This window comes from Caenorhabditis remanei, chromosome IV, assembly GCF_010183535.1.
Source record: "Caenorhabditis remanei strain PX506 chromosome IV, whole genome shotgun sequence".
Classification (NCBI taxonomy): Eukaryota; Metazoa; Nematoda; class Chromadorea; order Rhabditida; family Rhabditidae; genus Caenorhabditis; species Caenorhabditis remanei.
In genome coordinates this window covers 1,800,605-1,935,179 of record NC_071331.1, presented here as the reverse complement: position 1 = coordinate 1,935,179, position 134,575 = coordinate 1,800,605, and the positions used below count along the sequence as shown (strand labels likewise).

Genomic DNA, 134,575 nt, shown 5'->3' with positions numbered 1-134,575 from the left:
TGGTTCCATACTTATGTCCCATAGAAATAAGCCTTTTTTCACAGTTATTTCAAAACTTTAAAAAACTCAAAATCTTTCAAAATTTCAACAAGTGTATCGTTTTTGTGACCAGGAAAGTACATTATTGGCATTCAAAGCATTTTTGAAAACGACAAAATTTTTCCAAAAAAATTAAAAATTAAAGTGGTTCCATATTTATGCCCCGCAGTGTAGTTGCTTCCCATTTTTTTCCTTTAACAATTATTCACATAAATATTCGGGTAAATAAATGTGTTAAAAAAGATCTGTTATAATTAGCAATGAATGAAAAAAAAATCAGCTTTGCGCATCATGTAGTTACAACATGGTTTTCAGACTTCTGCACTACTAACCGGAAATTTAAAATTTTTTATTAATGGTTCAATAGCGCTAGTATCCTATTAGTTTTTACAGGTATCACTTATCTTTATCAGCGCGCTGCAACAGAGAATTTTAAAGATTATTCACGATCCACTAGACTTGGAGGGGAATTCAAAATATAATTTTTTCAATTCGATGACACCTACTGTGGAATTTTGATACGCAGCTTAATCGACCACTATTTGAGCCGATTTATGTCACTTTTCCCGTATTTTTTGAAAATTGTCAACTGCAAACGTTTCTTAAAATTTTGAAATTTTACGGTGGTTAGAACGGGAGACAAAACGACTTAAAATAAAATGATGTTTTACACTAAAATTTCAATCTAGCACACGTATTAATGTCAAAATTAATAATCATCAAAAAATACGTTGTTGAAACTGAAAAATTTATTATGTTTATTTGTATTTTTAGACAAGAAAAATTAGACGTTCTGAACTAAAGAATCTAATTTGAACAACACGAAACATAAAAAAAAATACATTTCAAGCAGGCCGCGGCTGCCCGACGGCTTTTCTTGAATAACTTTTTACAAGCAAATCGTACCAGGTTGATTGACAGCTCAAAAGTTTGGTATCTTGATGTTTTAAAGTTTTTTTTTAAAACGTGATTTTTTTGTTGGAAAAATTTGTTTAATGAATGACAATTCAAAATACCTATTTTTGAGCTATTAATCAACCTGGTACCATACTTGTCAACCGGGCCGGCTCGTAACTCGCGTCAAAATGAATATTATGAGCTCAAAAATATACCAAAATGTAGATCTCGATGAGTTCTATGCCCGTGACCGGGCCGGATGTCTATTCGTTAATGTGCCGCGGGCCGGGCTAGAATGGCTTTTTTGGCCATTTTCGCGTTTTTTGGCACTTTTTCCCGGCCCGCGGCACATTAACGAACAGCCATCCTAGGTCACGGACATAGAACTCGCCGAGATCTACATTTTGGTATATTTTTCAGCTCATAATATTCATTTTGAAGCGAGTTACAAGCCGGCCCGTGACGGCCCGTTTCGGCCCGGTTGACAAGTATGCCTGGTACGATATTATTGAAAAAAGTTGTTCAAGAAAAACCGTCGGCTCGGTTGACAGTATTTTTAAACAGTTTTATAAACACGTATTAAAGGGGGACTGCGGTATTCCAAAAATCAAGATTTTTTGATATGGGTCAACTCAGAATTCTGTAGAAAAGAGAAAAGTATCTTGGAGCCAGGTCCGAAAATTCGTCTAAAACGAGTTATGAGGCCTCAAAGTGCTAAAAAAGGGCCTCTCGCCGTGAAGGTTTGCCTTACTCTCAAAGTAAAATTCTCACGCCGTGAACATGAAAAAAATTTTGAAAGTCTTATCAAAAAAAGAATAAAGTCTTATCAAAAAATCAGTTATTGAAACTGAAAGATTATAAAAACTTAAATGAGTTGCTAAAAGTTTCTGAAAACAAAATAAGGCCAGAATCGCCTTTTAAAAATTACATTTTCTTCCGCCTCCCGTTTTTTGGCACTTTGCTCTCTGTTTGCGCTATTCTTTTCTAAATAATCAAAAATTGAAACCAGATCCGGATTTCTCTTTAGTTTAGCGCTTTTTTGATTCAAGTCATCAATAATGCTACAATCGAGAGAATTTGTAAAAAGGATGAAAATTATGATCTGAAATAGTATATTTTATCTAAATCACTTGCTAATAGTCTGAAATCTGGTTTGAGGTCAATTTTTAACATTTCAGACTGTTTCATCATTACTATAATACGTTCATGACAGACTTACTTTTTTTCGTTTCCTTTATTCCTAAAGACCCCATTCAACACATTTCACACCCATTATTACCATCCCCTCTCCTCTTCCTCATTTTCCCTTTCTTCTCATCTTTTTCCCGCATTTTCCCCTTCTTGTTCCGTTCCTCGTTGCAATTAGATTCTCGATTCGTCGTTCCCCCTCTCTCCAGCTGCCTGCCACATATGGCTCCGAGAGCAGAAGCTAGCCGAAAGGCAGATGATGTAGTTGAAGAAGAAGCACTCCAGAAATTCTGAACAGACGGGCGGAAAGGGATGAAATGATGAGGGGGGAAGTTTGGAAAGGGTGGGGGAGGAGAGGGAACTTTTAAGTTTGGGGACCTGGATTTTAGTAACACAAAAATAGTAAAACACGTTATGAGATTCTTTAAAACTAGAATAAGAAACTGTAAAATAATCAGCAACTTCAGGACTTTTTTCATGTTTAAGAATGTTTACAGTGCCGTGCATTAAGATATACAATTCACCTTTTTCCAGTAGAAAACGACTAACTTTGAGAGGATTTTACGGTATCACTGATTGTCCCACACAGTAAATTAAGTATAAACCATACAGAACAAAGACAAAGTATCATTTTTGTAGTTGACAACTTTTATGTACGGACACTCCCTTGAGAGTTATGGTCATTTTAAGGAGGACGACTCAGAAATTACTCTATTTTGCACTGAAATGGGACGATTTGAGGAAGAAATTACTTTTTCGAAATGTAACTTGCTAGGTGATGTCCGTACAAAAAAGTTGTCAACTACAAAAATAAAGACCTAATTTTGTTCTGTATGGTATATACAAAATTTTCTTTGAGGGGCAATCGGTGATACCGTAATACCCTCTCAAAATTGGTCATTTTCAACTGAAAAAGGCCCAATATACTGCACGGTACTGTATGTTTGAAACTTCATAACTTTTTTTCATGTTTCAGAATGTTTATATGAAATAGATCTCAACTACAAATCTGATTTGCTCCAACGAGTGACACAATGCAAAAATTGCTAGTTCTTTTTTGATGCCAGCTCTCTAGCCGATTTCTGAATTTTTTCGACAAACACAAATTTCTTATTTATAATTGAGACAATGAAGACGTTCTGAGCTTTTGTCCAAGTTAAACAAATTGATTACAATCAAACTACGATCGAAACACCTATTATCGGAATAAAAAAGTTCCGACATTTTTTACCGACGCGCAAGAGTCGCGGCACTGGTAGATCAGAAACGCCCACTCATCATTAACATTTTTTTCTGCAATATCAAGGCACGGTTTCAATTCTACTTACATTGATTTCGCGTGTAAAATTTAGATCTTTGTCCCTCAAAATTATATAGTGGAATTGAAATTTCAAGGAAAATAGATCAAATTTGATGAAAAAGTGGTATTTTTTAACAAAATGTTACCCGCGAAACAATGTAAATATAATTGAAACCGTGCCCTGGTATTGCAGAAAAAATGTTAATGATGAGTGGGCGTTTCTGATCTACCAGTGCCGCGACTCTTGCGCGTCACTAAAAATGTCGGAACTTTTTTATTCCGATATTACCAACGCCATTGAAAAATGTGAACCCTAAAACAACCAAGGTGAAACAGCAGTTTACTTAAGGCGTAAGGTCCGCAACGAACATATTTGAATTTTTCTGTGTCGTGTTGCGTGCGTGTCGTAGTTTATATTGAAAAATACGACAAATAGGTGTAAAAATCCTTGGTATTCAACCAAGTCTATTTTGACATCGTGCCAACCGCTGTGCGACGGAGCGCGTTTCCGCAACCTTACGCCCCCCACTGCTGTGTAACAACTTCTGACAAAATTTTATCTACTGGTACATTTTTGTCAGTTTCAGAAATCCTACAAGTGGCCATTCAATTTTCGTTATTTTAGTAAAGGTCGCGCCTTTGTTGAGTTACCAGACTTTTGTAAACCAGTACGAATTATCTAATACTACCATTTTCTCAATATACCGTTTAATTTTTTGAAAGTCTCATAAATTTGGATCATCTGTCGGTGTCTTACTGAATTCCATCTGGCTATTGCACCAGACACCCCAAAGCCGGCTGGTCCATAGAGCCTCCTTATTCCACGAAGAGCAGCTGATGGACCTTCTGGTGTACACCTGGAACGCCAGCCGTCTTATTCCCCAGTCTTCGGGACCAGATGAATAGATTAGTGCAGCTGTTCTCGTGAACTTTGCAAAAATTACTGTTATAAACACTTGTCATGGAGTCTCGTTCTATTTGATTATCTAATTGTAAGAGTATGCCAAGAATTTGACGACTATGAGTGCCGGAAGTCAATTTTTCTGAAAAATGTCAATCTCTTTCTGACTTTTGAAGAAATTAGTACTAATTTCTATTAAAATCGAGAATTTAGAAAGTGGTTACTTTACTTAATTACTTACTTAGTTACTTATCCGTTCTTCGCTCAGTTGGTGTGGGCACGGATCACAGCTATCCATTTTTTCCGATCTTTGGCGATTGTGCTCCAAGGTTCGATCAATTGAGTTCCTTGTCGCACTGAGATTTCTTTCTTCAGGGAGTAGGCCCATCGCATTGGTGGTCTTCCTACTGGCCTTTTCTCGTGAATTGATACTTTAAAAAAAATTATAAAACTGAAAATATTTAATTTCAAAACTTTTATCAAGATTCAAGTTTTCCTCTTACAAGGGAGCGTTTCAAGTCGCAAACACAATTAAAGAGATATAACCGTAGAGATCGATAGAACATCTTGTGAAACCTAAATATCTGTTTTAAAATTTTGCATCATAGACATCTGGCACAGTTTCGGGAAATGACAAACGTCACTTTAGGAAAGAGGTGTTTACCCAGCAACTGTGAAAAAATAAATCATATTTTTTAATTTTACTCGAATCAAATATTCATAACGAAAGTAAAACTCTCTTAGACTCACCTCTGAAGCATAAGATGAGTTATGAGCTCTCAAAGATATAAATCAGTTTTGATTTACACGTGCAAAGTGATATTTTGAAAAATTATAGGAAAACATAAAGACATTTACTCTGAAATACTGCTTCTATGAAGCTGACTTGATCACACAATTATAGGTTTCAGACGATGCTCCATCAATCTCTACGGTTTGATATTTTAAATAGAATTTTCGACTTAAAAGCTACATATATTTTACCGTTTTCAGTTTTTCAGAAAAATACTGTTTGTTTTGAAACATACTTCAATTGGACTTTCATATTCAGCAACATATATGCCCTTTTCATTCACCACCTGCTTCTGGTAACAACTGTATTCACCAAGTTCCAGCCGGCTAATGGACCAGATAGTCGAAAAGCTGGCTGGTCCATAGAGCCTCCTTATTTTACGAAGAGCAGCTGATTGACCATTTGGTATACATCTGGAACACCAGCCGTCTTATTTCGCATTTTTCATGAATAAATAATGAATGGAAAATCCTTACCAGTAGAGTTGTTAGTAGAGATGTTCTTACCCATTTCGATTTCTCATAAATTGGAAACACGTTTTCACATTTATTATCTGAAAAAAATAATGCAAAACAAATGTTCAAGCTTGCAGACAGTATGGATGAATATTCCAACGAGCACAGTTTCATTACTCCTATTTGATAAGAATCAGATGTTTGGAGTGTTTGATGATGAAATTATTGGATTCAGTACCTAATACGCAGAAGCTTCAGAAAATGCTTCAGAAAATGTGAATCAAAAGCTTCAGAAAATGTGAACTATTAAAAGTTCATTAAAACAGAAATAAGTTTATTTTTTGTTTTTAAATACCATTTGATTAGACGATTTGTTACCTAATACAAATAAATTTATAGAAGCCAGAATAGTAAAAACTCAAAAAATCCAAATTGTTCAGCAGTTTCAAAAAAACTATAACTCCTTTAGTAGAATTCTGTTTTTAGTAATAATACATCAAGGCAAACTAAAAATTTCCGTTTACTCTTGAATTCTGTTATTTTGTTTTAAAATGGTGGTGATAAGGGTCGAACTTCAGCTATCAGGTTGTTTTGCAAACTTCTCCCAATTTCAATATATCCTAGGTACTGGGTAGTTGTTCTGTTTCCAGATGGCTATTACACCAGATGCCAAAAATCCAGCTGGTCCATAGAGTTTCCTTATTTCCCGAAGAGCAGCTGATGAACCTACTGCTATAAATCTGAAGCATGATCTGTTGTGCGATTCCCATTACGAGTGCAGATGTTCTTTCCAGGTTAGATTTCCCATAATTTCGAAACAGGTTCTCACATTCATGATCTAATGGTATGACGTGTGCCAATAACAACGATTTCCTGAAATGCGAAAGAAATTCGCAAGTTTACTGACAGTTCGGATTTAATATTCTAACGACAGTTTCATTGCTCCTATTTGGCAAGATTCAGAAGTTTCAGCAGTTTAACCGAAAACATTTTTGGCGAAGAGCAAATGAATAATTTTGATATAATGGCCACCACTAATAACTCTTTTGAAACAAATCTCAATTCATACAGAAAACAGTAAAAACCGTCGGTTGTGCACTTGACAGCCTCCGTTTAACCTTGGAATTCGGTTTATCTTATTCTATATTTTAATTATGCAAAACTGGGTGTGATCCTCTTCGACTACGGACAATTGTGAAACTTTGTACTTGACAAGATTATCAAATACTGTTGATAGCGGGTGGCTTTACTTGGCTCCAGCTGTTCCAGTTGGCTGTCACGCCATCCATCAAAACATTTCCTGGTACACGGAGCCCCTTATGCCAGAGTGAGCAACTGACAGACCTTTTGGTGTACACTTGGAACACTAGTCGTATTATTTCCCATTCTTCGGGACCAGATGAGGGAGTTTATTGAGTTAGCATTTTAAAAAGTATTTTATAGGATTTAGAGCAACAACTTTAGAGCAACATGATGCTGGTACGACATTAATCAAAACCTTTTTCAAAGCGCATATGTAGTTTTCGAAACATGAATAATAGATTAAGCGTATTAGCTCCGCACGCTTCTTATAACCGCGCTCTACCGAAATCGAAGAAAATTGTGTGCAAAATCGGGAGACACAGAGAAAAAGAAAGATTTCTGAAGGAGATTTCGGTGGAGCGCAGTTGTAAGAATTGTGCCGAGCTAATATAAAAAAAATACGAACCTTTGAGTGAATATCATAGAAACAATGTAATTATTTGTTAGATTATTGTCGACTAACGAGCTGACGATATTTAGCTGAGAAAAAAAAACAGTTTGTAAAAACGGAGAAAGTTTTTCTCTGCATTCTGAAAATTTTGGAAAACTTGGAATATTTCGCAAATGTTATCATTTTTCAACGTTTTCAAAACATAAATATTAAAAACCACTATGTTAAAAAATTTAGTATTTCGACGAACCTACTGGCGAAAAAAGTTTCTTGACATTTGGTGTTTGCTGACTGAAGTTCCCGCGCTTATTTCCGTTTCAGGATATACTTAGAAAAGCTCGGGGAGTTCGTTCAATATTATATCAAAAACAACGGAAAGAAGGCGTGGCTTATTTTAGGTTCGATTGCTTTGATTGCGAAATAACATTTCGAAATAATCTTGAATTTAGAGGAAATCATTTAGAAACAGTAATATTTTGAGTGAGTAATGTCACTGTATCGGAATGGTTTACCTTTTTGTACGGGGTGATCTTATTTTCTATCTACAGCTGGTTATTGAACCAGATATCAAAGAGCCTGATGGTTCATCCAGATCCCTTGTTTTGTCAAGTGAACTTTCCAATAAGATGAAAACAGTTTTGTCTTGAAGGCCAATGTTCCGAGATACAGGAATACGCAATTCATGTTTCAATTCAATGATTTTAACAGTTACATAAATGTACTTTTTTATAATAGTTACCAGGTCTCTCTTACCTTCTACTCCCAAGACGAATGTCACTCAAAACGTTTACTCCTATTATGTTATGATAAAATGGGCAACTTGGAACAGTAGAAATAATTTTGTTAACTTGTTTTCACTGTTTTGGTTTCGTTTTTTTACCACGTTTCACATTCGTGGGATAATGCTTTAGGATAATAGATTTCAATAAAATTAACGGGTTTGGAGTTCTTAATGTTCCAAGTGAAGTTGCTATCTCAGATAAAATTTGTAAATTTAATTACAATAACTTATTTCCGTTTTACCGTTATCATTAAAAACAAAATTGACAAAAAATATGAAGACTTGTGGAAACAGGGCAAAACAACTAGCCGTTTTATCAAAAATGATCGAGCAAATTTGTTACTGCAGTAATCTAAATTTTGACTTACGCTATTTATCGATGACGAGACTACTAGCAAAAAAGCAAATCTCGATTTATCAAAATGTGCTGAAACATTACATATATTCAGAGTAAACATTTTATTGATGACAATATCGGTTAGATTGACTAACAAAAAACACTAATTGCTACATTAATTGCATTTAACAGGAAAAATCTTATGTCTGTATGTCATTTCTAAAAGTAACAGAGACCCTCCTACCCCTTCTTCATCCGTTTCTCGTTGCAATTAAATTCTCGATTCGTCGTTCCCCCTGTCTCCAGATGCTTGCCACATATGGCTCCGAGAGCAGAAGCTAGCCGAAAGGCAGATGATGTAGTTGAAGAAGAAGCACTCCAGAAATGTTGAACAGACGGGCGGAAAAGGATGAAATGATGAGTAGTGGGAAGTTTGAAAAGAGTGGTGGAGAGAGGGAACTTTCATTTCCAGAAATACCACAAGATGCACAAAAACCCTGAGAAAATGGAATATCTTGATGATTCAATTGATATTAATAATTAATATTGAAATTAATAATAATTCATATTGAACAGAAACTGTAAAAATAAAATGTTACATAATTCTAATTTCAAAAACTGTGTTTTACTTATTCCTTGAAACAACTAAATCCATTTGTAGTTTTTAATAGACAATTGTTTAGTGGAGATTGGTATCAGAACAATCATCAGATTTCTAATGTCAATAAAGATTATTATTGAAACAGTTTTTTTTTTCGTGCGTCTAAATTTTTTCAAATAAAACTGTTTACTTATAGTAAAAATGAAGGATTTCTGATGCATTTTCTAATTCGATTGGTAACATATGTTTCAGTCATTTTAAAGACTTCAAACTTATTTGAAAATACGACTTTTATGTTTCATGTTGTTCATTTCATGAATAATTACTGTTTTTTTTTGATAAGACGATGTTGCACCCGTCCCCTTTCTAAAATGTATTTCTCTTAAAATTTACGGTGTCTCGTTCGTACAAACATTGCTAATTTGTGAACAACACTTGGCAAGTTGTTATACAGTTTTATCAATTCACTGAAACAGTGACCTGGTTGATTGAATCCGCATTTAAGAATCACAACTATTGAGCAATACCAATTGAAGGTGGAATTAATATATTTGTGAAGACAGTAGATTAATTGGAGATGAAACTGTTAAAAAATCCGTTTTTTGAGTTCAGATTGAATTACGAAAGAGCAAAAGAATTGTTGTAGTTATTAGACTTGTGGTCAATGAATATTATAGTTGCAATAAGATTATTTTTGAAGTTCGATAGGTTAACTAATATTATGACTACGCCTGGTGTACGTTAAAAAATAATGCCAGAGAAGAAGTGTATACTGTTTCTTAAAGTGGATATAAACTGTGCAATTGAGTAATGAACAATAAAATTTCACCATTAAGGACAGTAAAATAAAATAAAATATCAAAACAACTGTTTGAAACTGTAGTAAATTACCATTTGTGGTGGTTGAGTTTTTCAAGGGATGGTGAGGTTGGTGTGTTTGGCATATTTGTTGTAATTGAACCTTTGCAAACTATCATCTTATTAGTAACCATTGTTTCAGTGACCCTACATAAATCACTATTTTCTTTGAATCTGTTGAAAGCTTACTGCTTCTGATTGTTGGTTTGGAAGTAATTGGGATGTAAATAGTTGTTTGAAACACGTCATTTTCAAAACATTCTTTCATTTACAACTTATCAGATTTCCGTATTCTTGCACATCATCTGTAAATCAAAAGTTGCTCTTTCTCACGATGTGAAAAGGTTACCGTTTTTGAATATAGTTTTTACGGTGAAAGTATGGTGATTATAACTCCCTAGGAGTAGTACATACATGGAAATATACTTTAACTTAAAAACATCATGAAAGAGAACAAATTTCAAATTTCGAACAACCCCGTGTTAAATAACATTTACCCTTATTGTATCTATTTACTCGTTGCATGGTTTCAGGGGATTGTTTTATGGACCGTGAGCATCCTTTGTGAAGGAATTTGTGGTTTGGTCGGTACAGCACGTATTTTTCCTCAGCGAATAATTTATTGAAACCCAACACATGGATAACTCAAACCAGAAACAGTTTTTGTTCGAGTTTTCGAGCACTGTTTAAAGATTCAAGTTTTTGATGTCATTGTCGTGTAAAAATTTAGTATTAAGTAACGTTTTTTACCACGAACCGAATTTGCTTGTAGGATCGGCGAGTAAATGAATACAAAGTTAACTTGTGCCTATTGTTTTATTATTTCTGTGTACTCTTATCAGTCCGGTTGATACTGATATTGAATTTGAAAAGTGTGGTATGAGAAAAATACTGTGTGAATACATTTTTAAGTAGAAAAACAGATGAAAGACCTCAGAGAAGAACTTGAAAAATTCAGTTTGAAAGAATTCGTTGTGAATCATCTTCTTGTTTAGATGCTGCTGGTGGAGACGGTGATGAATAGTGTTGATAAGGCTCAACAAAGTCATCGTCACGACTATAACTTCTCCTTTGTGGGCTTGTCCTGTTTAGCGACGCGTGTCCCATGTCGTCGATGCCGTCTGCAAAATTAATTAAATACTAGAATAATTCAATCGGAATAAAAATGGTCTGAAACATACTTTTTTAGTAGAATGTTGGAAAAAGTACTCGACGTACATAACCATTCTGCAAATTCTGAACACACCACGGCACCCACAAATGTCAGTCTCAAAAAAGCGCATTTGCAGCCACGCAACTTTTACCGCACGGCGTCAGAGAAAGTCTCCTCTCTTCACATAGGAGGAACGGAATAAATGAAACAACTAAAAAACGATTTAGGGAATAATCACCATATTACGGGTTTTCAGTTTCACATACTTTGTAAAAGTTTTCTATCACTAAAAATTATAATTCGAAATTGAAAGAGAGATAATAAATAATATTCACGTCGCAGAATGTGTAAGAATAAACCTTCATTGCATTTATGCAAAGTTAAAAAACCTTATCATGGATTTTCTCAAAGAATCGTTCAACCGAAACGTCTCATTATTTTAATAGAACTATGAAACAGACAATTCAATGGACGATGTTAGAAAAAAACATTTGACATTCCATAAAATGAAAAATTGATACCACTCTACCGGTTAGTTGAAACAAAACAACTAGATAATTCGAAAATGCTTATTCGATTATTTTGTTAAAATACAACCAGAAAATACGAATATGTTGAAATCGTAAAGTTTTTTTTAACTCGGCCTATCAAGGGTGAGCGCTTCATATGGATGTCTAAATGAGGGTATCTAACGATCAGAATTTCTATTTTTTTCTTTTCATCTCCTGTAAAAGAAAAAAAAAACATACCGAGAAACTGGTACATCTAAATGTGATATCCATCACACTCTATCACAATATACTAACTGAAAAGTACATAAGACTTGAAGCAGTAAGTTTTCTGGCTTGCGCCAGTGGTTTTACGAGTTTCAATGCATTAATTTACTATCAGCTGATAGTGAACTTATGAAACAATCTGCCTGTTTCGTAGACTGTACTTCTGATTCGCTTCTTGTGTTGGTCTTGTTTGAAAAATATATTTATTCCCTTTAACATTTGCTTAGCTTCCAATTGCACTTCAGTACTAACATAACAATGGAAACATGCATTAGTTGAAACTGAAACTAATACAATTTTACGTAAACGTTTAAGACGGGAAGAAAAATCTTACGAAGCAAGTTGCCTGATGATGTATTTTTCACCAACGAATGTAACAGGATACTAACACTGAAAACAAAAAAAACTCGCTTCAGACGAAAAATAAATACACATAAATAGGTATGATATGTTTTCAATAAGTAATTTTCGACAAGATTTATTGCAATTCAGTGCACCTCAAAAATGAAATGAGGTCACAAGTAAAGAAAATCCTAAATTCAAAGCGCACAAACAAAAACTTTAGAAATGAAATCCAGTTGTTGAAACAGTCGAAAAGCCAGTACAGAAACCGTGCCATTCACCAGCAATGGAGGTTTTTGAAATTATATTCATTTTAGTCTTCTAGTCTTCGGATTGAAGTATTTAATAGTTTCCTGTTGCAATAATATAATTTTTAGAGATAGATTATCAAACTTTTACTGGATGTGAGCCTCTTCCTGTTTATTTCGCAATAGAATGATCCATAATTTCGCCATAGTATTAATAGCCCTTCTTTTCTTTTTCGCAAATGAGAGTATTACTAATCGTTGTGTCGTGGGAAAATGGTATGCTGAAACTCAAACAAGAATTTTTTACATGACCAAAAAACATTTGAAGTTTTCCGAAGATGAACCGTTGTTTTAACTTTAATATAATAATTTCATAAAAATTCAAACTATCATAAAAATTTTTTTAAGTGAACTCGAGAGGGGTAGCTGCGTGGCGAAAGCGCCAAAGGCACATCAGCCTTACTATTAGGAAACATCTGAAAAAAACATTGAATTAAAAAAGAAATGTTTGTGATAATTATTATCAACTTTTGGGTAAACCAGAACTTTCAGTTTCATTCGTTTCATAAACATTCACGAACCGTTTCAGCGACGGTTCTGAAATTTCATTAAAGAGATTTTACCTTTCATATCTTCTAGTCACCCGGGTCCTTTTTATTTTCTGCGTTTTTCCAATTCATAAAAGTCTATCTTTTGCAGTACTTTTATACAATAGCGAGCATAAGTGAGGGCAGATTCATACTTTCATGTGTAACTCATTACAAAAGGGCTAGATAATTAAAACCGTTTTTCATTTTATGATAGAAATGCACGACTCCAGTCAGACTTTGAATACCAAATCTGACAATTTGTTTTCTAGCATCTCCACTCAAAAAAAGCCAGATAAAATATTAATATTTATTATTTCCTTATGATATTATCTTATTGAAATGTTAACATTTCTGAAAATCCATTTGTGTCTAAAAAATAAATCTTATTCACTCATACACTGTTTCAATAGTATCATTAGTTCAATCTTCAATGGCATTATCAATTCCTAGCGCAATCGAATTGTTCCTTATTTTCACAGTTTTTGACCTATTTTCACTATTTTTTGAAAGTTTGGCTCTATTGGCAAAGAATGGTCCCAACCGCAAAAAACGGTCCCAACCGCAAAGAATGGTCCCAACCGCAAAGAATGGTTCCAAAATTTTGGGTGACCCAAATTTCCGAATTACATGGTCCCAACCGCAAAGAATGGTCCCAACCGCAAAGGATGGTCCCAAAATTTTGGGTGACCCAACTTTCAGAATTGAATGATCCCTACCGCAAAAAATGGTCCCTCAAAATTGATACGAAAAACGTTTCACCATTCTCTTAGGCTTAGGTTTCTTAGAAATTGGGAAAAAAATTGACAAATACGATTAATAATCGGTTTTGTCAATTTTTTCACCAATTTCTAAGAAACCTAAGCCTAAGAGAATGGTGAAAAGTTTTTCGTATCAATTTTGAAGGACCATTCTTTGCGGTTGGGACCATTCTTTGCGGTAGGGACCATTCAATTCGGAAAGGTGGGTCACCCAAAATTTTGGGACCATCCTTTGCGGTTGGGACCATTCTTTGCGGTTGGGACCATGTAAGTCTTTGGGACCGTTCTTTTATTTTTTGGGACCGTTCTTTGCGTTTGGGACCATTATTTGCCAATAGAGCCGAAAGTTTTTATGTTATTTGTTCTTAAAAACAGCGAAAATAGGTCAAAAATGGTAAAAATATTTGTTCGCGCGAGAAAAAATTCTGCGTTAAAATTCACCGATACTCTCTCGTTTGCGGTGGGGCGCAGTTGTAAGAGGGGGTGGGCCGCTAATAACAACTATTAAAAAATTTTAACAAGATTAAATGCTAGTTTTACTTTAATATTCATAGATTTTGCTTCACGGTAATGGGAGGAGAGTGACAATTAGTTTTGTTTGATGCAATTTGTCATATAAAAATCGTTTAACAGTTATTATTATTATAGTTTTGTTTCAGTTGAATCATTCTTATTCAAAAAACCATAAAAACTTACCTTGATTTAATCCAGATATGCAGAAATGAGATGTGTCTGACTAGGGAAATTTTTCTGCATTTATAAATTGATCACTGACTTTTCTTCATTTTTTTGGTTCTCTTTAGATTTCAGCCTCATTGTCTGATAATAATCGGATATTGCTTTTAAAACGAATGTGAAACCGACTTAGAATTGTGATTGTGAAGTTTTTAATTTATCCCAGTCCCTGGTTCTTGAACAACTTTTGTCCTCATATCAGCGATATTATTACAGCCGTTCGGTCAAGAATTCAGCATCCACGCAGAACTCATTAAACGTTAGTTTCAAAGAGTGTGAAGAGAAACATTAAATTCGCACAGCAATTTCTGAGGTAGTTTCTTACAGACTGCTCAATTTGGTCCATTGCGGATCTCTGTTTGTCAGACAACTCGGTTTACATAGTTACGAGTTTTATTCAGTACTGCTTTATCGAGATGACAGGCAATTTTCGAAACTTTTGTAATGATGTGACTAATGATTTATATCAAGACTAATGATTCGAAAGAGTAGCTACAATACATAGAGAAAGACTGAAACGGTACATATATCTTTTTTAAAAATTTTTGCGTCGGTTTTTCGAAATTATACAATGATTCTATTTCAAACCTATTCCAAAACTACTGCAGTTATAGAACTTTTTTATAGTCTAGACATTTTTCCCTTTTGTTATTCTTGCTCTTATTGAGATTTTGCAATAATTATTTTCTTTTCATTTAAGTCAGGAAACTTTGTTGGAAATGAGGCTTCTATTTTTTGAATTAGTAAAACCGTTCTTGAAAACTGGAAGTGACTATTGCAAAAAAGGTCATCTTCATCTTTTTAACTGATTTTGAGCTTTCAGAAAAACTGAAATTAAGTTCCAAGAAACAATTTTTTGTTGAAACTGACAATGAGAATTCGGAAACATCAAACACGTCCAAGTCAACAAGTAAAACATTTTTGAAATGGGAAAAAAGTATTGAGTTATTATTCAAATTATTGCTACGGTTAAAATTTTTCTTGATGTGTAACAAACTTATTTTCAATTTCCGTTATTTTTATCAGAAAGGCACACTTCTTACAACCACGCTCTACCGAAACCGAAGAATATTGTGTGCAAAATTGGGAGACTCAGAGAAAAAGAGACAGTTTTCAAGGGCATTTCGGCGGAGCGCAGGTGTATGAACATAGTTGAGCTAATAGATATGACAAAAATAATTTGTTCAAACAATTATGCTTCACTAACAAGACATTAGGAACAATTTAATTGATAGCTGTTATGATTGATAAGTTCTCCATTATTCGCTGAAAAACAATATTTTTCTAAAAAAATCCATGAAAAGCTATTTTTGAAAGCAGTTCAAGCTAAAATCCCTCCCATCATCAAAATGTTTACCCTATTCTCCCATTTCCCGCATATCCATTCCATTTCCTGAATTGATACATCCTCCAATTGAGATCTAATCTCTATTCATAAAAAGGGGGAGGAGAGTTATGACAATGGAAGACACCCCCCCCCCCCATTCTTTGGTCACTTCCGACCATCTGTTGTTCTAAGAGGAGCAGAGGAAACAGATTGTTGCATATTTATATTCACAGGATCAGTTAGTATTGAAAAATTACTTATTCTGTGTACGTTAATTCTTATCTGAATACAAGTCTGGGGCCCAAGAACACGAACGAAAAACCAAACTAGTCCTGACAATGTTAAATTTCTTTGTCTTGTTTCTGAAACAGTTGAACGGAGTATCCTCTTCGCAAAAATAATGGGGCTTCTCATTTCACTTTTTTCAAGCATTAACAAATATTTCAGACAATCCGTGACCTCGTATTGTACTCACTGATTCTATACTGATTACTAATTTCAGTATAATAAAAAACATTACAAATTTGAAGACTTCTGTTTCACTGTGATGTTTTAGTGTAGGTCTTCTCATAAATAACATTGCATTTTTCGATTTTCAATATCTTGATTGTAGTAAAGATTCCATTTTTGGGGGTTCTTAATTAGCTGTTGGAGCTCGCTCTACAGGGTGCGCCATAAATAGTGATATACGCAAAAAACGTTATAACTCTTTTCAAAAACATCCAAACATCTTTTCCTTTTGACAAAAAATTATTCATTCGCTACAGAAAAGATATTCAATGATGATTTTTGATCCGTCCTGCTTTCTCCTGAATTACAGCTCTCCATCTCTCTGGGTAGCTACGACCTAGGCACGGAGGTAGTTGACGACTTCAGCGTCCCATAACTTATACAGAAACTAATTCAGAGAATTCGAACCAAACTTTTTTTGTTAAGAAACTCTCTGGGTCTGATATTCCTAATTTGAAAATTTGAATAAATCACGTGTTTGCGAGATAGGCACCTATTTCGACAGCCAGGTGAACTCCGGAAAATCGTCTCTGAATGACTGTTAGGTATTCTTGGAACGGTGGACCGGTGCTTCGACTTTCTGGAATGTCCAGAAATGATTTTCAAGATGAAAAGAGACCAAGCGATGATTTCCAAACATGAATTAGGGTTTCGGATTAGTTTTGGTTCCTGGATGGACCAAAATGTAAAAAGTGTAGCTAATCGGGACGCTTCCGACTAAAACCGGGATTGGAGGTGGATCTGAAGTCTCATCGAGAAATTTTCTGTTCTAACAAAATGTACATAAGTGTTTTGCTACATTCGTTTTGTTTTTAATGTTCTGGTCGGATTTTATGGTTAGTTACTTTCATGAGTAAACACAGGAATCAAATTAGTGATTTTGTGCGTGCCAAGGAAGAGCTCATGAGCTATCAACTTTCATAAAATCCTGAGTTTTTTAACTAGGATGGTGATTTTTTGAGAATACATTGAGGAAGTATTCAACTTTAATTTTATATCTCATTAAACTGTTTTGGTTGGAATTTCAGAGCCATAGACTACTTTTGTCACGCTCCGGCCCAAATTAGACCTGATCCTCTATTTGCCGGAATATGTCCAGGACGGAGCCGGAACAAATACTGTAAACATATTTTTCAAGAAGGTCTTTAATATGACAATACATTCTCTACGTTTTATTTTTCTAAAGACCTGCATTTGCGGCGCTCTCACCTACTTGAAACTCACAAAAAAGCAATTCACACACACTGATACAGTCGATGGTAGAGCTAGCTGTAGAAAAAATGCATTAAAATGTGGCCTAATAATTTTACTCTCATTGATCGTGATTGTCTTAATTCATTAGTTTCAACCACTTCTATCATATTTATTTCCAGATGCCGAATGCATGATTTGAACGAGGCTCTCGACGATCTTCGTACTGTAATTCCCTATGCTAATGGTGGTTCTGTAAGGAAATTGAGCAAGATTGCAACATTGCTTCTGGCTAAAAATCATATTATTATGCAGGTATGGAGTAGTAATAATGTAGAAATTTAATGTAGTTAGACATCGACACCTTTTTTCCGTTTCACATAAAAAGTTTCAAAAGTTTAAATTGTTTCATTTGCTGCGGTTGGAAAAAGTTTCCTGAATTGATTGGTTTCTGTTTCCAGGCCAAAGCAATAGAAGAGTTGAGTGAATTAGTGTCCGAATTAAAGAAGAAGACGGGACCTGAAAATTCCAATTTGAATGTGTCCCCACAGGGTGGTAGATTTACAATTTTGTCGTGGTGAGTTTCAGATGTGTCCCCACAAGATGATAGCCCACTGATAAACTTCAAAAGCTTCGCGCCTTGCGGCACCCCAGCCTCTAAACTTCAAAACCTTCTAACTCGGCTCAAAATTGTCCTAAAGACTTGGTTTTACTATCATTCGAAAGCTCTTCACTTACTCTTTGCTTGGGTCACATAAAATTAGAAAGTCAATTAACTTGGTTCAAAATCGTCGTAGCGATGTGATTCAAAGCTTGCTTGGCACCGCGCCAATGTTTCGAAGGTCATTCCTCTTTTTAAAGGGCGTCAAAATTGGAGTAGAGCCAGAAGATCTAAATCGAAAAACAGAATATAGAGAAGCAACCAAAAAAACTGATAAGAAGAGCAACCCATCGAAGAAGAAGTGTTCCTTCAGTTCTTGGCGGAGATCAAAATGCGGAAGTATATCTGAGTTGTCCAGAAATTCGTATTCAAAATAAAATTCAAGGTTGTTACCACCCCAGCCTGGTCTCCCCTGGTTCTGTTTGGAACACTTTTTCATTTTTTGGGTTACGGTAGCTACAGTAATCCTACAATAATCCAACACCTGGGGTCCAAAAAATTGAAGCGCTCGGAGGTTCATGGTTATACCCATAACCATATTTTTAAACGGTTCAGAGAGAAAAAAGTTATTCAGGGGGAAGCGTCGGACGGGACACACACACACACCGAACTATTCCATTAGTAGGAAGAAGATAACTTACACCACTTAACTCAATCCGTAGGCTTAAATACCTTTTTTCTGTGAGTGATAACACTTGATTTCCTCGCATGTCTTTTCCGTCTCTAACACCCACGTACACTGCATCCCTTAATTGAGTTCAAAAACTATATTTTTTATCTTGCGAGTTTTTCTGTTTCAAAATTTTATTCTCGCAAAAAAATTAAGCCTACTTACAAAGCATTATGGTTAATCCCACGATCAATTTCACGCGTTATTCATGTATGTATCTACCTTCATTCTGTTCAAATGTTCACACAAACAATTCGATGCGTCTCTCATATTCTGTCCAATTCACTTAAACTCCTAATTATCATGTTCCTTATCATTTACCCATTCGACAGGACCCTAACCAAGAATGTACTTGCCACAAATGGGTTCTATATTGGAGCAATGTACAATTTCTGTCATTATGATGTGAGAGAAGAATCTGGAATGCTGGTTGTTTACGATAAGTTAATGCAAATTGATGATGAGGACTATTTATGGTGGGCACGTATTCAACCTCCATCGAAATTTGGATTAGATTACTATCATTTGATGACTAATCCACAGGTGACAATGGAACAGAAACTAGAGACTTACATACCGTCTTCCGTCGCACTGGTAAGGTAGTTTCTGCTGATATTCTCTGAAAGTGTTCTGGAAAATTACAGACGTTGCAATTTGCTGGAAAAGGGTTACGGCTTGTAAACAAAGCTGCTCCAATAGTTTTTGCCGTATATATCATTCAAGATGCCACTGAATCCTATACAAAACTAAACTGCAACGCGGTTGGAACACAAATTATATTCTCCAAAATAGCAAAGTATTTGGTGACCTGGAATGGAGCAAAACTTGGAGCATCGATTGGGACTAAAATCTTGCCAGGAGTTGGCACTCTATTTGGAGGATTGCTAGGTGGTGTTGTGGCGAGATCACAAGTAGATTTAGAAGAGTATACTAAAATCATTGCAATGATTTTTCACAATCGATTAAAGATTTTATGTTAGTAGTCTTATTTAAAAAAAACCAGAATTTGTAGCAGAACTTGGAATCTCTTACTTTTCAGTTTTTCTGTACATATGTATGATATGTTTTCTTATTGTCTTGTTTACTGGTACACCAGAGTAACTATAAACTTTGTGGATTCAAAAAATGAAGTTTGTAATCGTACTTCTCTTTTTTGATGTTTTAAATTGCATTCAGGTGTCTTTAAAAATTAAACATCCGAAACGTTTTTTCATTATTTTTCTTCTATTTTCACATTATCAGGCTAACATGAAAACTTTGATTCATAATCTGTTTCAGTTAGGGCTCAAAATGGGGCGTCCCGCATTTTTTCCGGTCACGTTAGAAAACAGTCAATTTTTGTCGGAGAGTAGTCAAACTTTCACAGTACCTGAAGACTAGCTGGGGACACGATACCCGAAATTTCAAGAATATAGGTTCATTTTTAACCGTTTTATGAGTGTCCTGGACGGGGGACGCGGGACGTTCCAACTCGTCCTATTTCAAGCCCTAGTTTCAGTGTTATGGATTCTTCGAACTGTTTTCACACCAGATTCAATTGGTGTTTGCTGAAATGATTTTTCTATAATAGTAAAAGTAAATATTTTACGTGTCTAACAACGATTAAAAGTTAAAACAAGTTTCAAAGCTTAGCACCTTCAACATAATCAAATTTTGTTTCACTGTTAAAGAAGTAGAACGCCAATTAGTTTTGTTTAATGCAATTTGTTATATAACTTGATTTTCGGTAAAAAAAGATAGTTCTCTTGATCCCTTGAAATGCCCCTCTCACCATTAAAATGCTCACCCCATTCTCCCATTTCCTGAATTGATACATCCGCCAATTGAGATCTAATCTCAATTCATAAAGAAGCGAGGAGAGTTATGACAATAAAAGACACCCCCGGTTCTTCAGTTACTTCCGACCATCTGTTGTTCTAAGATGAGCAGAGGAACAGATTGTTGGATATTTATGTTTCATGGAAGCGGTTAGTATTAGTTTTACTAATAAAAATTTTGTAATGTTTCAACATTATTAATTATTTACAAATTTAAACTACCATTTTGATTTTGATTCAGTATTCGTCTCCCAGCTATCCGTTCAATTCATTATTCATCAGAATAAAAATTAGTATATTTTCCAGGTCGAGCATGTATTTATTCTGAATTACTTATTCTTCGTATGTAAATTCTTACCTGAACATATGTCTAGGAAGGAAGCCACGACGAAATAACTCCTAACATTTAAAATCACGTTTTTTTATTCCTGAAACAGTTAACCGTAATATTCTGTTTGGCAAAAACAATTGGGAGGTGATTGGAGCTTTTCAAGCATGTATTTTATCAAAAAGTCAAACACTCCGTGACCGAGGATTACTAATTCTGGCATAATGACACAATTCATAATTTCACTGTGATGTTTTAGTGAAAAGTCTTTTCATTGTGACGTTTTATCGCAAACTAGCTTTTTTTCAACACCTAGTTTTTACTGTTTCATTGAAGTTTTATTTGTTAGAGATTTCTTCTTTTGTCATTTCTTTTTGTTCCGTGTCCCGTCTTCCGCTTTCCTAGAATATTCAACTGAACTTTGATGAGGTACGAGAGGTAGCTGAAGCATAAATATACATAAATGAATATCTTCATCTTGATTCAGGAGATGCATTTGATTGGTAACTCAGATTTCTTGTTTCACTCAATTATTTGGACTTTTCATAAATGCGGTTTTCAAAATTTTGAGTGAAAAAGAAAACTGGTCTTAGAAACGGTATATGTGTTTTTGTAACATGTATGTTTTCCGGTTCCAGGAGTCTGACAAATTTATCAGATTCTGTTGACCATGATTTGTATCCTTTTTACTCAGACAAATAGTGCAAACATATTTTTGGTCACCCGATACCTAAAAATCAGCATAAATTAGTGTTTCAGGATATCGTGAAGAATCTCATACCAAAGTTCCAATATTAAGTTTTAGGAACCATTAAATTCCTCTAGTTGTTACTTTATGTAGTCTCATTTAAAAATATGAAAACATTTGCTTCCATACCCATTCCCATCCCGGAACCGAGAGCACTTGTCAATTCGTATTATCAAATCTGCCATTCTCATTTTTCACTATTGACACCCCGTCTTCTTCTCCTTTTCTCCTTTCTTTTCTTTTGTCTTTTTCCTCTTATTCACATTACCCCTTTCCTCACCCAAGGGATCTCCCAAGGGACCTCTAAAGGGGGATACTGTAGCAAATGAATATGTGAATGGGCGGAGTTTATTTTCAGAGAACGAAAAAAAATAGAGAAGAATAAAAAGAAGCTGAAAATGGAGAACATGAGCAGTAAGATGTCGTTCACGGAGCCTGGAGTGAGACTTTCGATCAATTTGAGGGAGAGGTGAGGGATTTTTTTAGTTTAAAAAATATTTTTAGTGTTGTTTTCGTTAAAATTGAGGGAAAATGCATATGCTTGATTGAAGACACAGTTACTATCTATCAAAAAAAACCTGAATTTTTATAAGATAAAGATGGAACACATTTTTATTGAAAAACTTCTCGAAATCTACACTTTCATTATTTTCTCATAAATGTTTAAAACTATTTCCATACTATTCCATTGATTCCGGTATTTTTTAAATGTGTTGATTCATTCATTTCAACCACTCTGTTTATTTTCTGACCCTATGGAATCATTATCGATTTATGTTTCACAATCTTGTGATAATGAGCTTTCTGAAAAACATTCACTTAAGAGGCACTATCTGTAAGACTGAGAATGTTTGTGTTGGGCCTTGGCACAGTTGCAAAAAGTTGTTTCAATCCGAACTCTTTTTACAACATATGTACCCCTATGTTAGTAATTTATAAAAAATATGTCACCAGTCCCCTATGACGTCATCATAGGAAAATATGCCCAATAATCGACTTTTCACCCAAAAATTCATAAAAATTTCAATTTTTTAGATAACATCAGGAAACTTTCGCAGCATGTTAGAATTGTTTTTGGCTACCTCTTTGGAGGAATAACTTCTACGATTCACTACATACTATTCATCATGTGTATTTTCAGATGCCGAATGCATGATTTGAACGAGGCTCTCGACGATCTTCGTGCTGTAATTCCCTATGCTCATGGTGGTTCTGTAAGGAAATTGAGCAAGATTGCAACATTGCTTCTGGCTAAAAATCATATTATTATGCAGGTACAATCACGAGTAGTACAAAAATTATGAGGTTAGAAATAGAAAAAGTGAAACTGCAAGTTATTTTTTCCGTTTCACATAAAAAGTTTCAAAAGTTTGAATTATTTCATTTGCTGCGGTTAATTCAATTTTCTTGATTTGATTGGTTTCTGTTTCCAGGCCAAAGCGATAGAAGAGTTGAGTGAATTAGTGTCCGAATTAAAGAAGAAGACGTCACAAGAACATTCAAATTTGAATAAGGAATCATCGAAGAAGGCGTCCTCCTCATTATCATCAGATGAATCCCATTTTGATAATTCCTGATTTCTGCAAGTTAATAAATTGAGAAGCACTACATAAATTCGCTTTCCGTTTAAGAAAACCTTTACCTTTTCAGTGAATTCAGAAAACTACTGACTGAGAATATGAAAATGTTAGGACAGATCCTCTTCTTCATTTTCTATGCAGGATGATTTCCAGCCTATTTTCACAAACTCGCTCTATTGATAACGGATTACTTTTTCGTTATTTTTATAACACGGAACGTTATTCTAGAAAATTGATAAGTCGTCTATCGAACGGATTTCAGAACATAACATCTAGGTTTTCGAAGGTTTCCTACTATCCGTATGTTACAAGACGAATTGACAGTAGTCAGGACTGCATTTAATTTTTCTTCTACTGACAGACATCATTTTTCGAAAAGTATTGGTAAGAGTGGCAATTTATCAAAATGAGCCCACATATCGGATTCAAAAAGAGTGATTTAATTATTCGGATGAAATAGATTTTTGTCTCACTTCCCGAAAACATATTACTTACATTTTTTATTGTGCGCCGGGAAAGGTTACAGTCAACCAAAAGAACGTTAAAATTCGTTAGCAATGTTTAATTTTTGATATTTCTAGTATAAAGATGATGACTTTTTCTTTATAAAATCTTTACTCTGTCAGTTTAGTTTCTTATGGATTCTGAATAATCACATTATTGTTGATATCACGTGTGTATCAAACAAACTTTCTGTTACCAGAAATCCCGACTGAATTGTAGAAGGATAGTTTGATCTTCATGTTGTGGGTGTAATCCAAATATTAACTGATTCCTGACATTTTGGTACTTTTTCGAAACAATTTTAAACACAAAACACTGAGCTCGATTGCAAATCGAAATAACATGGGAGACTGCATGAGATATTGAAAACTGATATAGAACAACTATTGAAAAAAACACTCCAGAAACAGAATGTTAATCGGAGGGAGGTCGGAATTGTTAGAAAACTTGTAAGCAAAAAATGTATTTCAATACTTCAGAAATACTACAATTTTTACAAAGTGAGTTTCCTAAAAAGGTTGTGAAAATGTAAAATTTTTGAACTATTTTCAATGTTTCTGAGTTACCATATTTGTAGATGCAAGTTCGAAATAGATATTGAAAAAAAGACATGTTCTTGATTTACCCTAGAATACAGTTCAAGCAGATTGATAGAGCGTCATATTCTAATGGAAATTGTCAACTTGAGGCTGTGCCGACAATCCCAAACAGATAATCTCACGAAAATTCTCTTTTTTGAACCCTCAGTGAATTAAATGGCGGGTATTGACTACAAAAATATGAGTTTATTGAAACAGTAAAAGGTTTGTTATGAACATGATAACGTGAAGACCAAGAATTTTTCTGAATGCATTTATTGTCTGAAGCTTTCGAAATCTCACCTAAATCGTGTTTGAGCCATTTAATGACTGTTAATTAAAAAACTAATAAACCAGTTAGTTGAATTTGTAAAACTCGGTTGTTACTCCAAGTTTACAACAGTGTATTTCTGCTTTATATCAGTCTGTCAATTGAAAATAATTTTCTGTTACTACTTTCTCGTTTCTTTCTGGAAAAGAAAGTTAACTCAATTCCTCTGCCGGAAAAGAAGGAATCATCAAAATATTAAGTGCTTAATGATGAAACACGTGTAAATCACATCTTATTGTTTTGAAAAGTGACCAATAATGAGAACATCCCAAGAATCCTGTCAATCTGTTCTCGTGTATGAAAAATAGTAGTTGTTTTATTTTGGTTTGAAATTATTATTGTTTCAACCTGTTCTAATGACTAATGCCTGATTTCTGACAGTAGTTTGCTGTGCAACTAGACACCAACAGTTAATTAACAATGAGGTTAAACTAGGTATATTGGGAACATAAGTATAAAAAGTCCCAATAATCATTTACTAGGTGAAACATATAAATTTTTAAATCATTGTTGCAGTTATCAATACATTCTTGGGAAAATAATTCCATTTCCAGTTGAAATAATTACTGTACCTGGAATTCATGTTTAAGAATGTGATTTTACATTTGTGATCGTGTAATAATACATGAGAATGGAATACAAATTATTTTTTCAGTTTAGTCAATTGTGCACTTTTATTGTTCTACATTTAATTTAATTTAAAATAACAACACTCACAAGTTGATGGGTTAGGAATCAATATTCCAATAGAAAGTGAAAAAAAGTAAATTGATTTTCTGAAGTAAATTGATTTTTTGGTGCAAAAACAAAAAGTAAACTGATTTTCCGATGCAAAGTGTGAGTTTTGAAACAGAATTTTTACACATTCTGTCGTGTTTCTTGAAATTTCCCACCACGTTGTGAAGGTTTCACTACCGAAAATTTGAAATAGTGTAGCCATGAGCAAAACTTCATGACTCTAGCAGAAGAAGGTCACAACTTTCCATTGAAACATTAATTCGATGGAAATGCAAAAAAAATGCTTTTCAATGGTCATTACTCGGTCCACTTGAGCATTTAGCTGATTTTCTCGCGGTTTCGGAATTCTCAGGGCTGAAGGTCCCTATGGTCAGATTTTCTTGTTGCGTTGGCATCCGTTTTTTGAAAAAGTTATTACAAAATGTTAATTTACAAATTTGAGAAGCACAACTCACCCAGCATACATTTTGAATAAAATTTTCAGAAATGTGGATCGCAAAACAGGGAATTTATTATTTTCTTATTAGGGATGTTGCGGGCGGCCTTCGCCTTCACGTTGCGCCTGCTTCATTTCCCAATAAGGCGAAAATACCGTATTCATTTCCAAGACAGGCGATTTTCGCCTGTTTAGTTTTTTTCTCACAGGTTTTCATTACCGCTTTTCATTTTTCGGCAAGCATTTTTTACGCTTTTTGAAATTAATTTCTACACAAAATTAGAAAAAAACAGCATTTTTTACCACTGGGAAATGAAACGCGTCAAAAATTTGTGTTTTAAAAACAGGCGAAGGCGGCCCTCGCCTGAAAATGAAGCGGCAAATATCGCCGTCGGCGGAAATGAAAAAGGCGAAGGTTACTGTAAAACGCATTTTTAACATCCCTAATTCTTATAAATGATTTATTCTGTTTCAAAATATTTGTAAATCTTACAGTAAGATCATATTTTCAATGTTTGGAAACTTTCATAATCCATTTAGACTCCAATCATTCGAATATCATTGAAAATCAACCGTGTTTAAATTTTCCATGTTTCACCTACTACAGGTAAGCAGTTCAGACTCAAAAATATTATTTTGAAGTAGGTAAACAAGAATTTCAGCCTACCAAATCTCCTAATGAGATATTTTGATAATTTTCAACTAAATTTTCACTGTTTTTGAAACTAAATAAGCACATAATGTTCGAAAACTGAATATTTCCTAAACTCTATGAGCGAGGTATACATTGTACGAAAAAAGGCTTTGCAAAAAAAATTCCAGTTTCTCTTTTGGGTTATCTGATTGGGTCTGGTGCAACCAGACTATTTGGGCTCAGAAGGAAATCTGGATCGAAACTTCTGACCGGCCTAACTCCCTCTGGATTGGAGCTATATACATTTGTTTCAAGAACACTTGATTGCAAATAGGTGTTGTGTTCATTTTGTCGTGATTTTTTAAAGATAATTGGATTAAGAGAATACTAAACTCGCCCCAATCAACATCAATTTAACATTTTCGCTATCTATCCGATTGAAATGTGAAAATAACCATGAAATGACTTGTAAGTGAAACATTGAAAAAATTTAAGTTTTGAAACAGATTTTCAGGGTTTGTTATGCGCCGCAAGACAAAAACTTTCCATATATTTTCAAATGTTTCATTACTTGACTGTTTTCGAATGAGTGTTGCCGTGAATGGAAGAATAACTGCAATCGGAGTAGATTTCACTTCCATATTGATAACTGGTACAAAACAATTGTGCTTACACAGCAAACATTTCAAATAAAATCTCTAAAAATGTGAATCATAAAACAGTGAATTAATTATATGAGCATTAATGATTTTTTTTTCTGTTTCAAAATGTTGAATTCTATTCAACATCAATTTAACATTTTTGCTTTCTTTGCAATCAAAGTTGATGGAATCTAGTCGTGAATGGAAACATTATTAAGTGTAAGTTTTGTAACAGATTTTAATTTCGAATCTTAGTAATCCGCAGGTCAAAGATTTCCTGACTTTTTCACGTTTCATTGCTAGACCGTTTTCGTATGAGTGTTGCTGTGAATGGAATAATCATGACAATTGGAATGTCGTATTAGTAGCAAACAATTTGAATACAATCTCTAGAAATGTGAATCATAAAACAGTGAATCAGTTATGTGCATTAATGGTTTTTTTCTGTTTCAAAATGTTGATTTTACTTGCTGAGGAAATTTTTAGCTTAGTTTACCTTCTCGGACACTGCTAATTCAGAATTCACCAAGTATGACTTGGATTTTTAATTTTATAAATTTAAAATCGATCTGACAATCATCAGTCTGTTCGTCTAAAACAAGCAAGCCAATAAAGTCACAGTATTCGATGAATCCGGTTCTCTGTAATTAACGTTTCAGCAATTACACATACACGGGTCAGATGGAAGACAGATTACTGGGTCCACATGTTTAGCACAATTTTCAAAAGAAAGCTTCAATTTTTCGAGTGTATTTCAATCTGTTTTCATTTTTTTTAAGGTTCAATTCATTTCTTCCTCATTGTATGACATTTTCTAAACTGTTCTTGTCATTTTTTAGTTCAGAAAAGAGATACTGAAGGCCCAGAGAAGAAGATTGATACGAATGATAAAAAATATGCAATTTTTCTTTGGTTTCCTCTGTTTCTCGATGGTTTTAACTTATAGCGAATAGATTACATAATATTGTAACGAAGGTTGCGGCTGAAATTGAGAAGAATAACCTTTTAATTGGAGTGATAGTCTAAACACTACGGAGATTGAGTATCTGCGGGAGAGGCACAAATTACCACGCCCTTGCTGCAAATCTTTTGAAGCAATGCGTCGCTCCGCCTTTTGCCTTCCACCATGTCTAAAACCGTATTCCGCTCAACTCTGGTCACGATTGTACTGCAAATTGCAAGAGTGGGAGGAGCCTTCCTATTTTTCTGCGCCGCAAAAACATTAATTTTCTCGGTTTCGAATTTCGCACAGATTTTTACTATTTTCACATGAAACTTAATCCAGCGCAGAAAGTTTTTTTAGCGCTCCTGAAACACCTTCAGAAAGGTTAAACTAATGTAATACTTGAAGACAGACAATTCTTTTATATTTCCATTCCAAAAATTTCAATCAACACAATTAGGATAACCATTGGCACAGACTGTTCTCACTTCTTATTCGGAACCAATTAAACAACCATCAGTGAAACAGGGAAGATCAAGAGAACTGCATCTAATGCGAGTATTAAATGGATTGAAAAATTGTGGATACGATTTGAGCAACCCGATGAGATAATCTTTCCGACTTTCTGTCAATGCAGCGACAATTTCCTGCCAAGCTTTCTCAGACGGCTCCACAACAAACGTGTAAGGACCAGTGTGTTGATGAGCACAGGTGATCTCTTTGGTCTTTTTTTCAAGATCCATGTCATAAGTCTGAAATAATCTTCTCTTAATTCAATCTACGTTTTTCAGTTTTACCAGGGAGCCATGTTTGAAATCAGCGCCAAATTTGCCACTACCTGACGAAGCCCGTTGAGGTCACTGGTGAGTTGTTCTCTTTCCTCAGCTGTAGCCGGGTGGACACATTGTGCTGATAAGTGGGGAGTCTTGATTAGTCGGAAGCAAATTGAAGAAGAAACCGAACACGACGAGGAGAGAGATTCCGATGAAGGTGCACAGATTCATTGTCCCAGATGTTTCGAGAGAGTTTTGGTACAGTTGGAGAAACTGATCAGTTTCCGATATTTCTTGGCTTATATAAAAAATCTGAAGATTTTATCTTCAGAAAAAAGAAAAAGTGGAGCAAGATCGTTATCTCATCTTTTTAGTGGAAATTTCACGCGTTCTATATTTAACTTGTGGATTTTTAATGGAAAATAGTTAATGTTTCAGGTTGACGTGATTTATAACGTAAATAATTGTGGAACGGTCTTGCGAAATTTGATCATGATAAAATGGTAAAAGTCACGAATCATAAAACGTCTATCAGAGTTGCATGAAACTCGGACTTCCGACTACCAATTTCAGGGCTTTTTCTCGCTTTCGACTTCCGTCCCACGGATAAAATTTTCATTTCCATGCCATGGCTTTGACATCGCCTGCAACCAGTTGTTTCATATTATGTATTCATTGAGACATTATTATAGAAAATATAAAATTGAGTTTACGTTTTCCAGACTCTACTGGATTCACAAAAATGATCCATATAACAATATAAGTTTGAAACGGAAAATTTGCTAATTTTAACAGTTTATTTATTTCACAACTAATTCGCTGACAGAATTTGGATTTTCTCACTAAAACAACAAAAAATACGCAAAAAGACCTATTGAAAGTCCTAAACAAATTTTCTTTATATTTCTTCTATCGTCATGTTTTCAGGCAATTTTGAAAATTGATTCATTTTCAGTTTCAATGTTTTGTCTTCTTTGGACTGTTTTCCAATCACATTCAATTGGAGCAAACCCCTGAAATGTTTTAACTGTAACAGTTTAACAAAATGTTTATGTTACTAACAACTATTAAAAATTTTAACAAGATTCTATGCTAGTTTTACTTTTATATTCATAGATTTTGCTTCATGGTAATGGGAGGAGAGTGACAATTAGTTTTGTTTGATGCAATTTGTCATATAAAAATCGTGTAACAGTTATTATTATTATTATAGTTTTGTTTCAGTTGAATAATTCTCATTCAAAAAACCATAAAAACTTACCTTGATTTAAGCCAGATATGCAAAAATGAGAAGTGTCTAACCAAGAAAACTTTTTTTTTAAAAATTTCTTTTAAAACGCATGTGAAGCCGACTTAGAATTGTGATTGTGAAGTCTTTCATTTATTTCAGTCCCGGGTGCTTGGACAACTTCTTGGCCTGATATCTGCGATATTATTATTATAGCCGTTCGGTCAAGAATCCAGCATCCACGCAGAACTTATTAAACGTTAGTTTCACACAATCTGAAGAGAAACATTAAATTCGTAACAGCAATTTCTGAGGTAGTTTCTAACAGACTGCTCAATATGGTCCGTTGCGGATCTCCGTTTGTCAGACAACTCGGTTTACAGTTACAAGTTTTATTCAGTTCTGGTTTATCGAGATGACAGGGCGATTTTCAAAAAAAAGAAAAAAGACTGAAACGGTACATACTTTTGATTTTTTTTTTAAATTTTGCGTCGGTTTTTCGAAATTATACAATGATTCTATTTCAAACCCATTCCAAAACTACTGCCGTTACAGAACTTTTTTATATTCAAGACATTTTTCCCTTTTTGTTTTTATCCAATGACAGTCTTTGCAAAAAATATTATCGGAATAAAAAAGTTCCGACATTTTTTACCGACGCGCAAAAGTCCCGCCACTGATCTCCGGGAATGCCCACTTATCATCTTGCAATTTCAGGGCACGGTTTCCGTTCTATTTACACAAGATGATAAGTGGGCGTTCCCGGAGATCAGTGGCGAGACTTTTGCGCGTCGGTAAAAAATGTCGAAACTTTTTTATTCCGATAATATGTTTGTTTCATTCTTTTCAGAAAAATATGTTGGAAATGAGGCTTCTATTTTTTTAATTAGTAAAACCGTTCTGAAAAACTAGAAGTGACTATTGTAAAAATTCTTTACAACAATTATGTTAAACTAACAATACTTTAGGAACAATGTTATTGATAATACTATTTAATATGCCTTATATTCAGTTAATTCTCCATTATTCGCTCAAAAACAATATTTTTCTAAAAAATCCATGAAAAGCTATTTTTGAAAGCAGTTCAATCTCAAATCCCTCCCATCATCAAAACGTTCATCCCATTCTCCCATTTCCCGCATATCCCTCCCATTTCCTAAATTGATACATCCGCCCGTTGAGATCTAATCTCTGTTCATAAAATGGGGAGGAGAGTTATGACAATGGAATGACATCCCCAATTCTTCAGTCACTTCCGACCATCTGTTGTTCTATGAGGAGCAGAGGAACAGATTGTTGCATATTTATATTCATCGGATCAGTTAGTATTGGATTCACTAAGAACAATTTTGCGATTTTTCTACACTATTAAAAATCTACTAACGAAAACGAAGATTCTGATCTGACGTTTTTTTCCATTTCGATTTAGATTTGGAGCTGTGCTCTATTCTAATCGTGTCTCAGCAGCTTTGATTTATTTTTTATTCATCTGAATAAAAATGAGCATATTATTCAGGACAGGAGCATGTATTTATTCGAAATTACTTATTCTGTGTATGTTAATTCTTATCTGAATACAAGTCTGGGGAACAAGAACATGATCGGAAAACCAAACTAGTCCTGACAATGTTAAATTTGTTTATCTCGTTCTTGAAACAGTTGAACGAAGTATCCTCTTTGGAGAAATAATTAGGCTTCCATTTTATCAAGCATTAACAAAAATTTCAGACAGTCCGTGACCTCGTATTGTACTCACTGATTACTAATTCCGGCAGAATGAAACAAATCATAATCTTGAAGACTTCTGTTTCACGGTGATGTTTTAGTGTAAGTCTCATAAATAACATTGCTAACAGTAGATGAAGCAACACAATCAGAGATTTTTCGATTTTAACAATATAAGACGGTCAAAATTTCAAAATTTTTTGCTAGCGATTATATTTTATTAAAAATTGAGAAACTCTGTACTAGCACATATTCATTTCTCAGCTTTGATTCCGTTGAAATATGTGTGAAAAATATCATGTAAGCACAAATCTGCTTCACTTTTGTCTGTTCACGTCATTTTCTGTTCTTTTTTCAAAGTTTATTCGAAAGTACAGAATCGGTATGGATACCGGTTCTGTACCAAGAAACTCCTCCAGATTTGGTATTCATACCTATTCTGTACTCTGCATAAAAGATCACGTGAAAAAAGTTTTTTCTCCAAGTTTATTCGAAAGTACAGAATCGGTATCGATACCAATTCTGTACCATTGTAAGTTCTGTATAAAAGGTCACGTGAAGAATTGAAAATCCACAATTTCAAAGTGTCAAATTTTATTTATGATTATTTTCGCTTACGTGGATTCAAATTTGATGTTCAACTAGTGGATAAACTGGCCAAAATGACAATTTTTGAGGAAAAGTTACCTAGATTCTGTAATTTGATTTTGATCAACTTCACCTTTTCTTATTCAACAACATTAAAAACGTCCGTTTTAATGAAATTTGCATAAAAAGGTTTGAAAATGTGTTTTCTTTTTAAATAAGAGAAGGTAAAGTAAGTTGATCAAAACCTAATTACAGAATCTAGGTAACTTTTCCTCAAAAATTGTCATTTTGGTGAGTTTATCCACTTGATGAACATCAAATTTGAATCCACGTAAGCGAAAATAATCATAAATAAAATTTGACACTTTGAAATTTTGGATTTTCAATATTTCACGTGACCTTTTATACAGAATTGTTGTTTGGTACAAAATCGGTATCGATACCGTTTCTGTACTTTCGAATAAACTTGGAGAAAACTTTTTTCACGTGATCTTTTATGCAGAGTACAGAATAGGTATGAATACCAAATCTGGAGGAATTTCTTGGTACAAAATCGGTATCCATACCGATTCTGTACTTTTGAATAAACTTTGAAAAAAGAACAGAAAATGACGTGAACAGACAAAAGTGGAAAACTCTGTGCTTCACGTGCAACTTTTTCTAGCAATTGCCAGTTTATTGCAAAATCGTTCAAATTCAGGGAAATGCTGTATTTTCAGTACAGATTACTCACAGAAAACCATTTTTCAACTAGCTAGCAAAAAATTTTGAAATTCCAACCGTCTTATATCTTGGTTGTAGTAAAGATTCCATTTTTTTGGGTTCTTAATTAGCTGGTGGAGCTCGCTCTAATGCCAACCAGTCATTTTTCAACAACTATTATGATATTTCAGTTTTTTCAAGTTTTATCAAAAACGACAGACAATACCGAGGATTACTAATTCTGGCATAATGACACAATTCATAATTTTGAAGATTTCTGTTTCAATGTGATGCTATAGTGAAAAGTCTTTTCATTGTGACAGTTTATCGCAAACCAGCTTTTTTTCATCAACAGTTTTTACTACTTCAGTGAAATTTTATTTGTTAGGAGTTTCTTACTTTGCCGTTGGTTCTTGTTCTTGTCTGTCTCCTCTTCTGCGCTCCTATAATATTCAACTGAACTTTGATGAGGTACGAGAGGTAGCTGAAGCATAAATATACATAAATGAATATCTTCATCTCAATTCATGAGATGCATTTGATTAGTAACTCAGATTTCTTGTTTCACTCAATTATTTGGACTCTCCATAAAAGCGGTTTTCAAAATTTTGAGTGAAAAATAAAACTGGTCTTAGAAACAGTATGAGTGTTTTTACCACATGTACTTTTATGCTGTTCCAGGATCTTGAAAATTTTTTCACATTCTGCAGGTTTAACATTATTAAACTATTTCTATAAATAAAAATAGCAAAAAGACTTTTTTGGTCATCCGATTAGTGAAGATCGGAATAAATTCGTGTTTCAGGTTGTCGTGAAAAATTTCATGTCAACTATTCATTATTAAATTTTTCAATTTTTATTTAGTTGTAACATTATTTATTTTTATTTAAAAATAAAAATACACATTTTCTTCCATTCCTTTTTGATCTTGGAACCGAGAGCACTTGTCACTTTGTATTATCAATTCTGCCATTCTCATTTTTCACTATTGACACCCCTCTTTTCTATTGTCTTCTTCCTCTTATTCACTTTACCCCTTATCCTCCCTAGGGACGTCTGGAGGGGGATACTGTAGCAAATAAATATGTGAATGGGCGGAATTTTGTTTCAGAAAGAAAGAAAGAGGGAGACGCTGAAAATGGAGAACATGAGCAGTAAGATGTCGTTCACGGAGCCTGGAATACGACTGTCGATCAATTTGAGGGAGAGGTTAGTGCTGTACTCATTAAAATTGACATAAAATGTATATTTTTCTACTCGAACATGTGAAAAAAGAGTGAAAAAACTTGAATCTTTAAAAGGTAAAGATGAAACAGACTTGTTTCGGAAAACTTCTCAAAATCTACAATTTCACTATTTTCTTATAAATGCATTAAAATGTGGCCTAATAATTTTACTCTCATTGATCGTGATTGTCTTAATTCATTAATTTCAACCACTTCTATCATATTTATTTCCAGATGCCGAATGCATGATTTGAACGAGGCTCTCGACGATCTGTTTCATTTGCTGAGGTTGGAAAAAGTTTCCTGATTTGATTGGTTTCTCTTTACAGGCCAAAGCGATAGAAGAGTTGAGTGAATTAGTGTCCGAATTGAAGAAGAAGACGTCATCTGAAAATTCCAAATTGGATAAGGAAACATCGAAGAAGTCCTTATTGTCATCGGATGAATCCAATTCTGATAACTGATAATTCCTCATTTCTGCAAGTTAATAAACTTATAAGCACAACATGAAACATTTACTTTTTCTGTGGATGCTGAAAACTACTGACTGAAAATATGAAAACGTTTGGGTTCGAGGTAATTTTTTTACAGAAAGTCTTATTATTCATTGTTGGTTACAAGTTCTTGAAAGTTGTTTCGGTTTTTGGACAGCAACAAAAATGTTAGCACTGTTGCAGTAATCTTTTATTATACTAATTTTTGCCGCTTTAACAATTTCCAGAAATTTTCTTCATCATTTCACAAAATTGAAATTTGAGAGTTTCACTTCTCATAAAATTTCAAAAAATATAGTTGCTTTGTCGCTGTAAAAAAAGATATGACAAGCCGCATTAAAGTCGAGCGCTGATGTTAGATATACAAGAATGACGAAACTGTAAATGTGAAATAATGGATGTCGTCTAGGGTATGATCTCAATTGATAAAAAACGTGAGGGAAATATGAAAACAGATACATAGTTTTCAGTTTGGTTCTGGTTGCAATTTCGAACAGATTTTCAACTTTCAGGAAAAATGCATTGCTTTAAAACCTAGATAGTGCAATTATCAATATAAATATCAATACAATCAAAAGAAATTATTTTGAAAAACGTAGAAAGAGTTATGCCACTAGAGGTTGTATTGTTTTTGAAAACTCGGGAACACTGTTTTGTTACTATTGTAAGGTATTCGGATGAATCCCTTAGGCCTGCTCGGCTCTTTCGTCAAAACCCCTAACTTTTCACCAAACCTGACGCTTTTATAAGTTGTGATTTTCAGGTCGAAACTGCTCGCTACCGCTCACAGTTACGGACAACAACTCCTAGACCTGCCACCATCACGCTCATCACTTTGGTCGTCTGCCGCCTCCTCACTCGCCCCGCTCTCTCGTCGTCTACCGCCACTCAACACACCATGTCTGTTCGATCTCCCGCTCAACCGCCATGGCGCCAACTCATGGATTTACTAACTCCGCCCCCTTTTCACCACTATATAAGCTGAGAATTCCCTTTCTCTAGGCAGTTCTTACGGGTGAACTTGCACCAGTCCCTCTTTCTCCATGTAACTTGTTTTAACCCATTCTCTTGTAACAATTGAGTATTAATAAATTAGTAGTTGAGTATAAAAGTCTTGCGTTGCTTACTGGTAGCAGCGACCTAGGTTTTTCTTTTATTTTTAAGATTAACTTATAAAGACCCACCCACGCTTCCCACCCTTTATGCTCTTCTTACTCTTTTATTTGATTTTGCCTCTGGCTCGGGACCATAACCCGATTTATCCTCTTTTGTTACTCCTTCCCACTCTCTTTCTTATTCTAAATAGCGCTGTTTAGTTTAAGCTCTTGCATTGTGCGTTAGGTTAGGTTTTAGACATTTAGGTTACCCATGTGGGGAATTAGGGCGTAGGACTCTGCTTTCTATTGTATGCCTCTACGTTAATTTCCGTCACGTATCTTTTCGTAGCCGGCTCCCTAGATAGCAGTGAGCACGGGTTCCAAGACCTGTGCGCTGTCAAAGGAGTGCAGGTTGATAAATTCACAATACTGTTTTATCAAACCATTTGCCCCACCCATAAACCCGGTTTTTTTCGACCAAGATTCTTTCGAATCGGTCAGCACGGATCGACATTCTTCATGCTCTTGGTTCTCGAAGCATTTTCTGGATATCACTGACGAGTGAAAACACTGGAACAAGCAACGCTTTGGTTCGGGAGAGAGCTGTTTTGGTCGTCAGCAAGCCGGGATCGTTGGTTTCGATGCGCAAGGAACACATCTTCGAATTTGGAGTCATCTTCAATCGACTCGGAAGCTTCTAGAACGGGATCAAACACGCGGGTTCTGAAACCTGCGCGATCGCCTCTATTAGCGTGTTCATGCTGCATTGGATTTTCATCCAACAAAACCATATCGGGTTAGCGAATCTATTCGCGAAGCCGCTTCATATGTCAACTGCTGGAGTTGACGATGTCGATAATGTGAGAATGCACACTCACCAGACGTCTTCTACAACAATGGCAAAGACAACAACGCCTCCGAAACATCGGGAAAATCGTGACGTCTGAGAGTTTGACGGCAGTCAATTCTGGACCGGGAGCAACGATGCAACAAGTTGTCTCCAACAAAGCGTCAGCCAGTGCGGAAAGCATTGAAGAAGCCGATAGCAATATCGCCGATTAGCCACTACACAGTGAGGAAGTCGATGCCGTGTGCACCGCCGAATATGCGGATCAACGAGAAGGATCCCTGAAGTCAGCCACTACACAGTGAGGAAGACGATGCCCCAGGCACCGCCGATGTTGAAACATCGATGATGAGGATCAATAGGAGGATCCCCGAATACCCACTTCACAAGTGATGAGGAAGGTCTCTCGAAAACCTCCGGGAAACAGGACGGTCTCTCGCAAACCTCCTGAATTATAGATGCCCAGATCAACTGGAGGATAAGAAGCCCAGATCAACTGGAGGAAGAAAGAAGCCCAGATCAACTGGAGTCGTTTGGGTACTGAAACCCTGGAGTCTACTCTTCTGGAAATGAAGTAGTAGAGGCACCCACAGCTTCCTGTATGCGTAGGTTCTACGACCAACGCGGAAGTTGTCGTAAAGCTTGAAAAATAATCGCCTTTGTGCTGTTTTGCGGATCAAAAGTATGGATCCCTGGAAAGTAATCGCCTCGTGCTGAAATGGCGGATCAAAGTATGGATCCCTGGTAAGGGAAGGTCTCTCGAAAACCTCCGGAAAAGTACATGCCCCGTGCTGAAATGTACATGCCTTCGTGCTGAAACTCAATCGCCTTTGTGCTGCTGTGTGGATCGAAAGTATGGATCCCTGGAAACATTCGCCATCGTGCTGTTTTAGTGGATCGACAGAAGGATCCCCGGAAAATCACGTCTCAGTGATGAAACCCTGGAAACTACGCTTCTGGAAACGAAGTAGTAGAGGTAATCACAGCTTCCTGTATGCGAAGGTTCTAAGACCGACGCGGAAGTTGACTTTAAGTCTGAAAACATAATAGTCGGCTCTAAAGCCACCCCAATCCCACTTGGCTTGGCAAGCAACGTGGACGACGTCACAGTGGTCGGTACAACATCTACTCAACCGACATGAAAGGAATCCGGTCTTGATAACCCTCCTGGAAACGGAGACGAGCGGATGAAACCGATTGGCCAGACGGAACGACTTCATCGGTGGACAGTCGTCAGAAGTCTCAACAAGACAAAAGTCGTGAGCAACAACAAAGAAAGATCTCCACGAGAACATGGTGGAACGAAGTAATTTGGCTCTTCTGGAAACGAAGACCTGTTAGCAAGTTTTGCTTACGCGGTTTCAGTATGCGAAGGTTCCATGACCAACGCGGAAACTGAAAACATAAAGCTGTAAACTCGGAGCTTAGGTTCAAGCTGATGGAAACGCACTCGAATTGGCAATCGATGCGGAACGAGACCGTCTTTGGCAAAAACGACAACTGACCTATGGGCAGCTCTGGAAACGTTTCATCTTCCAGTAGTGAAGTCATCAAGCGACGTGAGGATCAAATTCTCGGAGTCGACATGATTCGGGATTGGGACAACAAGCAGTTAACGTCATCCTGGTAAAGGAAAGTACCAACTCGAGATGGTTCGGAACCATTGGTCCCTCGACTTACGAGAAGCAGAAGAAGACGTGCGATGGAATTCGTGGGAAGTCTTCTGAACGGAAACCACTTGGTTTGGCAACCACAGTGGACTGCACAGAGTCTGAAACATCAGCGTTCAAAGACGGAAGCAGGAATCCAGTCGTAGCAACTCTCCCGGAAGCGGAGAAGGACGAAACCTGGTAGCAGCTGAAAACGGAGGATTTGCAGTCGTAAATCGTGAAGATGTACAAGTGGCGAAGAACAACAACCATCGTTTTCGTCAACTTAAGCGCCGGAAATACGGAAATCCGACACCGAAGCCTGCGTTGGGATAACAACAAACCGGGGGGCGGCCCACAGCTCTCGGAGGGAAATGGCTCTTCAGGTCTCGTGCAACCGAGGAGAACGTCGACGAACCCTCAGGAAGACAGCTGGGAAGAAACGAAGAAATTCTGAAAATCTGCAAAGCCACGAGAAACTTGAAGAAAGCCGGAAATCTCACGTTCAGGAGTCAACTCTGCAAGTTTTGACACGGAAAAACGACAAATAGTTGCTGAAATGATTTTCTCAATGGAACCTGTCACGGAACCCGTTTATTCGATGCGATTTGGTTCAATATCGCTTTAACGAAGGCCAAAAGAATTTCGAACTACGGTTTTAAAGGAACATAGCCCCTTTTCGTAATTTGCTGGAGTACGGTATTAAAGGCGCACCGAATTTCGCAGGCGAGGTATCGCGGACCGACATTTACACCGTATGACGCGCGAGGCGCGCAAATTCATTTTTTTGAATTACCCTCGCAGTTTTGACGTGTGTTTTTCTTCGCAAAACACGTGGTCACTCGATTTTTTTTTCTTATCGAGCGTAATTCCGTCAAAATAAATTCAGTTTGAGTTTTATCTCCCTTCCTCTCTCTCTGATTTTCGTTTACTAAAACCGGTGAGGCAAATTTTTCGCGTTTTCTAACGAAAATCGTTGTTGAAGCGCCCGTTCAGCGCAATTCTCGTACCGTTGATATAAACCTCAACGTCTGTCTTGCAGTCTCATCGACCAAATTGGGATGTCAAAGAAGTCTTCTCGAAAGAAGTCAAGGAAGGATAATGCCGGTCCTTCCCCGGGATCTCCTGGAAGCAAGGCAGCGGGGAGTTCGGGGGGTGCCGAATACGCGGGTTCTACGACCTGCGTGGTACTCCCCGTTCCTCCAATAACCGCACAAACTCTAAACAAAACGCTCTCTGAGCATTCGTTGTATGGAAGCGACGATGATGTAGAACTGAAGAGGAAAGTGTCGAGTCGAGATGGAAGCTCGGACAGTTCGGGAGTTCAGCCGATGGAGGTCGAAGAACAACACGAAACGAGCGACACCGATAGCTTTGTTGAAGGTATTGAGCAGATGGAAGTGACGGATGAGCTCGCCGGAGATGAACCACCAGCTTTGGAAGCTCTCGACGGTGACGCAGAGGAGCCCACAGAAGGAGCGATTGAAGGTGAGAATTCTTTTGCAGAGATTCCACCCGATGATACACAGTCGATCGATGAAGTAATGACTGGTCCCATCCACAAGTTTGCCAGGTGCTTCGATAGCGAAGGGAAGAAAGAAGAGTGGCCGAAGGACTCTAGTCGGAAGGCAGTGGCTAAGGAATCGCTCGCGTCGATGCAAGCATTCAGACGAATGACTTGGGAAGCAAAGGATGAACCATACACGCCACCTGAGGACATTGAGGAGCCGAAGGAGAAGACACTGTTTGGAGTATATCCCATGTCCACACCGTACGGATGCTATCAAGCAGTGGAATCGTATGGAGCCGGGGTCATACTGACTCCTTGCCATCGGGAAATCGTCGCTGATGATCGCCCAGATTTACATGCTCTATTCATGGATGACACGGCGTTGGACACAAGATCTGGAAGAAGACTCGACCTGTCGGACGTGTATCTTTCCGATGTGTTCTTCGTGGAGAAGATTGGAGTCAAGAAGTATGCCAAACCGGAGAACTTCATTGTGGATTTAGCAAAAGCCGTCGATTGGTCCGAGCACAAGTTCTGGCAAGTGAAGAGAGTGTCTCGTCTGCAGAGAATCACTTTGCGCAGTGAGATAGCCGTGCTGATGCCCAAAATCGGTACAAAGAAGCAGCAGACGTTCTTGGTAAACAATCTCCCGGAAGCAGCAACTGCCAAAACCAAGATCGTTGGACACCACGCAAAGCAGGAGGTCTACGTGGCTGTGGACGTGACGGTTCCAGCTTGTCAACCTGGATCGTGGTCAAGAGGCTATCAGCCTTCTTTCGCTGACGAAGAAGCACACCTTCGGACGATCGACTATCTTCTTAACGTTCCACACATGCTGCCGGTTATCACGAAGGTGGACTCTCTGGATCCCAGAAGAAAAGGAATCATGGCGATCGCACCAAATTTCTTCGGCCCAAATGTGACGCCAACTGACACTGAGTTTCAACGTCTTCAGACCGTGGCTAGATTGGGGATTTTCACCAATGAAGCCATGCGTACAGCTCTATACGACGGAATGCGTTACCGCGGGGAAGTAACGGAAGTTCTTCATCAGAACAGGGAAGAATTGGTGATCCAGTTACAGCTGCCGAAGAATCATGGCTTCCCACAGAAGAAATGGAAGCAGGGAGTAAAAGTCTCCGTTCGTTTTGAAGAGGAGTCGATCGGAGCCACTGTTATAGCTGCCACTGTAGAGAAGGACAAGGCGCTGGTTCGAGTGAGACCTCTTCGAAGTGGTGTGACTCCGCAAGGTTGGTCTGGTTCGGTGGGACTACAAGTGTTTGTGAAGCACCAAGTGGAGGACCCTCAACGAGGTGCAGTTCGGATGCTCGGTATCAAGACGATTCCAAAATATGCTGACTACTTGCCGGGGATGAAGATGCTCGCAGCTCTGCATATGGGCCCATCGGTCCCGGAAATTCCAGATTTCTCTAATCTGAAGCGGTTCACCATTTCGAATTTGGACCTCACACAGGAACAAAGTAATGTTATCCACCTTCTGTCATGGAAGGGCTTCACGGCGTGCACTTTGTCTTGCGGCCCCGGAAGTGGCAAAACTACAACCATCATCGGAGCTTTGGTACAACATCACTACTCTTCTCCTGAGGATTTCGCCGTCTTCGTGGCGAACTCAAATTCAGCGGTGGTACAGGGCGCCGAAACTCTGAAACGTCTAGATGCTGAGGATTCCATTCATGCCGTCCGGTTGATTTCGTCGGGGAACTGCAGTACAATCGATGAACACCAGCTTTCGGATATCGACTATCCCCGAATTTGGCAACGAGTCATACGTCAGAAGGTCATGCAGGAGGATAAGTCGACAAGGAGACCGCAAGACTACGTAATTAGCGGCGCTCAGTGGTTGTGGCGACATCATCTTCTTTCGAAGAACGACCTCCACAACGAGCATCTGCGAAGAGCGTTACACGTTCCTGTGGTCGGGAAGCCGGAGCAGCCAAGACACTCGCTCATGGAAGTATTCTTCAGGGTCTATAAGCCCAAGGTGGTGTTCGGAACCATTGACTCAGTTCGTCAGATCTTCAAGCGAGAAAAGTTTCTGGAAAATTGGACCCATCACGTAAAGACGGTGATGGTCGACGAGTCATCGCAAGTCGGACGTCATTCGATCATCAATTTGGCGTACGCTTTCCCTTCAGGACGTTTTCTCCTAGTGGGAGACGAGCATCAACTGCCACCGTACGGCGAGCACGGCTACCCAGAGGAGCTCTACAAACTGCATAACGGTCCGATTTTCAAGGACGCAGTGTCTCTGAAACTGTTACCCAACCTACGCTTGTCAACAGTATATAGGTGTCCGAAGCAAAGTGTCGATTTGCTAGCGAGTCTCTACTACGAAGGTCAGCTAAAGCCGTACAAAGACGCCGTGGATACTTGCCCAATTTTGAGGGATCTAGGGTTACCGTCGGGACACCCCACTCTGATCATCAACACGAAAACCATGGACACGCATGTCGGAACCAGCTGGTGCAACATGAAAGAAGCCGAATACGCGGTGAAGATTGCCAAACGTTTCATCGCATCGGGTCATCACCCGAGAAGAACGATAGCAGTCCTTGGCTATTTCCTGCCGCAGGTGCACGAGACGGCAGCGCGGATGCCGAACGGAGTATTCGTGTCCACTGTGGACGCATCCCAAGGTCGTGAATTCGACGTGGTAGTACTGATGACAACCAGAGGCGAAGATTTCAAGTTCTCAAGATTCCTCTGTTCGCCGGAACGTTTCACAGTAGCCGTTTCGAGGCATAAGCAAGCTTTGATCATCCTCAGCAATACGAATCGGATGATGAACGTGGAGAACTGGAAAGCTCTGTACGATGACGTCAAGCCACAATCCATCGTGGACGTCGACCAAGTCGCGTTTCTTCGCGAATTGCCGAAGTAAAACAACGAGTACAACAGCGCGGGTTCCAAGACCTTCGCGTACTTGTTTCTTTCTATTCAACTCAACTCAACTCAACTCAATCCCTGTCTACTGGTTACATTTTTCCGTTGGCTGTGACAATTCTACACTGGCGGAAGTCACACCAAAAACACGCAAGTTTCGGGGTTTTTCTCTATCCCAGGTGTTTAAAACACTTAATTTGTCGACCGAGGGCGGTCGTTTTGTTTTAAAGGGGGGAGGTGTAAGGTATTCGGATGAATCCCTTAGGCCTGCTCGGCTCTTTCGTCAAAACCCCTAACTTTTCACCAAACCTGACGCTTTTATAAGTTGTGATTTTCAGGTCGAAACTGCTCGCTACCGCTCACAGTTACGGACAACAACTCCTAGACCTGCCACCATCACGCTCATCACTTTGGTCGTCTGCCGCCTCCTCACTCGCCCCGCTCTCTCGTCGTCTACCGCCACTCAACACACCATGTCTGTTCGATCTCCCGCTCAACCGCCATGGCGCCAACTCATGGATTTACTAACTCCGCCCCCTTTTCACCACTATATAAGCTGAGAATTCCCTTTCTCTAGGCAGTTCTTACGGGTGAACTTGCACCAGTCCCTCTTTCTCCATGTAACTTGTTTTAACCCATTCTCTTGTAACAATTGAGTATTAATAAATTAGTAGTTGAGTATAAAAGTCTTGCGTTGCTTACTCTATTGCATTTTCAAAAATGAACAACAGTAAATTAATCGCTTGTGGGCTAATTAATTGCTATATTCAGGATATCGAGTCTTCAAATGTACAAGTTTTTGACAATAGAGCAAGCAATGAAACTACTGAAATTCTGTTCCACCCACCCAATTTCAATTGTGAAAATTCATTATCTCTACGGAATGAAACAGTTTCTCTGTTTCACTATTGTTACAGATGTGATACTGCTCGGTCTTGCATGTTAGAAATTAATCAAAGTATTTTTATTTTTGTAAACCGTGACGGAAGTGTAATACAAACAACTAGCATCACTTACTTAACGTTGTTCATAAAACTGTAGTTATTTAGAAAACTAGATAATTTTGTACAGAAAAAAGTCACATATGTAACTAATAGACACGTTTAACTTGCTCTGTTTCGCTTACATTATAAAATAATGGCTTTGTGAATTGAACGTTGTTCCGTTTCACAGAATCTACGACATATAAAATACTCTTACAGAAAAACTGGAATTCGGTAACTCTTTTTTTCCCTTCTTGAAAGGGTTTTTGAATTTTGACTGAACGATGCCGCCTCCCTCCCAATTTATAAAGAATTTTCAACGCTTACAGAAAGTAAATTCACTTGTTAGAAATTTGAATTTCCTACTTAAATTTTTTCAAAAATACACTAAAAATTTTTTTTTAAGTTTTGACTGATCGGTGGCGATGCCGCCTCCCTCCCATCGTAGGGGCGCTTTCGAGAATGCAGTCAAGAAACACCGAGTCAGTAGTATTGGGCTGATATTTTGAGCTTTCTATCACCCTGTCGGGACACGCCTGTCCTCATTTTTTCAACGCTATTTACCGTTGAAATCGTCATCGTCTCCAGAAGACGTCAAAATCAACTTTTTCTAAAAAATAAAAGTTCGGGCTGTAGAATGAAACGAGAATTATAGGTCCTATAAAAATAAGGAAACAACATGGGGAAGAAACGGAAATTATTTCAAAGAAATTAACATTTCGACTGTTTTGCTGAGAGAGTTCCAAGTCTCCACCTCTGTCTAGAATTGATCGTAGCTTTATTTTGCTATTATACTATCACCAAATTAATATTTGATATCTGATATTTAAATATGAGTTTGTTATCTTCGAAACAAATCAGTTTCGTTATTTTTCTGCTTACAACACTGTCCAAATCAAAGCCAGGTAAGCATGAGAAGAATAGTACTTATCCAAGTGACATGCATTCAAGTAGTATGGTAGGTGAAATTTACCATGATGTCGTGAAATTTACCATGAGATTTTGTGAATGACGGCATTCGCGCTTGGCTTGAGACCGAAGGCTAGCCTGAGGCCTGGCCAGAGTGAGAGCAAAACAGAGCCGAAAAATACGCTGAAGGTGCGCCAGATGATTGGACCTGTAGGGTCACATGGTAAAGTTCACGGTATCTAGCCTTCACTAAGCTATGAATTTCGCCATGAGATGCAAGGTGGCCATCCATAGGCACCCATATCAAAGGTTAGCCAGACCCGAGGTCAGAGGGAGAGCAAAAAGAAGCCAAAAATGTGCCGAAGGCGTGCCAGCAGGCCTGACCTATAGGGTCATATGGCAAATTGACGACATTCAGCCTAACATCGGGTGAAGGTAATTTTGCCATGAGGTGCTGAAAGACTAGCCACTGACAACCAGCTTTAAGGCACCATCAGGTTCTCAGGGGTTCAAAAACTAACCAGAGCGAAGTCACTCACAGAGCTAAAAAACGCGTCGAAGGCGAGCCATATGGGTAAATTACCGACATCTGAATCACCGGTTTTGTGGTGATAATTCTACCATGAGATTGAAACATGACAAGAGCTCCAGGATCGAAACCTGACCAGAGCACGTCTTATGGCCGAATTTCATCACAAGATATAGCGTCTTATGAGCGCCAGCAGGTAAGTTAAGAACCGTCTTTCAGTAGTTTCAGATTTGACCAAGACCTAAAGGCCATCAAGGTGAGTTCGCCTGTTTTTCTGGTGATAGTTTTCATACATAGCGGGTCTATGGGGTGATAATTGCACAATCAAAAACCAAATTCCAAATTTTTCTTTTCTATTGTCTCTCTGAGCTGTTAAGAATTGGAGAGACCCACGCCTCACACAACCAGGCAGGAACTTGGGCGAGTTGAGGGCAAAGGTAATGGTGGTCATTGTCTTAGGCTGTTTTCGTCATTTTTATGGCGCATATATTGTGTAGAGAGCCACAAGCACATGCGATTTCAATAAAATTTCATTTGTTTTTCATTAATTATCAACATTTTTGCTGTTTTATTCTTTTAAAAAAAACCAAATTATAGGAAAAGGAAACGGACAGACAATAGCAGTATTTAGTTTTGAAGGGTATCAGCATTTGGTTGAGGAGAGATTGGCGATGTCGACTGTGGCAGGTTTTTACATGAAGAGCACGATGAGCTGAAAGATTTGAACAAATATTAACAAAGATAATGATTGTTACCTCGGAACTCTGGCAATAAACAGTTCAGAAATTGGATAGAAGCGGCCATACTTATCCTTCACAACAAATTGTTCATCAGTAATTTTATCCCTGCTCAGGGCGTTGGTATAGTCAAGCAGGTTAACACCGTCTTGAACAGAGGGAACTTCACTTGGGTACTTGGGAATCACATCAGGCCATTCAATAATTCGACTGTCTTTTTTATAGAAAATGGCTTCATCTCTTGCCATTAGATCCATTGTGAATCGTACATGAGCAGTATGCTGCATGAGATTTGAAGGCACACACAAAGGACGATATCTTATTTCTCTGTAAGCACGAAATAGTTGACGACGACTTGTATACTGTTTGTCTCGAATGTCCTGAAGAGGGTCCATGCAATTGCAGTTGTTACCATGGTTACCGGATTGTTTCAATTCTTGGGGCATTGTTGAAAATCTGTAAAAACAATTATAGAAAAGGAAGAGCCCAGAATAAAGGCACCTACCACTATGACGTAATAAATCACGAATGACACGATTATTTCACGTGACGGTAGAAAATATTGAAAAATAGAATGAGAGAGTACACAGAGAAGAGACGTGGAGAACAAAGAGTGGTTAGAGAAATGATGACGTCATCATCCAAAAAGTAACAGCTGACTTTCGTTGAGGGGGATTCGAGAAATTCATAATTTGGGGCTCATTTTCACATTTTTACCGGATGGTAAGTGGTGACCTATTTCTGAGCTCTCTTGTTTTTTCTCTTGCATTTCTTTTCTTCATTTTTTTCTATTCTTCAGCTTTTTTTTTTTTCAGTTATGAAACGCAAAGCGCTCAACACTCACAATTCCCTAGGAGGACCACCTCCACCAAGCAGACTTGAACCGAAGGCGAAAATGACAAAGAAAAAACCAGAAAGTCGATTAGTTGGAAAAGAAGAAGAAGAAATCAAAGATCACCCAAGTACGGAAAGAATCGACCAGAGAAAATATCAAAATCAACCATCAACCAGTTCCCCTCAGAATCAAGGAGAATTTTCAGAAGAAAAGGAAAGACCCTCAAAATGCGCAAAATGCGATGCTACACAAGCCAGAATAGTTTCGAAGCAGAGACTGAAGCGTAAGTCATAATGTGGATATAAATAATTTTAATTATTCATTTCAGATGGCAGGGGATCACGACAAAAAACACGATTCCGAGAATATGAAAGAAGCGAGACGTTTCCAACAGCCGAGGAAGAAGAGTTCTTCACAGAAAATGTGATAACTTCTAATGAACCACACTTTCGCAGACACAATAACCAGTTTCTTATTTCGGATACGGTTAGGATGAAATTCACCAATCTTGATGAAGTTAAAGACAACAAGATGCTTCATGTTCATGTGGCTAAACTTTTAGACATTTTTATCCGCAGAATGCTCAAAAAAGCTGGAGGAAATTTGAAAACAACCAAATATTGGCTTCAGTAAGTTTTTATAAGTTCCAATTTTTGCTGATGAGTAATTTTACAGATTGAACCATGATGGCTACACCGATAACGATGGCTTCTTCGTAACTCACAAAACATATGCCGTGGCGGATGGAGGGGCTATCATGAATACAATAGCAAAACAAATGCAATCAAATAAAGAGCTACGTTTAGATGAAAGCTTTACTGTTGCTATGAACGTTTTCAAGGATAAACAAGCACGACTACGAGGCCGGGGAACACATAATACTCGAAAAACTGATAAAATCGAAAAAATTAGAAAAGAAATATTGGTAAGGCATATTATCTTTTGTCAAATTATAATACTTTTCATAACAGAAACAACATTTTGGCGTTAGCCTCTGCAGGATTACGGGAATGAGTCATTGTCTACCAAAGGCACTTGCACTAGGAAAACTGGAAAGTGATATACAAACCACGACCAACGGAGACCAAAAACAGAAAATGGAAAAGTTTTATCGAAGTCTCGTAAGACCAGAGGTACTCTTGACATTTGATTGTTTGTAATATGTGTTTTTACAGATAACGTTTACATTCAAAAGCGAAGTTCAAGGAAAACTTGCCAGACAGCTTTTGGCCGATGCAGGGATGGATGTGAACAAAGAGGAGCATGACCGAAAAGATCTTCAAGAGCTTGCAAAATATCTTTCAAACTATCAAATAATATTATGGACAGCGAACAATCAACATGCCGTCCCAACTGAAGAAAAGCGATACAACCAGGATGGAGACGGGTTCATTGGATTATTTTATTATGAAGGTCATTATGAACACGTCACCCACACCAAAGGAAAACATGCATCAAGGTAAGCTACCATCTTATCCCAAAGAAGATGTTTTTCAGATTTTGTTTCCAATGCTCTACTTTCGACGACGACCAACACTACCGAAAATGTAAAGCCAAATGCAAGAGATGTGGCAGCACAGGATGCAAACACGAAGATGAGAACATTTATTGCAAAATTTGTAAAATTTACTTTCGAAGTAAAAATTGTTTTGATGCCCATCTCACTGCACAATCAAAGAAGGGAATACCGCATTGCAAGAAATATAGCAGGTGACTAATCAATTTGACCAACATTACTAAAGGCTTACAGATGCGAAAATTGTAATATAATTGATAGAGCAGAGAGGATTCGTGGAGAAACACACGTCTGTAAAGCAAAGGACTTCTGTTCTATATGCAGGGAGAAAGCATTGAAAGGACATACTTGTGCCCACCACGTCCCTGACGAGAAGGAAAAGTTGAAGAAGCGAGAAAACCAAACGCAATGGGCCATTATCGTCTATGATATGGAATGTATTGTGTCGGAGTCAGGAGAATTCAATGGTAAGGGACATCAACATTCAACGTTTAAATTCTTCTTTCAGGACATGTTGAAAGAGGGCCTAAGCACAAACCCAACTTTATTTGCGTAAGAATGATTTGCAGTGATTGTCGAGGAGAGGCAGGATGTCAATTATGTTTTCAACCATGGACCTACAGCTACAAGGATTTTCCGCCTTTCAAAAATAACAAACACGATTCTCCATTAGCTAGTTTTGCAGATTTCCTGCTACATAATCCGCGGGCAGCGGGTGCTTACATTATAGCACACAATGGTGGAAGGTATGTTTCAGTAATAAACTTTTTCAATTTTCAGGAAATTTCCAGATATGACCATGTTATGTTGCTAGCAGAGCTCGATAGACAAGGAGGCACAAAGGCAAAAGAACCAAAAATTTTACTGAATGGAATGACAATCATTACGGCAGAGTTTGAATATGAAAAAAGAAAGCTGCATTTTCGTGATTCGTTTCAATACTTGCAAATGGGACTAGCCAAAATGCCTGGAGCTTTTGGCCTGGAGGGCGAGGCAAAGGGCTTTTTTCCTCATCTATACAACCATCCAGACAATTACAATAAGGAATTGAAGACTTTACCATCGAAAGAATACTATAGTCCACAATTCATGACACCATCCACAAGAAAGGAATTTGATGAGTGGTATGCCAAGTGCTATCATGATGGGTTCAAGCTACATGATGAGCTGCTAAAGTATTGCCAATCTGATGTACGTATTCTCACTTTAACGTTGATGGCTTTCATACAGGTAAGTAGACAAGGTTTTTATGAAACACTTTCTTGTTTTACAGATGTGTGAATCAACTTTCAATGGCTGGAACCCAATTGTGAATGGATGTACGATAGCGTCCTATGTCATGTTCGTATTGAAGCACGAATACATAAAAAAGGGAGATGTCGGATATATTCCCGAGAACGGTTATGGAGGAGGAAACAATTCAATGTTAGCGTTAAAGTATCTCCAATGGCTGGAGAAAATTGATCCAGCACTACATTTGAAGTACAAATTACGTGGAGGAGAAGTCAAAATTGAAGCAGATGGGCACTCTTACTATGCAGACGCTTTCAATGAGGCCACAAATGAAGTTTTTGAGGTATTTTTTTGTATACGAACCACTACCCACACACACACACACACATTGACCCCAAGGAAAACTGAACCTCACAACAAGTGAGGCGAAGGAAGCCTTTTTTCTCTATATTGCTCCGAATAATAACAATTTTCATGTAATTTTTCAGATTTATGGATGTGTATGGCACGGGTGCCCAAAGTGTTATCCGGATCGTGACAAGAAATGTCCAATGAAACCCAACAAGACAATGGAAGATTTGTATAAGGAAACCATAATGAGAGAAGAAGCTATTCAGAATGAGGGATTCAATATCAGTGCTGTTTGGGAATGTGAAATATACGAACAGATGGAGAAAGATAGAGAGATGCAAAAATTCTTTGAACTGGTAAGTTGAAATCAATAATTAAAATGACTGAGTCGTTTTTAGAATAAGTACGACCAAAGGCTTAAGCCTCGTGAAGCATTATATGGAGGAAGAACACAAGCATTTCGTTCAATGGCAGCAGCATTCGACGATATGCTTCTGAGTTATTTTGATTTCAATAGCTTATACCCATATCTTAATGCGGGAGGCACAGCTTACCCGCGAGGAAACCCTACTGTGGAGTTTGAAAACTTTCCCAGACTAGATGAACCGTTGAAACTGAAAGGTATGTCAACTTTTTTACCTTTTTATTAATAATTTCATTTTTTAGGAATTGTGTTTTGTGATGTTCTGCCCCCACAAGATGCAGCCATGGGATATTTACCTCAGAAAATAATGAAGAAGCTCATGTTTGTTCTATGTAGAACGTGTGCGAATGATCAGAATATTGAAGGAAAGTGTACACACACCAAGGTCTCTGAACGATTTTTGACCGGAGTATGGTGCACAGATGAACTGAATAAGGCCATTTCCAAAGGGTACAAGGTACTCAAGTACCACGAAATCTGGCATTGGCCAGAAGAGGCATGGGTCAAAGGAGGATTCTTTGCTGATTACATCAAGCCATTATTGAAATTGAAGCATGAAAGCAGTGGATGGCCAAAGGAAAACATGACAGATGTGGAAAAGAAAGCATACATCTCAAGAATATGGGAGATGGATGGAGTCAAACTGGATCACTCAAAAATTAAAAAGAACAAAGCATTGCGAAGCCTTTGCAAAATATTCCTAAACTCTGCCTGGGGTAAGTAGATATTTGTTATTTTCTAATGTTTTACTTTTCTTTTTTCAGGAAAGTTCGCACAAAATCCAATGAAGACCGAGACAAGACTCGTCTACAACACTGATGGCCTTACAATGGCCAATTTTTTCAATGACCCCAATTTTGAACCGACAGGAATGCTTCCTTATGGAGAGCACAAGTATTTCATATCAAGAAGGCCCAAGAAAGATTTTCTCAAGGCATCACCATTTACAAATCTTGCTATCGCGGCAATCACAACATGTGCGGCCAGATTAAGACTTACTGAAGCTATAGAGAGAGTTGGAATAGAGAATATGATTTATTGTGGTAAGTGAATAAATGCTAGAAAGAATATAATTATCACGTTTTCAGATACCGACTCTGTGATTTTCAAACAGAAGAAAGACAGCGACCCTCTGGGGGACCTCAAAGGAGACAATTTGGGCTACTTAACTAATGAAATTCCACCAGGGAATGAACTGGTTGAAGCCGTAGCGATGGCTCCAAAAGTTTATGCGTTGAAGATAAGACACAAGGATGGCAGCTACAACTATACAGTCAAAGCAAAAGGAATGTGTTTGAACAGTGGAAACACAGGAAGTATCAACTTTGACACTATGAAAGAGAGTGTGAGTATCAGATGCGTATTATTTTGGCAAACTTATTCTTTTCAGATGAATACATTTATTCGAGATGGTATAGTAGCACCCATGGAGGGTGAGATGCTGACGTTCAAGAGAGGTGATAACGCGCTGGATGGTCTTTGGACATGCGCAATGAAGAAGCAACTCAACCCAAGGATGGATAAGGGACACTATGTGGATGGCGTTGTAGCACCATTTGGGCAACTCCCAGGAAACATACAATTGATCAATGATTATCCTTTCTGACATTGTAAATAAATATTGAATATAATTTTTCGTGAATATAGGAATATTTGACAGCAATTTGTGCACAATTCAAACACAATTCAAACACAATTTGCACAATCTTTGCACAATCTTTGCACAATTCAAACACAATTCAAACACAATCTTTACATGAAAAATTATACAGAAATCATTAACTTTTCAGTTAAAACGTGAAAAAATATTGAAATTTTACCTGTAAACACACTAATATTCAAGTTTCCGAGGCCTGAATTTTAGAGGATCTGCAATATTTTATAGGTATGGATAGATATTTCTGAAGCGGGCACACATTTTCATCGATAGATGCAGATTTCTGGAGGCAAGAGGTGGCATTTTTGAAGGCCTAGTATACTTTTTAAGCACTGGGACACAGGTTATTGAGTCAGAAAGCTTACTTTTCATGTGCATTTACACTTTTTGAGAGCATATATGGTCACTTTGGAAGGGTTACTATACATTTTAAGCGCTGGCATGCACATTTTAGCTAATGATTATGTACATTTTAGCCAATGATTATGTACATTTTCAAAGTTCGCGCCTATGTAAAACCTAATTTTCAATGGTAGACAATGCCTTGTTGTGATGGGGCCTCACGAAAAAACGCTGCTTTCTAGTAGAAAAATAGAAAAAATTACTGACATGAGCACTGTTTTCGAATTAATACTATTAATGTGATGGCGAAGCATAGGTATTGATGAGACTTTGATATGTGAAATTCACTATGCTGAGAAGAATCAGGCATATGTTTGAAGAATGAGCACATATATTCCAAAGCAGAGGCCTGTCAACCCGTGTACATGCACATAAATCGCGCACAGACACATGTTCTGGGGGCGCGTAAGAACATTATTTATGATGACTAGTCACATTTTGAGAAAAAATGGAGAAATTTTTGGCATTATTGCGTAAAGAATAGAACAATAACACAATTTTATTGACGAATTTAATAAAATCAGAAAAATAAGGAAAAAATATGTCACAACACAATTATTCATTCATTGATCTGACAATTGGTAGCATATTGTTCATCTCGTTCCGGAGCAACATGTCACGAGGGCGGTGAGCGCTACGAGGAATTGAAGCATCAGACGAAGGCGTAGACCATCTCATGCAGCTGTCTCGTTTCTTCTGAGCACGAACTTCTCTATCGCTTTGCATAGCCGCTGGTCTGTAACATATTATGTATTGGAGGTGAAGAGAATGTTGGGGTTACCTTGGAACTCTGACAATGAACAACTCCGAAACAGGGTAAGCAGCACCACATCCATTGATCACGACATATTGATTGTCATCAATCTTATAGCACCATTTAGCCACAAAGTATTGGAAAAGGTTGAGGTTCCCCTGTCCACATTGAACTTCTGTTGGCCGAAGTGGAGTCACATAACAACCAACCAAGACCTCCCCAGCTCGGCTGTAAAACACGGCTTGATCAGAAGTCAGTTGGTCCAAACAACCACGAATGTATTCCAAATCTGTTCGGCGATTAACATCAGGACAAAGAGGAAGGTATCCAATTTTCTTCAAAGCGCAATACATCTTGTGAATTTCCTTGTAAGTGGATTGTTTGAATTCACGAAAACGATTCTCGCATACTTGATGGTTCAGCGTCTTTAAGTCGGAAGCATTGCTGTCTAGTTTGGGTGTCACATCTCTCAAATCTTCGCATTTATCGAAACCTTCGCACGAATCCGAATCCATAAAGTCACAATAAAATCTCACGAGAGCCAAGAATATAGATAACCTCTCTTGATGGCGTCAAAATTTAAGAATGAATAAAGTCAAAAAATGAAGAACTATAGGAGAGAGAGTGAGAGACGCAGAGAAAACCATGTACATAAATCAAAAATTTGCAAAACCCCACTACTTTTATTTCGCGCACGTGTTCATTCACCCGGTCATATTGTGGGAGACATACCTACATCATAGCAGCATATAAATCCTAAAAGACATTTCTCGATTTAGAAATTTTAAATCATATCTCCATATTACTCTTTTTCACATTATCCATTCATTCATGTACTTTTTAAAACTTAAAAAAAAATATTTATTTATTATTTTTATTTTGAAAATTTTCCGGAAAATATCATACTTCCCCCATTTTATTCAACACATCGAAATTGTTCACCAACTGACACACAACGGCGAGTAGATTGGGATGAGAGACCCGAATTTAACGTACGCCCTCGAAGAAAATGGCACACCCGGAAATTTGCGTACGACAGTTGGCGTGGCCCGCCCCGGAAATTTTCTTTCCAATCTACTCGCCGTTGTGTGTCAGTTGGTGAACAATTTCGATGTGTTGAATAAAATGGGGGAAGTATGATATTTTCCGGAAAATTTTCAAAATAAAAATAATAAATAAATATTTTTTTTTAAGTTTTAAAAAGTACATGAATGAATGGATAATGTGAAAAAGAGTAATATGGAGATATGATTTAAAATTTCTAAATCGAGAAATGTCTTTTAGGATTTATATGCTGCTATGATGTAGGTATGTCTCCCACAATATGACCGGGTGAATGAACACGTGCGCGAAATAAAAGTAGTGGGGTTTTGCAAATTTTTGATTTATGTACATGGTTTTCTCTGCGTCTCTCACTCTCTCTCCTATAGTTCTTCATTTTTTGACTTTATTCATTCTTAAATTTTGACGCCATCAAGAGAGGTTATCTATATTCTTGGCTCTCGTGAGATTTTATTGTGACTTTATGGATTCGGATTCGTGCGAAGGTTTCGATAAATGCGAAGATTTGAGAGATGTGACACCCAAACTAGACAGCAATGCTTCCGACTTAAAGACGCTGAACCATCAAGTATGCGAGAATCGTTTTCGTGAATTCAAACAATCCACTTACAAGGAAATTCACAAGATGTATTGCGCTTTGAAGAAAATTGGATACCTTCCTCTTTGTCCTGATGTTAATCGCCGAACAGATTTGGAATACATTCGTGGTTGTTTGGACCAACTGACTTCTGATCAAGCCGTGTTTTACAGCCGAGCTGGGGAGGTCTTGGTTGGTTGTTATGTGACTCCACTTCGGCCAACAGAAGTTCAATGTGGACAGGGGAACCTCAACCTTTTCCAATACTTTGTGGCTAAATGGTGCTATAAGACTGATGACAATCAATATGTCGTGATCAATGGATGTGGTGCTGCTTACCCTGTTTCGGAGTTGTTCATTGTCAGAGTTCCAAGGTAACCCCAACATTCTCTTCACCTCCAATACATAATATGTTACAGACCAGCGGCTATGCAAAGCGATAGAGAAGTTCGTGCTCAGAAGAAACGAGACAGCTGCATGAGATGGTCTACGCCTTCGTCTGATGCTTCAATTCCTCGTAGCGCTCACCGCCCTCGTGACATGTTGCTCCGGAACGAGATGAACAATATGCTACCAATTGTCAGATCAATGAATGAATAATTGTGTTGTGACATATTTTTTCCTTATTTTTCTGATTTTATTAAATTCGTCAATAAAATTGTGTTATTGTTCTATTCTTTACGCAATAATGCCAAAAATTTCTCCATTTTTTCTCAAAATGTGACTAGTCATCATAAATAATGTTCTTACGCGCCCCCAGAACATGTGTCTGTGCGCGATTTATGTGCATGTACACGGGTTGACAGGCCTCTGCTTTGGAATATATGTGCTCATTCTTCAAACATATGCCTGATTCTTCTCAGCATAGTGAATTTCACATATCAAAGTCTCATCAATACCTATGCTTCGCCATCACATTAATAGTATTAATTCGAAAACAGTGCTCATGTCAGTAATTTTTTCTATTTTTCTACTAGAAAGCAGCGTTTTTTCGTGAGGCCCCATCACAACAAGGCATTGTCTACCATTGAAAATTAGGTTTTACATAGGCGCGAACTTTGAAAATGTACATAATCATTGGCTAAAATGTACATAATCATTAGCTAAAATGTGCATGCCAGCGCTTAAAATGTATAGTAACCCTTCCAAAGTGACCATATATGCTCTCAAAAAGTGTAAATGCACATGAAAAGTAAGCTTTCTGACTCAATAACCTGTGTCCCAGTGCTTAAAAAGTATACTAGGCCTTCAAAAATGCCACCTCTTGCCTCCAGAAATCTGCATCTATCGATGAAAATGTGTGCCCGCTTCAGAAATATCTATCCATACCTATAAAATATTGCAGATCCTCTAAAATTCAGGCCTCGGAAACTTGAATATTAGTGTGTTTACAGGTAAAATTTCAATATTTTTTCACGTTTTAACTGAAAAGTTAATGATTTCTGTATAATTTTTCATGTAAAGATTGTGTTTGAATTGTGTTTGAATTGTGCAAAGATTGTGCAAAGATTGTGCAAATTGTGTTTGAATTGTGTTTGAATTGTGCACAAATTGCTGTCAAATATTCCTATATTCACGAAAAATTATATTCAATATTTATTTACAATGTCAGAAAGGATAATCATTGATCAATTGTATGTTTCCTGGGAGTTGCCCAAATGGTGCTACAACGCCATCCACATAGTGTCCCTTATCCATCCTTGGGTTGAGTTGCTTCTTCATTGCGCATGTCCAAAGACCATCCAGCGCGTTATCACCTCTCTTGAACGTCAGCATCTCACCCTCCATGGGTGCTACTATACCATCTCGAATAAATGTATTCATCTGAAAAGAATAAGTTTGCCAAAATAATACGCATCTGATACTCACACTCTCTTTCATAGTGTCAAAGTTGATACTTCCTGTGTTTCCACTGTTCAAACACATTCCTTTTGCTTTGACTGTATAGTTGTAGCTGCCATCCTTGTGTCTTATCTTCAACGCATAAACTTTTGGAGCCATCGCTACGGCTTCAACCAGTTCATTCCCTGGTGGAATTTCATTAGTTAAGTAGCCCAAATTGTCTCCTTTGAGGTCCCCCAGAGGGTCGCTGTCTTTCTTCTGTTTGAAAATCACAGAGTCGGTATCTGAAAACGTGATAATTATATTCTTTCTAGCATTTATTCACTTACCACAATAAATCATATTCTCTATTCCAACTCTCTCTATAGCTTCAGTAAGTCTTAATCTGGCCGCACATGTTGTGATTGCCGCGATAGCAAGATTTGTAAATGGTGATGCCTTGAGAAAATCTTTCTTGGGCCTTCTTGATATGAAATACTTGTGCTCTCCATAAGGAAGCATTCCTGTCGGTTCAAAATTGGGGTCATTGAAAAAATTGGCCATTGTAAGGCCATCAGTGTTGTAGACGAGTCTTGTCTCGGTCTTCATTGGATTTTGTGCGAACTTTCCTGAAAAAAGAAAAGTAAAACATTAGAAAATAACAAATATCTACTTACCCCAGGCAGAGTTTAGGAATATTTTGCAAAGGCTTCGCAATGCTTTGTTCTTTTTAATTTTTGAGTGATCCAGTTTGACTCCATCCATCTCCCATATTCTTGAGATGTATGCTTTCTTTTCCACATCTGTCATGTTTTCCTTTGGCCATCCACTGCTTTCATGCTTCAATTTCAATAATGGCTTGATGTAATCAGCAAAGAATCCTCCTTTGACCCATGCCTCTTCTGGCCAATGCCAGATTTCGTGGTACTTGAGTACCTTGTACCCTTTGGAAATGGCCTTATTCAGTTCATCTGTGCACCATACTCCGGTCAAAAATCGTTCAGAGACCTTGGTGTGTGTACACTTTCCTTCAATATTCTGATCATTCGCACACGTTCTACATAGAACAAACATGAGCTTCTTCATTATTTTCTGAGGTAAATATCCCATGGCTGCATCTTGTGGGGGCAGAACATCACAAAACACAATTCCTAAAAAATGAAATTATTAATAAAAAGGTAAAAAAGTTGACATACCTTTCAGTTTCAACGGTTCATCTAGTCTGGGAAAGTTTTCAAACTCCACAGTAGGGTTTCCTCGCGGGTAAGCTGTGCCTCCCGCATTAAGATATGGGTATAAGCTATTGAAATCAAAATAACTCAGAAGCATATCGTCGAATGCTGCTGCCATTGAACGAAATGCTTGTGTTCTTCCTCCATATAATGCTTCACGAGGCTTAAGCCTTTGGTCGTACTTATTCTAAAAACGACTCAGTCATTTTAATTATTGATTTCAACTTACCAGTTCAAAGAATTTTTGCATCTCTCTATCTTTCTCCATCTGTTCGTATATTTCACATTCCCAAACAGCACTGATATTGAATCCCTCATTCTGAATAGCTTCTTCTCTCATTATGGTTTCCTTATACAAATCTTCCATTGTCTTGTTGGGTTTCATTGGACATTTCTTGTCACGATCCGGATAACACTTTGGGCACCCGTGCCATACACATCCATAAATCTGAAAAATTACATGAAAATTGTTATTATTCGGAGCAATATAGAGAAAAAAGGCTTCCTTCGCCTCACTTGTTGTGAGGTTCAGTTTTCCTTGGGGTCAATGTGTGTGTGTGTGTGTGGGTAGTGGTTCGTATACAAAAAAATACCTCAAAAACTTCATTTGTGGCCTCATTGAAAGCGTCTGCATAGTAAGAGTGCCCATCTGCTTCAATTTTGACTTCTCCTCCACGTAATTTGTACTTCAAATGTAGTGCTGGATCAATTTTCTCCAGCCATTGGAGATACTTTAACGCTAACATTGAATTGTTTCCTCCTCCATAACCGTTCTCGGGAATATATCCGACATCTCCCTTTTTTATGTATTCGTGCTTCAATACGAACATGACATAGGACGCTATCGTACATCCATTCACAATTGGGTTCCAGCCATTGAAAGTTGATTCACACATCTGTAAAACAAGAAAGTGTTTCATAAAAACCTTGTCTACTTACCTGTATGAAAGCCATCAACGTTAAAGTGAGAATACGTACATCAGATTGGCAATACTTTAGCAGCTCATCATGTAGCTTGAACCCATCATGATAGCACTTGGCATACCACTCATCAAATTCCTTTCTTGTGGATGGTGTCATGAATTGTGGACTATAGTATTCTTTCGATGGTAAAGTCTTCAATTCCTTATTGTAATTGTCTGGATGGTTGTATAGATGAGGAAAAAAGCCCTTTGCCTCGCCCTCCAGGCCAAAAGCTCCAGGCATTTTGGCTAGTCCCATTTGCAAGTATTGAAACGAATCACGAAAATGCAGCTTTCTTTTTTCATATTCAAACTCTGCCGTAATGATTGTCATTCCATTCAGTAAAATTTTTGGTTCTTTTGCCTTTGTGCCTCCTTGTCTATCGAGCTCTGCTAGCAACATAACATGGTCATATCTGGAAATTTCCTGAAAATTGAAAAAGTTTATTACTGAAACATACCTTCCACCATTGTGTGCTATAATGTAAGCACCCGCTGCCCGCGGATTATGTAGCAGGAAATCTGCAAAACTAGCTAATGGAGAATCGTGTTTGTTATTTTTGAAAGGCGGAAAATCCTTGTAGCTGTAGGTCCATGGTTGAAAACATAATTGACATCCTGCCTCTCCTCGACAATCACTGCAAATCATTCTTACGCAAATAAAGTTGGGTTTGTGCTTAGGCCCTCTTTCAACATGTCCTGAAAGAAGAATTTAAACGTTGAATGTTGATGTCCCTTACCATTGAATTCTCCTGACTCCGACACAATACATTCCATATCATAGACGATAATGGCCCATTGCGTTTGGTTTTCTCGCTTCTTCAACTTTTCCTTCTCGTCAGGGACGTGGTGGGCACAAGTATGTCCTTTCAATGCTTTCTCCCTGCATATAGAACAGAAGTCCTTTGCTTTACAGACGTGTGTTTCTCCACGAATCCTCTCTGCTCTATCAATTATATTACAATTTTCGCATCTGTAAGCCTTTAGTAATGTTGGTCAAATTGATTAGTCACCTGCTATATTTCTTGCAATGCGGTATTCCCTTCTTTGATTGTGCAGTGAGATGGGCATCAAAACAATTTTTACTTCGAAAGTAAATTTTACAAATTTTGCAATAAATGTTCTCATCTTCGTGTTTGCATCCTGTGCTGCCACATCTCTTGCATTTGGCTTTACATTTTCGGTAGTGTTGGTCGTCGTCGAAAGTAGAGCATTGGAAACAAAATCTGAAAAACATCTTCTTTGGGATAAGATGGTAGCTTACCTTGATGCATGTTTTCCTTTGGTGTGGGTGACGTGTTCATAATGACCTTCATAATAAAATAATCCAATGAACCCGTCTCCATCCTGGTTGTATCGCTTTTCTTCAGTTGGGACGGCATGTTGATTGTTCGCTGTCCATAATATTATTTGATAGTTTGAAAGATATTTTGCAAGCTCTTGAAGATCTTTTCGGTCATGCTCCTCTTTGTTCACATCCATCCCTGCATCGGCCAAAAGCTGTCTGGCAAGTTTTCCTTGAACTTCGCTTTTGAATGTAAACGTTATCTGTAAAAACACATATTACAAACAATCAAATGTCAAGAGTACCTCTGGTCTTACGAGACTTCGATAAAACTTTTCCATTTTCTGTTTTTGGTCTCCGTTGGTCGTGGTTTGTATATCACTTTCCAGTTTTCCTAGTGCAAGTGCCTTTGGTAGACAATGACTCATTCCCGTAATCCTGCAGAGGCTAACGCCAAAATGTTGTTTCTGTTATGAAAAGTATTATAATTTGACAAAAGATAATATGCCTTACCAATATTTCTTTTCTAATTTTTTCGATTTTATCAGTTTTTCGAGTATTATGTGTTCCCCGGCCTCGTAGTCGTGCTTGTTTATCCTTGAAAACGTTCATAGCAACAGTAAAGCTTTCATCTAAACGTAGCTCTTTATTTGATTGCATTTGTTTTGCTATTGTATTCATGATAGCCCCTCCATCCGCCACGGCATATGTTTTGTGAGTTACGAAGAAGCCATCGTTATCGGTGTAGCCATCATGGTTCAATCTGTAAAATTACTCATCAGCAAAAATTGGAACTTATAAAAACTTACTGAAGCCAATATTTGGTTGTTTTCAAATTTCCTCCAGCTTTTTTGAGCATTCTGCGGATAAAAATGTCTAAAAGTTTAGCCACATGAACATGAAGCATCTTGTTGTCTTTAACTTCATCAAGATTGGTGAATTTCATCCTAACCGTATCCGAAATAAGAAACTGGTTATTGTGTCTGCGAAAGTGTGGTTCATTAGAAGTTATCACATTTTCTGTGAAGAACTCTTCTTCCTCGGCTGTTGGAAACGTCTCGCTTCTTTCATATTCTCGGAATCGTGTTTTTTGTCGTGATCCCCTGCCATCTGAAATGAATAATTAAAATTATTTATATCCACATTATGACTTACGCTTCAGTCTCTGCTTCGAAACTATTCTGGCTTGTGTAGCATCGCATTTTGCGCATTTTGAGGGTCTTTCCTTTTCTTCTGAAAATTCTCCTTGATTCTGAGGGGAACTGGTTGATGGTTGATTTTGATATTTTCTCTGGTCGATTCTTTCCGTACTTGGGTGATCTTTGATTTCTTCTTCTTCTTTTCCAACTAATCGACTTTCTGGTTTTTTCTTTGTCATTTTCGCCTTCGGTTCAAGTCTGCTTGGTGGAGGTGGTCCTCCTAGGGAATTGTGAGTGTTGAGCGCTTTGCGTTTCATAACTGAAAAAAAAAAAGCTGAAGAATAGAAAAAAATGAAGAAAAGAAATGCAAGAGAAAAAACAAGAGAGCTCAGAAATAGGTCACCACTTACCATCCGGTAAAAATGTGAAAATGAGCCCCAAATTATGAATTTCTCGAATCCCCCTCAACGAAAGTCAGCTGTTACTTTTTGGATGATGACGTCATCATTTCTCTAACCACTCTTTGTTCTCCACGTCTCTTCTCTGTGTACTCTCTCATTCTATTTTTCAATATTTTCTACCGTCACGTGAAATAATCGTGTCATTCGTGATTTATTACGTCATAGTGGTAGGTGCCTTTATTCTGGGCTCTTCCTTTTCTATAATTGTTTTTACAGATTTTCAACAATGCCCCAAGAATTGAAACAATCCGGTAACCATGGTAACAACTGCAATTGCATGGACCCTCTTCAGGACATTCGAGACAAACAGTATACAAGTCGTCGTCAACTATTTCGTGCTTACAGAGAAATAAGATATCGTCCTTTGTGTGTGCCTTCAAATCTCATGCAGCATACTGCTCATGTACGATTCACAATGGATCTAATGGCAAGAGATGAAGCCATTTTCTATAAAAAAGACAGTCGAATTATTGAATGGCCTGATGTGATTCCCAAGTACCCAAGTGAAGTTCCCTCTGTTCAAGACGGTGTTAACCTGCTTGACTATACCAACGCCCTGAGCAGGGATAAAATTACTGATGAACAATTTGTTGTGAAGGATAAGTATGGCCGCTTCTATCCAATTTCTGAACTGTTTATTGCCAGAGTTCCGAGGTAACAATCATTATCTTTGTTAATATTTGTTCAAATCTTTCAGCTCATCGTGCTCTTCATGTAAAAACCTGCCACAGTCGACATCGCCAATCTCTCCTCAACCAAATGCTGATACCCTTCAAAACTAAATACTGCTATTGTCTGTCCGTTTCCTTTTCCTATAATTTGGTTTTTTTAAAAAGAATAAAACAGCAAAAATGTTGATAATTAATGAAAAACAAATGAAATTTTATTGAAATCGCATGTGCTTGTGGCTCTCTACACAATATATGCGCCATAAAAATGACGAAAACAGCCTAAGACAATGACCACCATTACCTTTGCCCTCAACTCGCCCAAGTTCCTGCCTGGTTGTGTGAGGCGTGGGTCTCTCCAATTCTTAACAGCTCAGAGAGACAATAGAAAAGAAAAATTTGGAATTTGGTTTTTGATTGTGCAATTATCACCCCATAGACCCGCTATGTATGAAAACTATCACCAGAAAAACAGGCGAACTCACCTTGATGGCCTTTAGGTCTTGGTCAAATCTGAAACTACTGAAAGACGGTTCTTAACTTACCTGCTGGCGCTCATAAGACGCTATATCTTGTGATGAAATTCGGCCATAAGACGTGCTCTGGTCAGGTTTCGATCCTGGAGCTCTTGTCATGTTTCAATCTCATGGTAGAATTATCACCACAAAACCGGTGATTCAGATGTCGGTAATTTACCCATATGGCTCGCCTTCGACGCGTTTTTTAGCTCTGTGAGTGACTTCGCTCTGGTTAGTTTTTGAACCCCTGAGAACCTGATGGTGCCTTAAAGCTGGTTGTCAGTGGCTAGTCTTTCAGCACCTCATGGCAAAATTACCTTCACCCGATGTTAGGCTGAATGTCGTCAATTTGCCATATGACCCTATAGGTCAGGCCTGCTGGCACGCCTTCGGCACATTTTTGGCTTCTTTTTGCTCTCCCTCTGACCTCGGGTCTGGCTAACCTTTGATATGGGTGCCTATGGATGGCCACCTTGCATCTCATGGCGAAATTCATAGCTTAGTGAAGGCTAGATACCGTGAACTTTACCATGTGACCCTACAGGTCCAATCATCTGGCGCACCTTCAGCGTATTTTTCGGCTCTGTTTTGCTCTCACTCTGGCCAGGCCTCAGGCTAGCCTTCGGTCTCAAGCCAAGCGCGAATGCCGTCATTCACAAAATCTCATGGTAAATTTCACGACATCATGGTAAATTTCACCTACCATACTACTCATTCAATATTGGCAAAAAAAAACGACGGTGTCAATTCAAAAACTCACTGTAACGGAGGATAGAACGCAAAAATTGTGATCGAAATTGTGATTGAGAAGCACCCACATTTATAACAGCCCCGAGTGGGCGACCGCGTTCTCGGCCGTGTAGCTCAGCCGGTTGCGGTTTTGTACCCATGCGCGTTCAGTCATGTGTTCGGGTCCCACAGAGCAATCTATTTATGTACAGGAATAAATTGATAGCAGTCCCACGGAAAAGCTATTACTAATCACAAAAAAAGATTCTGCACCAGATCAAAAACGAAAATTCCGGATAGGTTCATCGGAAAACAGTGAATTATGTATTTGAGAGTAGTTGAACATTTTTGTTTCTGAAAATTAATTTAAGTTACGCTAGCATCCAATTCTTAATTGACGGTCATTGTAATTATTTTGTGCAACATACCTATCATTGCTTCAGGACCTAACCCTCAAAACTCAATAAATTTTTTTGGCTTTTCATTGTATCATAAAAGATAAATAATTGGGATAAAAATTAACAGAATTGCATAATCATCCTGTTTCAACGATTAGATGTTAGCGTGTCAGTTGAAAAAGTATAGTTTGGTCCTCATGAGGTAAAATAGAGTTCCTAGTCATTAGTTAGTCATTTTTCGTCACGCGATTAATGACGTAAAATGATAATCAAAATATCAAAATTTAAAAAACACAGTGTAATTTGACTATCGGAAATGAAAAAACAACTATCGAAACGACGTAAATGATTAATTCCGATAAAAAACAATTATTAAAACGACGTAAATGACTGAGAAAATGAATTTTCATTTTAAAATTTTTCTGACATTCTTCCTTTTTTCTGCTCTGAATACTCACGTTTCGGCTATTTACGTTTGTACTATTTCGACTATTTTTTAAAAGTTTTGACGAAACAGCTGAATCGACTATCGTTTTCGTCATTTCTAAAATGATTATGACTATATCGATAATCATTTCCTTTCGACTAGTTGACGTGAATAGTATAAATGACTATCAGTTTAAACTGACCAGTCGGTTCACGTCGCCTAACGGCGACTAAACCTCCTTTTCCACACCACCCTTCTAGGTGTTACAGCGCCTACGGCGCTTCCCAACCATCCGATTCTCTTCTTCTATACCCATTTGACTTCGACCATTTGACCTGATACCCAGACGATCTCGAAACCGTCGTACAGCGTCCGAGGTGGAGGTGGAATCACCGGGAACAGAAAAAGCAGCACCATTACTATTTAGTGAACTGTCGGCGGGAACGATAGTAGTTATAGAGAGTGACGCCATGACGGGAAAAAGAAAATGATAGTTATCAGCTATTTGAAAGAACGCGTTTCACGTGGTTCCATGTCGGGACTTCACGCAACTTCCGCTAGTCTCTATATTTTACACGAAAAAAATAAGCAGAGCAAAAACAGTGGTAAGAAGAATGTAAATGCTATTAGCACCGCACGCTTTTTACATTCTCGCTCTACCGAAACCCAAAAAAATGTGCGAAATTGAGAGACTCAGAAAAAAAAACATTTTTCAAGGGCGTTTCGGTGGAGCGCAGTTGCAGGAACTATGCCGAGCTAATAGCCAAAACGATTATTGATACTTTTTTTAAATAAGTACATATGTATCCAAAATGAACCCATCTCCCTTCCTGTGTCCAGAAAATTGTCGTTTCTTTTGTGATATCGATCAATCTGGAAACAAACGACACGGTTGGAATTCTCTATTTTTCTGAATCAGATGATAACTGCACATCTTTCTCATAGTCCCTTTTTAGAGAGCGGTCCGTATTTCTTTGTGACGTAGTTCTCACTGGAAACAGGCAGCACGTTCGGAAACCTCTATATTTTCCCCAATCTATCAACGAAAAAAATCAAAACACTTTTCTCGTCACCCGGGATCGAACTTAAAATTAACTGCAGTCAACGTTGCTTAACTTGCCAGATCGGACGCGGCGACACGGCAACCCTCACAGGTAGTTGGCCAGCGACGAAATACGGACCATATATGTGCCCGCGCGCGGACTCAAAAAGAAGTAGCTAAGGACGAAATGTGTGCGTCATATACGGTCCGTTTCGAGTCCGCGCGCCGAAAAAGTCGCTTCTCTCCCTCCCACCGCCAGCCCCCTCCCTACTTTTGTTTCCCGGCTGAGATCGTCATTTAACAAGGAAGATTAGAGATAAAATTACTATTTTATTTAAAGAAAGATAAAAAGTAACATTAAAAATAATGAAAATAGGAAGAAAACATAGAAAATTATACATAGAAATCACATGTTTGTCGGGCAGTCGTGTCCTTGAAATCTATCGAAATCCACTGAAGTAGAAGCATTTATCAGTCGATGATTTCAGTTTTTCCCTTTGTGTTTCTGAAAAAAATCAACTAATTGATGAATAAAATAAAATTATTCAGTTAACTTACTTTCGAAAATGGGTTCCTCCCTCCGGACGAAGCGTGCTTGAGAAGTAGTTCTGCCCAATTTTATCGAATTTCCTCACTGAAAAAATTTATTTTGAATAAGGAATGCTGAATACTATTACAAACCTTCAAGGAAATCGATAAATTGATTCCATTTCAGCTATCGCCGGTGTTTATCTTTTTGGGATCATCGGATAGACTGAAAGCACAATAATTTTTCGATCATTTACATTAAAATGCGAGAATTTTTCACGGAAAAAATTAATTAAGAGAAATTTCAATAGAAAAAACATTTTAAAAAAAGCGAAACTTTCGAAAAATAGGGAAAGAAACGAAAAAGCTTCGTAAATGATAAAAAATTTATCATTATCCGAGAGAAGTCCGAGAGCTTCGGAAGAGCTGCTGCATACGGCGGCCGCGGCCAGTGTGTCCATATACGGTCCGCGCGCGGACAATTGCTGCCCACTTCCACCTCTTTTCCCAAAGTCCACACTGCGTCCATATAGAGTCCGCAGCGGACCAGATTTCCGCCGCGGACTCTATGCGGACGGAAAATGGGACTGAATCCGCATGCGGACCACACGCCAACTACCTGTGCTAGCCATGCGGCCACGAAAAGTGCAAGCCAAAGAAAGGAAAGAAATAACGACGCTTAGGCCGACAGTTTCACGTCACTTTTTCCGTTTTTCATTCCCCTATGCTTTATCAGTGTTTTTGGCTCAGAAGGCGTCATTTTGAGAATTTTGAAAAAAGAAAAAGACGGGCATCATGCGGGGGAAATTTCTGATTTTTTGGTCCAACTTTGAAGAAAATCGGTCCAGTAGGAAGGGCTGTAGGATCGGCGACACACACACAAACATACAGAATCTGGTGTTTGTTAATAGTAAAGACCAGTCGGTTGACGCAGCCTCCGGCTGCTCAACCTCCTTCTCTACACCACCCTTCTCTGTTTTACAGCGCTTACGGCGCTTGATAGGAATTCATTCAATGATTTTTTCTATTCCGATGGAATATGTCTTTTAGAATGAGTGGTTTTTCTTTTTACAAATCTGAACTTTCCTATGTTTTCCTTATTTAAAAATAATCTTGCCAAAGAACTGAAGCATAATAACTCTTGTTTTTCTTATACTCTTTCTTTTTTCCCTACTGATCGGCGGCGATGCCCCTTCCTCTTCAAGGTAAATAAGTATGGGAAATTAAGACGATGTTCTAACAGATCCTCATCCTTGAATTTATTACTTTTTTGAAGGCAATCAAGCTGCGACAAAGTTCCTTATTCAAAAATAACCATCACTACGTGAGTAGAATTCTTTTATTCATTACACGCATGGTAGGATTAGAGTGTTATTTTTAAGTTTTTTACTGATCGGCGGCGATGCCGACTCCCTCCCTCAAAATCTTTCAAGGTTTCAAGCTTAAAATCTTACACACGGAAATCTTTTAGTCCGGTTTGATCGAAAAAGTCCTTCTTCCTTCTTTTTTTGATTGTTGGGCGGCGATGTAGCCTCTCTTCTCTAAGCTACTTCAGAACTACATAGTTTATACATTTCTCGGTTTGAAAGTTAAACACACCGTTATTCAGTCTTTTTTCATTTTAATCGTTCTCGTTTGGATCAGAAACCGTTTCACAAAACTGAAGATTAGAAATCTGGAGACTTCCATGTCACATCTACAAAAAATTCACTTAAATTTTTATTAGAAAGTTTTTTACTGATCGGCGGCGATGTCGCCTCCCTCCCCCAAAAAGCAGTATGGCAGACTTAGACCATGCTTTAACAAACCCGCATCCTAGAATTAATTTCTTTTTTAGTGTTTAACCGAGCTACGACGAAGTTCCTTATTCACAAATCACCATCTCTTCCTGAGTAGTGTTCTTCCATTTATTTAGTTTCCTAGTAGGCTTCGCTAACAAAAAAAAACATATTTCCCCGGTTTCCCTCTCTCCCATTATGTATGTGAGATGGGTTCAAAATTCACATCGAACTTTCGAGTCCTCCTCCGAAAAACAATTTCAAATCGATGGCATATCCGCCGACCCTATAATAAAGGTTAATTTTGCAACATCTCCAACGATAACAAAATTATTGACCAATTTTTCATCATAGTCACTTCTATTCATTCCATTTGAATCCAAAAGTTCCTCAATAAATTACTTTCCTATGGCCAAAAAGGAAAAAAAAACAATTACCACGGGGAGGAACGAACTCATAACCCCATGCTTAAGAGTCGTTTGCGTAGACCGCTACACCAAATATGCGCGGCCGGGCGCTCTCGAGAATGCAGTAAAGAAACACCAAGTCAGTAGTGTTAGGCTGATATTTTGGGATTTCTACCACCCTGTCGGGACACACCTTTTCTCACCGCATTTAACGCTAAAAATGTCATCGTCTCCAGAAGACGTCAAAATTAACTTTTTTGAAAAAAGAAAAGTTCGGGCATCAACTAAGCCTAATTTCCAATCTATCTATCTAGGTTTCATAGAAATCGGCCCACTACGGAAGGAGTTATGATCGGCGACAAACAAACAGACAAACGGAATCTGTTGAATATTATTAGTAAAGATTTCGTCATCTTTACTAATAATATTCAACAGATTCCGTTTGTCCGTTTATGTGTTGCACGTCGTAACTCCCTCCGTACTGGACCGATTTTAATGAAACCTAGATAGATAGATAGGAAATTGCGCTTAGATGATGCCCGAACTTTTCATTTTTCTAAAATATCAAATTTGACGTCTTCTGGAGACGATACCGATTTCAACAGTAAAAAGCGTTGAGAAAAGGTGTGTCCCGACAGGGTGGTAGAAAGTTCAAAAAATCAATGTCATACTACTGGCTCGGTTGTTTCTTGACTGCATTCTCGAAAGCGCCTCGGCCGCGCGTGTTTGGTGTAGCGGTCTACGCAAATGACTCTCACGCGTGGGGTGGTGAGTTCGTTCTCTCCCTGTCAGAAAAGTTTTTTTTGCTTTTTTGTTATGGGAAAGCAATTTATTGAGGAGCTATTTGATTTAAATGGAGGGAATAGCAGTGATTTTGATGAAAAATTTCTCAATATTTCTGTTATCGTCGGAGATGTTGTCAAATTGACAGTGATGACACCCGCAGACCGGTACCTGCGCACCCGATCTTGCATTTGTGAGAAAATCGTATGTAAATTTGGTCAAGAGGCCGCGAAATTCCTGTTGGCAATAGCCCAAAAGAATACCATAATCCTAAGTCTACAAAAAAGGGAATAAATGAAAGAATGCTATTCAAGTAGTGATGGGGGTTTGTGAATAAGCAAATTTGTCGTTGCTCGGCTACCTAAAAACGAAATCTAGGATGAGGGGTTGCACAGGTCCTTACGCACCCAAATGACCCAAGGCATTGCTGACGCAATAGCAGTGCAAGTTCTTACTGTAGGCTTAAAGGCGCATAGCAAAAAAGTTTTCCTACAGTATACAAAAATTACTAAATCAGCCGTTTTCCACCGAATTCAGTGAAGTTTAGGTGTTTTATAGCAATAAAATTTTGAAATTTCCCCTAAACTTATTTTCAATCTCCAAAAAATTGGTTTTTTTCACTGAAAACATTTTCAAAACATTTTTATCGCGTTATGCGCACAGTAGACTTCTGACGCGTTTCCTGTCGCGCTGACGCCTTAAAAGTAAATTTTGGAGTGATAGGGTGCAGTGGGTTGTTCAAAGTCTGCCCTATTCCGAGGAGGAGGCGGCATCGCCGCCGATCAGTCAAAAACTTTAGGTGGGATACTTCGAATCCATTTTTTGAAGATGTGAATAGAAAAGTCTTCAAGTTCTTGAACTTCAGTAAAAACATATGGTCTTAGTCTGCCATATCCCAAGAAGGGAGGCGGCATCGCCGCCGATCAGAAAAAAAAACTCATATCTGTATTTATGATCACTCGCCTTTTGGGGAGGGAAGAAAGAAGAGTTATCAAGTTCACGTTCAGAGTTGAGCGGAATGCGATTTTTGAAATGGCGGAAGGCGGAAAGCGGAGTGAAAATTTGTAAAGCGGAAAGCGGAAGACGGAAGGCGGAAGTAAAAAAATTGGCGGAAAGCGGAAAGCGGAAGACGGAAGAAAAATTTTTCGGCGGAAGGCGGAAGGCGAAAAGCGGAATTAAAAAATTGGCAAAAAGTGGCCTTATTTTGTTGTAAAAAGCTTTTAAAAATGGTTAAATCTGTATTAAATTTCCGTTTTTGGTAAAAATTGTTCGTTTTGCTGCAAAAAAACTTTGAAAATATCAGTAAATTTGAGTAGGCGATCAAATTTTTCAAGCTGATATATTCTAGGCGGAAGGCGGAACAAATTCTTAAAACGGCGGAGGCGGAAGGGGGAAAGCGGAAATAGGCAAAAATTTAGCGGAAAGCGGAAGGATGAAAGAAAAAAGTGGCGGAAAGCGGAAGGCGGAATTCCGCTCAACTCTGTTCACGTTCTTTTGTAAGATTGCTTCAAAATAAGAAAAACATAGGAAGAAAGTTCAAATTCGTAAATTCGAAAACATCCTATTCTAAGTTCCATATTCTATCCGAATATAAAAAAGTCATTGAGAAACTTTGTAGAATTTGAGTCTGAAAAGGAAAGATTTTACAATTGTGCTTTATCGGAATGAACTGCTCAGCTAAGAAGCGCCGCAGGCGCTGTGAAACTGAGAAGGGTGGTGTAGGGAAGGAGGTTTAGTCGCCGTTAGGCGACGTTAACCGACTGGTTTATTTACACTGACTAGGAACGTTAAGGTAAAAATGTCATTTGTTTCTTGGGTTGACTAACCTGTTGTCTTCATTGGATATCCTCAAACGGAATTTGAAAACTGGCCAAAGTAAGAATACGTTTATGTAATCAATATCTTAATGTTGTGAAACCGATTAGTGCACATACATAAAGTTATGTCTCTCATAATCTGCATTTCAACATTAATACAAATTTATTGTAAGAAGCCTGGTTGTAATTTTACGACAGTTTTTCATACTTACCGCTTTTCTTCATTTTTACCAATTACCGTTTCGAACGAACCTGTTACGTTTCATTGATTAACTGAAACCGTTTTTCCCATTACATATAAGGTGAAATAGATCGGTAACTATAGGATCGTATCGAGAAACAAAGAGTTTTTGAATGCCAAAATTTACTTTTTCATATTATTTTTATAATACGAAATGTTAATCTTGAAAATTGATGAAAATCCGTGCTGGTGATTTCTGTTAGTTGTAAAGTTTGGAACAGATTTCTAACGCATGGTGGGTAGATTTTCAAATGTTTAATATTTTCCGTATGTTACCATTCGAATTGACAGTAGTCAGAACTGGATTTCAGCTCTCTTCTACTGGCAGACATCATTTTTGAAAAAGTATTTTGCAGAGTGCCGATTTACCAAAATGAGTCTTCAATATCTAAGATACATATTGATTCAAATAGAATGATTTTTTATTTTTTAGGATGAATGATATTTTTTTCTTGTTTCAGAATTATGTCTAGAGTTGCTATGTATTTCTAGTTTTACTCCGTCCTTACATCCTTTCATTTCATCCCCGAAACTTACAGAAAACATATTAATTTTTTATCAATTCAAGGTTACAGTCAACAAAAAGAACGTTGAAATACGTTGGTGGTGTTTAATTTTTGATAATTCTAGTATACAGATTTTACTGTGACACTTTGGTTTCTTATGGATTCTGTATAATCACTTTTTTTGATATCATTATGCATGACTGTGACTGTTTTTAAATTTCGACTGGCTTGCAGAAAGATAGTTTTATCTTCTTGTTCTGCGTGTCATTCAAATATGAGGTGATTCAACACCTTTTGGTAATTTTCGAATAAGTTTTTAAACATAAAAAACAATTGAACCCAACGGAATCAAAAAATGCTATGAAACAGCTATTGAAAAAACACTCCAGAAACGGAATAAATCGGCTGGGATTTCAGTATTTTTGGTTTGTTTTTGAAAACCCATTAAAAATCAGAAGCGATCATTGTAGTTGCAATTAAAAAAGACTGCGTTCCTTGTAAATAAAACATTATCAACAAAAAAAGTGGTCATTATTAGTACTCACTGCAACAGAATTATACTCGACTGATTTAACTGGAAATTTGAAATCAAAGCCGGCATTCGGCATTGTAGAAAACTTGTAAGCTCGACATTTCAAAAATAACAAGTTTTATTTCAAAGGGAGGTTTCTGAATCCACATATTTGTAGATGTTTATCGGAAATACGTTTCAAAGTACATAGATATAGAAAAAATGACATATTATTGATTCCCCTTAGAATACAATGCAAGCAGAATTATACTGTGGCAATTTATTATAGAAAATTATTAACTTTGAGGCTATGTCGTAATGTCAATAGTTGTGAAAAACAGACAATTCCTAGAAAATCTCTTATTCGAATAAAATGACAGGTATTTAATACAAGAATCTGAGTTTATTGAAACAGTTAAATGTTTGCTATGAACTTGATAACGTGAAGCCCAAGAATTTTTCAGGATGCATCAACTGTCTGAAATCTTTGAAGTCATACATAAATCGTGGTAGAGCCATTAAATGCTATATTGTTTATTTTACAAAAAAACCAGCTAATCAGTTAGTTGAACCTGTCCAACTCGGTTGTTACTCCAAGTTTACAACAGTGTATTTCTGAACATATATCTGAGAGTCTGTCGAATAACAATAATTTTTTGCTACTACATAGCCAGACTAAATAGAATGTGATCATCCGATTACTTGAAATTTTCATTTTATTTCTCTGTTTCTCTATTGCCTTAAGTTATTTTCTTTGATCAATAAGCCTGATAAGTCGTTGTGTTCGGATCGATTCATTTCTACGATTTTCTATGAGAAGAAAGATATGCATAAAAGTCATTTTGAATCACGTCTTATCGTTTCGGAATGTGAAAACATAACAAAAAAAGAAAACATCCCAAAAATCCTGTAGAACTGTTCTCATGTAAGCAAAACAGTAGTTGTTTTCTTTTGGTTACATATTATTTTTGTTCTACCCTGCTTTGAAACACAAGAATAAAAAAGTTTCAATTATCATTTACTATGTGAAACATATAAATTTTTAAATCATTGTTGCACTTATTGTCGAAATAAAAAAAGTGATACCCGGTGTTTGCGGACTCAATGCTAATTTTTAATAATTTTGCATTGAGTCCGCAAACACCCGGGTATCACTTTTTTTATTTCGACAATATCAATACTTGAAAATGAAAATAGTTGCATTTCCAGTTGAAATAATTACTGTAACTGAAATTCATATTTATGAATGGGACTTTTTTTTTTTTTTTTTTTTAGATTTGATCGTTGAATTATCCGAAGTTGGGATATATATTATTAACGAAGTAATTGTTGAACTCAATGTTCATTCTAAATTCAATGCAAATGGAACATAAAAAATACTATTCAAAATTTTAGAAATTTAGGAATATATTAGTTCAGTCAGTTGTCCACTTTTACTGTTCTACATTACTTTTAATTTAATTTTAAAAAACACTCACATGTGGATAGATTATATATCAAATTCCGATAGAAAGTGAAAAAAGTAAATTGATTTTCTGAAACCGAAGCAAAATGTTGTTTTTTATTATTTCGATGAAATTTAAGATTTCCGGACGAATCTTTATTTTTTTTCCTTTTCACCGTGTTGTAACCAGACAAATTTGAGAAGTGTAAGTTTTCAAACAGAAAAATTTATACCTGATGTACGGGTTTTTTCAATTTTTATTACGTTTTGAAGGCTTCACTACCGAAAATTCGAAATAGTGTAGTCATGAGCAGAACTTTATAACTCTAACAGAAGAAGGTCACAACTTTCCATTGAAACATTAATTCGATGGAAATGCAAGAAAAAAGCTTTTCAATGGTCATAACTCGGTCCACTTAAGCATTTTGCTGATCTTCTCGCGGTTTCGGAATTCTCAGGGCTGAAGGTCCATATGGTCAGATTTTCTTGTTGCGTTGGCAAAAAAAGTTATTACAAAACGTTAAATTAATGAGGTGAGCAGCATACTTAGCACACGTTTTGAATAAAATTTTCAGAAATGTGGATCGGAAAACAGGGAATTTATTAAATTCTTATAAATGATTTATTCTGTTTCAAAATGTTGATAAGTCTTACTGTGGCATTATTTTTGAATTGGTTTTCAAGATTCATTTAGACTCCAATCATTAGAATATCATCGAAAACCATCTCAGTTTTAACTTTCCACGTTTCAGAAACTACAGGTAAGCAGTTTAGACTCAAAAATATTACTTTGAAATGAGAGAACGAGGATTTCTGCCTACCAAATCTCCTAATGAGATATTTTGATAATTTTCTACTAAATTTTCACTGTTTTTGAAACTAAATAAGCACATAATGTTTAGAAACTAAATATTTCCTTAAAAGAATCATCGAGGTATTATAACATTCACAAAATAAATATAGCTTTTGCAACAAAACAAATTTCAGTTTCTCTTTTGGGTCATCTGATTTCCTTCTGTGAGCAATTTGATTGTGCTTTCATATTACCCATACGCCGGTGGCTGACCGCTCGCTCAAATTTCGGACCGGTTACAAGGCGTGGGTCTCGTTTGCTACTATCATAAACTTTTCATGCTTAAAGTACGGTAGAGAGCAGCCGTAAATTGAAATGTGAATCATAAAACAGTGAATCAGTTATTTGCACATTAATGGTTTTTTTTTTGTTTCAAAATGTTGATTTTACTTGCTGAGTCAATTTTTATTTTAGTTTTCTTGTAATTTCCTTAAATTTAAATCCATGAAGCATCATTTGAATTTTCAGTTCTATAAATTTAAAATCGATCTGACAATCATCAGCCTGTTCGTCTAAAACAAGCAAGTCAATGAAGTCACAGTATTCGATGAATCCGATTTTTTGTAATTACCGTTTCAGCAAATACAGATACACGGGTCAGATGACTAAAAATTACTCTGTGTTTCTTAAATCCCGCAATCTTCAAAACAAAACAAATCGGATTTTCGATACAACAAAGATCTATTCTTCAAGATGTTCACTTCAACACTTACTGTTTCACTAACAAGACAACAGGAACAATTTAATTGATAGCTGTTATGATTGATAAATAACGAAAAAATCCATGAAAAGCTATTTTTGAAAGCAGTTCAAGCTCAAATCCCTCACATCATCAAAATGTTTACCCCATTCTCCCCATTTCCCGCATATCCCTCCCATTTCCTGAATTGATACATCCGCCAATTGAGATCTAATCTCTATTCATAAAAAGGGGGAGGAGAGTTATAACAATGGAAGACACCCCCAATTCTTCAGTCACTTCCGACCATCTGTTGTTCTAAGAAGAGCAGAGGAACAGATTGTTGCATATTTCTTGTTTATGGGATCAGTTAGTATTGGATTCACTAACATGGGAATGACCCGGGGTGTCCCCCCTGAAATCTTCCCATATTTTGTATATTAGTAGTGTCTGACGTAACTAAGAAAAATCCAAAATTATAGCTGCGCTCTCGGAGGTTTCGTAGAGTTACACAATTTTTTTGAAATTTTTCAAAAATTTCGATGTCTCCACTTTGAGAACTCGTAACTTTTTGAGTTTTTGAGCTACCGTGATGGTTTTAGGCTCATTCGATAGGTAATAACGCCGACTTCAAAAACGTCTCTTTGCGCACTTACCGAAAAAATTAGCCTGCTGAGCTACAGTTGAAAATGTGAAAAAATTGTTAGTGTGAGGTAACGATAAATGCCAAATTTCGACAATCGGGGAACTGGGGACTACCACCAGCGTACTTCTTACTCCGAGTTATGTCTGTATACGTGTTCAAATATAGGTCGAGCCTTTGAGTTACAGGAGTTATTTCAGTTTTTCTGAAAAATTTCAACTTTTTCACGTATCCCTATACGTTCAAATTTCATCAAAAAATAAGAACAATGGCGAAGTAACGAAAAAGAGGCTATAACAGAAAATTTTGCATTAACTAGCCATGTCTGTTGTTTTTTGGTGCTGTAACTTCAATATAAACATGGTTCAATTTTGGACCACAGAACGTATAGGGGTACGTGGAAAAGATGAAAATTTTCAGAAAAACTGAAATAACTCCCGTAACTCAAAGGCTCGACCTATATTTAAAGACATATACAGACATAACTCGGAGTAAGAAGTACGCTGGTGGTAGTCCCCAGTTCCCCGATTGTCGAAATTTGGCATTTATCGTTACCTCACACTGACGTTTTTTTCACATTTTCAACTGTAGCTCAGCAGGCAAAGTTTTTCGATAAGTGCTCAAAAAGAAGTTTTTGAAGTCGGTGTCATTACCTATCGAATGAGCCTAAAACCATTACAGTAGCTCAAAAACTCACAAAGTTACGAGTTCTCAAAGTGGATACATCGAAATTTTTGAAAATTTTCAAAAAAGTTGTGTAACTCTACGAAACCTCCGAGAGCGCAGCTATAATTTTGGATTTTTCTTAGTTACGCCAGACACTATTTATATACAAAATATGGGAAGATTTCAGGGGGGACACCCCGGGTCATTCCCATGTAAGTAAGAAAAATTTTGCGCTGTTTCAGCATTATTAAAAATCTACTAATGAAAACGAAGATTCTGATCTGACCTTTTTTTCGCATTTTGATTTAGATTTGGAGCTGTGCTCTATTCTAATCGTGTCTCAGCAACTATCTCTCCGATTTATTATTCATCTGAATAAAAATGAGTATATTATTCAGGTCAGGAGCATGTATTTATTCAAAATTACTTATTCCGTGTATGTTAATTTTTATCTGAATACAAGTCTGGGGCCCAAGAACATTTGTCCCCCAAGAACAAAAAAAATTTTTGGGAAAATTTTTTTTCAGTTTTTTTTACAAAATCACATTTTTCAGTAGGAAATAGTGAAGTTAGGTAACAAGTGTTAATACAAAAAATTATTAGTAAAACACGGTCTATTCATTTCTGCAAAAAAAATTTTTAAAAATTAAATTTTGAAAAAATCGATTACAAACTTTGCCACTTTTCGACCGTCCGGACAAGATGATATGAGTTAAGCTTTTTTTTTAAATGAAGGTCACAAAACGTACTTTGTTTTAAAAAAATATACTCACAGTTATTTCAAAAATGGCACTTTTTTTTTCTCTAAACCCAAAAAATGTCGAAAAAGTGAAGTTTTTTCGTTATAACTTGGCCAATTTTGTTTCATATTGTCTGAAACTTTGTGAAAAGTTTATTTTATGCGTCTATATTATGTGGTAAAAATTTCAGCTTCCTACGACAAAATTGAAAAAATTTCATTTTTGCACCTTTGAGCACCTACCGTACTACAGTAACCCGGAGCTGTGACCCAATATTATGCATATGGGTTACCCAAGCCCCATAGTACATGTTTATATAAAAATCTGGCCCTAGGGCACACGTTGCTCGAGTCTTACAGAGAACGCGTTATATACTGATTACTAATTCCGGCATAATGCAACAATTCATAATTTTGAAGATTTCTGTTTCACTGTTATGTTTTAGTGTAAGTCTTTTCATTATTGAAGTTTTATTTGTTAGAGATTTCTTCTTTTGTCATTTTTAGTATTCTTTTCCGCTTACCTTGAATATTCAAATGAACTATGATGAGGTATGAGAAGTAGCTGAAGCATAAATGTACATACTTATTCGAATATCTTCATCTCGATTCAGGAGATGCATTTGATTAGTAACTCAGATTTCTTGTTTCACTAATTTGAAAACAAAGCGTAAAGTTATCGGAGTTCCCAATGGTTTTCAAAATTTTGAGTGAAAAAGAAAACTCGTCTTAGAAACAGTATGAGTGTTTTAACCAGACTTGTCAAAAATCGGGCCGGCCCGGGCCGGGCCAAAATTTTTCCTGATTTCAAAAAATGGGAACCCGTTTTTACCAAATTTTATTTGAAATTTTTCGAAAAAATAGAGTAAAAATGCTTAAATTATCATACATATTCACATTTTTCATAAAATTTTCAAAAAAAAATCAAAAACTCAACATGTTTCAAAAGAGCTTGGCCGGGCCGGGCCGGGCCGGGCCGAGATTTTTCCTGAGTTTGGCTCGGCCCGGCCCGTGACAAGTCTGGTTTTAACCACATGTACTTTTATGCTGTTCCAGGACCTTGTGAAATTTTTCAGATTCTGTACTTGACTGCTAATCAAGCTTTTTCTTAGAAAAAAAGTCGGAGAATCGGATATCCGAAGATTTCTCCGACTTTTTTCCAGAGAATCGGAGCATTTCGGAGAATTTGAAAATGGTCATGAAAATGTTTCTAAAACGTGTTTTTTGTTGCCGTTTTCATCGTCAACTCTTCAAAATTCTACGAAATTCTCCGACTTTTTTTCGGAGAAATTATCCGAATAAAAAATTGCGAAAAGATTTTTTTGGTTCCTCGATACGTGGAAATCAGCATAAATCCGTGTTTCAGGAAATCCGTGTTTCAGGATATCAAGAATCTCATACCAAAGTTCCAATATTACGTTTTCAATTAGCACCCATTAATTTCCTCTAGTTGTTACTTTATGTAGTCTCATTTAAAAATACGAAAACATTTTCTTCCATACCCATTCCCACCCCGGAACCGAGAGCACTTGTCACTTCGTATTATCAAATCTGCCATTCTCATTTTTCACTATTGACACCCCCCCCTTTTTCTTTTGTTTTCCTCCTCTTATTCACTTTACCCCTCTCCTCACCCAAGAGATCTCCCTAGGGACCTCTGGAGGAGGATACTGTAGCAAATGAATATGTGAATGGGCGGAGTTTTGTTTCAGAGAAAAATAAAGGGAGAAGAAGAAAAAGAAGCTGAAAATGGAGAACATGAGCAGTAAGATGTCGTTCACGGAGCCTGAAGTGAGACTTTCGATCAATTTGAGGGAAAGGTTAGTGTTGTAATCGTTTAAATTGACAGAAAAATGCTCATTTTTTGAAAAATAAGTCATACAGCGTCTATCAATCAAAAAAAAACTTTAATTCTTATAAGATAAAATTGAAACACACTTGTTTCGGAAAACTTCTCAAAATCTACACTTTCATTATTTTCCCATAAATGCTTAAAACTATTTCCATACTATTCCATTGATTCTGGTATTTTTTAAATGTGCTGATTCATTCATTTCAACCACTCTGTTTATTTTCTGACCCTATGGAATCATTATCGATTTATGTTTCACAATCTTGTGATAATGAGCTTTCTGAAAAATATTCACTTAACAAATCCGTGTTCCCTTGCAAACATGATATCTAGTAGGCTCAACGGTTTATGACTCCCAAAAAATACTCGGGGAAGCAAATTAAAATTTTTGGAGGGGTCTGAATAACTTATACGATTCACTACATACTATTCATCGTATTTATTTTCAGATGCCGAATGCATGATTTGAACGAGGCTCTCGACGATCTTCGTGGGGTAATTCCCTATGCTCATGGTGGTTCTGTAAGGAAATTGAGCAAGATTGCAACATTGCTACTGGCTAAAAATCATATTATCATGCAGGTATGACAGGGTGGAGTGGTACTTAGTAGTGTAGAAATTTAATGAGGTTAGAAATAGAGAAAGTGAAACTGCAAGTTATTTTTTCCGTTTCACATAGAAATTTTCAAAAGTTTGAATTGTTTCATTTGCTGCGATTTTGACAAAACTTTCCTGATTTTATTGGTTTCTGTTTCCAGGCCAAAGCAATAGAAGAATTGAGTGAATTAGTTTCCGAATTGAAGAAGAAGACGTCATTTGAAAGTTCCGATTCGGATAAGGAACCATCGAAGAAGTCCTCATTATCATCGGATAAATCCAATTCTGATTACTGATAATTCCTCATTCCTGCAAGTTAATGCAATGCAATAAATTGAAAAACTCACATATTAGCACGACAAACGTATTACAACCGCGCTCTACCGAAACTGAAGAAAATTGCGTGCGAAATTGAGAAACTCAAAGAAAAATATTCGTTCAAGAAAAAATTACTTCTTCTGTGAATTCTGAAAACAACAGAGTGAGAATATGAAAATGTTTTGTGATCTTTGAGTGGTCTTTTTTTTCTAGTTTAAAATTACCTATGACTGTCAATCTCAATCTCATTTTTTTTCGGTTTTAAAACATTCCGTAATAAAAGTATATTTCTGAAACAAATAGTAACTATTTGAGGCCTTATATTTGGTGCACAATGAGCATCCTGGCCTAGAATATATGCTTTTGTTCCATCAATTGATATATCCGATTTACTGTTAAAAAATGTAAGAATCACTTTACTGTCGACGGATTAGTTAAATATATTGACGTAGGTATTCGATTACTTGATGAACCGGTAATTTTTCAGGTGGCACAGTCTCCCAAACCAAGAAAAACAACTGCAAGCGAAAGTTCTCAGTGGAGCGCAAAGGCCGCGCGCTACAGTAGTCAGAAATAATTTTTTAATAATTTTTCAACTGAAAATTTTGATTTTATTTAAATTACGAACATTAAAGGAAATAAAAAATGAAAATTGTCCATTACAAAAAACGAGAAAGGCAAAAGCAACATTTTGGAAAAAAGAAAGCTATTTTTTGAGCAAAAATAAAGGCGCTGATACAGATCGAAGTTTTGGCCTGAGAAATCAGTTTTTTCATTATTTCTCGAAACTTATTCGGCAAAAAAGTGACCCATCCTTCAGAAATGAAGACCTATTTATTGCGGATTTTTTGAGCTATAATTGAGATAGAAACGTCAAGAAATAGAGAGCTGGATACAGTTTGAAGTCGAGAAGTCGGCAAACAATTTTCAGTGGAAAATCGTGTTTTTTAGCAAAATTATCAAATGCAACACTAAAAAGACATGATATCATGGTTTTTAGAAGAATAATTGTTTTTTCTTGATATATTCATCACATTAACCTTTATTGAAGTGACTTTTCCACCTTTAGCTTTACGCTAAAAATTTCAAAAATTCACTTTTAGACCTGCAAATTTCTCAAATTTTTCGTTTCGGGAGGGGAGATCAAAAATTGCCTTGTAGTTCTTACTCGGACTTTGGGAGACTGTGGGTGGTCAAATTGTTCATTATATAAAATTTTTTGATCGACGAATTAAATCATGTGCCATCAAAGTCGAGAGCTGATGTTGGTCATATGAGAATGATGAAACTGTAAATGTGAAATAATTTATTTCGTCTAATATGCTTCAATGACTAGCTTATGTGGTGTGTAAACTTCAGTTATAATTGGTCTATATGGATAGTCAGATAATTAAGATATGATCTCAATTAATAAAAATGTGTGAGAAATAGGAAAACCGATCGTTTTCTATAGTTTTCAGATTGATACTGATTGTGATTTCAAATTGACTATCAACTTTCAGCAAAAATACAATAGAATCAAGAGAAATGATATTGAAAAAAGCAGAAAGAATATTGCTTAAGTAGAGGTTGTATTGTTTTTGAAAACTCGAAAACTCTGTTTTGCTTTTTCAAAAATCAACGACAGTAAATTTGCGTTTTGAATAGCTTGTGGGCATGAACTTTTTTTTAAATGTTTATTTTCAAAATACCGAGTCTTCACATTTTATTTGCAAAAATCGATCGTTGAAGTGATTGTCCTCTTCTACCAATCACTGAAATTGGCATTAGGATTCTTACAGACACTTTCGGTCTCGTTCCTTCCAGCAAAATTCAATTGTGATAATACTTTATTTTTACTTAATGGAACAGTTACTCTGTTTCACTATTGTTACAGTTAAGATTCCGTCCGGTCTTGCCAGTTAGAAATTCGTTCAAGTTCTGAATTGAGACACCAAAATTTTTCAATCTTACTGTTCGAAGTGTTCAACCTTTTTTAATTGGATGTCAATAATATGTTGCGTGCACAAATTTATTCACCTTTTGATACACGCGTATCATTAGCAGCTTGACACTTTAGCAGGGTGACGGGATTAATTAAAATAATTATCATCACTTACTTAACGTTGTTATAAAACTGTGTGTTTTCCAAACTACATATGTTTGTGTTGTATGTCAATATCAAACTTATTTTCGAGCAAAAAACATTTCAATGAAGACGAATAAATAGAGTAAGGTACTGTTTCTATACTCAAATAACCGGATGTCTATCTTCAATATGGACCGTACAATGTCACTTTCACCTACGACTATTCAGGCACATCATATCAAACTCTTCAGATCAGACTTTTTAGCAACGTGTGAAAACCGGGGATTTATAATATATGCCTTCATAAATTTTTGACGTTTTCAGACCAGTCGCTGATTGGGTTCCGTATGATAATTAACCTTTTCTTCTGCTTGTACTGAATTTTCAAGGGATATATTATTTTACTGATTTCATTTTTTTTAAAATATATTCTTTAAAAAATAATGAATAGAAATACAATTTCTACAGTATTGAATATAGTTTGGAATGCGCTTTTATAAATAATTAGAAACACAAACAGTTACCGCTTTTTTTTTAAGATTTGAAGTGTCACGACTCTTTTCTTGTCACAACAATCACTTTGTTTCTTGAATGAGTAAAATCTGAAAGTTTCTGCATTCTTCGCAGAAGAGAGTTTCAGTTTCAAAATTTTGTTATGATTTAGTTTAATTTGAACAAACGTTGTATTTGTAGATTCTAATCCAAGTAGATCCATGTAGATTCAATAATCCATGTAGATTCTAATCCTAATACTATACTTTGGTTAAAAATTTACTATACTTTGGTCAAAAAACATGTTGAAGCTCTCTCAAAATATCAGTAAGCCGGCACTGTAATAGGTAGTTGCCGAAAAGTTGTATTTTCTTTTTTCTATTTCTATTTTTCCGGTTTCAACATTGTTCCGTTTACCAAAATATGAAAAAATCAGAGCAACTTTTCTCTCTGCTCATGGTCTTAAGCTGATGTAATTAGAGATTATTTTATTTATATGAAAATATAAGATTATATATAAAGTGAAATATGCCGCTCGCTGCTGGGTGGTATCAAGAAGCAAAGAGTTATTGAATGATGAAATTTACTTTTTCATCATTTTCATAACACGGAGCCTTATTCATAAAAATGGATGTTTTCCTGAAATCTATTATCTGTAAAATTCAGAAAAAGTTTTTCGAAGGTTTCCTACTTTCCGTATGTTACCAGTCGAATTGGTAGTAGTCACACCTGGATTCATCTCTCTTCTACTGGCAAAAATTAATTATCGAAAAAATATTTTGAGTAGTGGCGATTTACCAAAATGAGCCCTCTATATCGGGTATACAAATTGGTTCAAAAAGAGTGATTTAATTATTCGGAAGGAGATTTCTCGTCTGTTTCAGAATTATGATTAGAGTTGCTGTGGAATTTTATTTTAGTTTTATGTAGCTCAAATATTGGTTTTACTGTTTTTTTTTGCATGGTATTCCGAATTTCGGATAAGATATTTTCACTACCATGCAACTCTGGTCCATGATGACTCTTCATCCTCGAAATATACCAGAAACATTAAATGTTTTATTGCGTGCCGGGAAAGTACAGTCAACAAAGACCACGTTGAAATATGTTTGTGATGCTTAGTTTTTGATATTTCTTGTAAAAAGATGATGATTTTTTCGTTTTTTTATAAAACCTTTTTTTATAAAACTGTCTCAATTTGGTTTCTAATGGATTCTGTATAATCTCTTTATTCCTCTTATCATGTACAGTTTTACCAGGAATTTCGACTGACTTGTAGAAGGATAGTTTGATCTTCATGTTATGGGTGTATTCCAAATATGAGGTTATTCCTGACACAAAAAAAACACTGAAACCTGAGACATTGAAAAATAATACGGAAAAAAATTCGGAAGGATTCCAAGATCGATTGGTTAGATTTTGGAAGCCCATTGAATATCATAGGTGTGAAGACACCAAAACGCCTTTAAAATTAAAAAAATGTGACATTTTTAGAAAAATAAATAAATAGCTGAAGTGAGCAGTTCCATGTAATGTAAGTACGGAAGTTGTAATTAAAATAAACTGTGATCCTGGAGATTCAATATTATCAAAAATGAAGTGGTCATTATTAGTACTCACTGCAACAGAATTATACTTGACTGATTTACTTGAAAATTTAAAATCAAATCCGGTATTTCGGTAATTTCTGCTTCGTAGAAAACTTGTAAGCAAAAAATATAATTCAAAACTTCAGAAAGACTACAATTTTTTCAAAGTGAATTTCTTAAAAAGATGCTGTTGACAGTGCCTGTAGGTCCAGTCGAAGACCAGGACACAGTCATAACCCAGGGAGACCCCCTGTATGCGCCGTATGAGCCCCGGTTCCGCAGAACCTTCGGATAAGCTATGCAAAACAGTACACAGTTTCTCAATGACCCGTTTATTAGGATAAAGAGTTGGGACAAGAGAAGGGCGAAAATCCATCGACAGGAATTGAGGAGCAAAATGTGTAGGAGTAAAACCCCGCTCCCTTGTGGAATGCGAGGAAACCTTTCGGTTCTCCTTCCTGTCAGGTAAAACCTTTTACGTAAAGTTTCGTAGAGTTTTGTAGAGTTTTGATAATGTACAATTTTTGAATTACTTTCAATGTTTCTAAGCTGCGATATTTGTAGATGCTATTCGGATACGTATTAAAAAATTAAAGATAAAACGACATTTTTAATTTAACTAGAATATAGTGCAAGTAGATTGATGCAATGGCATTTTTAATTGAAAATTATTAACTTTGAGGGTATGGCAATTCCAAACAGATAATCTCAAGAAAATTTTCTTATTTGATCCCTGACAAGGGAACTCCTTTCAGAAACTGTTTGAGAATTTGCTGAAAATTGGTTCATAGGTAGTTTCGACCATTCTGAATACGATGACAACAAAAGCTAGTGCCCCTTCCTGCTCCGGAGCTCAAAAAACGAGCTCGAAACTTGCTCCGCCCGATTTCGCACTCTTGTCACTCCCTTCCCGGCAGTATTTTTCTGTGGTTTCGGTGGCCAAGTGGTAGTGGGCGGCGCGGCAGTTGGAGAGTCAGGGGTTCGACTCTCTCCCCCGATAATGTTTTTTTGTTTTTTGTATTTCTCGATTTTGGAAGACGGGGGGTCAAAACTGTGTCTCTGAAATAGGTTTCTTGAGCTTTTCCAGTTCTTACAGACCTTTTACAACATTTTGAGAAAAAAAAATTTTTTCAAGAAAAGTAACTTTTCTGTGTCCACTTCGATGGTGAGATGGCAGTCAGAATTTTTCTTTGAAAAACTGATTCGAAATAGCATGGAATCTATGAAATACGTTATACCGATATAGAGAAATGTTTTTTTGAAAATTGAGTCCGTAGACATCGGTTGATACTCTGCTTGAAGCAACTAGGACACAGAAAAGTTACTTTTCTTGAAAAAAAATTTTTTCTCAAAATGTTGTAGAAGGTCTGTAAGGACTGGAAAAGCTCAAGAAACCTATTTCAGACACACAGTTTTGACCCCCCGCCTTCCAAAATCGAGAAATACAAAAAACAAAAAAACATTATCGGGGGAGAGAGTCGAACCCCGGACTCTCCAACTGCCGCGCCGCCCACTACCACTTGGCCACCGAAACCACAGAAAAATACTGCCCGGAAGGGAGTGACAAGAGTGCGAAATCGGGCGGAGCAAGTTTCGAGCTCGTTTTATGAGCTCCGGAGCAGGAAGGGGCACTAGCTTTTGTTGTCATCGTATTCAGAATGGTCGAAACTACCTATGAACCAATTTTCAGCAAATTCTCAAACAGTTTCTGAAAGGAGTTCCCTTGTGAGCGAATTAAATGACGGGTATTGACTACAAAAATATGAGTTTATTGAAACAGTTGTTACGAACATGATAAAGGGAGGCTCAAATATTTTCTGAATCCATAAATTGTCTGAAACTTTCGAAGTCTCACATAAAAAAGTGTTGAGCCATTTAATGACTGTTAATTTAAAAAAAACTAACAAACCAGTTAGTTAAAACTGTAAAACTCGGTTGTCACCCCAAATTTACAATGACGTACTTCTGCATATTCAATGATAGTTTCTCGAAAAACAATAATGTTCTGTTACTAATTTCTCGTTTCTTTCAGTGAAATAAACTTAACTTATATTTTGTGAAATTATGTAAAAAGAGTAGAAATCATCAAATATTAAGTGCTTAATGTTGAAACAGGTGAAAACAATTATTGTAATAGCTTAGAAACAGAGAAAAAACTGAAAATGACTATTGCAGCGGCAAATGTGACAGACATTCAGGAAATGTCGATAAAATTTAGAAGAGGTATTTGAGATAGTGAAAAGATTGGAGCCACAAAGACATTTATTTGAAAAATAATTTTCCTGCTTGCGAAACGGAATAGCCAGACTAAATTAGAGTGTAATCATCCCATTACTTGAAATTTTCATCAAATTTCTCTGTTTCTCGATTATCTTTTATTATTATCTATGATCAATAAGTCCGATAACATTTTCATTTAACGCAAACCGAGGTTTTGACATTGCCCAATAAAAGAGCGTGTAGCAAACTAAAACTATTTGAAACAGACATTTTGAAGAAGCACTGTGTTCGGATCAATTCATTTTTCCCGATTTTCTATGAGAAGAAATATATTTTAAAAAATCTTAATGAATCCCGTCTTATCGTTTTAGAATGTGAAAAATTACGACAACATCACTAAAATCTTGTAAAACTGTTCTCATGTAAGCAAAACAGTAGTTGTTTTATTTTGGTTTGAAATTATTATTGTTTCATCCTGCTCTAATGACTAATTCCAGATTTCTGGCAGTAGTTTGCGGTGCAACTAGACAACAACAGTCACTTAACAATGAGGTACAATGAGATATATTTTTTATTTATTATGATTATCTAAACTTGAAAATGAGAAAATGAAAACCATTGTATTTCCAGTTGAAATAATTACTGTAACTGGAATTCATGTTTACTTTAGTTAAGATTTGATCGTTAAATTTTCGTCGTGTGTTGTCACGCATATTAATTCAATTTTGTTTTTGTTTTATCCGTATCATTTTGCGCATCCTTGGCGCATCCTTACCGTACCCAATTATTTTACCCAAACCCCCATGATATTATACTTTTTGAAATCGGGAAGAACTGGAGATTACGAATATGCTCATTTCAAAACATGAATATTCCAAATGTTCAATATGTATTTCATAAAAAAAGGCAAATTCAAAGTATTTTCAAATGACGTTTTTTTCCGAGACAAAGAAACTATTTTTGGCACATTCTTCTTTGTTAAGCCATGTGTCGGTTAGATGAAAGGGTAACCTTGGTTGCCGAAATTTCTCCTTGCCTCTCGAGAATTTTCGCGTCATTTTTGCTTCTTTCAAATGTGAAGCCTTTTTCGTGATATAATTTTTCTCCTTTTTCAACACTTTTCAAGTTTTCATTTTATATTTTTCAAAAACTGTCTTTTTATAGGATGATAGTGTTCAAAAAGCTCGGAGGAAAGATCAAGACCTTGTAATTGCCGGAACCAGAAGCCATGAAACCGTTGGATAATATGATTGGAATCTGGACGTGAAGGTAAAATTTTGTTTTATCCATCTACTTTTAAGAATTACGTATAAAAATAAATAGAAACAAAGATAAAGAGAAAAAAATAGAGGAATTTCGAATGAAATACAGAAAAATATTGGAAAGCTATTCCTTCCTCATTCGGTCTATTTCTGTAATGGCACTAGCCGAGTGCTCCCACTTATCTACATTGAATCTGGTAATAATGGACAGATTCAAGTCCCTGATTCGAGATAAGGCAGTGTAAACACTGTGTTTACCCGAAGACCCCGTCAGTGACGACGATGACGTTCACAAATGCACTAAAGTGTTTTGCCCGCGAAATTTTTTTTTGAAAATCCCTTTTTTTCACAGTAATGTACACATAGCTACAGAATTTCTACGTTCTAATCCGACGTGAAATTTCCACGTATAACAAGAACACGTAATGACATGTACTTTCCCATGACCTGGGTTGCTTTAGAGTAGTAATAAAACAAATACACACATCGTACAGAATCTGTTCGTTCGAACTCGTCATTCTCCCTTCTCTCCCCCAACCAAACACATCTATTGCCTTTATCGACTCACTCTTGTCCCTTATTTGCAGCCATAATGCTTCTCACAGCCTTGCCATACGATAGTCTTAGAACTGTTCTACAATACATAGAAGCTAACAAAAGGTATATTCGCTCTTTCACAAACGTTTCTTACATTCCTTGTTTCAGATTTTGTCTATTCCTGCGAATACCCGCGATTCGTTTTGCGGAAAAGGCTGTGCCACTCAAAATTGACTATCTTCAGTTTGGTGATTACGGAGTTACAGTCAATAAAACTTCCTATTATCTGAGGGTTTTGAGTTTCCCTGGTCTTTCCAACAAGACGATCAGAGAATGAAACGTTATTATGAAAAGCATCTGGAGATCTACAAAATTGCGTTAGAGAGACGATTGGATCGAGGGGAACCAGGGAACTTGGGATTAGAGTTCCTAATCATTAGTTAGTCATTTTTCGTCACGCGATTAATGACGTAAAATGATAATCAAAATATCATAATTTAAAAAACACAGTGTAATTTGACTATCGGAAATGAAAAAACAACTATCAAAACGACGTAAATGATTAACTCCGATACAAAAACAACTATTAAAACGACGTAAATGACTGAGAAAATGAGTTTTCATTTTAAAATGTTTCTGACATTCTTCCTTTTTTCTGCTCTAAATCCTCACGTTTCGGCTATTTACGTTCATACTATTTCGACTATTTTTTAAAAGTTTTGACGAAATAGCTGAATCGAATATCGTTTTCGTCATTTCCAAAATGATTATGACTATATCGATAATCATTTCCTTTCGACTAGTTGACGTGAATAGTATAAATGACTATCAGTTTAAACTGATTTCGTCATTTATTTACACTGACTAGGAACGTTACTTGGGATGTCCTTCATTTCCGTTTCCAGTAATGTTCCCAGTGTTCACAGAAGATGAATTGCTAGCAATGTCTGGTTCAGTTCTACAAGAACTAACTGCAGAGGAAATGGAATCAAAATTGGTCTTTCTCAGCCGTGTGCCAACATGGTTATTAGAGATGGCAATCGCTCGTTTGAGCTATTGTTTTCAACCGTTCGACTGCCGACATAACAATAGACCACTCCCCTTCACACCACTAATCCAATTCATAATCAAAAAAGAAGGCCAAGAAAAACGAATCGAACGGTATGCATACACAATGAAGCTACACGAAGCAGTTCGAAAACTGAATGGGTTGATTTTCGGAGGACGGAAAGCAGTTGTACAAGCTCACACTTTTCCCTTCATTGCTGAAAGCGTTGCGCTCCGAATTCCTCAAGGATTGAAAATTCGAGTACGAGAACTGAGATTCAAAGAGAATATGAATGGACGCTTCGAAGCTTTGAACAATTTGATCAATGAGTTCAGTTACCCACTTGAATCACTCTCTATACTCAACCAGGAAGAAGACATTGATTACTTTTCGCACCCGGCTTTAACAAGTGCGCAGCGAATCTATCTGGTAGGAGCGGCACCATTAGATATCGATTTATTATTGAACTTGAGCAACAAAATCGTGCACTTCAAGTACATTTGGTCTCCAGATTTCTCCACTGAGGAGCTTATGACATTCGCTCGGAAAATAATCACAGTGGGATCTCCGGTTGGAGTTCAAAGAACATTCAGAATGTCACATGAAGATTCAATCGATAATCTTTTGAATCGTGTTGGTATTCGAACAAATAGGTGAGCTTTGAATTAAATGCGTGTTTTAGTCGAAATTCAATCGGAATATTTTTCAGAAGTGCTTCTATTTTGATGGGGAATGACTCCAAGCTCACAATATCTTATAATTCTGCGGAATTCTGCAAACAAAGGAAAAAGTGGGTTCTCAAAATGATGGTTGTACCGACTTGACTGGAAACGCCACACTGATGATACATCATTCTTATATAAAACGCATGTGGGGTTTGACCGAATCTCTTTCACTATGTCGTCATTTTATTTTCATTTCCAAAAATACAAATTATTATCAAAAAGTTAGCACGTGAACTCGAGTGGCGTGGCCGCGAGAAAACGCGCCGAAGGCGCGTCAGCCTACCGTAAAAACTGTAATAGAAGCGCATGCGCCTCTATTTTTCAACCTGTTCGTTCGATTATTTTTTCAACTTTTAAGTCAACAATTTTCAACCAAACTAACATTTTCTCGGACAAAATTACACGAAAATCCCCAAATTTGCAGTACTTTGAACGAAAAAGTTGGGTTTTAGTTGTGTTTTTTTCACGAATTTGAAAAAGAATGACTGAAAACCAGAAAAAATATTCGAAACGTATTAAGGGGGCGCCTCTATTATTCAAACCGCTTTTTAAGGTGCGCCTCTATTAGAGGAGCGCCTCAAATAAAGGGGTGCTTCTATCACAGTTTTTACGGTAAGCTGGTTTTATAATAAAACGTGTAGTTTTTTTCTATTCTTCTTGATTTTTTACCTTATCAAAAACTCATTCCTGTTTAAAATCTGTGTTCATTTTTTAAAATAAAAATTTTCTATATTTGTTTTTAAAATTATAGAATTTCAGGATTTAGGTCCGAAAATTCGAAATAGTGTAGTCATGAACAGAACTTCAAGACTCTAAGAAAGGAAATTCACAACTTACCATTTCACCAATAAATTATAGGAAATGCAATTTTTCAATAGTATTATACAAGTTCGTCGGCTTATGACTCGTGCATTTAGTTGATTTTTCTTGCAGTTTTGGAGACCTCAAGGTTGAAGGTTTCTATGGTTAGATTTTCTTGGTACGTGTAGGCATCAGTTTTTTTTTGGAAAAATGATTACAAAGCGTTAATTTACATATGTGAGCAGCCCAACTTACCCAACACACGTTTGGAATAAAATCTTTAGAAATGTTGATCAGAAAACAGGGAATTCATTGTTTTCTTATGAGTGATTTACATATTGTTTCAAAATGTTGATAAGTCTTACAGTGGCATTATATTTTCAATGTTTTGAAATTTTCAAGATCCAATTAGATTCCAATCATTCGAATATCATCGAAAATCATCTTAGTTTTAACTTTCCACGTTTCAGAAACTACAGGTAAGCAGTTTGGATTTAAAAATATTACTAAGAAATAGGTACACGAGAATTTCAGCTTACCCAGTCTCCTCATGAGATTATTTGATAATTTTCTACCAAATTTTCTCTGTTTTTGAAACTAAATAAGCACATAATGTTCAGAAACTGAATATTTCTCAAAACGCTTCATCGAGTTATTCAAACATTCACACAACAAATTTGCAGTAATTTTAAAATTTTATCAAATATGAAGAAGTTATCATTATTTAAAACTGCCTATTTAGAAATTACTGCCGAAACTATTCTCCAAAGACTCCTAGTTTAAAAAAATTGTCCACTTAAAAAGTAGTTTGACCAAAACTAGATGTATTGTTTAACATCAGGCAAAAACTGAAAATAGAGTTAACTAAGATTTTTTGTTTGCTAAATACAAAATTTAGATAAAAACGGGCATGTTTTTTAAAGCAAATATTTTTAAAAAAGATTGTGAAAATGTACAATTTTTGAACTATTTTCAATGTTTCTCAGTCACCATATTTGTGGCATATTTTAATTTTTGTGTTTTTTTAAGTGTTTCATTTTCTAAACTGTTTCTGTCGCTTTTCAGTTCCACAGAGAGATACAGATGACCCAGAAAAAAACATAAATAGATTTATACGAAAGATAAGAGAGATGGAAATTTTAAATTTATTTATTCTTTGTCAGGCACAATGATTATTAACTATATCAAGACTTCAAACCAGTTAACTAACACAGTAAACATTTTTCTGTGTCAATAGTATGTTTTTTACAGTGACATTGGAACCGATTGTATGAAATGGCTGGAATACGAAATGTGGCATTTTTAGTTTTTTTCTCTGGAGACTGGGTCCAATTAATCCCAAATTCAGAGATGTGGGGAAGTGAAAATTTCTTATATAAAGTCGGAATTCCCAACAGAGATCGGCAGGATGGGATCGTTTTTGAAGTAATGAAAACGGTTTCATGAATGTTTTGAAACAGGAAAATAAATAAATAATTAATCTAATCATTTTTTTTTATTTCAACAAATGATAAGTCCAAAAACTAGCTTCCAAATGGGTTCTTTACTGACAGTGGCTGAAAATGTGGTTCATGACTAGATTCCTAGAAAGGACCAAATCCCGACTTGTATTCCTCATAAAAGTGTAAAATATTTTTTTTTTCGAAACAGGGATTTTAGAATTGTAAAGTTGTCGATATCGATAAAAGGTTTACTAAAAAACATTTGTCGATCATCTCCATTCAACTTTTCCAAAAATATCATATTTCTAAAACAGTTTTTGAAATTTTCAAAATTTATTTGTACAGTTAAGAAATAAGTTCACTTTTTAATACAAAAAATTAATTATATAGAGAAGAAGCACAGATTAAAAAAGAAGAAATTATTCGTATCACACTATCTCCGTAAATCCATTCCAAATCCAACCAAATCTAATGCTTTTGAATATTTGGTGCTTGACTTGGCACGTACATCATGGACAACTTGCGTTCGGCTCCCTCCAAACACACAGTTCTCACAAGAGCTCCAGTGACGGTGTATGGATCACAGTTGGATGATGGACGACGGTCCTCGAAGTATCCGTAGCCGTCGTCATCGGTGGAGCGTGGGATACGGATGGACGAGGCACGGGAGGCGACTCCATCACAAAATCTTACATTTGCTGCTCTTTAAAAATACTTCCTTGATTGGTTTCTGTTTCCAGGCCAAAGCAATAGAAGAGTTGAGTGAATTAGTATCCGAATTAAAGAAGAAGACGTCATCTGAGAACTCCAATTTGGACAAGGAATCATCGATGAAGTCGTCATCCTCGTTGTCATCGGATGAATCTTGATAACTGATATTTTCTGATTTCTGCAAATTAATAAATTGAAAAACTCACATATTAGCACGACACACGTATTACAACCGCGCTCTACCGAAACTGAAGAAAATTGCGTTCGAAATTGAGAGACTCAAAGAAAAATATCCGTTCAAAAAAAAATTACTTCTTCTGAGAATTCTGAAAACTATTGACTGAGCATGTGAAAAAGTTTGGACAAGTTTAGACATATCCTTCTCTATTCAATTTTTGCCTAGTTCAACATTGCTTGTTAATAAATGATTTTCAGAATCTCACACTAGTCCTCTCTTTTATAATAAAATTCAAAAAATTACCTTTTTTGTTTTCAAAAAATTTCATAATAAAATTGATTTTCTTAAGCAATAACTAGGTGATTGAGGTCTTATACTTGGTGCACAATGAGCATCCCGGCCTATAATATATGCTTTTGTTCTTAAAAGTGGGAAACAAATTTTGTCGCTGCTTCTCACTCCTTTTTTACCTGACGCTTCCTGATATTTTTGTTAGTCGGAACTTGGCCATCATACATTATTTTTTTCCGTTCAACAAGTTTAGGATTTGTAAATTCATCACTATTTGTGTAGAACCAGGGTGAAAAAAACATAATTGAAGTAAGTAAAACTTATAAGACAGTATATTAAATAGGATATTTCATTGAAATTCTTTTAGCTGTCTCTCACAAGTAATAATGTGGATGCGCTAATTCATATATCCGATTAACTTTAAAAAATGTGAGACTAACTAGACCGGGAAAGCAAATGGAGCCAAGTACGATGATTGAAGAAACATAGGTTATCAAATTCGAATATATTCGACTACTTGATGAAGCGGTAATGTTTCAGAAATTTACATTTTTCATTGGGGGTTACAAGTTTTTCTAAATTGTTTCCGTATTCGGACCAAAACAAAAATGTTAGTTCTGTTACAGCAAATGTATATTGAACCAATTTTTGCCGCTCTAATAATGCCTGGTTTTGTCTAGTTTGAAGATATTTCCAAACTGAAATATAAAGTTTTCTTTATCACCCACTCATTATAGATTTCAGAAAAAAGGATAGTTGCTTTGTTGGTATAAAATTTTCTGACAGACGCATTAAAGACGAGAGCTGATGTTAAATATTCGAGAAGAAAACTTTAAATGTGAAATAATTTATTTCGTTTAATTGGAGGAAGAAGTTATTAAATTTCTGCTTCAATGACTAGTTTTATGTGATGCGTAAACTTCGGTAACACTTCCGAATATTTTTCAGCTTTCAGGAAACATTTAATGCTTTAAAACTTCTAAATAGTGCAATTAAACCTAAGTGAATAATGAAAAATTGCCAAAAACAATAATTTTCTGTTACTACTTTCTCGTTTCTTTCAGGAAAAGAAACTTAACCCAGTTTGCATGTAGTGTGATAAAAAAGTAAAACTCGTCAAAATAGGAAAGTCCGAATGTTGGAACAGGTTAAAGCAATTGTTGTAATAGCTCAGAAACTGAGAAAGAACTCAAAATTTTTGCTCCACAGCGAATGGTAGAGACATTCAGGAAGTGACTGGAGCCATAAAACATCCTCGAAACTTACCGAAATTAAAAAATTTATTGCGCACCGGGAAAAACAAAAATACCTTCTCAATGTTTAATTTTTAAAATTTCGATTACAAAGATGTTAACGTTTTCTTTATAAAATCTTTACTGTGTCAGTTTGGTTTCTTATGTATTCTGAATCACATTATTGTTGTTATCACACGTGTATCACACAAAATTCTGTTACTAGTAATCTCGATTGACTTATAGAAGGATAGTTTGATCTTCATGTTCTGCGTGTCATTTGAATATGAGGAGATTCGTTTTTTTTTTCGAATAAGTTTTTTGAACCCAAAAACACTGACCTAAATTGCGAACTGAAAGAATTAGAAAAAAAATTGGAGGAATTCCAGAATGGTTTGGTTTGTAAACCCATTAAAAATCAGAAAGTGCATAGACTCCGAGACGCCCTTATGATTAGAAAATGTATAAATTTAAAGAGAAATAACTAAAGCGAGCAACTTCAGGATAATACTGTAGTTGCAATTATAATAATCGCTTCTGAAGAAACATTATCAAAAATAAAGTGATCTTTAAAAGTTCTCACTGCAACAGAATTATACTTGACTGATTTAACTCGAAATTTGAAATCAAAGCCGGTATTTCGGCAAACTTCTAAGCAGAAAAGAGATCTTTAAAAATCAAGGAAACTGCACTTCGTTCAAAGCGAAATTTTTTAAAGAAGATGCTGAAAATGAACAATTTTTGAATTATTTTTTTACTGTTTCTGAGTAACCATATTTATAGATGCTAACCGGAAATGCATTAACAAATTATAGATAAAATGGCATTTTTTAATTTAACTAGAATACAGTGCAGGCAGAATTATACTGTGGCAATTTATTATAGAAAATTATTAACTTTGGGGGTATGACGACAATCCAGATAATCTCACAAAAATTCTCTCATGATCGAATTAAATGACGGGTATTGACTACAAAAATATGAGTTTATTGAAACAGTTAAAGGTTTGTTATGAACATGATAACGTGAAGCCCAATAATTTTTCTGAATGCATTTATTGACTGAAGCTTTCGAAATCTCACATAAAAAAGTGTTGAGCCATTTAATGACTGTTAATTTTAAAAAAACTAACAAACCAGTTAGTTAAAACTGTAAAACTCGGTTGTTACCCCAAATTTACAATGGCGTACTTATGCATATTCAATGTTAGTTTCTCGAAAAACAATAATGTTCTGTTACTAATTTCTCGTTTCTTTCAGTGAAATAAACTTAACTCAATTATTGTAATAGCTTAGAAACAGAGAACAAGCTTAAATTGACTATTGCAGCGGCAAATGGGACACAGATTCAGGAAATTTCGATAAAATATAGAAGAGGTATGTGAGATACTGAAAAGGCTGGAGCCAAAATACATCAGATGAACAACCATGCCAAAATTCCAACAAAAACATTCATTTGAAAAATAATTTTCGTGCTTCCAAAACTGGATAACTGGATAGTTAGAGTGTGATCATCCTATTACTTAAAATTTTAATTTTATTTCTCTATAATCTTTTGATATTTTCTTCGATCAATTAGTCCGATTGCACGTTTCGTTGACTTCATATCAAGACAAACCGATGTTTTGATATTGCGCAAGAAAAGAGCGTGTAGCAAAGGTAAACTATTTGAAACAGACATTTTGAAGAAGCATTGTGTTTGGGTCGATTCATTTTTCCCGATTTTCTATGAAAAGGAATAGATTAAAAACATTGTAAATCACATCTTATCGTTTTGAAAAGTGGCCAAAAAAGAAAACATCCCAAGAATCCCGTCAATCTGTTCTCGTGTATGCAAAACAGTAGTTGTTTTATTTTGGTTTGAAATTATTATTGTTTCATCCTGCTCTAATGACTAATTCCAGATTTCTGGCAGTAGTTTGCGGTGCAACTAGACAACAACAGTCACTTAACAATGAGGTACAATGAGATATATTTTTTATTTATTATGATTATCTAAACTTGAAAATGAGAAAATGAAAACCATTGTATTTCCAGTTGAAATAATTACTGTAACTGGAATTCATGTTTACTTTAGTTAAGATTTGATCGTTAAATTTTCGTCGTGTGTTGTCACGCATATTAATTCAATTTTGTTTTTGTTTTATCCGTATCATTTTGCGCATCCTTGGCGCATCCTTACCGTACCCAATTATTTTACCCAAACCCCCATGATATTATACTTTTTGAAATCGGGAAGAACTGGAGATTACGAATATGCTAATTTCAAAACATGAATATTCCAAATGTTCAATATGTATTTCATAAAAAAAGGCAAATTCAAAGTATTTTCAAATGACGTTTTTTTCCGAGACAAAGAAACTATTTTTGGCACATTCTTCTTTGTTAAGCCATGTGTCGGTTAGATGAAAGGGTAACCTTGGTTGCCGAAATTTCTCCTTGCCTCTCGAGAATTTTCGCGTCATTTTTGCTCCTTTCAAATGTGAAGCCTTTTTCGTGATTTTATTTTTCTCCTTTTTCAACGCTTTTCAAGTTTTCATTTTATATTTTTCAAAAACTGTCTTTTTATAGGATGATAGTGTTCAAAAAGCTCGGAGGAAAGATCAAGACCTTGTAATTGCCGGAACCAGAAGCCATGAAACCGTTGGATAATATGATTGGAATCTGGACGTGAAGGTAAAATTTTGTTTTATCCATCTACTTTTAAGAATTACGTATAAAAGTAAATAGAAACAAAGATAAAGAGAAAAAAATAGAGGAATTTCGAATGAAATACAGAAAAATATTGGAAAGCTATTCCTTCCTCATTCGGTCTATTTCTGTAATGGCACTAGCCGAGTGCTCCCACTTATCTACATTGAATCTGGTAAGAATGGACAGATTCAAGTCCCTGATTCGAGATAAGGCAGTGTAAACACTGTGTTTACCCGAAGACCCCGTCAGTGACGACGATGACGTTCACAAATGCACTAAAGTGTTTTGCCCGCGAAATTTTTTTTTGAAAATCCCTTTTTTTCACAGTAATGTACACATAGCTACAGAATTTCTACGTTCTAATCCGATGTGAAATTTCCACGTATAACAAGAACACGTAATGACATGTACTTTTCCATGACCTGGGTTGCTCTAGAGTAGCAATAAAACAAATACACACATCGTACAGAATCTGTTCGTTCGACCTCGTCATTCTCCCTTCTCATCCCCCAACCAAACACATCTATTGCCTTTATCGACTCACTCTTGTCCCTTATTTGCAGCCATAATGCTTCTCACAGGCTTGCAATATGATAGTCTTAGAACTGTTCTACAATACATAGAAGCTAACAAAATGTATATTCGCTCTTTCACAAACGTTTCTTACATTCCTTGTTTTAGATTTTGTCTATTCCTGCGAATACCAGCGATTCGTTTTGCCGAAAAGACTGTGCCACTCAAAATTGACTATCTTCAGTTTGGTGATTACGGAGTTACAGTCAATAAAACTTCATATTATCTGAGGGTTTATAGAAACTTCCATCAGGGAGAAGAAATCGTTGACTATTTTCAAAAAGAAAACGATGAGGGTGGTATTCGATTTGATCTAGATCAGCACGGTTTCCAACTTCCGACGAACATGACCGACCTGGTCCCAGGAGAAGTGATTTTTGGAGATGTGAGAGTTGCGAATCACAACTCTACACCAATGTTTTCCACTGAGTTTCCCTGGTCTTTCCAACAAGACGATCAGAGAATGAAACGTTATTATGAAAAGCATCTGGAGATCTACAAAATTGCGTTAGAGAGACGATTGGATCGAGGGGAACCAGGGAACTTGGGATGTCCTTCATTTCCGTTTCCAGTAATGTTCCCAGTGTTCACAGAAGATGAATTGCTACCAATGTCTGGTTCAGTTCTACAAGAACTAACTGCAGAGGAAATGGAATCAAAATTGGTCTTTCTCAGCCGTGTGCCAACATGGTTATTAGAGATGGCAATCGCTCGTTTGAGCTATTGTTTTCAACCGTTCGACTGCCGACATAACAATAGACCACTCCCCTTCACACCACTAATCCAATTCATAATCAAAAAAGAAGGCCAAGAAAAACGAATCGAACGGTATGCATACACAATGAAGCTACACGAAGCAGTTCGAAAACTGAATGGGTTGATTTTCGGAGGACGGAAAGCAGTTGTACAAGCTCACACTTTTCCCTTCATTGCTGAAAGCGTTGCGCTCCGAATTCCTCAAGGATTGAGAATTCGAGTACGAGAACTGAGATTCAAAGAGAATATGAATGGACGCTTCGAAGCTTTGAACAATTTGATCGATGAGTCCAGTTACCCACTTGAATCACTCTCTATACTCCACCAGGAAGAAGACATTGATTACTTTGCGCACCCGGCTTCAACAAGTGCGCAGCGAATCGAATCGTTCTGGTAGGAGCGGCACCATTAGATATCAATTTATTATTGAACTTGAGCAACAAAATCGTGCACTTCAAGTACATTTGGTCTCCAGATTTCTCTACTGAGGAGCTTATGACATTCGCTCGGAAAATAATCACAGCGGGATCTCCGGTTGGAGTTCAAAGAACATTCAGAATGTCACATGAAGATTCAATCGATAATCTTTTGAATCGTGTTGGTATTCGAACAAATAGGTGAGCTTTGAATTAAATGCGTGTTTTAGTCAAAATTCAATCGGAATATTTTTCAGAAGTGCTTCTATTTTGATGGGAAATGACTCCAAGCTCACAATATCTTACAATTCTGCGGAATTCTGCAAAGAAGACAGTTCACAAAGGAAAAAGTGGGTTCTCAAAATGATGGTTGTACCGACTTGACTGGAAACGCCACATATAAAACGCATGTGGGGTTTGACCGAATCTCTGTCAAAATGTCGGCATTTTATTTTCATTTCCAAAAATATAAATTACCAGCCGGTTAACGCAGCCTAACGGCTGCTCAACCTCCTTCTCTACACCACCCTTCTGGGTGTTACAGCGCCTGCGGCGCTTCTCAAATGGGTCAGACTATCAAGGTCTCAGAACGTTCTTCTTCTCCTGAGTTGTTTGACTTCATCACTTGTTTGTAGTTCTTGTTAGCTAAGCAGCTCGTTCCGGTAGAGAACAATTAAAACATCTCTGCTTTTTTGATACGATTTTGACAAATTTTCTCCGTGACTTTTTCTATCCTGATAGAAAATGGATTTCAGTATGAGTGGATTCACCAATCGCAACTGTTTTCATGTTTTCTTCTTTTTTTCTTCTCCCTCCTCAAGAGTCGAGTCATCTTTCAAATATTAGTTTAACACTTTTGACTGATCGGCGGCGATGCCGTCCCCTTTCTCTGAATATGGCAGATCAAGACCATGTTTTAACAAATCTTTATCCTAGAATTTATTACCTGTTGAAGGAAACCGAGCAACGACAAAGTTCATATTTCACAAATCCCCATCACTTTTTGAGTAAGGTTCTTTCATTAATTTTTTATCAAGCTTCGGCTCAATAGGCAAAGAATGGTCCCAACCGCAAAGAACGGTCTCAACCGCAAAGAATGGTCCCAACCGCAAAGAACGGTCCCAACCGCAAAGAATGGTCCCAACCGCAAAGAATGGTCCCAACCGCAAAAATGCACTTAAAGTATCTCGGCAGAAACCCGCATCAGGCGCGCAGCAGTCCAGCAGCAGGCAAGCGTAGAGTGCGTGCCTGATGCTGTGGTGTTGCGGTACTGTAGCGTACGTGTTGCGGAAAGGTCGCTGTTGTGCTGCTCTGGCGCTGCTAAAATGAGGCCGCTGCCGCCTTTGCTATATTTTATTGCAACGAAAACAGTGTATTATTAAATTAAATTTATTTACAAACCTTAAATACAACTACGTATATCTAAATCTGAACATAGTACAATTCACGGAAATGTGAAAAAACAGTACAATTTATGAATTATTTTTCAATGATGTTGCATTCAGCTTGCTTTGAAATCCTAGTCGTTTCCTACCGTTCAAATTTATGAAAAAAAGGCGTAAGACTTATTTAGAGTATTGAGAAAATCTCACCTTTTCATTTTTCCTGAAATCCTATTTGGCTTGACTGGCGGTGATGTTGTGTTTTTAGTATTTGAGAGCTGAAATATGATTTTTTTGTTTCTATAGGCACATATATTTTTCTTCCAATAAGCGGGTAAAGTTATTTTCATAAAATAAATCCAGAGAAAACATTGGTATGAAAAACAGGAAAATAGGAGAAAAGTGAATAAAAACATAAGTTTTCGGAACTGAAAAAAAATGGAGCGTACTTGCTGAATGTTGCCTAGGTGATGCTAAAGAGCAGCGGATCTGCTGCTGCAGTGTTGCGGATATGCTGCCGCATCCTAGTTGCGACACACGCGCTGCCGACGCGTTTCCGAAAACGAAACGCGTGTAAATGATGCAGTCCTGATGCTGCAGTGTTGCGCGCCTGATGCTCAACGTGTAAATGTTGCGTGCCTGATGCGGGTTTCTGCCGAGGTATTATTTTTAAGTTTTTGACTGACATCCGGTAAAAAGGAATACAGTAATGGCTTTAATTCTAACAACGTTGGCTGTTTTCAGTTGAAAATGTCCAACCTTGAGAGGGTGTGAAGAGAAAAAACATTTTATTCTAGTTTAGATGTCCTTTCAACACTCGAACGTCCCAAAAAACACTTAAACGTTTTTTGGGAAAGGATTAGACGTCCCAAAACCGTTTAGACGTACAATAAAATATTTAGACATCCACTGAAATCCCGTTTTTTGCTTAAATCCCGTTTTTTTGCTTTAAATAAATTTGCTTTACATAATTCGTTGTCCCAAAAAATATCAGAATGTCGCGTGAACACAAAAAACTAAGAGCTGCTGTGACACCTGGAAGTAGTGATTACCTAAAAACCAAAATTCCTAGAAGCTTGACATTGTTCTTAGGCTCAGCACCCGGGAAGTAGCGGTTTCCTTAACACAGAGACATCCAGCAGCTTGTTTAAGTTTTGGGAAAAGTGCAAGCAAGCCTCAGAGGCTCTTTTTTAAAGAAACCACTACTTCCAGGGTGCTGAGCCTCTGGAATTTTAAGGGACGTATAAACATTTTATGGGATTTGTGGGACTCTTGAACGCTTTTGAAACGTCTAAATGTTTTTTGGGACGCTTAAACAGATGCTTGTATATACACACGAGGGGGCATAGAATTTTTAGGCTGATTTCCCGCGTATATTATTATTCACGCGGAGAACCTCACGTCTTTTTGGCTAATGTCATTTTTCTTTTGTTGAATTATGAACAAATATGACATTTTTTCATTTCTTTATTTCTTTAGTACTTGTTCAAAAGGGGAACCACCGAATTGATAGCTCTTGAGTAGCTCTTTAGAAGACGAATAAATTTAGTAACTTGTTTGAAGAGGAGAATAAAAAGTTACTGCTTGATACTGTATGTTGTAGCCCTAATCAATTTTATAAGCATCCAAAATTGATACGGTTCATCATATCCGCATAAATGTATCATGAATAATCTTGTTTAATTTCTAGAAGTCTTGAATGTTCTTAATGAGCCTACTCACGAAGACAATTTTACTATTCACGATTGCAATTGTATCAAGCTTCTTGAAATAAAAAAGGCAACATTTCATTCGTGAATATAATTAAATCGCAAAAAATGTATTAAACGGTACATGCTTTCTTTGTTAGTATGTTTCATAAAGAATACCTACCTGAAAGCAAAAAATAACCCTGGAAGAACTCTTCGCAATTCTTAGGCTTAGGCTCTTTCTCAATTCTAAGGCTTAGCCTCTTTGGTACCTTCTGTTATAGACCCCCGTAAGATTAGGTTATACATCCCCCTAAACGTTGGAATACACCCCCACAATGCTTGATTTAGTCATTTGGATGAGGGTGCTTATTGGAATGTTGGGACTATATTATGAACATTTTTTAAAACAGGACACCCTGGAGCTTGCTCTCGCTCCGCCCCTAAGCTCAGCGCCCTAGAAGTAGTGATTACCTTAAAAAAGGACACCCTGGAGCTTGCTCTCGCTCCGCCCCTAAGCTCAGCGCCCTAGAAGTAGTGATTACCTTAAAAAAGGACACCCTGGAGCTTGCTCTCGCTCCGCCCCTAAGCTCAGCGCCCTAGAAGTAGTGATTACCTTAAAACAGGACACCCTGGAGCTTGCTCTCGCTCCGCCCCTAAGCTCAGCGCCCTAGAAGTAGTGATTACCTAAAAAAGGACACCCTGGAGCTTGCTCTCGCTCCGCCCCTAAGCTCAGCGCCCTAGAAGTAGTGATTACCTTAAAACAGGACACCCTGGAGCTTGCTCTCGCTCCGCCCCTAAGCTCAGCGCCCTGAAAGTAGTGATTACCTTAAAAAAGGACACCCTGGAGCTTGCTCTCGCTCCGCCCCTAAGCTCAGCGCCCTAGAAGTAGTGATTACCTTAAAACAGGACACCCTGGAGCTTGCTCTCGCTCCGCCCCTAAGCTCAGCGCCCTAGAAGTAGTGATTACTTTAAAAAAGGGCACCCTGGAGCTTGCTCTCGCCCCGCCCCTAAGCTCAGCGCCCTAGAAGTAGTGATTACTTTAAAAAAGGACACCCTGGAGCTTGCTCTCGCTCCGCCCCTAAGCTCAGCGCCCTAGAAGTAGTGATTACCTTAAAACAGGACACCCTGGAGCTTGCTCTCGCTCCGCCCCTAAGCTCAGCGCCCTAGAAGTAGTGATTACTTTAAAAAAGGACACCCTGGAGCTTGCTCTCGCCCCGCCCCTAAGCTCAGCGCCCTAGAAGTAGTGATTACTTTAAAAAAGGACACCCTGGAGCTTGCTCTCGCTCCGCCCCTAAGCTCAGCGCCCTAGAAGTAGTGATTACCTTAAAACAGGACACCCTGGAGCTTGCTCTCGCTCCGCCCCTAAGCTCAGCGCCCTAGAAGTAGTGATTACTTTAAAAAAGGACACCCTGGAGCTTGCTCTCGCTCCGCCCCTAAGCTCAGCGCCCTAGAAGTAGTGATTACTTTAAAAAAGGACACCCTGGAGCTTGCTCTCGCTCCGCCCCTAAGCTCAGCGCCCTAGAAGTAGTGATTACCTTAAAACAGGACACCCTGGAGCTTGCTCTCGCTCCGCCCCTAAGCTCAGCGCCCTAGAAGTAGTGATTAACTTGATATTCCGAATTCGCAACAGGCAAGTATCTATTTCTTAATTCGACAATAGAAAAATCAAAACAAGAGCAACTCTCGTTTTCATCGCGTGAAATACACAAAAATGCGCTATTCAAGTTTGAGTGTTAAAAACAAAATTGACGTGAAGTTATTTTGAGCAAAAATATTCTTTCTAAATGTGGCCGCTTGGAGAAGTGGTTTACGTGGATGGATTTGAATCGAAAGGTTCTTGGATCGATTCCCACCGAGTGCAAATGTGTTTTGTATTCGAGGTGAGAGTCTTCCAGTCCACCGCTATGCCCCCTAAAAATGCCCCTTAAAAATGCCCCCTCGTGTGTAGATACATGCGCGTCGCTTAAACGTTTGAAAGTATGTTTTAACTTTTGGAAAACATTCCGGGCTCGAAAGAACGTCTAAGTGTTTCAAGGGGGACGTTCGTGATTTCAAGGACATCTAAAAAAACAGTTTATGAAAACCCACGGATTTTTCTAGACGATTTGAAGAAATGAATTCATTTGTAGAATGAAAAAGTTCTATAACTATTTTTCCCGTGAACTCCTATTTCCCTATTTTGGAAATGAAAGCCAATGAAAGGCTTGAAAACCACTTTTTTTCACGTAGTGACCTAGTTTAAAACTATTCTAACTAAAAAAATAGACGGGCATCATCCGGGGAAAATTTCCAATCGATCTGTGTAAATTTCATTAAAAACGGTTCAGTATAGAGGGCGCTAGAGTCGGCGACATACGGACAGACGGACAGATCTGCTGAATATTATTAGTAAAGATCATCAAAAAGTTAGCACGTGAACTCGAGTGGCGTGGCCGCGAGAAAACGCGCCAAAGGCGCGTCAGCCTACCGTAAAAACTGTAATAGAAGCGCATGCGCCTCTATTACAGGGGCGCTTCTAATAGAGGGTGCGCCTCTATTTTTCCACCTGTTCGTTCGATTATTTTTTCAACTTTTAAGTGAACAATTTTCAACCAAACTAACATTTTCTCGGACAAAATTACACGAAAATCCCTAAATTTGCAGTACTTTGAACGAAAAAGTTGGGTTTTAGTTGTGTTTTTTCACGAATTTGAAAAAGAATGACTGAAAACCAGAAAAAATATTCGAAACGTATTAAGGGGGCGCCTCTATTAGAGGAGCGCCTCAAATAAAGGGGTGCTTCTATCACAGTTTTTACGGTAAGCTGGTTTTATAATAAAACGTGTAGTTTTTTTCTATTCTTCTTCATTTTTTACCTTATCAAAAACTCCTTCCTGTTTAAAATCTGTGTTCATTTTTTTAAATAAAAATTTTCTATATTTGTTTTTAAAGTTATAGAATTTCAGGAATTATGTCCGAAAATTCGAAATAGTGTAGTCATGAACAGAACTTCAAGACTCTAAGAAAGGAAATTCACAACTTACCATTTCACCAATAAATTATAGGAAATGCAATTTTTCAATAGTAGAAGTTCGTCGGCTTATAACATTTAGTTGATTTTTCTTGCAGTTTTGGAGACCTCAGGGTTGAAGGCTTCTATGGTCAGATTTTCTTGGCACGTGTAGGCATCAGTTTTTTTTGGAAAAATGATTACAAAAAAAAATCATCTTTAGGAATAAAATCTTTAGAAATGTGGATCAGAAAACAGGGAATTCATTGTTTTCTTATGAGTGATTTACATATTGTTTCAAAATGTTGATAAGTCTTATAGTGGCATTATATTTTCAGTGTTTTGAAATTTTCAAGCATCTTCAAAGTCTTCAAGATCCATTTAGACTCCAATTATTCAAATATCATCGAAAATCATCTTAGTTTTAACTTTCCACGTTTCAGAAACTACAGGTAAGCAGGTTAGATTTTAAAATATTACTTTGAAATGAGAGAACGATAATTTCACCCTACCAAGTCTCCTCATGAGATTATTTGATAATTTTCAACAGAAATGTTACTGTTTTTGAAACTAAATAAGCACATAATGTTCAGAAACTGAATGTTTCTCAAAACTCTATTAACGAGGTATACATTGTACGAAAAAAGGCTTTGCAAAAAAAATTCCAGTTTCTTTTTTGGCTTATCTGATATACATTTGTTTCAATGAACACTGGAAGAATAACGGCAATCGGAGTTGATTTCACTTCCATATCAATAACTGGTACAAGACAATTTTGCTTACACAGCAAACATTTTGAATAAAGTCTCTAGGAATGTGAATCATAAAACAGTGAATCAGTAGATGCACGTTAATGGTTTTTTTCTGTATAAAAATGTTGATTTTACTTGCTGAGGAAATACCTAGCTTAGTTTATGTTTAATTTTTTAAAATTTTTTTTAAAAGTATGACTTGGATTTTTAATTTTATATATTTAAAGTCGATCTGATAATCATCAGTCTGTTCGTCTAAAACAAGCAAGTCAATGAACCGTCACCGTTTTTGATGAATCCGATTCTTTGTAATTAGTGTTTCAGCAAATACAGATACACGGGTCAGATGAATAAAAATTACTCTGTCGTTCAAAAATTCCGCAATCTTCAAAACAAAACAAATCGGATTTTCGATATAACAAAGATCTACTCTTCATGATGTTCACTTCAACACTTACTGTTTTCAAATATGAAGAAGTTATCAATATTAAAAATTGGCAACATTAGAAAAATTTAAGTTTTGAAACAGATTTTCAGGGTTTGTTATGCGCCGCAAGACAAAAATTTCCATACATTTTCGAATGAGTGTTGCTGTGTATGGAAGAATAACGGCAATCGGAGTTGATTCCACTTCCATATCAATAACTGGTACAAACCAAATTTTGCTTACACAACAAACATTTTAAATAAGATCTCTAGAAATGTGAATCATAAAACAGCGAATCAATTATATGCACATTAATGGTTTTTTTCAGTTTCAAAATGTTAATTTTACTTGCTGAGGAAATATTTGGCTTAGTTTATTTCTTTTATATTTTTTTTTATATTTTTTAAAGTATGACTTGGATTTTTAATTTTATAAGTTTAAAATCGATCTGACAATCATCAGTCTGTTCGTCTAAACCAAGCAGCAAGTCAATGAAGTCACAGTATTCGATAAATCCGATTCTTTGTAATTAGCGTTTCAGCAAATACAGATACACAGGTCAGATGAATAAAAATTACTCTGTCTTTTATAAAATCTTCAATACAAACATATCAGAATTTCAAAATAAAAAATATCTACTATTCATGATGTTCTTTTCAACACTTACTGTTTTCAAATATGAAGAAGTTATCAATATTAAAAATTGGCCACTTCTATTGCTTCAATTTCAAGTATTTTCTGACAACTACAAATTATTTTTTTTACTTATGAAATGGTACCATTGTTTAACATAAAAAAGAAATCTGAAAATAGAGTTTTTAAAACAGTGATTTTTCAATAATATATGTCTCTAAATAACCTTTTTTGTCCCTTTGATGTTTTTCTAAAAATAGTCAGAAAGTTAGACGTGACAACGGTGTCACGCTAGCTTCTGGTAAACAGACAATGAGCGCAAAGACAATAAAATCAATAAAACACAAGTTTTTTAGATAGTTACGAATTTATTCTAGTAACAATCAATCGATTATCTTCTCGATAATCGATTACAAAAGAGCGAGAAAGTAATAATGAGTCTAACAGCTACCCTAAGCTAGAAAGACAAACAAAAGCTAATTAAAACAATAGAAAAAAAGGTGACAAAAACCACCCAAAAAGTATAAACGGGCGAAACTTGACTGAAACGGGTAAAAATCACCTAACTCTAGGTGACCCTAAGCTCAAGAATGATTACAATTCTCCTTTTCCCTTCACTTTTACATGTTCGCGCCGGAGAATAGATACAATGCGCTAGAGCGCAACTGCATCGAGCCCGCGAGTTATGAAGGCAAGTCTGAAACTTGAGATGACTTTATGGACTTTTTAGAGATAAAAACCGGTAGAAACCGGACATCTCGGGGTCCTTTCGAGTCCCTTCTCCCGTGGCTTTAATGAATGACACGGAACACTCGTGAAGATACTAGGAGATACAAAAGATTGAGCTTTTTTGGGTTTAACTTAAACACTATAGAAATATAGAATATGATAAAAAGTAGATAAAGAGTTATAGAAAATGATAAGGACATGGGGGGTAATATCGTCGTTGGAAAGGGGGGAATAAAACTATAGGCTAAAAATAAATAAATAAGAAAGATAAAAGGATTATTATATTAGAACTCCGGTAGTGAAGAGAATCTAGCTGCTGACCGTAGACATCGGAGTCGGCAAGAACTGCGTAGACTGAAGACATCCAAGTAGGTTCCTATGACCATGTTGACAATATGGGCTCGGTGGGTCCTTTCGAGGGCGATACTCCTCCTGCATGCGTCTCCAATTGACATCCTCCATCCATGAATCCGGTGGATCATTGAGTGGACGAGGTGACTCCTTGGCAGATTCGAACTTGGTGTCACTCCAAGTCGATTGATTTGTTGAAGTTGGTGGATCCTTCAGAGGACGAGGCACCACTTGGGATTTGAACATCTTTGGAACAGCTCTTTTCCATTTTTGATAGGAATCGAGTTGATCGTCATTGTCAGAATCCAATGATCCCGGTGAGGTATCATGCAACCATAAATCCGAATCAAAACGAAGTATTACTGGTGGATCCGTTCTCGGACTGGTTTCCTCCTTGTTACGCCGTTTGGATTTCTTTGGAAAATTAACACCGCAGGTGTCATCTCCCGTTTTTTGTAGTCCAGGCTTTTTGGGGCACTTTTGATTGAGAAACTTTGATTTTGATGTGTTTATCTTCACAATATCTGTTGCTTCGTTAGCATCCACATTATCATATTGATTGAGACTTGAAGAATTTTCTATGAAATTCAGTGGGGGACCTTGACACATAACATTGTCGACAGCTTTCTGGTCCACTGTATTCCTCTTTTTCTTTCCATCTCCATCTTCTGAAGACATGTACGACTGCGTCGACTCATAGTTCACTATATTTTTCTGAACATTATGTTCTTTCTGATCTCTCTTCAGATCTCCAAAACTTGAAATCACATCAGAAACTTTCTTCTGTTGGACACTTTGCTTCTTGGTTTTCGTCAATGAAATACTACATAATCTCTGATCCCTTTCAGATTTATGCTCTTCATCACAATATCCGTTTTTCTGACTATTGGCTTCTGTGAACTCCCTGTTCACACCACCACTATTGTCCTTTGTATGCGCGTGTTTTGTGCAGGAGGTCTGAAGTCCATCATCCTTTGTATCCCCACTACGCAACATCTCATCGGAACTCATAACAGAAAATTCTATGGAATTGATGCTTTTAATTGGCACTCTGTCCACATCAATAACCATATCTTTCTTGAAAACACTAGCAGCAACATTCTGCCCTTCATACAGATCTTTCGTTTCCATTTCGTGATCAATCAGTTTCCTTTCTGATTCCTTATCACTTGAACACTTTGTATCAAACTTCATTTTGCACTTCTGATCTTCAACTTTCGACTGAACATCCGGAGCCATTCTAACTTCTTGTATCGAAGCATTCCGTGTCGGACACTTCGAAGCGATATGTCCTTGCTGATCGCATCTGAAACAAACAATAGTTGAATTAATCTTCACTTTTGATGTATTTGACCCAGGCGCTCTCGAACAAGTAGGTGCATGGCAACCAGTTTGATTGCATTCACTGCATTTGTGAAACCGCAACGCACTATTCGACGCGTTATCAGCAGAATCTGAACTATGGACTAAATTCTTCCAACATTCCGGACTTTTCTCATTGTACATATAACCTTTCGGAGCACATTGATCATTCAAATCATTGCTTAAACTGGAATTTTGTTGTTGCCCAGTGGTTGATGTGCACTGATTACTATTGGAATCAGATCCCGAATTAGTTTGATAACTATTCGATTGTCTGTTCGGAGTGTATCTGTTGAATCTGGAGGACTGTTGTGGTACGAATGCATTGTTCTGTGTAGAACCTGTGCGTTGCAAGTTATGAGAATATTGATCCGACTGCCCTCGGTTCATTCTCATTTCATTTTTCGCTGCTTTCCTTTTCCCACTTCTCCATTCTTCATCAAACATTGTTGCTTCTACTCGGCACAACTCATATTGCTCCTCAACAGGACAATTTCTCAGCTGTGAGCACAGAATTTGAAGCAAAACTTCAAAAACAGTGTGCTCTCTCATTTCATCAAGCAACTTTGTCGTTTTCATTGAAGAAATTTGGTATTCAGGCACTCCTTTGTAACCAATGCGAACAACTTCGTCCATAATGAGACAAAAGTCTTGAACAGTTTGCTCTTTGTGCAATTTCAACGCTTGAAATTTGCTTTTCGCCCGGCGCGACTCTTCTGGTTCCGACTGACTCAACCGACGTTTGATAGCATCGAGAATACGCGAAACCGAATTTTTATCCGACTCCGGTAACCCTTTATACACTGCCAACGCGTTTCCAGACAGGAATCTCGTTTCAAGAAAGTTTTTCTGAGCCTCAATATCAAAGAATCTGTACTTCATGTAGAATGCCCTCTCAAAAGTTTCCGCATTAACAGAATTTTTTCCTGCAGAGAATACTGGAGGGTCTGGCAGAGCTTGTGCCATTCTCCATTGAGCATTCATGTTTGACATTTCATGTTCATTATGAACAATAATGTTTCTTTGAGCATTTTGTTCAACGATCCTTTGATTCCAATTTCTACCAGAATCAAGCGATTCTTGCAGAGGAATTGTATCAATGATTTCGGATGTCTCTGCATTATAGTAACGCGTACTTTCTTTTTGCTCCCCCGTTTGCTGGTTACACTCACCGAAACGAGTCGCCGAATTTGCACTATGAGCCGAATGCTTCACTTTCAACTCTTCCGACATCTTCTTTACTTTTTCCTCTTCGGCGAGAAGCTTATGTTGTAACATCACGATTTGTTGTTTTGCTTGGAAGTATTCTTCTTTTGATCGGTCCGATTGCTCCCGTGCTTTCTGCAATAATTCTTTGTGTGTACTTAGCTCATTTCCCAGCTGCTCTATTTTTCCGAACAGCTCATTCAATGATTCTTCATTATGAATTTCATTTGCTTCTAGCAAACTCACCAGCTTCCATTTTTCGTCATTTCCTTGACTCGATTGCCCAGACACCACACATGTTGTTGTTGGCTCTTCGATTGACGTCGGCGGCTGCTGTTGACTTTTTCTTTCCAATTCTTCCTGCAATGACAAAACAGTTTCATTCAGTTTGACATTCATCTTTTCCCAGAATTCACTTTCTTTCTTTTTCCCACGGAATTGTTCTTCTACTTCAAGAACTTTCCCAATGAGTGGGGACAACAATACTCTGCACTGTTTCGTGCTGAATTTTGTCTGGTTTTTTATGTCAATGCAGGTTTCATTGATAACTTTTTCAATTTCCGCTAATCTCACCTCCTGGAATCGTTTCTCCTCGTCTCCTTCCTCCATTGGTTCGTCTGCCAACAATTCGTTTTCCCGACGAATCCTTTCTTCCTCAGCCAATCGATTCGCCTCTTCTTCAGCCCTTCTCGTCGCTTCGTCTTCGTCGATGTCCGCCATCTTCTCGCAATGATAGAGTTTACCCTGGAAATTATACTTGATTATTCAATTTCGCAAGGCTATATTGACGAAAAAGAAGTAAATTCACGATGAAATGACGATTATTTCGAAGAAATGAAACAGCTTCTCCGAAGAATTCACACACAGTTATTCTCTGCGAACAATTTGAATTTTCCGACAAGAAAATACTTGAATTTTAGAATTTCGCAATGTTTTTGCCAAATTCTAATTCAAATATTAGCCTTTTCGAAAAATTTTACTGTTTCAGCACGAAATTTTCACCGAAAATTAATTTCCGACGAAAAAATCAATAATTTTCCCGGAAAATCGACGTTTCCGTTGAAAATTATGTGCCGAAATCAGTAAAACTGACAAAAATTGAGTGTGCTTCCGGGTTCACGTGTAGCAACACTTAATTTTGTAACAAGAGGCAGAGAAAACTGAATGTGCTTCCGGGTTCACGTGTAGCACACACAATTTCCAACAAGAGACAAATAAAAACTGACTGTGCTTCCGGGTTCACGTGTAGCAACAGACAATTCTTATACTAGAGGCAACGAAAACTGATTTTTGCTTTCCGGGTCCACGTGTAAGCAAAAAACAGAGTTCTTGTCACTTCGCTAGCCTTTCTTTCCGGGTCCACGTGTAAGAAAAACCAACGAAATGAACAATTCTCGTCTTCCGAAGAAGATTTCGGTAACGAGAGGTCAAACAACGGCGTTCGGCCCCCAAGTCAGAAAGTTAGACGTGACAACGGTGTCACGCTAGCTTCTGGTAAACAGACAATGAGCGCAAAGACAATAAAATCAATAAAACACAAGTTTTTTAGATAGTTACGAATTTATTCTAGTAACAATCAATCGATTATCTTCTCGATAATCGATTACAAAAGAGCGAGAAAGTAATAATGAGTCTAACAGCTACCCTAAGCTAGAAAGACAAACAAAAGCTAATTAAAACAATAGAAAAAAAGGTGACAAAAACCACCCAAAAAGTATAAACGGGCGAAACTTGACTGAAACGGGTAAAAATCACCTAACTCTAGGTGACCCCAAGCTCAAGAATGATTACAATTCTCCTTTTCCCTTCACTTTTACATGTTCGCGCCGGAGAATAGATACAATGCGCTAGAGCGCAACTGCATCGAGCCCGCGAGTTATGAAGGCAAGTCTGAAACTTGAGATGACTTTATGGACTTTTTAGAGATAAAAACCGGTAGAAACCGGACAAAATGAATTGTGTAGACTTTCAGTTTCAAAATCTCTTTTTTTGGTTAAATTCTTTTCTTCCTCATTCTGTGTGTCAGTTTCTAAACTATTTCTGTCACTTTTCAGTTCAACAGAGTAATACTGATGATCCAGAGAAGAAGATTGATACGAAAGACGGAAATTTGTTTTTATTTTGGCTTTCTCTGTTTCTCGATTGTCTTATCTGATAGCAAATGGGTTTCATATTATAAACACGAAAATACGCATATAAAAATTTAGCTGAAAGAAGTGTGATTGAGAATAACACCGTTTTCATGAATGCTAGGAGTGATAGTCTAAAAACTACGGATTGAGAAGTTTCCAAACAAATAAACGCTAAACAAAAACTTTTTTTAAAAGAAACAATAACACTTTTAAAACTAGTACATTTTTCTAATTTTGGAATAACTTGTTTAAGACTCAAATTGAAACAAAGAAACGAAGTTTTTATAAGATTTCTACCCAAATTAAACTCTCTAATTGAATTACTTTATAAAATTTTATAATTGATTTGTTAACAAAGAAACATGAGATCCTTAAGAAAATTACATTTTCAATACGGTAAAACAATTCAACCTTTATTGACAATCAATAATATCAGGACTTCAAACCAGTCAACTAATACAATAAAAAAAATTTTGTTTCAATATAGTATGTTTTTGGAAATGAATTGATTAGTTTTCGATAATTTAGTTTTGGATAATTCGAAAACACATCGAAATTCTTTTTTAGTATTTTGTTATTTTCTCTTAAATGAGGCAAATTTGAGCTATCATTCCTTTGATAACACTGGGAAATGAAAAATGTAGATATTAACGAAAATTAAAGAAATATCGTTGTAACCATTAATTTTCTCAAAATATTTATTTGTTTTTTATTCGGAGACTGGGAGACCGCGCACCGTAAAATTTTGAATGTCAAAAATGCGAACTTTGCTTTGCCGGTTTCGTTTGACAAAGATCTTAAATAGTGCATACCACCGCCCCAATTAAAACTAATTCTTGGTTTTTACAAGCCCTGTAGATTAAACAAAGAATTTCGTTTTTGAAGTTGGTCACTTTTTTGTACGAGTATTCTCTAGAAAGTTACTGTCAATCAGTGTTCCACTGCACATCGCACGACAACAAGAGCAATCACATTGCCCAAGTCTCTAGGTAGAACCCGTATAAAAATGTCAACAATAAAATTCAAAATCTCGGTTTCATGTAAATGTTATTAAAAAATTGAAAATACAGAACAATTGGTAAAAGTGTTGCTCATTGTAAATGTTTATTGTCGGAAAGGAGCGGAATCGTTTTTGAACTGATGAAAACGATTTTATGAATGTTTTGAGACAGGAAAATAAATGAATAATTCATCAACTGCTTTTATAGTTGAAACAAAAATACAAAAATCAAGATCCTGGTCTCATCGATGATGTTTTGAATAGTTGAAAACGGTTTCATGAATGTTTTGAAACAGGAAAATTAATAAATAATTCATTAAATCATTTTTTGTTTCACAAATAAATAAATAATCAAAAAATTTTTAATGATAAATTCAAAAACTAGCCTCCAAAATGTTTCTTCACTGCCGGTGGCTGAAAATGTAGTTCTTGATTAGATTCCTATAAAATACCAAATTTCGACTGGTATTCCTCATAAAAGTGTAAAATAAATATTTTTTGAAACAGTGATTTTGGTATTGTTAAGTTGTCGCTATTGATAAACGGATTACTAAAAAAAAGTAAATTTTCAGAACTTTTTTTAAATTCTATGTTTTTAATGTAAAAATTCTGAAAACTCTTATGAAATAATTTCCCTCCACCTTTTCCAAGAATATCACATTTCTAAAACAGTTTTTTATTAGAAATTTTCAAGATTTATTTGTACAGTTAAGAAAATAAGTTCACTTTTTAATACAATAGATTAATTATATAGAGAAGAAGCACAGATTAAAAAAAAAGAAAATATTCGTATCACACTATCTCCGTAAATCCATTCCAAATCCAACCAAATCTAATGCTTTTGAATATTTGGTGCTTGACTTGGCACGTACATCATGGACAACTTGCGTTCGGCTCCCTCCAAACACACAGTTCTCACAAGAGCTCCAGTGACGGTGTATGGGTCACAGTTGGATGATGGACGACGGTCCTCGAAGTATCCGTAGCCGTCGTCATCGGTGGAGCGTGGGATACGGATGGACGAGGCGCGGGAGGCGACTCCATAGGAGAACTTGTCGATGGAGGCGGTCTCGTGGAGTCCGGTCAAACGACGCTCGTTGTCTTTTCCACCATGTGGATCGTAGTAGGCGATGTGTTGTGGGTGGACAAGGGAGAGCTTGTTGATGGCCGACATGATCTCGCTGAAAAAAATTGGGTTGGTTGAAATATAAAATGAGTGATAAGTGCTGAAACTCACTCAATTCCTCCTGGATTTCTCATCTTATCGGTGGAGAAGTTGGTATGGCAACCAGCTCCATTCCAGTCTCCCTTGATCGGCTTACAATCGAACGAGGCGATCACTCCGAACTCCTCGGCGACACGTTGAAGCAAGTAGCGGGCCACCCACAATTGGTCTCCCATCTGGATTCCCTCGCATGGTCCGACTTGGAACTCCCACTGTCCTGGCATCACCTCGGCGTTGGTTCCGGAGATTTGGATGCCGGCGTAAAGGCAAGCGCGGTAATGGGCTTCGACGATGTCGCGACCGTATACCTTGTTGGCTCCGACACCGCAGTAGTATGGCCCTTGTGGTCCTGGGAATCCGTTCTTTGGCCATCCGAATGGATGTCCGTCAATGTCGAGAAGAGTGTACTCTTGTTCCATACCGAACCATGGGTGCTGGTCGGCAGCCTTCTCCATGACTTCCTTGCATCGTTGACGGAAGTTGGTGGCTGAAATCAAAAAAATTTTAAACGTTTTCCATGAAACTGTCCCCCTTTGTCCACAATTTCTTCTTATCATACCCCATTTCCCCCTCACCCCACTGTACATAGTACACCGTTTAAAACCGTCTTCTCCACTATTGACCTTGGCGATTATAGCCTTCAGAAAAATGAGAGAAGAAGAGCAAACGGTGGTCCGATTAGACGGGCGGGCAGTGAGGGGGGGATGAGCACGCGGTGAGGGGGAAAAGAAGAAAAGTGTATAGTTTAAACTGGAAATTTTGGAGTTGGAGTTTGGAACCAGAACCAATGCACAAAATCGGTAATTCTACGGCTAGTTATGAGATCGACTTCACCTAAAACAGATCCCTAACACTTAACACTTAAAAATAGTCCCCTTAAAACTTAAAAATAGTCCCCTTAAAACTTAAAAATAGTGCCTTTCAGACTTAAAAATAGACCTTTAAAGTTCAAAAGTTGAACCAAACTTAAAACTTAAAACTTAAAAACCGGTTTGAAAAATTGTTTGTCTTGGTGTCCAAAATGTTTTCAAAATCTTCCAAAGGCGCCCCAGACAAGTCAGGTCAAACATTTTTCCTTAATTAGACACGCGCCAATTAAAACAAAAAAAACCGGTCCTTACAAAAAATGACGTTCTCTACATAAACAATAAACAAGCGAATTGGCATTGACCACTTTGATATCAACCACCACCTGACTCTCGTTTCTCTAATCTCTCTTATCTCTAATCAAAAAGAGAAAATAGTTTTCTCCGATTCACGTGTCTTTCTCGAAGCCGAAAAATTTACGGGGCTCACAGAACATTTACGAAAAAACGTACCGGTCGGCTTCTTCTTGTTATCGTAGGTCTCGCACATGACCAACTTGTTCTTTCCCTGCCGGAATGGGTCTGGGTAGATGGCCACCGGCTTCAGGTAGACATCGGAGTCGGCACCCTCGGCTTGGCCGGTGGAGGAACCGTCGAAGTTCCAGATTGGGAGCTCTGGAAGGAATATAGATGAGAAAAGGGTTTATAGGTGAGGCTTAGCCTAAGCCTAAGGTCTGGTAGATGAGCCTGGGCTCAACTAGTCAAGCCTAGGCTTAACTGGTCGAGCCTAGACCACCGCTAGCTTCTCAGACTCGACTTACTCTCTGGATCAGTTGGCTCGAAATCGAAAGTTCTGGTCTTGGCACGAATATTCTCTCCGGATCCATCAATCCAGATGTACAAGGCCTGGTACATGCCCTTCTGGTCCAAGTTCAAAAACTTTTGAAGGACCGCCTTGTCGGTGGCGAATTGACTACGAAGTGATTGAGCCATTCCTGTAAGTTAAGAGCACTTTGAGAAAATTCATGGCTGGAATCAACGGAATTCGTACGCGACATAATGCCTGTGGAAGAGAATATGATAGGGGACGATTGGTTGGAGGACACGAATGACCCGATTCGATATTTATAGTGACAAAAAGGAGCTTTAGATAGTGTGAGTGTGTTGGGAAAGAGAGAGAATGGGAGTGAATGGGGGGAAGAGTACTTTGATAAGAAGAGAACAAGGGAGACGAGGTAGTGTACAACAAATGAAAGTTCTTTGAGACTAGATGCCAGATAGGCTCCGCCCTTTTTGTGTGTCACGTGGTTTTTGGATACGTAGATTAGATTTATGGCTATTTCAATGACATTGTTGCCCTAAAGATTAGATAATCAAAAATGGGGGGGGGGGGGGGTATGTCAACGAAAAGCGGTGATCGGTGATGATGATAATGAGATGATAATGAGATAATGTATGCATACGTGCATTTGATCATTGGACCTGCATTGTTTGGTCTTGGGACCCCCTGGCAGGGGTACAGAAGACTAGAGACCAAAGTGCGTTGTGTGCAGATTGGTCAGATCAGATAAGGAAATTTTTATTGTTTCAAGGTGTTCAGATAGGGAGAGGGGTGGTTGTAAGGAAGATGGTATAGTCATTCATTCGAAATTTTAAATTTGTGACAAATGGTCATTTAGAAATGGATTTGGAGTGTTTTCAGTGGCGCAATGTTTCCATTTTTTCTATTTCAAAAGGTTATGACAAAAAATGAAGAAAATCGAGAAATATTTTCTAGAATCGATTTTTCTAGGGCGATCTATAAAAAATTCTACGTACCCATCATTTCTCGTTTTAAAAAGTCTCGAAAAATTATATTTTTGAAACAGAATCAGGATTTTTCAAATAAGGTTATAAAAAAATTGACGTTAGGAATCTTGGTCTGTAAGTCTGTCGGTGAGTCCGAATATCTGTCTGTGTTTCCGGATGTCCGAATAAGCAGATCTCAAGATATCATGTGTCTAGGTGTGTGAGTCTGTCTATGTTTAAGTCTGTCGGTGTGTCCCAGTGTCCCAGTGTCAGGATGTCCGCCTATGTGTCTGTCGGTGTGTCCGAGTGTCCGGATGTCCGCTATACACAAAAATAACATGAATAGTTAGCAACGCCATTTGAGGAAGAAATAATTTTTTAATTTCGTTAAAACAGAAATGATGAATTTGAAACTGAATTTTTGTTTTAAAAATTAAAATTCTAGGGAAATAGTGGAAATTTCTGATTCACTAGGATAATAAAGTTTCCGAGATTGTATGAAAAAAAGTTGCCGAAAAATTATGATTCTTAGGGAACAGTTTTTTTTTTGAAATTATATCTAACAACTACTATGAGCATAGATCGAAACGTGTCTCTGTGACAGGGAAAAAGTCGCCCCATTCCCCCCTATTACACCGTGGTGCACTTTGTGCATTCGTCCTCTCCGAGCCCCAGCACCTCTCACCACGGAATAGAGAAAAGTGTAATAAAGAAGGGGAAGGGTCATCTAGACGCATGCTATCGTGGCGATTTTTTTCACGTGACTTCTTATCTTTTGAAAAGAAATTGGAAAGGGGGAACGTATAAGAGGGGGGAAGGGGGTCGATAAAAATTTGGACATTGAACCTTTAGAGAAAAAACTATTTTATGGTTTTGTTTTCTCAAAATGTTATTCTTCTAAAAACGAAAGAGAAGAGGAAAACAATGTTTCTTACTAGACTCTCTGATCATCACGCTTTTATATGATTGAAAAAAGTGGGAGGCGTCGGTTCAGCTCCGCCCACTTTTTTTTCTGTTAGGGAGAGGGGGGGGGGAGGAGGGAGGGCGATCTTTCGGTTAGTTTCAATGACACACAAACACAAGGAGTGAGAATAGAGGAAAAAGAGATTGATTTTTGTTGTGGGATCATTTTTCAAAATGAAAGTGGGGAACTTTTCAAAGAAAAAGTGGGGAAAGGAAAAGTTTTTACGGTTTCAAACAGTCGAATTGAAGTTTTCGAAATAAATTTCAAAGATTCGTCATCTGGTGGTGTGAGTGGAGATAAAAGTGAAAATAATCGGATTTTTTTAATTTTCTGTTTCAGATTTGGTGTTTCCATTTTCTGACATGTATTAACTGATAGTTCAGGAGTAGGAGGTCTCTCATTAAAAAAAACATTGGTTTTTAGCATACTTGCAACGGGCCGGGCCGTGACGAGAATTTCCAAGGCCCGGCCCGGCCCGAAGGCCCGGCCCGGCCCGAAGGCCCGGCTGAAAAGTTTGAACTGAAATTTTGAACGAAAATTTGAATTTTTTTGAATTTTTTCCCAAAAATGTCGAATTTTTGATTATACTTCAGAATTCAATCAAAAGATAGTTATGCATCAAAAATTGAAATTTTTAATGTAAAATTTCAAAAAATTTGGTAAAAAATAGGTACCTTTTTATTGAAGCCTTCGGGCCTTGCCGGGCCGGGCCGGGCCGTAAATTTGCAAGTATGGTTTTTAGTGAAATAACTTCACGTCGGGAGTTAAAAAAATTTTCTAGTGTTTCAGACTTGTTTCTTTAAGTTACATAACTTTTATTAACTAATTAATCGAATAATATTTATTATTTTAAGCACAAAGTTAATTTAGCTCAATGTTTACGGAATATTTAGATCTGTGGGGACCGGTACTTGCCGGTTTAGAAATTTCTGTCGGTTCTGAGCGAGTTTTCAGTAAAAAATTTCAAAAATCAAATTTTTAGAGTGTTTTTCACAAAAAAGACAATTTTTGACTGTTTTTTTAGAGTTGGACCAACAACTGAATGGACCCCCCAAATTTTAAGATTTCAAAGTTTTTTCAAAACCTACATTTTCAGTCCAAAAACGTTAAAAACAGACTTGTCACGGGCCGGGCCGGGCCAAAATCAGGAAAAATCTCGGCCCGGCCCGGCCCGGCCCGCTCGGCCCGTTTTGAAACATTTTTTCAAAACATTTTGAGTTTTTGAAGTTTTTTTGGGAAATTTTTGGAAATTTTTTGAAATTTTTTGAAAAAAGTATAGTTTTCGAATAAACATTTAAAATTGAATTAAAATGTGAATATGTAGGATAATTGAAGCATTTTTACTCTATTTTTTCGAAAAATTTCAAAAAAAAATTGGTAAAAATGGGTACCCATTTTTGAATCCGGGCCGACCGGGCCGGGCCGGGCCAAGAGAAATTTCGGCCCGGCCCGGCCCGGTCAAGAAAAATCTCGGCCCGGCCCGATTTTTGACAAGTCTGGTTAAAAATCGAATTTTACTGTTTTTTTTTCGAGTTAAATACATACAACGCAAGCAATGTTTTTTCGAAAAATATTGGAATTTTTTTTATGAGTCGGAAACAGCAAAACTTTTCATGAGCCCAGTCCAAATTTAGCAATTCTCAACAAGTGACTCAAAAAAGTTTTTCTCAAGGTCGCCACGTTGTCAAAAATTGACTAATATCTCCGATTTCAATAGAGTTTGGGGATGAAATCAGGAGCTTCATTTTTGTAGTTGACAACTTTTCTGCTGGTTGTATCTCCAGAGAGTTGGCATACCAATTGTTCCCACTAGCGGTTTCTAAAAAAAAAGATTCTAAAACAGCAATTTTTTAATTGCAGTGTAGGGATTTTTTCACAGAAACTATTACATGCAGTGATAATATCCTTGCCAAAGACAGACCAGAGAGATTTTTACTGTTCCATATATTTTGTATGAAAGTTCAATTGATTATCATTATCATTAGGTACCATTAGTATCAATAGAAATGAAAATATTAAATTATTTTTAAATATTGCTGTTCCCCTTTAAATAATGAATGAAAACTCATTAGAAGCCATTATCGATAGCCAAAAAGCTTTGAAACCTTCAAATACTGACTACAATTTGATAACTTTGCTCTTAAAATCAAGAAAAACACAAGTTGTTACTGTTTCAAACATTTCGGATCAATGTCTCAAGTACCAGTCTTTTAATTTACCGATATCGGCGTTATCTTGCTCATAAATAGAAAAAAAACTGTTTTGGTTAGTTATGAAAATCTTACTTTTCTTGAAAAATTAGTTTGGGCCCGTTTTTGCAACACACTTAATCTGATAAATCACTACCTAAAACAGGGTTGGAAAATTCCGGGCCGGGCCGGACTGAGGAAAATCTTTCAGTTGGCCCTGTGCGGAATTTCACAACCCTGACCTAAAACGTTGGTTTCTATTCTTTTCTGATATGTGAAGTTAACGTAGTCCGCTATCACCGAGATCAGAACTAAATTTTCTCATTACGATATCATCGAAAAACCGAAAAAAATTGAAATCTTTTCAACTGTTTCAATAAGTTTTCTTGTGAGTTCTGATAAACTTAGACACTGATTTCATTGTTGATTAACAAAGAAAAATATGTTCCCCGGTTTCAAGATGCAATTATCAATGTGAACAACTTTCCCCAGTTAGTTTTGAGAAATTTGCCGTCAATATAAAAATTAGAGTTTTCTCATGTTTTTATTACTTTCAGAAGTATATATTCTGCAGTTTCAAGAACGGTTTTTTTGTTGAAATATCGCTCATAGGACACTAGGCATCCTGAAAGTGTTCTACTACCTCACAACCAACTAAACCCACCAAAACTCAAATCAAATTGTCTCGACCGTCCGTTTTCCACCTCTTCCTTATCTAATCGCCACTTCCCATCAATCTCTGTCACATTCACATTGAAACCACACTTTTCTTTTTCTACATTTTGATCTCAACACAGAGATCAAAAATCTCTGTCAAGACTTTGCCCTCTTCTGTTATTTCCGACAAAGAAAAGTTTCAGATAGAAAGAGATATCGTCCGATTTCATTTCTATTCCATTACGCTCTCTGTCGATTCAATCCATTAGAACGAAACACACAATCAAATAAGAAAATAGAGAAACTGAGAAACAAAAAAAACATATTTCCACCTCTCTTACCATTCGTATCAATCTATTTTCTTTGTTTCTCTGCGCCGCCGATCGTTAGTCTTCATATTGAAGAGTTACATGGAACATTGAACAAAAAGAAACATTGAAGACTAGAAAGATTAGCAAAAACAGTAAGAAAACGGTCTAAGAATCAGAAGTAAACTGAAATGAGAAGAGGAGAAAAGCAGGAGGGAGGGGAAAGCATAAAAATAAACAATTTACTCAAAGCGTCAAATGCCATTGTTTTAAACAATTTTTATTACAAAATCTCAGTGGAACGTTATTGAGGCAAGTTGAAAATGGAAGTTTTGCAACAGAAATTATTCAAAAGGACTGTTTCCAAAAGTTCATTTGTCATGTTTCTCCTGGAAGAAGGAATGGGTTCGAGGTTGTGTCAGCTTCACTAAAACTTAACTCATGATCGGTGCCTGTAATACATTCTTTTTAGTTTTGGAATTTTTAAGTCCTTCGATGACTTATCCAGCTGAAAAAAAGTATGAAGTTCCTCTTTCTGAAAATCTCCCAGTGAGCTGTTAGGTAACGTTCTAACTCAACGCTCATAAACGGATGAAAAACATAATTGAAATTCTACCAGGATCAAAATATGGCAATGAAACAGAAAAGGTTCTTACCGTTTCAACAAGTTTTCATAAGTTCAACGAATACCAATTTTCCAGTGAGTTTCAATTTTCAGAATGAAACTGATTTTCGGTTAATACTGCTTCTGCTAGCTTATAGAAGTTCGACGTATACCGAATTTTCAGTGGTATTAGAATAAAACTTTTTTCCACTAAACTTTTTTTCTGTCTGACCAATAAATACATGTTTACTAAATATGTTTGATTACCTAATGAGGTGGAAATGCAAAAAACTGAAATTCAAAGTCTAAAATTGAGAGAAAACAAGGAATTAGGACGATTGAAATAAGAAATAAATGTATGTTTGTTGGAGTGAATGTGTGTTGATGTACTAACGAGTATGTGTCTTCCTGTTATTGACATCTTAATAGAGTGGAGTAGACAAAAAATGGAGAATTGGAAGGAATAATAAAAGGAGCAACCTGGTCTTAAAGAACTGGAAACAAGAGAAATTATGAAAATTTGATATTACACTGATACCCATAATGCAATGTGAAGTTCTTTTCGAAACTGAAATAATGGTTTTTACAATAAACTTTTGTTTTTCAAGAAGTCTTTAATTGTATTGCTGCCAACTAGTCAGGAACAATCATTACTAGATATGCACTAATCTTCAATTTCAAAAGTGTTTGAAGCTGAAAAAAAAAGTTGTTTTCATTACTAGTTTTTTTTATTACTGATTCCCTCAAAAAAAAATAATTGATCCATTTCTACAGTATCTGATCTCTGAAAATTGTATCCATGTTCGAAAAAATCCTTTACGACTTGTGTTGTGAACTTTTCAAATTGATGGGGAAGAATTAAATGAAGTATGAAACTAGAGAATTTTGAAAAACTGAAAATAGATTTGGAGCGGAAAACCTTGAACTCGCAGAAGTATGAAACTAGAGAATATTGAAGAAGTGGAAATAGAGTTCGAGCGGAATACCCTGGACTCACAGTAAATTGCATGAAATCAAAACAGTAAGATTATTTTTGTTCGGGGTGCCCGCCTCTCGAACCAGTCTCACGAATACTTGCACTTTTAAAACATTAGATAAACGTGGGTACCACGAAACAGAATGTTAATATAAAACAGAATGTTAAATTAGACTTCAAAGAGCAACTAATTGAAAGTAATTAGCATTATTGGATTACGACTGATGCTCGAGGGCCTTCTAAGAACAATACATTTATTTAGCGGTTTCTTGCGGTACTTTTCGGTTACGGCATTGTGATGAAGTTATGAAAAGTGTAGATACATAAATATTCAATAACAATCCCAGAAAGATAGTCTGATATTTCTGATAAAGGTAAAACGAAATGATATCAGATATTTGTTTTTTAAACAAGGAGACAGTCTGCTTTTCGTTTCACCATGTTTATTTTCCAATCAGCGGGGGGGGGGGGGGGGGGGGGATATCCCTTTAGTGATAGTTGCTTTATCACTTTAACACAATTCCCTAACAAAAAACACAAATAGGTATCTTACGAAGCCGCAAAATATATGTATTGCTCTTTGAAGGTCCTCGAACATCAGTCCTAATCCAGCTGTACAAATTACTTTCAATTACGCGCTCTTTGTAGTTTAATTTTATTATTCTTCTGTTTTGTGGTGCTCACATTTACCTAATGATTTGAAAGTGCGATTATTATGTTCGTTGTAATATTTTCCTGCTTACAAAAATCAGCTTGTTTTGGTACATATGTTATCACGGGCTGTTTTTAATACTTTCTAATTATAAGCGATCAGACTGAGGATTGTTCTGCTCGGCACACTGAACAAAAATAAGTCTACTGTGTTGATTTCATACAATTCACTGTGAGCTTCAAAGTTTTTTGATTTTCTTTACTGTTTTTCATTATTCTCTAGTTTCATACTTCATTCAATTCTCCCCTTATCAATCTGAATATTCACAACAAAAGTCGTAAAAGCACGTGTCCCTTTCTCAATGATAACAAAAAAGTTTCCGAGTTGACTGCGACGAAATAATCATCTTCAGAAACATCTTATCACAAAAAAGTTTTTCTCTTCTCTCTCCCCATTTTCCGTTATTTCTTCCCTGTAACTTCTTGTGTCAGACTACAAAATGTTGCCCTCCGTCACCTCGAACCAATCAAAAAGAAATGGCGCAACGAGGGGAAACAGACTGGGATCAACGGCCACAAAGTGCCTCTTCTTCTTTTTCTTTTGATGAAAAATCAGTCAATGACCTTCGAAAACGAAACAAAAGTTCTTCTTCTTGTCAGGAGAGCCACATGTCATATACATAGTGTGCATTTGGAGGGAAGTGGATAAAAATTCCGGAGAATCTGAATTAATTTAAAAGTATGGATTATTAGTTTTGTGGATCTTAATCAGTTCTAATAAAGAAATTCAGGAAAAAGCATCAGAGATTGTGGATTGATAGCAATTTTGAAGGTCTGTTGGAACAGCGATATTCCGTATCAAGTTCAGAAGCCACGCAGATTTTTCCAAATTTGAACCGTTTCAGATATTTGTATTATAGTCAGAGAAATTATGAAAAGATGTTACCTCATATGCGGTTTGAACGACAAAAAAGTTAAGGCCAGGAGCTAAAATAGGGATGGAAATTTCTAAAACTAATTATTGTGATTTTTCAATCATTTCCTGTTTCATGTATGCCTTTTCGGTGTGAATGGCTTCTAATACAAGTATACGTAGTATATGCTGAAAATTTCTACTAAATTTTCTTCTGTTTAAATAGTTACGTTTCTGCTGAGAAACTTCTCTAGAATTAGTGAGAATTCCATGACCGTGTTCTAACTATTATATTAAATCAGAATTTCCAATTGATCTCTGTCATACTCTTACATCGGAAGCACACTTCTTTTTTCTACATTTTGATCCCAACACAAAAATCTCCGTCAAGACGTTGCCCTCTTCTGTTATTTCCGACAAAGAAAAGTTTCAGATAGAGAGAGAGAGAGAGATATCGTCTGATTTCTTTTCTATTCCATTTTCGTTCTGTCGATAAAATCCATTAGAACGGGTGACACAATCTGATAAGACAATAGAGAAACAGAGAAAACAAAAAAAAACAAATTTCCATCTCTTTTATCATTCATATCAATCTATTCTCTTTGCTTCTCTGTGTCGCCTATATTTTTCCTTCCAATTGAAAATGAGAGAAAAATTGAACAGAAAGAAAAGTTGAAGACTAAAAGATTAGGAAAAACAGTAAGAAAATGGTATAGGAATCAGAAGTAAACTGAAATGAGAAGAAAAGAAGAGCTGAAGGATAGCAAAGGAGGGGAAAGTATAAAAATAAACAATTTACTCAAAGCGTCAAATGCCATTGTTTTAAACAAATTCAATTACTAACTCCAGCTATACAAGTAGAACGAACTTGAGGCAAGATTAAAATGGGAGTTTTGGAACAGAAAGTCTTGAAAACGTACTGTTCCCAAAAATTCATTTGTGCGGTTTTTCTTGGAATAAAGGATGGACGAAATTGATTTTTATGTCGTGCTCTACTAAAATTTCACTTTTCCAGTTCTGGAGTTTGAAAATTCGACCAGAATTAAAATATTTCAATGAAAGAGATAAGGTTCTTACCGTTTCAACAAGTTTTCAAATGTTCAACGGATACAAATTTTCCAGTGAAAGTTTCAAACGTTTTCAAACAAAATGTTCAGTCGATGAATTGGTGATTTTATCTGATTACCTAGTGAAGCGGAATTACAAAAAACTGAAATTCAAAGTCTAAAATTGGTAGAAAACAAGGAATCAGGACGACTGAAATGAAACATGTGAAAATAAGTGTATGTTTGTTGGAGTGAATGTGTATTGATGTACCAATGAGTATCTGTTATTGACATCTTAATAGAGTAGAGTAGACAAAACAAAGAAAAATGTGGAAAGAAGAACAGAAAATAAGTAATCGAGGAGTCAGGGAGATCAGACACTTTGGGGCAACGAGGACCTCAGTAGGAATAGGAAAAATTTTGATTGATGAGAAAAAATTACAGTGATATCTATAATGATTTTTAAAAAGTGTTTGAAACTTTAGAAAATGCTCTTTATTACTGATTCACTCAAAACATAATAAGATCCGTTTCTACTGTATCTGATATTTATGATTTTCCTCGTGGTTAATGATCCTACCTTCTATAATTTCGTTTTACCGATGTTTCTTTTTCAAGAGTTTATTACAGTCTCACTCCTGTGATTGTTATTGGTGATTCACCTATGCTCTCTAGCACAATGCCGTTACAGAAAACACAAATACATACCGCAAGAAACCGCAAGATAAATGCATTGCTCTTAGAAGGCCTTCGAGCATCAGTCCTAATCCAATAATGCAAATTATTTTCAATTAGCTGTACTTTGATGTTAGTAATTTTCTGTTTCGTGGTGCCCCTATTTACCTCATGTTTTGAAGTGCAAGTACTTCAGATAAGGCTATATGGTGACTGACTTACAAAAATGTGAGTGTTTTAAACGTATGTTTTCATAGTCAGTTTTTAATACTTTTTAATTATAATATATCAGTCTGAGAATGGTTCCATCTCGCACCCAGAATAAACATAATCCTACTGACACTAACTGTGATGAGCTTCAGTTGTTTTGTTATTTTCTTGTTTCTGGGGTTTTTCATATTCTCTAGTTTCATACTTCATTAAATTCTCCCCCATCAATTTAAACATTCACAACACTAGTCGTAAAAGCACGTGTCCATCTCTCATTGATAACGAAAAGTTCCGAGTTGACAGCGGTGAAATAATCATCTTCAGAGAGATCTTATCACAAAAAGTTCTTCCTTCTTCTTTTCCATTTCTTCACTTCCCATTATCTCTCTCCCAGTAATTTCTTGTGTCAGACTACAAATTGTTGCCCTCCGTCACTTAGAACCAATCAAAAAGAAATGGCGCGACGAGGGGAACCAGACTGGGATCAACGACCACAAAGTGTCCCTTCTTCTCTTCCTCTCTTTATTTTCTTCTGATAAAAAATCAGTTAATGATCTTCGAAAACGGTTTTTTTTTATCAAGAGAGCCACATTTCACATAGTGTGCATTTTGATAAAAGTAGGTAGAAATTGAGGAGGATTTCTATCAGATTGAATTCTGAATTCCAGACTTTTACAGGAACTCGAATAACTGGAAATTAGATCGCTGGTAAACCTACAGTCTCTGAGAAATTAGAGAGAGGAATAATATCAGAGCATGTTGATTGATACCTATTCTGAAGGCTAGTTAGAACAGGGACATTACATATCAAGTTCAGAAGCCACGTAGATTTTCCAAAATAATTTTCCAGTAGCTGTGTTTTTATTTGGGAAATTTTCAAGAATTTGTGATGTCGAATTTTCTATCTCGACTGTTCTCCACCCCTTACCTATCTAATCCCTACTTCCCATAAACCTTATCTAAACAATCAGAGTCTCCAATCAATCGAAAAATTGTTCTTCTCGATCTTTGTCACATTCACATTGAAACCACACTTTTCTTTTTTCTACATTTTGATCCCAACACAGAGATCAAAAATCTCCGTCAAGACATTGTCCTCTTCTGTTAGTTCCGACAAAAAAAGTTTCAGATAGAGAGAGAGATATCGTCCGATTTCATTTTGTTCCATCATCTCATGTCACTTCAAAAAGCCATCAGAACGGACGAAGTCAAATAAGACAATAGAGAAACAGAGAAAAAAAAAACAAATTTCCATCTCTCTTATCATTCGTATCAATCTATTTCTTTGTTACTCTGCGTCACCGATCTCAACTTCAAATTGAAAATGGCTAATTGTAAAATCAGTTATTGGTGAATTGAACAAAAAGAAACATTGAAGACTAAAAGATTAGGAAAAACAGTAAGAAAATGGTCTATGAATCAGAAGTAAAATAAAATGAAAAGAAGAGGAGAGCTGACGGATAGCAAAGGAGGGGAAAAGCATAAAAATAAACAATTTACTCAAAGCGTCAAATGCCATCATTTTAAACAATTTCAATTCGAATGTCCCCAGTTGAATCAGTGAAGAGAAAAAGGGGCGAGTTGAAAATGGGAGTTTTGGAACAGAAGTTATTCGAAAATTACTGCTACCAAAAATTCATTTGTCATGTTTCTCCTGGAAGAAGGAATAGGTTCGAGGTTGTGTCAGCTTCACTAAAACTTAACTCATGATCGGTGCTCGTAATACCTTTATTTTTCAGTTTTGGAATTTTTCGGTCTTTCGCTGCCTTAATTATCTGAAGAAACTGCACAGGTCCCCTTTCTGAAAATCTCTCGGTGCGCTGTTAGGTAACGTTCTAACTCAACGCTCATAAACGGATGAAAAACATAATTGAAATTCTACCAGAATCAAAATATGTCAATGAAACAGAAAAAGTTCTTACCGTTTCAAAAAGTTTTCAGAAGTTCAACGGATATCAAATTTACAGTAAATAGCATCTAAATGAAACAGATTTTCGGTTATTACTGTTTCTGCTAGCTTATTGAAGTTCGACGTATTCCAAACTTTCAGTGAAATTAGAATGAAAAAAAATTTTCCACTAAACTTTTCTCTGTCTGACCAGAGTTGAGCGGAATTCCGCCTTCCGCCTTCAGCCTTCCGCTTTCCGCCAATTTTTTCTTTCCGCTTTCCGCTTTCCGCTCTCCGCCGAAAAATGTTTTATTCCGCCTTCCGCTTTCCGCTTTTCGCCAAAAATTTTCCTATTTTCGCTTTCCGCCTTCCGCCTTCCGCTCAACTCTATGTCTGACCAATGAATACATGTTTACTAGGTATGTTTGATTACCTAATGAGGTGGAATTACAAAAAACTGAAACTAAAAGTCTGAAAGTTGTAGAAAACAAGGAATTAGGACGACTGAAATGAGAAATGTGAAAATAATTGTTTGTTGGTTGGAGTGAATGTGTGTTGATGTACTAACGAGTATGTGTCTTCCTGTTATTGACATCTTAATAAAGGGGAGTAGACAAAAAAATGAAAAAGTGGAAGAAAGAATAGAAGGAGCAATCTGGTCTTAAAGAACTGGAAACAAGATAAATTATGAAAATTTGATATACAGTAGCGAGCATAAGTGAGGGCAGATTCATACTTTTATGTGTAACTCAGCTGAATCGTGTCCGTTTTGAATAAACTTTTTTTTGAAAGATTGCTGAAATATCCAGTAACAAGAAAATAAGTTTTTTGTGAAAGTTTCAGTTTTGATTTTTTTCAATAATTGATTTTTCCTGACCGAGACTTGAAAATTCGAAAAAAAACTTTTTATTTTTCTCTTGGAGTTATTGAGTTTTTGATGTCAAAATGATGAAACATGTTCAAATAAACAAAAAATTATGTTGAACTGATTTTTGAAACCCCGAGCATCGTGCCAGAGCTCCAGAAGTCAAATGTAGCGTACTCGGGAAAATTATCACAACTCATCATAAAATGCTCCAAATTAGTCAAAACATATACCAAAAAATGTGTCTTGAGTTTTTCTACCAAAAAAAAACAAAAATTTTAATTTTAGAAAAAATAATTTTTCAAATTTTTTTCACTCAAACATTATTTTATTCCCATTTTTCCCACAATTTTAGGCATTTTCTGGCTATAAAACGATCATGCTTTTCAAAAACTTTATCCAAAATGTTTTTTCGCACATAATAAAACTCATGTATGTATTCCTTGTTTGTTTTATAGCCAGAAAATGCCTAAAATTGAGGGAAAAATGGGAATAAAATTATTTTTGAGTGAAAAAAAATTGAAAAATTATTTTTTCTAAAATCAAAATTTTTTGTTGTTTGTTACTAGAAAAACTTGAGACACATCATTTGGTACTATTTTCGACTGATTTGGAGCATTTTTGATGAGTTATGATGATTTTCCCGAGTACACTACATTTGACTTCTGGAGCTCTGGCACGATGTTCAGGGTTTCAGAAGTTAGTTCAACATAATTTTTTGTTTATCTGAGCATTATCCATCATTTTGACATCAAAAACTCAATAACTTCAAGAGAAAAATAAAAAGTTTTTTTTCGAATTTTCAAATCACGAACAGGAAAAATCAATTATTGAAAAAAATCAAAACTGAAACTTTCACAAAAAACTTATTTTCCTGTTACTGGATATTTCAGCAATCTTTCAAAAAAAGTTTATGCAAAACGGACACGATTCAGCTGAGTTACACATAAAAGTATGAATCTGCCCTCACCTATGCTCGCTACTGTAACACTGATATCCATAATGCAATGTGAAGTTCTTTTCGAAACTGAAATAATGGTTTTTACAATAAACTTTTGTTTTTCAAGAAGTCTTTAATTGTATCACTGCTTACTAGTCAGGAACAACCATTACCAGATATTCACTAATCTTCAATTTCAAAAGTGTTTGAAGCTGAAAAAAAGTTTTTTTTATTACTTGTTTTTTATTACTGATTCACTCAAAACAAAATAATTGATCCATTTCTACAGTATCTGATCTCTGATATTGTATCCTTGTTCAAAAACAATCCTTTACACCTTGTGTTGTGAACTTTTCAGATTGATGGGGAAGAATTAAATGAAGTATAAAAATAAAGAATATTGAAAAAATAGAAAATAGAACTGGAACGGAAAACCCTGGACTCACAGTAAATTGCATTAAATCAAAACAGTAATATTATTTTTGTTCTAGGTGCCCGCCTCTCTTACCAGTCTCACGAATACTTGCACTTTCAAAACATTAGACAAACGTTGGTACCACAAAACAGAATGTTAATGAAATTAGACTTATAAGAGCAACTAATTGAAAGTAATTTTCATTATTGGATTAGGACTGATGCTCAAGGGTCGTCAAAGAGTAATACATTTATTTAGCGGTTTCTTGCGGTACCTATTTGTGCTTTCTGCTACGGCATTGTGCTGATTCTATGAAAAGTGTAGATACATAAATAGTCTATAACAATCCCAGAAAGATAGTCTGATATTTCTGATAAAGGTAAAACAAAATTATATCAGATATTTGTTTTTTTAAACAAGGAGACAGTCTGCTTTCCGTTTCACCATGTTTATTTTCCAATCAGCGGGGGGGGGGGGGGATATTCCTTTAGTGATAGTTGCTTTATCACTTTAACACAATTCCCTAACAAAAAACACAAATAGGTATCTTACGAAGCCGCAAAATATATGTATTGCTCTTTGAAGGTCCTCGAACATCAGTCCAAATCCAGCTGTACAAATTACTTTCAATTATTCTTCTGTTTCGTGGTGCTCACATTTACCTAATGATTTGAAAGTGCAATTATTATTTTCGTAATATTTGGCTGCTTACAAATATCAGCTTGTTACGGTACATATGTTCTCACGGGCTGTTTTTAATACTTTCTAATTATAATCGATCAGACTGAGAATTGTTCAGATGGGCACAAAGAACAAAAATAATTCACTGTGAGCTTCAAACTTTTCTGATTTTCTTTACAGTTTTTTATTATTCTCTAGTTTCATACTTCATTCAATTCTCCCCTTATCAATTTGAATATTCACAACAAAAGTCGTAAAAGCACGTGTCCATTTCTCAATGATAACGAAAGGTTTCCGAGTTGACAGCCACGAAATAATCATCTTCAGAATGATCTGATAAAAATCAGTTAATGACCTCCGAAAACCCAGGAAAAGTTCCTTCTCCTCTTGTCAGTAGAGCCACATGTCACAGAGTGTGCATTGTGAGGCAAGAGGGTAGAAAATTGGGAACGATCTGAATCAGTTTGAATAGTGAATTTCTGATTTTTACAGTATTCGAGAAACAGAAATAAAACTGCTGCATAGCCTACAATTTCTGAGATTTTTGAAAAGTGAGAAGGATCGGAGAATATTTATTAACAACAATTTGAAGGTTTCTTGAAACAGGGAAAATCCATATCAAGTTCAGAAGCCACTCAGATTTTTCCAAGATTGAAATTTTTCAGATTTTTGTCTTATGGTCAGAGAAACTATGAAAAGTGTTGTCTCGTTTGGGTCAACCTCATAATCTGTTTGAAAGACTTTTCAAAAGAGTTGAACCATGATAGGGATGAATATTTCTAAATCTGATTATTGTGCTTTTTCAAACAATTCTTGTTTCATGTATGCTTTTTGGGTGTAAAGGTTTCTAATACACGTGGATTTTCTTCTTATTTTTCTTCTGTTTCAGTAATTTCGTTTTTGCTGAGAAAGTTCTTTAGAACTAGTGAGCAAAAGTTTTAGTTGTTTTTTATTTGCCCATGATTCCACATATATCCAAACTGAACACACCTCATAACCACCCAAAATGTCTCAAAATTCCTTGACAGTTTTCTAACCTTATCTATACAATCAGAGTTTCCAATCAATCGAAAAATTGTTCTTCTTGATCTCTGGCATAATCATATAATACTTATTTTCTCTACATTTTGATCCCAACACAGAGATCAAAAATCTCCGTCAAGACTTTGCCCTCTTCTGTTATTCCGACAAAAGAAAAGTTTCAGATAGAGAGAAATATCGTCTGATTTTATTCCGATCATCTTTCAACAAGCTTCAATCCATTAGAACACAATCAAATAAGAGAATAGAGAAACAGAGAAAACAAAAAAAAACAAATTCCCATCTCTCTTACCATTCATATCAATCTATTTTCTTTGCTTCTCTGCGGCGCCAATATTTTTCCTTCAAATTGAAAATGAGACAAAAATTGAAAAAAAGAAACATTGAACACTAAAAGATTGGGAAAAACAGTAAGAAAATGGTCTATGAATCAGAAGTAAAACAAAATGAGAAGAAGAAGAGAGCTGATGGGTAGCAAGGGAAGGGAAAAGCATAAAAATAAACAATTTACTCAAAGCGTCAAATGCAACCATTTTAAACCATTTCAATTTCAAACTCTCCAAGCTGGCAAAAATGAAAGGAAATAGAGGGAAGATCAAAATGAAAGTTTTGGAGCAGAAATTATTGAAAAAGGACCGTTTCAACAAGTTTTCAAAAATTCAACGGATACAAATTATCCAGTACGCGCTTTTGAATCAAACAAAACTTTTCAGTCGATGAATTGGTGATTATATCTGATTACCTAATGAAGCGGAATTTCAAAAGAACTAAAATTCAAAGTCTACAAATGGTAGAAAACAAGGAATCAGGACGACTGAAATGAAAAATGTGAGAAGAAGTGTATGTTTGTTGGAGTGAATGTGTGTTGATGTACTAACGAGTATGGATCTTCCTGTTATTGACATATTAATAAAGGGGAGTAGACAAAAAAATGAAAAAGTGGAAGAAAAAATAAAAAAGAAGTAATTGAGGAGTCATGCAGTTTAGACACACAAATAATCTTGTTTTTTCGATTTCATATAATTTACTGTGAGCTCCAGGTGTTTTGCGTATGTCATTTCTTTGTTCCTTTAATATTCTCTAGTTTCATACTTTATTCAATTCTTCCCCATCAATCTGAATATTTACAACACAAGTCGTAAAAGCACGTGTCCATCTCTCATTGATAACAAAAAGGTTTCCGAGTTGACGGCCACGAAATAATCATCTCCAGAATGATCTTATCACAAAAAAGTTCTTCCTTCTTCTCTTCCATCTCTCCATTTCCTTCGACCCAATCAAAAAGAAATGGCGCGACGAGGGGAGACAGACTTGGATCAACGATCACAAAGTGCCCTTTCTTACTAAAAAATCAGTTAATGACCTTCGAAAACGAAGGAAACGTTTATTTTTTCTGTCAAAGACTTAAGGGAAACGAATTATTCCTACTAGGCGGTGCCTAAACTCTTTCTCGGTTCTTACAATCTCTAATTACATGAAAAAAAATAGTTTGTATTTTTATAGCTCAAACAAAACAATGAATCTAGATCAAAGCATATTAATTGATACCAATTATGAAGGCTTGTTGAAACAGTGGAAATCCATATCAAGTTCAGAAGCCAGGCAGATTTTTCCAAAATTAAATTATTTCAAATTTTTGTTTTATGGTTGGGGAAATGTGTTGATTGATATATTTGTTGTCTGGTATTCTGTTTTGAAATTTGTCGCAAGTCTGAAAAAAGTTAAGACCGGGAAATTAGATAGGGAAGAATATTTTTAAACCTGATTATTGTGATTTTTCAAACAATTCTTGTTTCATGTATGCTTTTTGGGGGTAAATGATTTCTAACACAAGTGGATTTTCTTCTTAATTTTCTTCTGTTTCAATAATTTCGTTTTTGCTGAGAAAGTTCTCTAGAACTAGTGAGCAAAAGTTTTAGTTGTTTTTTATTTGCCCATGATTCCACATATATCCAAACTGGACACACCTCATAACCACCCAAAAAGTCTCAAAATTCCTTGACCGTTTTCTAACCTTATCTATACAATCAGAGTTTCCAATCAATCGAAAAATTGTTCTTCTTGATCTCTGTCATAATCATATAATACTTCTTTTCTCTACATTTTGATCCCAACACAGAGATCAAAAATCTTCTCCGAAGACTTTGCCCTCTTCTGTTAGTTTCGATGAAGAAAAGTTTGAGAGAGAGACCGATTTCATTTCTATT

The 134,575-nt window shown here is 36.5% G+C and overlaps 14 protein-coding genes across 14 annotated transcripts; 9 read left to right on the top strand and 5 right to left on the bottom strand.

Moving 5' to 3' along the window:
• Positions 1–17,662: 17,662 nt before the first annotated feature.
• Positions 17,663–18,054, top strand: GCK72_012244 (uncharacterized protein; the record flags this gene model as incomplete). Its single annotated transcript, XM_053728954.1, has 2 exons — positions 17,663–17,788; positions 17,935–18,054. 2 exons carry the CDS (start codon positions 17,663–17,665, stop codon positions 18,052–18,054), a joined length of 246 nt encoding a protein of 81 aa, XP_053583726.1.
• A 987-nt stretch (positions 18,055–19,041) lies between these two features.
• On the top strand, positions 19,042–19,784 carry GCK72_012243 (uncharacterized protein; the record flags this gene model as incomplete). The annotated part of the gene is made up of 2 exons (XM_003096096.2): positions 19,042–19,398; positions 19,449–19,784. The coding sequence occupies 2 exons, from the start codon at positions 19,042–19,044 to the stop codon at positions 19,782–19,784; spliced, it is 693 nt and encodes a 230-aa protein (XP_003096144.2).
• A 2,311-nt stretch (positions 19,785–22,095) lies between these two features.
• Positions 22,096–23,274, top strand: GCK72_012242 (uncharacterized protein; the record flags this gene model as incomplete). Its single annotated transcript, XM_053728953.1, has 3 exons — positions 22,096–22,166; positions 22,839–22,971; positions 23,131–23,274. 3 exons carry the CDS (start codon positions 22,096–22,098, stop codon positions 23,272–23,274), a joined length of 348 nt encoding a protein of 115 aa, XP_053583725.1.
• A 14,468-nt stretch (positions 23,275–37,742) lies between these two features.
• On the bottom strand, positions 37,743–38,684 carry GCK72_012241 (uncharacterized protein; the record flags this gene model as incomplete). The annotated part of the gene is made up of 2 exons (XM_053728952.1): positions 37,743–38,082; positions 38,443–38,684. 2 exons carry the CDS (start codon positions 38,682–38,684, stop codon positions 37,743–37,745), a joined length of 582 nt encoding a protein of 193 aa, XP_053583724.1.
• A 7,189-nt stretch (positions 38,685–45,873) lies between these two features.
• GCK72_012240 (uncharacterized protein) lies at positions 45,874–47,577 on the bottom strand (the record flags this gene model as incomplete). The annotated part of the gene is made up of 3 exons (XM_053728951.1): positions 45,874–45,958; positions 46,002–46,439; positions 47,543–47,577. 3 exons carry the CDS (start codon positions 47,575–47,577, stop codon positions 45,874–45,876), a joined length of 558 nt encoding a protein of 185 aa, XP_053583723.1.
• A 5,379-nt stretch (positions 47,578–52,956) lies between these two features.
• GCK72_012239 (uncharacterized protein) lies at positions 52,957–53,670 on the bottom strand (the record flags this gene model as incomplete). The annotated part of the gene is made up of 2 exons (XM_053728950.1): positions 52,957–53,137; positions 53,183–53,670. The coding sequence occupies 2 exons, from the start codon at positions 53,668–53,670 to the stop codon at positions 52,957–52,959; spliced, it is 669 nt and encodes a 222-aa protein (XP_053583722.1).
• A 1,010-nt stretch (positions 53,671–54,680) lies between these two features.
• GCK72_012238 (uncharacterized protein) lies at positions 54,681–55,394 on the top strand (the record flags this gene model as incomplete). Its single annotated transcript, XM_053728949.1, has 2 exons — positions 54,681–55,168; positions 55,214–55,394. The coding sequence occupies 2 exons, from the start codon at positions 54,681–54,683 to the stop codon at positions 55,392–55,394; spliced, it is 669 nt and encodes a 222-aa protein (XP_053583721.1).
• Positions 55,395–60,773: 5,379 nt separating this feature from the next.
• GCK72_012237 (uncharacterized protein) lies at positions 60,774–62,476 on the top strand (the record flags this gene model as incomplete). Its single annotated transcript, XM_053728948.1, has 3 exons — positions 60,774–60,808; positions 61,911–62,348; positions 62,392–62,476. The coding sequence occupies 3 exons, from the start codon at positions 60,774–60,776 to the stop codon at positions 62,474–62,476; spliced, it is 558 nt and encodes a 185-aa protein (XP_053583720.1).
• A 16,344-nt stretch (positions 62,477–78,820) lies between these two features.
• On the top strand, positions 78,821–79,816 carry GCK72_012236 (uncharacterized protein; the record flags this gene model as incomplete). The annotated part of the gene is made up of 3 exons (XM_053728947.1): positions 78,821–78,891; positions 79,373–79,505; positions 79,682–79,816. The coding sequence occupies 3 exons, from the start codon at positions 78,821–78,823 to the stop codon at positions 79,814–79,816; spliced, it is 339 nt and encodes a 112-aa protein (XP_053583719.1).
• Positions 79,817–88,913: 9,097 nt separating this feature from the next.
• Positions 88,914–89,711, top strand: GCK72_012235 (uncharacterized protein; the record flags this gene model as incomplete). The annotated part of the gene is made up of 1 exon (XM_053728946.1): positions 88,914–89,711. One exon carries the CDS (start codon positions 88,914–88,916, stop codon positions 89,709–89,711), a length of 798 nt encoding a protein of 265 aa, XP_053583718.1.
• A 2,779-nt stretch (positions 89,712–92,490) lies between these two features.
• Positions 92,491–93,425, bottom strand: GCK72_012234 (uncharacterized protein; the record flags this gene model as incomplete). Its single annotated transcript, XM_053728945.1, has 2 exons — positions 92,491–92,725; positions 93,382–93,425. The coding sequence occupies 2 exons, from the start codon at positions 93,423–93,425 to the stop codon at positions 92,491–92,493; spliced, it is 279 nt and encodes a 92-aa protein (XP_053583717.1).
• Positions 93,426–97,695: 4,270 nt separating this feature from the next.
• Positions 97,696–99,256, top strand: GCK72_012233 (uncharacterized protein; the record flags this gene model as incomplete). Its single annotated transcript, XM_053728944.1, has 4 exons — positions 97,696–97,763; positions 97,809–98,849; positions 98,894–99,073; positions 99,130–99,256. The coding sequence occupies 4 exons, from the start codon at positions 97,696–97,698 to the stop codon at positions 99,254–99,256; spliced, it is 1,416 nt and encodes a 471-aa protein (XP_053583716.1).
• Positions 99,257–114,358: 15,102 nt separating this feature from the next.
• Positions 114,359–116,550, bottom strand: GCK72_012231 (uncharacterized protein; the record flags this gene model as incomplete). Its single annotated transcript, XM_053728942.1, has 4 exons — positions 114,359–114,707; positions 114,764–115,238; positions 116,071–116,232; positions 116,379–116,550. 4 exons carry the CDS (start codon positions 116,548–116,550, stop codon positions 114,359–114,361), a joined length of 1,158 nt encoding a protein of 385 aa, XP_053583714.1.
• GCK72_012232 (uncharacterized protein) lies at positions 114,808–115,242 on the top strand (the record flags this gene model as incomplete). The annotated part of the gene is made up of 1 exon (XM_053728943.1): positions 114,808–115,242. The coding sequence occupies one exon, from the start codon at positions 114,808–114,810 to the stop codon at positions 115,240–115,242; it is 435 nt and encodes a 144-aa protein (XP_053583715.1).
• Positions 116,551–134,575: the final 18,025 nt, after the last annotated feature.